This window comes from Phalangium opilio, unplaced genomic scaffold (assembly GCF_054372755.1).
Source record: "Phalangium opilio isolate 3A_F unplaced genomic scaffold, DU_Popi_V2 ptg000003l_1, whole genome shotgun sequence".
Classification (NCBI taxonomy): Eukaryota; Metazoa; Arthropoda; class Arachnida; order Opiliones; family Phalangiidae; genus Phalangium; species Phalangium opilio.
In genome coordinates, this window is record NW_028324145.1 from 10,710,743 (window position 1) to 10,844,377 (window position 133,635).

The 133,635-nt window shown below is 37.7% G+C and overlaps 12 protein-coding genes, 2 long non-coding RNA genes and 2 other non-coding genes across 45 annotated transcripts; 11 read left to right on the forward strand and 5 right to left on the reverse strand.

Annotated features, from left to right (window-relative positions):
* The first annotated feature begins 1,026 nt into the window (after positions 1 to 1,026).
* On the forward strand, positions 1,027 to 6,987 carry LOC149717776 (uncharacterized). The gene is made up of 2 exons (XM_089840694.1): positions 1,027 to 1,395; positions 6,061 to 6,987. Exons 1-2 carry the CDS (start codon positions 1,388 to 1,390, stop codon positions 6,542 to 6,544), a joined length of 492 nt encoding a protein of 163 aa, XP_089696820.1. The 5' UTR covers positions 1,027 to 1,387; the 3' UTR covers positions 6,545 to 6,987.
* A 2,139-nt stretch (positions 6,988 to 9,126) lies between these two features.
* TRNAA-UGC (transfer RNA alanine (anticodon UGC)) lies at positions 9,127 to 9,198 on the forward strand. The gene has a single exon. It is a non-coding gene; the product is annotated as a tRNA-Ala (tRNA).
* Positions 9,199 to 9,291: 93 nt separating this feature from the next.
* On the forward strand, positions 9,292 to 9,363 carry TRNAA-CGC (transfer RNA alanine (anticodon CGC)). The gene has a single exon. It is a non-coding gene; the product is annotated as a tRNA-Ala (tRNA).
* Positions 9,364 to 10,286: 923 nt separating this feature from the next.
* Rat1 (5'-3' exoribonuclease 2 Rat1) lies at positions 10,287 to 39,526 on the reverse strand. The gene is made up of 23 exons (XM_089840696.1): positions 38,565 to 39,526; positions 38,354 to 38,481; positions 38,004 to 38,289; positions 37,727 to 37,940; positions 37,255 to 37,412; positions 37,009 to 37,134; positions 36,813 to 36,950; positions 36,621 to 36,728; positions 36,494 to 36,541; positions 36,225 to 36,404; positions 35,966 to 36,154; positions 35,848 to 35,898; positions 35,666 to 35,773; positions 35,395 to 35,557; positions 35,241 to 35,324; positions 35,064 to 35,167; positions 34,921 to 35,000; positions 34,791 to 34,847; positions 33,918 to 33,986; positions 33,675 to 33,839; positions 33,431 to 33,537; positions 11,492 to 11,733; positions 10,287 to 10,643 (listed from the first exon to the last, which is right to left on the reverse strand). The coding sequence occupies exons 1-23, from the start codon at positions 38,637 to 38,639 to the stop codon at positions 10,587 to 10,589; spliced, it is 2,937 nt and encodes a 978-aa protein (XP_089696822.1). The 5' UTR covers positions 38,640 to 39,526; the 3' UTR covers positions 10,287 to 10,586.
* On the forward strand, positions 13,449 to 20,196 carry LOC149717780 (uncharacterized). Of its 12 annotated transcripts, XR_016367829.1 has the most exons (7): positions 13,449 to 13,801; positions 14,421 to 14,744; positions 14,815 to 15,994; positions 16,069 to 17,372; positions 17,475 to 17,519; positions 18,436 to 18,536; positions 18,874 to 20,196. It is a non-coding gene; the product is annotated as an uncharacterized LOC149717780 (long non-coding RNA). The 12 variants fall into 12 exon arrangements; XR_016367824.1 differs by having other exon boundaries at positions 16,069 to 17,519; XR_016367833.1 differs by lacking the exons at positions 17,475 to 17,519; positions 18,436 to 18,536; positions 18,874 to 20,196 and having other exon boundaries at positions 16,069 to 16,271; positions 16,357 to 16,476; positions 16,541 to 17,373.
* Positions 39,527 to 41,428: 1,902 nt separating the features above from the next.
* On the forward strand, positions 41,429 to 44,066 carry Dbp21E2 (putative ATP-dependent RNA helicase Dbp21E2). The gene is made up of 10 exons (XM_089840704.1): positions 41,429 to 41,716; positions 41,793 to 42,074; positions 42,130 to 42,237; positions 42,305 to 42,505; positions 42,571 to 42,642; positions 42,721 to 42,790; positions 42,859 to 42,965; positions 43,064 to 43,289; positions 43,382 to 43,794; positions 43,876 to 44,066. Exons 1-10 carry the CDS (start codon positions 41,564 to 41,566, stop codon positions 43,981 to 43,983), a joined length of 1,740 nt encoding a protein of 579 aa, XP_089696830.1. The 5' UTR covers positions 41,429 to 41,563; the 3' UTR covers positions 43,984 to 44,066.
* A 392-nt stretch (positions 44,067 to 44,458) lies between these two features.
* On the forward strand, positions 44,459 to 45,684 carry LOC149717782 (maleylacetoacetate isomerase-like). 2 transcript variants are annotated; one of them, XM_089840709.1, is made up of 6 exons: positions 44,459 to 44,611; positions 44,681 to 44,732; positions 44,803 to 44,876; positions 44,936 to 45,004; positions 45,072 to 45,288; positions 45,361 to 45,684. In XM_089840709.1, the coding sequence occupies exons 1-6, from the start codon at positions 44,603 to 44,605 to the stop codon at positions 45,576 to 45,578; spliced, it is 639 nt and encodes a 212-aa protein (XP_089696835.1). In that variant the 5' UTR covers positions 44,459 to 44,602; the 3' UTR covers positions 45,579 to 45,684. The 2 variants fall into 2 exon arrangements, with proteins under 2 accessions (XP_089696835.1, XP_089696836.1); XM_089840710.1 differs by having other exon boundaries at positions 44,809 to 44,876.
* Positions 45,685 to 45,714: 30 nt separating this feature from the next.
* On the forward strand, positions 45,715 to 48,356 carry LOC149717783 (uncharacterized). The gene is made up of 4 exons (XM_089840703.1): positions 45,715 to 45,964; positions 46,039 to 46,473; positions 46,550 to 46,726; positions 46,788 to 48,356. The coding sequence occupies exons 2-4, from the start codon at positions 46,182 to 46,184 to the stop codon at positions 48,101 to 48,103; spliced, it is 1,785 nt and encodes a 594-aa protein (XP_089696829.1). The 5' UTR covers positions 45,715 to 45,964; positions 46,039 to 46,181; the 3' UTR covers positions 48,104 to 48,356.
* LOC149717784 (uncharacterized) lies at positions 48,331 to 50,627 on the reverse strand. The gene is made up of 2 exons (XM_089840705.1): positions 50,368 to 50,627; positions 48,331 to 50,293 (listed from the first exon to the last, which is right to left on the reverse strand). The coding sequence occupies exon 2, from the start codon at positions 50,214 to 50,216 to the stop codon at positions 48,612 to 48,614; it is 1,605 nt and encodes a 534-aa protein (XP_089696831.1). The 5' UTR covers positions 50,217 to 50,293; positions 50,368 to 50,627; the 3' UTR covers positions 48,331 to 48,611.
* LOC149717785 (uncharacterized) lies at positions 50,625 to 52,750 on the forward strand. The gene is made up of 9 exons (XM_089840706.1): positions 50,625 to 51,224; positions 51,291 to 51,346; positions 51,414 to 51,479; positions 51,550 to 51,624; positions 51,681 to 51,741; positions 51,802 to 51,901; positions 51,989 to 52,054; positions 52,129 to 52,185; positions 52,270 to 52,750. Exons 1-9 carry the CDS (start codon positions 51,181 to 51,183, stop codon positions 52,726 to 52,728), a joined length of 984 nt encoding a protein of 327 aa, XP_089696832.1. The 5' UTR covers positions 50,625 to 51,180; the 3' UTR covers positions 52,729 to 52,750.
* A 3,768-nt stretch (positions 52,751 to 56,518) lies between these two features.
* On the forward strand, positions 56,519 to 73,339 carry LOC149717786 (uncharacterized). 5 transcript variants are annotated; one of them, XM_089840702.1, is made up of 12 exons: positions 56,519 to 56,656; positions 57,280 to 57,472; positions 57,554 to 57,726; positions 57,892 to 58,060; positions 69,334 to 69,533; positions 69,755 to 70,097; positions 70,553 to 70,671; positions 70,739 to 70,915; positions 70,996 to 71,236; positions 71,315 to 71,713; positions 72,191 to 72,351; positions 72,503 to 73,339. In XM_089840702.1, the coding sequence occupies exons 2-12, from the start codon at positions 57,328 to 57,330 to the stop codon at positions 72,890 to 72,892; spliced, it is 2,517 nt and encodes an 838-aa protein (XP_089696828.1). In that variant the 5' UTR covers positions 56,519 to 56,656; positions 57,280 to 57,327; the 3' UTR covers positions 72,893 to 73,339. The 5 variants fall into 5 exon arrangements, with proteins under 5 accessions (XP_089696828.1, XP_089696823.1, XP_089696826.1 ...); XM_089840697.1 differs by lacking the exons at positions 56,519 to 56,656; positions 57,280 to 57,472; positions 57,554 to 57,726; positions 57,892 to 58,060 and adding exons at positions 65,302 to 65,443; positions 66,578 to 67,011; positions 68,445 to 68,775; XM_089840700.1 differs by lacking the exons at positions 56,519 to 56,656; positions 57,280 to 57,472; positions 57,554 to 57,726; positions 57,892 to 58,060 and adding exons at positions 65,302 to 65,443; positions 66,578 to 67,011; positions 68,445 to 68,775 and having other exon boundaries at positions 71,315 to 71,587.
* Positions 58,952 to 68,358, reverse strand: LOC149717787 (uncharacterized). Of its 12 annotated transcripts, XR_016367844.1 has the most exons (6): positions 67,896 to 68,134; positions 66,422 to 67,040; positions 63,955 to 65,423; positions 63,835 to 63,896; positions 62,462 to 62,508; positions 62,106 to 62,391 (listed from the first exon to the last, which is right to left on the reverse strand). It is a non-coding gene; the product is annotated as an uncharacterized LOC149717787 (long non-coding RNA). The 12 variants fall into 12 exon arrangements; XR_016367841.1 differs by having other exon boundaries at positions 62,106 to 62,508; XR_016367843.1 differs by having other exon boundaries at positions 63,835 to 65,423.
* LOC149717788 (uncharacterized) lies at positions 73,266 to 74,598 on the reverse strand. Its single transcript, XM_089840708.1, has 4 exons — positions 74,476 to 74,598; positions 74,287 to 74,388; positions 73,634 to 74,221; positions 73,266 to 73,563 (listed from the first exon to the last, which is right to left on the reverse strand). Exons 1-4 carry the CDS (start codon positions 74,573 to 74,575, stop codon positions 73,436 to 73,438), a joined length of 918 nt encoding a protein of 305 aa, XP_089696834.1. The 5' UTR covers positions 74,576 to 74,598; the 3' UTR covers positions 73,266 to 73,435.
* A 595-nt stretch (positions 74,599 to 75,193) lies between these two features.
* Positions 75,194 to 76,411, reverse strand: LOC149717789 (coiled-coil domain-containing protein 97). Of its 2 annotated transcripts, none has more exons than XM_089840715.1 (4): positions 75,846 to 76,411; positions 75,613 to 75,785; positions 75,446 to 75,566; positions 75,194 to 75,380 (listed from the first exon to the last, which is right to left on the reverse strand). In XM_089840715.1, exons 1-4 carry the CDS (start codon positions 76,313 to 76,315, stop codon positions 75,299 to 75,301), a joined length of 846 nt encoding a protein of 281 aa, XP_089696841.1. In that variant the 5' UTR covers positions 76,316 to 76,411; the 3' UTR covers positions 75,194 to 75,298. The 2 variants fall into 2 exon arrangements, with proteins under 2 accessions (XP_089696841.1, XP_089696842.1); XM_089840716.1 differs by having other exon boundaries at positions 75,446 to 75,554; positions 75,846 to 76,410.
* A 32-nt stretch (positions 76,412 to 76,443) lies between these two features.
* LOC149717790 (SANT and BTB domain regulator of class switch recombination) lies at positions 76,444 to 79,325 on the forward strand. The gene is made up of 8 exons (XM_089840712.1): positions 76,444 to 76,654; positions 76,769 to 77,052; positions 77,120 to 77,346; positions 77,416 to 77,800; positions 78,111 to 78,414; positions 78,489 to 78,686; positions 78,757 to 78,934; positions 79,003 to 79,325. Exons 1-8 carry the CDS (start codon positions 76,505 to 76,507, stop codon positions 79,047 to 79,049), a joined length of 1,773 nt encoding a protein of 590 aa, XP_089696838.1. The 5' UTR covers positions 76,444 to 76,504; the 3' UTR covers positions 79,050 to 79,325.
* Positions 79,321 to 83,932, forward strand: LOC149717791 (syntenin-1-like). 2 transcript variants are annotated; one of them, XM_089840714.1, is made up of 5 exons: positions 79,321 to 79,497; positions 79,892 to 80,189; positions 80,263 to 80,606; positions 81,666 to 81,929; positions 82,781 to 83,932. In XM_089840714.1, the coding sequence occupies exons 2-5, from the start codon at positions 79,914 to 79,916 to the stop codon at positions 82,833 to 82,835; spliced, it is 939 nt and encodes a 312-aa protein (XP_089696840.1). In that variant the 5' UTR covers positions 79,321 to 79,497; positions 79,892 to 79,913; the 3' UTR covers positions 82,836 to 83,932. The 2 variants fall into 2 exon arrangements, with proteins under 2 accessions (XP_089696840.1, XP_089696839.1); XM_089840713.1 differs by having other exon boundaries at positions 79,322 to 79,493; positions 79,890 to 80,189.
* The last annotated feature ends 49,703 nt before the right edge of the window (positions 83,933 to 133,635 follow it).

Sequence of the window (133,635 nt, forward strand, 5' to 3'; positions counted from 1 at the left end):
AGCACGCGGCGTAAGACGATGGATGCTTGTGAACGAACGTGGAATCGTGAAGGAGGTGCAGGATGGAGGAGCAAGGAGGGGTTTTTGCGGAACAACTTGGTTGGTAGATGAGGACCCAGGGTGTATAGTGAGTATGTAGTTAAAGGATTTTTCGATGGTCCTCATCTCGGGTATATATATATAGAAGCCGTTCTCTCTCTCGAAATTTGATAAAAACACGTGTTTTCAACGACACGTAGAAAAGACTGAAGATGAGACAAGAGCCTCCTAACCTTTTCGTTACATTAAATGGTTCTTTTATACCCGTTTTTCGAGCACCCGAAACTGGTATATAAATACCCTTTCTTCGAGGAGCTCCCTTGAATAAAACCAAAGTCTGGTAAAACGTTGTTGATTTTACCTTTCTCATTAATATCGTTTCATTCACCAGAGTTTCGTGAACGAACCTAAATGTATATAAGTAGCACCATAAGTTCATAAGGTGTATTGCATAAGTTTGTCATTGGTTACAAACTGGAACCAGGGCCGGAATTAGGCACAAGACACTGGACATTGTCCAATAAAATTGACCAGTAAATTTTTCCGACGTTTTGACAGCTTGACTATGAAGACGCGACGCAATTTTTGCGTACACCAGTGGAAATGTCCTATGAATGTTTCCAGTCAAAGGGGGTACCACTGGACACATTTCCTATAAACATTTTTTCTTATTTCCGGCCCTGAATGGAGCTTGCCATGCTGTCAAAGGCTTAGTATAAAGACTAAATAGGAAGATGGAAATACTGCAAAATTAAAACCGAGTGTAGGACTTCAATTCTCGCTTCCGTCGTTCTCGAACTCTCAGTCTCTAGCATTACGAACTTGTATAAGTAGTGTCATACTTATGAAGGAACACATCTTATAAACTTATGGAATAGCGCTAGCTTGAAAAAGAACGGGGTATAGCCTGGTTAGTGGAGGGGATAAGGGGCTGTTTACTCAACGAAAGAGTGCTATACTCCGGCGGAGTAGTACAAGTTGTGTAACGGCCATATCGCAAACGCGAAATGGCGTTACCCCTGGTAGGCCGTTGCTCCTCATAACGTTAAAATTAGCGAGCTTGGGGTGGCAGCGGAACGAGCATACGCTTGTAAAACTATCAGGGGGGTCTAAGAAAGTTCTATTGCACCGCGCAACTGTCCTCGTCGGAGTCCCGACAGAGACTTAACCCCTTGACCAAAAGTCAAGGGGGAAGGAACCCTTAGACCCGACTCGAGACCCTGTGTCTATAAAAGGAGGGGCCGGGGACCAGGAGGGGAGCTTGATCTTTTGGCTGCTCACCGAGGAGAGGAAGCTCTGCTTTTTACCTTGTATTTTATTTTGTACTTTTTATTTTAAACTTTAAACGATGACTGGGTGAGTGAGAATAAATTATTGTATTGAAACAGTGCTGTATTACTCTAGGGTAAGCCTACCAGTTTTGTAGGGTTTACAAACTGGCGCCCAACGTGGGGCTTTGAGAACATAGAGTAATACATGTACTTAGTTTAATTTCTCTAAGTTTAAATCGAAAGAGTGTTTGGGTCGCGAGCCGATTTAGTTGATTGATAGTTAGTAGAGTTAAGTAAAATTAGATATAGCGATTCCGCTATTATTTAATTATGCCGGAAACTAGATCCGGGGTTTCCGCTAATAATGGTGAAGGCGCAGTGTCCGGAGATCCGGCGCTACAAATGAGCCAACTTATTAGTGATGCCCTGCGTCAAGCCTTTCAAGGTTTTGTCTCAGGTAGTGGGGCAGCTAACGTTGGAAATCCAACGCAAACTCCCCAGGTAAGGTTGCGAGTAGACGCTCCAACCTATTTAGGACCCGCAGATGAGAAATCTCCGATGGATTTCCTCGAGGCTCTTCTGCGGTATCAATCAGCGACCGGCTATAGTGATAAGGATATCCTTTTTCACGTGATCCCTTTGTCTTTACAAGGGCCGGCCGATCGCTGGTTTAAATTTGTGGGGGGTTCAGCCGCTTTCAAAAACCTTTCGGAATTCCGAGATTGTTTTAGAAAAGAGTATCAGGCTACTGATTACTCTAGGCGCATTCAAATTGAGTTGGATAACCGAACTCAAGGAGAAAATGAACCGTTGACTCAGTACATCCATTGTTTATCGGAGTATTCTCACCGATTAGAAACACCGGAGTCTGAGTCGGTACAAATTCAGCGCGTCCTACGGCAGTGTCATCCGACATACCGTAGAATGCTAAGGGGAAAAGCTTTCGCTACCCTTGCTGAATTGGCGGAGGAGGCTAAGATTATTCAATCTGATCTCCTGGCCGAGATAATGTACAGACCCCCACCGTCAATGGCGGAGTCTTTAGAGCCTGGTCTGGCATATGGGGCAGGTATTTCGATTGAGCAATCGCTTCAATCGGTTAATAATGCCGTTAGTATGTCAGTTTCCTCAAATGTAAACGCATTTTCGGAAAATCAGGTGGGAGTAGGTTTAGCAGCCTTAGATCCGTACTCTTATTTTAGAGTACAGAGACAGGCGTTGAGCGGAGTGAACACTCGCTCGGGTAAAAGAGCAGATGCTACTTTTAATGCGCATTCCAATGGCGGAAATCCAGACCAAAGGAAAGGTAACCGTAGTATGGGGCGCTGTTTTAAGTGCAACCAACTCGGGCATTTCCAAAGGGATTGCAATAATCCGGGAAATGGGAAGCCGAGGCAACCAAGATAATCGGAAATCCGAATTATTCTTGGGAGGGGCCTCGGTATGGTTTTAGAAATAAAATAACGAGGGCCAAAAGACAGGCAAGAAATTCGAAAAATCGAATTTTCGCGCCATCGGTTTCTACGAGGAACGGGGATAGACATTAGGTTAAGTGAAGGTGGGTGGTCAATCGGCCCCTTCCCTCAAAAAGTCATCCCGTTCGATACCGAAGAAATGGAAAAAGGGGCGTCTAATTGCTTTGGCGAAATCGTCAAAAGTGAAAAAGACCCCTTAAATGTGTTAAAAGCTTTGGCGTCGAAATCGACCTGTAGCAAAGATGAAAGAGCTAGGTTGGTGGATATGCTTTCGGAATTCCAAAGTATATTCACAAAGAAACCTGGCGAAACCTCGCTAATTGAGCACTCTATAGAGACGGGCGACGCTAGGCCTATAGCGTGTCATCCCCGTCCGGTTAGCAATAAGAAGAGGGAGGAAATAGACAGGGCTTTTGATGAGTTGTTGGAACTGGGAGTTATACGACCATCCAATAGTCCCTGGGCGTCCCCGATAGTTCTTGTTGAGAAAGCTAACCCAAAGCCGGGTGAGATCAAACGGCTTTGTGTAGATGTGCGGAGGTTAAATGACGTGACTACCGCCGATAGGTATCCAATGCCTTCGATACCTGATATTTTAGCGTACTTAGGGAAGGCGCGGTATTTCACGACAATAGATCTCACAAAGGGGTTCCTCCAAGTGAGGATGAAAGATAGCGATATACAAAAGACAGCTTTCGTGTGCCATAGGGGACTTTACGAATTCGTAAAGATGCCCTTTGGACTTAAAAACGCACCGGCAACTTTCATGCGATTAGTTGACCGTGTGTTAGGACCCTGTAAATGGAATTTCGCTCTCGGTTTTTATGATGATATCACCATATATTCCGAGACGTTTGAGGATCATTTGATTCACATTCAAGAAATTCTAGGCCGCCTTAAAGATGCCGGATTAACTATTAATCCGAGCAAGGTGCAACTTTGCACGAATACCGTTAATCTTCTCGGTTATAAGGTTGGTCCAGGGCGCTGTATGCCAAATCCGGATAAGTTTCGAGCGATCGAGGAATTCCCGATCCCTCGAGACGTGAAATCTTTACAAAGATTTCTTGGCATGATAGGTTATTACCGCCAGTTTATACCGAACTTTGCGGGAATAGCTCGTCCTTTGTATAACCTATTTAAGAAGGATTCCACGTGGCGTTGGGAGGAAATCCATACCAACGCTATGAGGGAGTTAGTGGAAAAGGTAAAGAGTACCTCGGAATTAGCTCTCCCGGATTTGAATAAGAAATTTCTTATTCAAACCGACGCTAGTAGCCACGGCTTGGGTGCAGTATTAGCACAAGAGACAGATAGAGGGCTAATGCCTATCTGGTTTATAAGTCGTGGGCTGACTCCAGCAGAGCGTAATTATTCCACTACGGAGTTAGAATGTCTTGCAGTAGTATTCGCTCTCAAGAAATTCAAAATGTATGTTGAAGGTACTGATGTGATAATCGAAACCGACCATCAGGCCCTTCAATGGCTTAAAAAGATGAAAGAGCCAGTTGGAAGATTAGCCCGCTGGTCTCTAGGCCTCCAACCATTTAATTACGAGGTGCGATACCGCCCTGGTAAATTAAATTTGGTAGCCGATGCTCTAAGTCGGGCACCAATCGAAACCGAATTGGCCGATGAAGAAGCCGTCATATTGGTTGCAAATGAAGTAGTGGGGGGTAACACACCCAAGTTGGGTTTACCTTTTAATAGAGAGGCGATAATAAAATCCCAAGCTACTGATCCAGAGTTATCTCGTTTAATCGAGGAGTTAGAGCGTGTTAGAAGCTCTGTAGACCCGGAAACGGCAATAAAGGCCGGGGCAGTATTGGATCAGTATGTAATGGATCAAGACGGTCTTCTATTAAGATACTTCGCACCATGGGACGAGGAAGATGAGGATGCATTAGAGAAAGCTTGGAAGGTAGTACTACCTCGAAGCTTGAGGCTAGAGGCAATTAAATATTTTCACGACGAGCCCCTTGCCGGTCACCTGGGAGTTTGTAAAACGTATAAACGTTTACAATCCCGAGTCACGTGGTCGGGTATGAAGCGCGACGTTTTGAAGTATGTTCGGGGTTGTGAGGTGTGTCAAAAATCGAAGCCATCTGCACAATTAAAGCCCGGACTGCTATCAAGCGTTCGTAGCGAAAGACCGTGGGAATTAGTGACCTGTGATCTCATGGGTCCCTATACCCGCAGCTCCAAGGGTAATCAATACCTGCTCGTCATCGTAGACCATTTCACTAAGTGGGTAGAAACCTACCCCTTACGAAAAATGACTACGGAGAAAATATGGGAGAAGTTATTTGAAGTTTTCTGTCGATTTGGATTCCCAAAGGAACTGATTACTGATAATGCTTCTGTGTTTTCCAGTCCGAAATTCAAGGAGACATGTAAAAGATTGGGTATACGCCCGAAAAATACATCTCCGTATCATGCACAGGCAAACATTACTGAGCGCATGAATAGGAATATCAAGCCTATGATTATTTCTTATATTGAGAAACATAGGGATTGGGATGCCCGTATTCCTGAGTTGGGCTTCGCCTTAAGGTCGGCTGAAAACAGCTCGACTGGGTTCACGCCCGCGGCGATGAATTTCGGTAGGGAGCTCTGCGCTCCACTAGATTGGGAATTGGAACCGGTAAATATTTACCAGAACCGAAACCCAGATCTATACGCTGAGAGACTGAAGGTTAGGCTGCATGATGTCATCGATCATGCAAGGCTTAACATGCAGGACTCGAAGCTAAAGCAGAAACTGCACTACGACAAGCGTCGGAGGCACGTGTATTTTCGACGTGGCGACCTTGTTTTGCGCCGTACGCACCCACTTTCCGATGCGAGTCGTGGTTTCACGGCTTCGCTCGCGAAAAAGTACGACGGCCCATTTGTAGTGCAGGAAAGAACTACCCCGTTGACGTACAGGTTGGAGGAGGAAACTACGCGAAAATTCGCTGGTATCTCTCACGTTTCAAACCTGAAACGGTACACTCCACCTTGGACGGGAGACTCTCCGCAGGATGGCGAAATCGCAGGTGAAAACTCACCTATCGATATAGCTAAGCCTAAACGTAATAGGAGAGAGCGGAGAGAGAGCGAGAAGAGTGTTCCTCGCCATAGGTACAATTTACGTTCCACCAGAGGAAACCCTTTGTAACGTTTTTGGGTGGGGGAAACCACGACACTCTTTTCATTTAACCCTTGGGAATTGTAAGAAACCTTACGATTACCAAAAGACTAATTTATCTTGCGCATACGCGCGACTTAAATAGTTGTACCAAATGCCGTTGCAACGGCAACGGAAGTAGCGCCCGGCGTCAAGGGGGCGGACCAGTGGTGGCGGTGGCCCTGGGTGGCCAGGCCCAACACCAACCGCCGCAGCAACAAGGCGCCGCGGGACAGCGGGTGGGAAGGGCACCCGCCCCACCGAAGAAGACAACAAAAGGGCCCCAACAGCCAAGTAGGCGAAGCGTCGCTACTTGGTGCCACTCGGGCCAAGTGTATAGCAGTGACGCCAGGTGGCCGGCTGGCCAGATGACCAGCCGTGTTGGGGGCCCAACCCCCAATGTTTTTAGGGGGAGGACCCTCACCCCTGACGACCTCGTCGGGGTGAGTGGAGTCGAGCATGGTGCCGCAGCCGCGGCTCCATCTCCACCGGGGGCCCACGCATCGAGCGCGTCCGAATTCTCGGACGCGTTAGATTTTTCGCCATTGCTGGAGGAGGAGGAAGACCTGTTCTTCCCAGCGTTGGAATAGCACAGCCCTACCCATTAAGTATTTTTTGGGTGGGGGAGTTGTAACGGCCATATCGCAAACGCGAAATGGCGTTACCCCTGGTAGGCCGTTGCTCCTCATAACGTTAAAATTAGCGAGCTTGGGGTGGCAGCGGAACGAGCATACGCTTGTAAAACTATCAGGGGGGTCTAAGAAAGTTCTATTGCACCGCGCAACTGTCCTCGTCGGAGTCCCGACAGAGACTTAACCCCTTGACCAAAAGTCAAGGGGGAAGGAACCCTTAGACCCGACTCGAGACCCTGTGTCTATAAAAGGAGGGGCCGGGGACCAGGAGGGGAGCTTGATCTTTTGGCTGCTCACCGAGGAGAGGAAGCTCTGCTTTTTACCTTGTATTTTATTTTGTACTTTTTATTTTAAACTTTAAACGATGACTGGGTGAGTGAGAATAAATTATTGTATTGAAACAGTGCTGTATTACTCTAGGGTAAGCCTACCAGTTTTGTAGGGTTTACAGTTGGTAGCCCCCATTTAAGTGAAATTAAAGCCTTTTTCTCTCTAGCGGAGCGGGATATACCTTCTATTTAATACCGTATATTACTCGATACTCCAAAACGGGTAAAGGCCTGACATAAATCCTACCCCTTTCTCGATCGAGGCCTATCTTATAGGGTTAACTGTAATGGAGAAACTCCGTTTCGTTCGTATTTAGGACTCAATGGAATGCCATAAAAAAACAGTAAAAGTATGACGAAAGGCGGTTTCAAGTGATGTATACTGAGTTTTGAAATGAATGAAAGAAGAGAGACAAGAAGAAAAGCTCTTGAAATTGCGAGTATTATATTAACAATCCTGATTTGAAGTTATCATAAACACAAAAACTCAAAAAAATTGTTGCAAAATTTCCACCCTTTTCTTATAGTGTCGAGAAAATAAGAATTGAAATTTTATCAATTATTATAATTTTGTATAATTCATTTCTTCCTAAACATCGAGAAACTCATTTGCGCAAAAAATATTTTAATACATAGTTTTCTGCACTAGGAGGATTAATACCATTTACACCAGGAGCCGAAGTTCCTTCATAACCTTTGAACTTTGTCAACCAAATATCTATACAGGTGTAAATTGTATCAATCCTTCTAGTCTAAAAACTATTTATATATTCTTAATCCAATTTATTTTTGCAAAGCTGCCTTTAGAGTCAGTCGTATACGTTCCCAATGTCGCAAACAAACAAACAAACAAATAGAAAAATAAAGACTCATTATACCTTGGCATCTTATATATACACTCATAATTAAATCCCGAAACATTCTCATTCTTGGCCATAAAAAATGTCAAAAATAATGAAATTTAACTATGATGACACGACAAAAACAATTTTTATTGTCGACGCTAAAGAAAGAAAAAATCAGGAATTTTAAATCGAGAACGAGGCTTAACTCCAAAACCTCAACGAACAATAATAAAGAGCTGTTCTCTAGATAGGAAAGAGAAGTTATAGAGAGAGAACCACTCTTTTAAACAGCGTTTTACTCTTCTCGTCTCCCAAAAAGCTTTACCTAAAAAACCCTAAGTACTATATACCATATACCTCAATGCACCAACCAAAAAATAGGCCTATAGACCTACACCCTGATCATATAGAAACCAATTCTCGGGTTAAATATTTCCCAAGAGACGTCCTTCACACAATCACACGCGTTTTTAAACCTAAATCACAACAGACAAGAAGGATTACCAACACCAAAAAAGAAGCCTTGACAAGGCATCAAAAAAAATAATAATATAGAAAACAGCTTTATAAATTTCGGTGAGCGGAAAAATTTTAGTTGAATCGGCCAAGCGCATCTGCGAGTAAGTATAAAGTTTTACACTATATAGTGGGCCGGGGACCTAAAGTTCAATTCCATATTTTTTGGGGCAAAGGCCTAAACACAAAAGCGTAGAGGAGTTATAGGGACCTAGAGTAAGATATACTCGAAATCCACTTCAAAAACAATATCCATCCAACTCGCGGGGATCCCTAGTTGCCAGAAAACTCGGGTCGAACTGGGACACTTGAAAATTGGCGACACAACGCGAAGGAAGCATGGGGACGCCCCATATAGACCTATTCAGTTCAACTTTAACGCCACTTCCGCTGTACCTTTATTATAACAGCGTATTTTGGTACGAAGATTATAACTATTTTAACGTTTTGAAAGGGTCTATATAACCTCCAAAAATTACATTTTTTTTCTTCTTGGAAAATGTTTCTCGAGTGTCCGGTTCCATCTGCAGACGATTTTTCTCGCGTCATAATAACCATTGGACAAGGAACGGTACAAGCTCCCCGTCCCGCCAAAAAACCCTCTTCAGAATATATTGGAAAAATACTCAATACTTAAGTAATAATAATACGGGAATGGGTGAATATTGCTTATAGAATTCATACATTTCCAAAACCCGTGGTGGGTATGTACTATGTTTTAATCTGGTTTATACAATTTCCCGAATTTTATCTGTATGTTTGTTGGTTGGTGTTAAAATATCTCCCATTTTCTATAGGAGACTAAATTAGATGCAGATTTTTAACATAAATAATTATGAAGATATGACGTGGGGATATAGCTCAGTGGTAGAGCGCTCGCTTTGCATGCGAGAAGTCCCGGGTTCGAACCCCGGTATCTCCATAACGCATTTTTTGTGATAAAATTATTGACAGCGGAAGATAAATTCTTACTTAAATATCAGATAAAAGATTGCTCGAACTTCATCTTAACAGTGGGGATATAGCTCAGTGGTAGAGCGCTCGCTTCGCATGTGAGAAGTCCCGGGTTCAAATCCCGGTATCTCCAGAACGGATTTTTAAAATTGTAAATTATAATTTAACTTAGCAATTAGTAGGATCAATTAAAACATGGAGATACTGCTCAGTTGTAGAGTACTAAAACGAGGTATGTACCTCCAAACAGCGTACTGATTATCTATTCTTATATTTTACTTATCTTAATTAAGTCTAAAATATAAGCCTAAATAAATTGGACCGTTTAAAAATTATGCTTATTCATAGAGAGTATAGAAAATTTACCCAGCAACACTTTAAAGTTGAGCGTAGAACAACAAAACTCCAAAACTCGAAGCGTCCACGCACTTCATAAAAACGGACGCACCATTGAAGTAATTCCCAAAATACTCTTTTAAAATATCGGCTTAGTATTCATACGAAACAAATTTTTGATGAAAAAGGGGTGGAGCTTAAATTATAATTACGAATAAAACCAATCCAATGAAAAAGGGGGTTGAACAACGTAAGAACGGAGGAGAGAGTGAGAGAGAAATTGAAAAAAAATTGAAAAAACAATCTAAATCCCTTAAAAACTCTCGAGTATTTGAACTAAAGAAATTAAAAGCCTTTAATGGTTCTATAAATCTATCTATAGAACGTGATAAGAGCGCGGGAATGGTAAAATTGAAACTAAAATAAAAGGAAAAGCACTTTGGTATTACTTACTACATCTCGCGTTGGGTTTATATACCCGAAAGTTTTACAAAAGGGTTTTTAAAACCTACGAAAGGATTACCATGCCCTATTTATTTTCATATAGGCCATAAAACTAAAAGGAGCGATGATATTCTGCAGCCCAGAAGGTAAGCCCTAAAAAAGAAACCAGCAGAGAGAGAAAAGCGTACGCCTGTAGAAACACTTACCATGCAATACACCAATGTTCAGCAAGAAAAGCTGGCGAAAAAGTTATAGGTAAAAATAATTTTCATCGAATTTTGTTAAAGAAGATTCATGTTTAATAAACCAAAAAAGTATTATTTTTGAACGTTTGTTTCGTAAAAAACAAATGAAAGAAAAAAAAAGTAAAATACAACATTTACAATTCAGAAAGATCCTCGTTAGACAAGGGGATGCGTTAATAAACAAACTTATCCACGTGTGAAATGGATATCATGATTTTTTTTAAGAAGGTAAATGTTTATGTTTACAATTTTGTGTAAGTTTTTTTTTTCAAAAAAAAAAAAAAAAAAAAAATATAAATTCCGCTAATATACAAACCAATTGGTATAAAAATTAACGTCGCCCTTGATAACGAGATTGATGTTGGTAAGAAGAGTTACCGCCGCTTTGCTGCGCACGATTGAATAAAAGAAGATTTTTTTTAGAAACATGCAAATTTAGGATAGAAAAGGAAAGTGTTTTTGGGTTGAATAATATAACTGCTGTATTAAAGATACGCCACCAGCGTTTGCAAATAATTCCGCACGTGCTAATTTTTAAAAACCTACGCGATTACGTCACAACATCCCCGGTTTTTGGCGCAAAATTTGATACAGGCTCGAGCAGCAAGCGCGCGCGCGCGATCCCTTTGAAAATTACAGTTTCCCGCCCGAAATTCACGCACGCGCGCGTGAAATTTAATAGCAGAGATTGTCCAGTGATAACGAAGGAATAGAAATGATGGGTGGTTTGGGGTAATTGGAGAGTAAGTTGGACACGTGATCATTTTACTATCTGAAGTTGACGTGAAAAGGGAAAACCGAGCAATCTCTGTTTTGGATATCAGGAGTTAATAATTAACTCCGTGGAGTTAATACCGTCGTCGCAGTATTGAAATGTGGCGCATCCTTAAAGTATATGACCATTGGTCTAACTAACAACCATAGGCCAGTTACTATAACCCAACACTACATCATGGCTATGACCTTATTGTAAGGCCATAGGTCAATCTATATTTTCTGAGAGTGTATGACCTGACAGTTACTATAACCCAACATTACATCATGGCTATGACCTTATTGTAAGCAAGGTCATAGGTCAATCTATATTTTCTGAGAGTGTATGACCTGCCAGTTACTATAACCCAACATTACATCATGGCTATGACCTTATTGTAAGCAAGGTCATAGGTCAATCTATATTTTCTGAGAATGTATGTCCTGAAAGTAAGTCTATATTGTTATTAATAAAGTACTCACTCCGTAACCTCCTTGTTGTCTGTTCTGATGTCCTTGCTGGTAACCCTGTCTGGAGGAATTACCTCCGTGTTGTTGCTGTTGCCCATGTTGTTGTTGTTGTCTGTTACCCGAGTACCCTTGACCACCACCCTGCTGTTGATTTTGTTGCGACCAACGTTGAGGTTGACTGCTAACGTTACCTTGGTAATAAAGGTCACTTTGGGGTATCGGGGCTCTACCGTACTGCTGATAACCGCCAAAATCTGGTGAAATAAATAAAAACAAAAATCCAACATAAGAAAAAATGCATTAAGACACACCCAATTTTAACAACACTCGAGTTGCTACTTTATACTAAGAATTTCTAAATGTACAATTTAAATTAAGGTAATTAAATTCTACAAATTTTGCGATGACGCAATTACTTCGCGTTCAAAACTGGTCAAACTTAAAAACAAGGACACGATGAAGCCTAACTTCCGGAGCATGTATAAAGACAGAGCGTGTAACTCGTGAGTATATAAGACAAAAGGTAGGTGGAGAAATCAACCAACCCTAAGACAATCCACACACACACACACATACATACATACATACATACAACACGATGGTTTGAAATCCCTTCATACACTTCGTCATACACGCATTCGGCGTACAAAAACAAGAGAAAGCCGATAAAAAGAAAGAAAAAGAAGAGACCACCCAAGCGGATAAAGTTGGCCTACCGGATAGAATACTTCGGGGGGAAAGGTAGGTGGTATTGAGCGAGACTTATCGAAACTATAGCCATGGTATACCTTGGTATGAAAGGCCAGAAACTGACTGAGGTGTGCACACGGACACGGAGCTATAACGGCGAGAAGCTTGTGGAGGAGACGCGATATACGGTGGTGGTAGTATAGATATATATCTACAGAGGCCGGGGTGGCTCTCGCCAGGAAGCCGGGGCCGAGCTCGGTTAAGAGCAAAGTAAACAGACAACTGACGACAACAGATTTTCCCAAGGCTTAACGTTACCGTATAGCCAACCATCCCTCCCTGCACTAGTGAGCTATAGACCCCAAAACCCTATAGCTATATCTGCACATATCCCCGGCCGAACTATAGCTGCCTACGTGGTCCACCAATATATATGTGGACCACCGCCTAGAAGCTATTTTGTATAAGGATCCTACATCCTCCTGCTACGCTGGTGGGAGAGGGAGGGAAGAGGAACAGTTTAATTACAAATTTTAATTAATAATCCTAAAGAGTCAAAATGATAATTTTGACAGATCCCGATCGGCGGTTCACGCAAATGTTATCGCAGACAGATTATGCTTATGGACAATAATAAATGAAGGACATAGTTGGACGCATCTCTAAATACTTCCGCGATATGTTTATTATTATTTACTCTGCACGCAGCAGTGTTCAAATGACGTATTATTAACGCATGGTTTCCTCAAAAAAACCATGACAATAGAAACTAAGGTTGGGGTAAAAGTTGATGAGAGCGGATTTTGGGAACACGGGCTGGGCAACGAGACAAATAAAGTCTCCGTGGGCACTAGCAAATGGAGGTATTAGAAAGTGTAACTGTACCATTCATCCACCCTGCAGACGGTAGGTACAGTTGCACCTCTATATACCCATCTTTTTCCCGCGTCGATTCTAATCGGCCTAATGCAATCAAGGGAGGTGGTGGCTTTTTTAATATACCAGAAACGGCGAATATTATTTAATCTAAAAACTCGTTGAATAAAGGTCTTATATTATGCGGGTTGCCAGTACCATGGACTGCGGAGGAAAGAGAGAGAGAGAGCTATAGAAGACTGCAGTTTTGGAGTGGACAAGCCGCGGCGGAACATCTGGGAGGGTTTGCTTCGAGGACCACTCGAAGAAACGCCAGCCAGCGGCGGCGGTATCCGACCCAAAGGCACCCATCTCTCTCTCTCTCTCAAATAGATTAGGGCGCGTATATACGGTTTGGGGCATCGCGAGAGCCCCAGCTAGCAAACCACCCTTGGGTGGGGGAGCTTTCGCTGTTTGATGTTCTACGAGGCAACTAACAATTGGGCGAATATGTCTTTCAGTTTCGCCCTCGATACCACGGAAGTTGAGGAGGAGAATTGGCGGGGCCGAGGAAATACCCCCGCGTATTATTCTAGCTGGTAGACGAGACCACCGCGCCATTTTCAACTAACTGACGCTATTGATCCGAAGGACGCCGCGTGCAGGCCAGGGATCGACTTGCCAATATTCGCGATATGAAAAGAAAGAGAAAGAGAGAGAGAGAGAAATACGTAGTTTTGATTGAAAATATTTTCCCAGAGTGTGAAAAACAGCGAGGTAAGTTATCTAATAGACTTTTTTTTTAAAGAATATATTATTAATGTTGGGGGTCAAAGTTCAGCTTAAATCTGTCTCAATCATAATTTTCTTCAAATATAGTTAATTTACAAAATTTATTGAATTTTATGACAGAGTTGCCAAGTAATTTTCAGTTACAAATTCCCTGACTTTTCGAGGTTTTCCTTAACGTTTTTTGGCCCAATTCTTAATATTTTTAATATATATAAGCACGGGATGATATAAGTAAACAATTTGATTTAAATCTCATTTAACTAATACTTACATAAGCATTGTGGAGCGTGTGTGAGACTAATTTTAGTGTTAGATTAATTTTATTCTAAATTTCATTTTCGGAGGTATATACATAGTATTCTTACTATAGGAGGATTAACACCATTTACACCAGGAGGTCAGGCTACATGGCGGACAAAGTGCAGAACTACCAAGTAGCCTCGCCTTCTGGTGTTAATAGTATCAATTCTCCTATTCTGAAAACGCCTTCAATAACGATAGAACAAAAAATTTTGATTGACTATATCTGTATATTTAACACCATGATCTACATTTTCTTACCCTTAAAAAAATAAAAAATAAATAAAAAATATGAATTTGACAGGTCGACCACCCGAAAAGGCTTGGAAAATAATATATATCTTTCATCGCGCCCTCCTAGCGCGTAAAGAAGTGGTCATTTTGGAAGTATAAAGTATAAGAAAGGACATTAGTGCACGCAGCCAGCCAGCTGCGAGGGAGGTTTACACGCGGGGGCATTTCGATTCGATTTATAAGAATAGAGTATAATGGGGTCCAAAGGGGTCTCCGATTGACCGTACATCAACGCCACGCGCAGAGCGGATCATTGCTCAAACATCGGAGAACTGCAAGAATAGGCCCTGAGAGAGAAATTCGCTCAACAGACCGAGAAAAAGTTAGTTCCGAAGTAAGAATAGGAAAACGTTTTCACGCTCAACCTCCCTCCTCATTTCCATTATTCTCCCATTATTTTTCAGTGACCACTGCGCCGGACTCAAGGGGTTGACTATATAAGGCGAAGATGGGGGGTCACCTTAAGGGGTCTTCGTTTAAAGAGCTTCGAACATATTTTAGGCTCAATTAATTAGTTTGTTCAAATTAACTATTTCAAATTAGAAAAAAAAATTTATAAATATTTACTGTCTGGTACTTCCGGAAAATTGCAATTGGCAAATCGTATTTCCGGAAATAGACTAAGGACAGGGGAAGGGTGGAGAGGTTGTTAACGGCGTACAGCGAGGAAAAACCGATCACATAACCGATCTCTTTGGTATAAGCGTACTGAACATCCCTGCGTGGAGACGTCCACAAAAACAGTAAAACACGTGAAAACAATTTTAAGAATCTATACTACAGATCTTCTGATATTAAAGGATACATTTCTATATATTTCCCCCTCCTCAAACCTCAGTCAAATTAAAATTAACAATTCCTGCATGACTTGTTGTAAACCCTGTACAGTTAGTTTCCTTAAGGCTTTGGTCTTCCTAAACAAACCGCATGCCATCAATCCGTCCTCTACTTTCGGGGAAAACTTACTGAACGGTCCCCAAAAACCCTAACCAAACTCGCATATCCTATACCCACTGTATTTTGATAAAAACCCTATAGTATAACCCGGTCGGTCCGGACCTAACCGAAAATGGTGTTGAAAAAAGGCTGGCAAAGAAAAGCACTTTAAGGGGTGGAGTTGAAAGAGTGATAGCGTGATTCTGGCTGGGGCAGTACGGTGACCAAAAAAAAAAGATACATTCCACAGTCCATTAGGTATTGGAAAAATAGCTAAGTTCAGGAGGACACTGGACACACATCACTGTAGCAGGGTTAGGAGTCTATTTTTCTACAGTGTCTATAGCTTTCGTGATGGGAGTATAAAAACCTTTTTGGGGGGGGGGGGGTTGTATGGCTAAAAGCTTACGACATTGAGGTCGTCACGTGTCAAAAATCGTGACAGCTCTGTCAGAATCGTTCACCTCAACATTGATGGAAGCCAAACAACCCACAAACTTTATAAGGGATGAATCTATAGCTTCGGTAATCGGCCTAGTTTTTTTTTCTTCAAACTTTCACGTTTTTTAGCAATAGAAAAATGGACGCCGGACAGCTATAGCCAAGCTTATGTCCATCATGGAAGAGATTGGATAAAGGATTTAACTTGTAAGTGTAGCACTGCGGAAGAATGACGTCTTTGCACCTTTTGACAATTTCATATGAATAAACAATTCCTTTAGGGTCTTTTATACGCGGTCAGACGCGGGGGTGACCCAGCCAGCTGCGAGAACGAAAGGATTGACCGTATAGAGACTAGCTGGACCATACAGCGAGTGCGACAATAAAGTAAATAAATAAATAAAAAAGAAACTTCCCAAAACATTCATAACGCTGCACGTGCAGAGTATTGTGACGATATCTTTTCATAACTCGGTATTAAAAGGTATTTAAAAATATTTACAAACTTAGTTTAATCAGGTGTGCAAGCTTAAGTCTAACAAATAACACGTCACGTTAAAAATATTTAGTTTTTTAGAGATTCCTAGCTGAAGACAAATGTCATAAATATTCCCCCCACTTGTCTAACCTAAACCACACTTGCAGGTTTGCCAATAATTTGTAATTAGAGCATCTCCTGCATCATTCAGGTTTGGAAATGAATGATAACCACTGAATCGAACAGAATACTACAACACTTTAAGCCCGTTGTAGATATCGGTTGAATTGCAACTCACAAATGACTGCCGACATTTGTCCGAACAATACCTATGGAAACCAATGAACGAACCCGGATGGATATGGTCAGTCATTCGATCTTACATTTCATCAATACACTAAGAAGCAAGGCCGGCGATATTATGAAGGATATAACTACATGCAGGCTTGGAGCATGCATGACACTAGCGCGCGCCATTCGTGCACGCGGGAGTAGGTTGGTTGTTCAGCTTCTTTTAATAATCCCGGGCGTAGTTCATTACGCGCGAGAGTGCTTCGTCGAGTGGCGCGCGCCAAAAAAGGGATCCAATTTCGCGCGAGAAAACGCGCGCGAAAAAAATGCGGGAATAAAGAAGTCGCGAGCCGATGGCGCGTGTCAAAGGAATCGGCTAACAAGGAAGGTTCCGAGGAAAGCAAAGGAGAAAGAAAAAAGTACCCGGAATTTCCTACCAGTAAATATACTATACTCCAGAGAAACCATCCCAATCCAAAGCAACTCCGTTTTAATATGGACCATTTCGACTAAAATCCAGAGCGTGTTCTATCCCAACTCTAATATTACTTGAAGCTATATAAGTTAAGGCGATACGCCTGCATACTCTAAAATAGTTCACCGGATGACTACAACAATAATTCATTCCTTCATTTCTCCCTTGAATATAGTATTGTAGCTTAATTAAAAGAAAAAAACATTCACAATGACCCCGGAGGAAGGTTAGATATTCCTGATTAAATTAACTAAATTCACGTTGCAAGTTCAGAACTAAAAAACTTAGTCGCGACTGACTTTGGAAGTTGGAAAGCACCCGAATAAATTGGCTGTTTCAGAGTGAGCTTTTATATGTTGTATAAGGGTAAAAACACTTCAATATTGAAGTTCAACTTCCCCATCATGATGATTCATTGATTCATTACGGCCTTTTATTTGAAGTTTCACAAAGCGAGTCACTGCAATCCTGTACGTGTACGTGTACGTGTAAGTACGCAATATACGATTTCATTATTTCGTGTTTTTTTTTTTCGAGTTAAGAGGCGATCAGTACGTTTGAAGGCCGAGATCCAACAAAAAGCGTTCTTAAGGCGATCTGAAGATAGCTAGCTCATCTTCAGTTCGCCTAGAACCACGGCCATAGAGGCTACACAGTAGAGAAGTAGACACTTTAGCCTTTACCAATTCATAAGGGAATATCTCGCCAAATTTTTAAGAACCATTCATTTCCGGTTGTTCCCCATTGGCTGATTTTCTTCATTATTGGTTGAAAATGTCGTCTGCTTTACTGTAAAATCCTCCATGGAGGCGGGGCGTGATATTTAGACAAAGATAACCAACCACGTGAATACCAAGAACTAACCCAAAAGCCGCGCACCGGAAGTAGGTCCAAAACATTTAACGAAAACAGAATACAACAACTCACTGTCTACTCCTCTATGATAGAACTAAAAACTTTGAGAGTAGAGTTATCAGTTCGTCTGAGCAATTGTCGTTGCAGGATCTCGGTCTTTAAGACAGATCCGAACAAAAGAAAAAGGTCTGGTATATGCCAAGTGACAATTTCCGCTTTAGCATATATAGGTCTAAGAGAGAAGGGGGGGGTTATAAAGTTTACCATGTCTGTAAAATGTAAACAACAACTCTTTGAAATTCACCGAAAATGGATAGGAAGAGAGTGCATCTTTTTCGAATCCATCCTTGTTTGTTTGTTCCCGTTTGACATTTTTCATTGACGTGAACTTATTCTTTAGTCTGATATAAATCCTGACTGATGGTCGAAAAGCACGCGTTACGAAACAAACACAACGACGCGAAAAGTGCATTTTTGTATTGAACTTTCCCATAAGGTGAAATATAATAATAAAATAGTGTTAACTTGTTCGTCTATATTTACTTAAAGTTCAGATTTCGTATATTGTGTTGGACGGACGGGAGATGTTTTGGCCTACTTTTGAAAATACCAGTACAGGAATGCTGCCCCTTTGTCAGTTCTCAAAAAAGGTATTCGTGAATTTTGAAATGTAGTTTCTAAGTTGCTCATAAAGATCATAAATTTAATCAAATGAATCGGCGACAAAAAACTAGCGTTAATACAACTTTTGGAAAACCAATTTCCCTGAATTTTCCATATATTTCCCTGAGTTTTGCGTTTTTCCCATATATTTCTCTAGGTTTTCCCAATATATATGGAGTAATAACAAAGGGAGTGGTTTTTTAAAATTGAAGCAACCTCTTCAGAGCAAATTTCCCAAACCTCACATATTTCCCTGAATTTTACTAAAAATTCAAAAAATTCCCGAGCTTTTTGTCAACTATTTATTTCCCTGACTTTTTACAGTTTTCAAGTTTTGTATGAACCCTGAAAACGAAACACCCAAATACCCCAGCACAAAACCTACAATTCCCCAAATTTAATAATATTCACCGTCGGTGGTCCATATTACGATGAAGGGAATAAATATATCCAGCAAACAAATGTTTACCACCCCTGAACCCTGGTGGTGGTGGCTGGCGCAGCTTACACGCTCACGACGACCAGCGGAACAATTTTACCGCTAGGCGGAGTTTCGATCGGTAGCAGTCGCCCCTTAAACGTCACGCCTACGTCTCTCCCCATTGGTTAAAAGCGGGCAACGCCGATTGAATAAGGAAAACACAACGGATCCTCGCCGCAGCCTCGAGGATGTGTCGTCGTTTCATCCAAGTTGGGGAAGAGGAAGGAGAGAGAGAGAGAGAGAGAGAGAGAGAGAGAGAGAGAGAGAGAGAGAGAGAGAGAGAGAGAGAGAGAGAGAGAGAGAGAGAGAGAGAGAGAGAGAGAGAGAGAGAGAGAGAGAGAGAGAGAGAGAGAGAGAGAGAAAAGGGATGCTGCGGAAGAGGAAGAAGAGAATGGATGAGATGCGAGGAGGGAAACATAATTTCATCCCCGCTACTGCCAATGTTGTTGTTAGCTAGATTAAAATGGATAAAAGCAGAAGCGAGATGAAAAAGAAAAGAAAAGAAAAAAAAACCAACCCGGTCGATCTCCTCTAGCGATGAGAATGACGCTATAAAGCTCAAAAGATTAATTATGAATTTGACAGAGAGATCATGGGATGCTGATGATGGGATGATAAAAAAAGGTTTTTTTTTGCTTACTCTTCTATTAAATTATTATAATAAAGAGAGAGAGAGAGAGAGAGAGAGAGAGAGAGAGAGAGAGAGAGAGAGAGAGAGAGAGAGAGAGAGAGAAAGAGAGAGCTATGGGTATATTTTTTTTCTCTCATTAATTCTCTTAGGACTATGACCTATGACCTAAGCTATGGGGGTCAAATTATGTCGGAAAATAATCCATGATTTTTACCGGAATATCAAACAAAATTCTCGAAAAAGGATTAAACTGAGAAACAATACAATTACACGATAAGTATTTCCATAAGTTCATAAGATATGTTTCATAAGTTTGTCACTGGTTTAAGGAGAGCTTAACCATAAGTGACGTAGGTGGAGCGTCATAGATTCGCGATGCCTGGTGATGGTGAGGCGCTGTCAAAGGCTTAGTAATGCAGACTAAACAGGAAGATGGAAGTCTTGCAAAATTAAGTAACCGAGTGTAGGACTTAAATTCTCGCTAGTCGTTCTCGAACTAGCTCGAGCTGTAAGTCTCTAGCAGTGTCATACTTATGGAACATATCTTATAAACTTATGCTATTTCCTGAACTTCCACGACACGTGTCAACCCGTTTTAAAAACCCATTTCGACGGGGTTAACGCGTATTTCCAAAGAAACCCCAATTCATTCGCAAATCGCAATTCAAAGAACTCTTTGAAACTAAGGTAGATTAAAAAAAGAATAAGGAGACTGAAAAAAAAATTAAATATAAATTAAACCCGCTAGAAATTAGAGCTATGGATAACAAAATATATAAAGATGCCTTGGAACATTCGAGAAATATAATCCAGGAAACCCCTTAAGCTACGTATGCAGGCTATAGAATTACGTGAAAAAAATTGGGGCTATTATATATAAGAGTAGGACCAATTATAAGAAAAATCCAGAGTGACTCAATGTAAAAGTGGATATACATATAACAGCAGAAGTATCAGTTAACACTCGAAACGCAGTAAGTAGTTTCTTTCGAGAATGCAGGACTCCTACATGGAGAAGAAAAAGTTCTTTCAATGTATAGAATTAGAGATATACGAGAGAGAGAGAGAGAGAGGGAAAACCCTCGAAAAACTAAAGGCGCATAATTCTGGAACTCTTCTTATATAAGGGAATCTAGAATTCCCCATTAGTATATTATAGAAAGAACATTTTCCGACATACTTCGCCAAAAGAGGAAGTGCAGAATATTTCCTATTTAAGCACATGGAGAAAATAACCACGGGAGTTGCTTAAGTTTATGCAGTTCCTAAAAACGCAAACAAAATTATGGTCGCGCTTGTTTCCTTTAGAAATATGTAGTTCAGGGTTCGTACAACGTATGGAAAACCGATTTTCCTAACTAACACATCCAGGTTTTTTTCCTCCCCAATATATTTCCAGTTGCAACTGCGGGAGTGGTTTATTTGGAGTAATAATTATGGTAGGGGCTATATAATTAATTAGGGCAACCCCTTCAGGGCAAACTTATACCAGGGATAGATTTAATTTTAGAAGTAGGAATGGAGAACGGTTAGTATTTACTTCAGTCCGACTCAGAGACTACCCAGTATAGAATAAACACGTAACGATAAGTTTAAATTATCTTGTAGGCTCAGTTTAAACTAAGTTTTGATGACGTTGCTGACGGGGACGGCGTAAAATACGTAATTCCTTTTCCCCCTCTGTCGCTATGACCCAGCCGCCTCTTCTTTCATACCCCTCCGTGCCGGGGAAGGGGATCTGGGACTTTGACGCGCGCCCAGACTACTCTGTTCTCCATTCCTTCTTCTAAAATTAAATCTATCCCTACTTATACCCAAGCCACCGATTTACCCCAGCTTTCCCTGACATGTCCAGCTTCTCCAGCCAGGTTTGCACGAACCCTGTCATTTTACCCAAAAAATAGATCTCTGATATACTCCCAAACGAAACCTCCTTAGCTACTTAAATCCAAGAGTAGAGTAGAGCAGAGAAGAGAGCCCATCTCTCAGTCTCCCATTTGACAAAAAAAGAGAGTATAAAATGAGGCTTAAATTCTAGTAAAAAAAAAAGTTCAAAATATTGCTCGCAAAAAAAAAAAAAAAAAAAACCAGAGAAAAATTTTGTTGGAGGAGCGACTTCTTCAAGCTCTAGCGCGCGTAGAGGACCCTGGCAAGAGTCGACGAGATTTTTTTACCGCCATATATCAGGGGTGTACTCAAATACTTTAAAAAACGAAGGAAAAAGAGTCGCAAAGAAAAAAAAAATTAGAAGATGAGGGAGGAGGAATGGAAGAGGAAAAGCAGAAGAAAAAAAAAATTACGCGTCCAGGAGTGTTCTTATCCCGATGATGGGAAGAAATATATATAAATATAAGAAGAAACCTTGCATACTGTATGAGGGGGGGGGGGGTAGAAGAAGATAGATGCTCTTCTCCGGGTATATAGTTGCCCCTCTTAGATCCTACGTAAAAGACGTTCTCAAACGACGACAATCCGATTTAATGAGCAATTTTTTTTCTCTCTCTCTCTCTTTCTGTCTCTTCACTTCCAACCCATCCTACTAAGACCCATTTTTTATTATTTTTTTTAATCTATAAGCTCTTTTAAAACTACCGTTTTTATATCTATGCCTAGATAAGGAGATCTTGGAAAATTTTGGGACTAGGATATAGAGTTGTTTCTATTCTACATTATAACTGAATATGCAAAATAAAAGGATAAAGAATTTGGTATTAGATAAAAATTGATGTATATATTAGATTTAAGATCATGTTTACAATCATCCTTGATATGCAGATCAGAATATTTCATATACGCAAAAATTCGCTGACCCGAAAGTAGGCCTATAAAGTCATTCACCAATATATTGAAATTTCAAGGAAAAATACTTTTCACGGTATTCATAAGATATGTTCACCATAAGTTTGTCACTGGTAACTTAGAAACTGGAGCTTGTCACGAAGGTTAGTGAGGGAGGTCATGGATTCGAGGTAAAGCGACGCCTGGTGCATGAGGCGCTGCGTATCAAAGGCTTAGTACAGACTAAATAGGAGCTAGATGGAAGTCCTGCAAAATTAACCACCGAGTGTAGGACTTTCAATTCTCGCTTCCGTCGTTCTCGAGCTATAAGTATCAAGCGAGCATTACGAAGCATAGGTAGTATACGTCATACTTATGTTCAACATATCATATAAACTTATGATTCCAGGTACTATACTTGTCTACCCTGTTATAAGTCAAGCTTTGGGTATGCAAGTTAGCAGTCATCTATATAAATACACTCTCTGTCTATATATAGACAAAATGGGATCAAAGATGGGAGGGGTTTCGATCCTTTCACGATATAGAAAGGGAAACTGGTAAGAAGAGAGAATGAAGGAGAGGAAAAGGATGAAAATGAGAGAGAGAAAGAGAGAGAGGGGGTAGCTAGAGAAGGGGGCGAACCCCGTCGCCGCCGCCTCAGCGTGTTATGCTTTCGACAATAGCTAATTATTAATTAACGTTGAGGTCCAGGCGCGCCGGCACTCACTCAAATCGACCTTTATACACGGTATATACATACATACACACACGACAAAACTCCCTCCGCCCTATATACTCTATCATGTATAATCGCCCCAGGCATCTATCTATACCCGCCCGTTCCATTTTATCCTAATAGCGAAGAGAACAATACATTAAACCTTCCTCTATACATTATATAGATGGCGTAAACGCAGTGAGTGGCAGCATACCCCTAACCGAAGTTAACGTGGGCCAAAGTTGAATTAACTTAGGATCACATGTTTATTAACCAAAATCATGTATGCACCTGACAAATCCAGACAGGTATACGGCGATAAAGAAAGCATGCACAAGGACCTAACAAGGACTGTTTGATTATTTCTTTTGGTTGGTGAGATTTCAAATAACTAGCCTTGAAAGTGTGGATGGATGTTATGTTTCAAAGAAGATGAAAGTTCATTTGACCCGATTGATTTGATAACAGTTATGATTTCGGAAATTACATACAGAGAAATCAACGCATAGGGGCGAGGAGACAACCATTGGGGCATTCTCCCTATCGCCAAGAAGCACCGTTAGAGGCAGTGCCACTCCTCCAAGGCTAGCCTTCATCCACGTGTAGTGAAGTCTCGGGCTCCGTCTGACGTTGCTTCTTGACACCAGAGAGAAAAAACCCAAATGGCGGCCGGCCGCGCCCCTGTGTATTGGTTTCTCTGTATACAATTTCCGAATTGGTCTATTTCGAATTCATACTGCCTTCCCTTTAAATTTCTAAACAAAACTTAAAAAATATATCGACGTTCAACTTTACTTCACTTTCCCTTGAAACCTCGCGACATAATCCTATACTCTGTTACAATGATAACCCTGCACACAAATTCATCAGATCCTCTCTAATAAGTCTTATTCTTTATAAGGGAGAGAATAAGACGTTATTCCATTGCAAATTTCAGACGCTAAAGAGAGAACTTTTGGGAAGAGAAGGGGTTACCTACGCTAATACTTTAAAGGAAAGCTGGTATCAAAACCAGAAGACGTGGCTCTACACTCCTAACACTATATCTTGCCCCACCTTAGTTTGCAACGTTGACATCCCCAACCTCTCGAGATCCGTCTCTCCGCCAAGTTCCCCCTTTTCTTCCACCCCCATCTTCCTCTCCTCGCGCTTTGTGGAGACTCTTCCGCTTCCATGGGCTTTTCCGTTGAGTCACAACGACAGTACATGGGGTTGCTAACCAACTTGATAGCTAGCAACGGCATGCCTCGGAAAACCCCTGTTCCACGGTACTGTTTCCACCTTTACAGAGAGCGAGAGGGAGACACAGCGAGCGAGAGAGATAGAAAAAAAAACTCTACCTTGGTCCCCCCTTTCCTTAGCAGTCGTTTAAATGCCCATGGGTTACTTAAAAAAAACCTTGCATACTTTCTTTTCACAGCCTAAGAAATGAACCGACCCTGCACCATCCAAAAGACGCTGCAAATATAATTTTTTTTCGTTTCAAATGGATTGGGTTGGGTAGAATTTTAAGTTGGAAACTTATTTTTAGGATTAATAAAATATTATAAAAAAAAAAGAACATATTAAAAATTTGTGGTAGTGGTCATATTCCATTCATTGGGGGCCACTTAAGTGGAAGTTTATTAAAAAAAAATTTAATTCGCGAGCGAAAAATTGGATTAAATAATAAAAAAGATTTATAAAACTGATGTGGTAGCTTCGTTAGAGTCAGGTGACGTTTCCCCTCTGGTTTTAACCTATTTCCAGTCACGTGGTGCAGAAGAACCTTTAATCTTACAAAAGGTACTCTTCCCTTTAAGAAGACACGCGTATTAAAAACCCCATAGAGAATTTTAATAATTATTTTCAAACACAGCGCTTCGTTAAGATTCAAGGGACGTTTACCCTAGCTCGAATTTTTACCTATTCCAGTCACGTGGTGCAGAAGAACCTTTAATCTCGCAAAAGGTGATCTTACCTTTGAGAAGGCACGCCCCCAAATAATTCTTTTTATAAAAGAATCGTATTTAACAACAGAAGTCCATTAAATCAGCCTAGACTAATTTAATTGACTTCTATGGAACTATAAAACTTTTGGTCCATTTCCGGCTTAGAGGAAGGAAGTAAAAGTGGATGATAAAAACGCAGGGAACCGATATTTAAAACTGATATAGACATATAAGGCGAGGGGAATAGAAAATTGGTTAACGGGATTTTTATACCAAGTGGGTCACGTGACCGCGCGTATACAAAATACAAGTTGGGGGAAATGATAAGGCTACCCTATACGTTCGTACCCTGGTATATATAAGCTCGTTAAGAAGCTGCTGGCTGCAGAATTCCAGGAAAGCGCGCCAACCTATGTACTAACCTAGAGTTCAGGGGCATGGAAGGAAGGCGGGTAGAGGTGGCTTATTAGGGAGGCCTAACATCAACCAATTAAAGGTTTTGCAGCAAACTGCGGAAGGCCTAATTGCGTAGACGTCCGGATATAATGGAGAGAGAGAGAGAGGATGCTGGGAAACGAGGGATTACCAGAGGCTACAGCTTGTACAGCACCACGCGGAGAGAGAGAGAGAGAGAGAGAGAGAGAGAGAGAGAGAGAGAGAGAGAGAGAGAGAGAGAGAGAGAGAGAGAGACAATCGCTAAGATGGAGAGAATGTGGCAGGCCGCGTATATAGTTCCGAGTCTTCGAGAGGATTGGATTACGGAATAGTGGGAGAAAGACCAGCATGGTTGGATTGTAGATGAGATGATGGGAGAGGGTGGACCGTACACCAAGAAGCGATATCTATTTTACTAGGGAGAAGGTATAAGTGGCCTAAGTATTCGCGCGCCATAGTCCCTGTCCCCCTTTCAAAATACAAGGGGGGACGTAAAAGGAGGCCGGGCTATTTCGCTCCACACTCTCCTCAGTCGGAAAATACAGAGTAATTTTCGTCATTCGCGTCACCGCGCTGACGTGAGTTTTCAAGAACCAATGAGATGCTGGTTGGTTGTAATTTAGAGGCGGCGGGGATTAACTCCGTCCGGACCTACGACGTTTGGACTGGAGATAAAGCTGGTAATGTGGCGGGAAGTTATATCTTCTCCCTAGTAAACTAGATATCGCTTCTTGAGTACACTAACGAGGAGAAGACGCGCGCGTTCGGCAACTTTCCACGTGCACGGGGGGAAGGTGGACTTGGGTCCGGACCAACACGACAATAATTGCGCCCATTGCCTTCATACTATACTCTATAAGCCTTTTGTTAATACTCGGGACGTGATCTAAAACTAGTCTCTCTCATCCTCTCCAAAAATTATAGAGGATCCAACTTATTATAAAATAGGATATATACAGGGTGTTTGTGAAAGGTCCATCAATAATGAAAGGGCGTATTTATTGGGCCATTTTGAGTCGAAAATGTTCTATGACATTTTTCCGTCCGGGCCACTGTTTTCAAGTTATGATTGGAGTAATTTACGGATGACCCCTTAAATTTAATTAAGAAATTGAAAGACAGCGCTAATTTAATGAAGGGGTCATCCCTAAAATATTCAAATCATAACTCGAAAACGGTGGCTCGGACGGCAAAATGTCATAGAACATTTTCGACTCAAAATGGCCCAATAAATACGCCCTTTCATTATTGATGGACTTTTCACAAACACCCTGTATATATTTTATATTGCCTAATAATGAGACTCATGGCTTATATTTGCTTGGAAGATAGAAAGAGCTAGTTGTATTGTACACTATTCTTTAAACGGCGTCCTACATTAATACTGTAAAACCATTCTTTATATTCTCGTTAAATATTATATTAATAACCAAAATAATTAATTTAAATGACCTATTCATATACAGATAGCGTGCCGACAAGCGCATAATTGTATGCAGTTTTTCAACCGATATCTACAACAAAAGACTGACGAGCAAGTAGAATTAAGAAATTTCTCTATATATTACATAAAAACGTTTTGATTTAGACCCAAGAATTCAAAAAACAAACGAAAAGAGTGAGGTTTATCTACTGACTGAAGTTCAGATGTTTATTTTAAAATTATCTCACTATTCCAGGTGTGTTTTTTTTTATTAATTCGACCCCCTGAAAAAATCTAAATCACTAGAAATAATAAGACACTCTCCACACCTGTAAAACCCTACATACACCCAATAAATATAAAAAATCAAATCTAGGTATATATCTTCTCACGGACTTTATTTACATTATACCTTAAAGCAAAGGACCCTGGTACCCCCCCCCCCCCCAAAAAGAAGAAAAAATTACTTTATTATAAAGATATCTCGACTGATTGATTCCGTTATATTTATATTACTGACAGGACGCACGAAACTATATGCGGAAATTGCAATAATATTATATTTCTACTTCTTTTCATCAATTGGCGGTGTATATAGCATCCATCTTCCTTTTGAGGATGTTTTTCCGTCTCATATACCGATAGGATGGAAGAGAGATGTTGGTGGTGGTCCTTTTACGTGTGTGTTATCTTTTCAGTATATGAAAAGGTCACTTCTGCTTGGCGTAACTAATCGGGTTGACCCCGTTCCGATCATATTCTATACGTATAACCTCCCACCCCCCCGGTACTACCAGCGTCGTGTTCTTCTATTATTTGACCTCTCTCTCCCATCTTCTTGTCCCTTCAATTGATCTTTCTCCATGTATATATATATATAGCAATAACACGATCTCTCTTTTCTCTTTTATGCTCTCCTCAGTGTGCTGTGCAGGACTTGGGCCGCGCAGCGGTTCTTTTGGAATCACGTATAATCAGCCTATAGTATACACCATCGTCCCTGTCCCTCGCTGCGTATACTCTGTTTGTATAGCCAGCACCCAACTATAGCGGGGTCACGAAGGAGGAGGGTGAAAGGTCAGTGATATAGAAATCGCGTCACTGACCAATTTGTCCTATACGTGTTGTGCTATTGGCTCGTCTTTATTCCCCAAAAAGTCATCCACCCGCGATTCCTCTCATCATTGCATCTCTTATAATCAATGTTTTTTTCTGTGTGTTCAGGTATTGCAGGTAAGTTCATTATTAATAAACATTCATATTGCTGTTGAAAACGCTTTGTATGGGAATTCAAACAATTTTTTTAATATAAATATTATATTTATTTGGTTGACCTGGTTTGATAAGTGTCTGTGCAGCTGATTTCCGGAAATTTTTTGCTTACTATCTGACTTAGGGCCCAAGAAAAACACGTGACCAAAGTGTTCCCTCAAACAGCTAGTTTTCAAGTTTATGATTTAAGTGTATTACGATTAACCCCTTAATTCTAATTAGCACTATCTATCTTTAAGTTTCTTAATTAATTTGCAAGTCAAAACATGATAGAACAATTTCGACTCAAAACAACCCAAAGAACACTTATATAACCTAATAATTTCTTACACGCCTTCAGGAGACACCCTGTATATACCTGCCAAAATTAATTACACCTAACTTCCTTACTTATTTATTTAAATATAAAAAAACAAAGGTGCAATATAAATATACCTAAACAACAATGGTTATCTACCCATCAATATATCTCTACGGTATAATCAAGAAGTGATATCTAGTTTATTAGGGAGAAGGTATAAATTCGTTCATCCACATTTCTAGCTTTATCTCCGGCAGTCCAAACGTGGGTAGGTCCGGAGTTAATCCCCGCCTCTAAAAGTAAATTACAACCAGCATCTCATTGGTTCTTGAGATCTCACGTCATCGCGACGCGAATGACGAAAATTACAGTCATATTTTCCGACTGAGGAGAGGCTGCGAAATAGCCCGGCCTCCTTTTACATCCCCCCTTGAATTTTGAAAGGGGGGAATGGGACTCTGGCGCGCGAATACTTAGGCATCTTATACCTTCTCCCTAATAAATTAGATATCACTTCTTGGTATAATATTCCAATATCTCTCAGCGTGCACAAGCGGCGTCAACAAGGCGTATTTGGATAAAGTGACAAGGAGGGCGGAGAGAGAGAGAGAGAGAGAGAGAGAGAGAGAACTTGGAGATGAAGTAAGTACAAGTATCTGCGAGGCGGCTTTAACCAAGTAAGTCCCCATTTTAATCAGGCTTACTCTAATGGGATCAAAACGGGGACGGGGAAAGCCGGCTTGGTACACGCCTATATACATACATACATCCCTCCATTCTCCATTTTAACCCAATACCCCGTCCGTGTGCTCGAGTCTTAACCCTATATAACTATATAGTATTAACACAACGGTTCATTAAACCAAGCTGTCACTCAAAAGACAAGGAAGAATCGATTGGCATATAAATATATATAGTCCTATAGCAGAGTATGGTCCCGCATTTTCAAAAGGGATCTATAAAACCATAATTTAATTTAACCGATAGAGTAAAATCATGGTGGAAATAATACTTAAAAATATAGGCAACCCAACCGATCCCTAAAGGATAATACCAACCAGACTTAAGCAAATTACAAAAACGTGGTAATCACAGCTAAAAAAGGAAAAAGAAAAGAAAGACGAACGAATATTGTGGCACTACTACAACAAGAACAACAACAACTACTACAGGGCACGTGAAACTAATAGCCTCATTGGTAGATATCCATCATTCGATGTGGCTAAAAAAGGTGTAAACTATAAAGTATTTCTAAATCGCTAAAAAAATATAATATACCTATATCCCCTAAAGCAAAATTTTATAAAATTTAAGAATTTCCGAATACGCAATAGAAAAATATTGCCCGAGGAAATGGGACAGAGATAAAATAACCTAACTGTCCCACGCAGTGTCGTTATTCGATCAGATTCCAAGGAAAACCCGGATCTTGTGTCCCGGTAGGGGTTAAAGGGGCGCATGCATGCACGTTCGGTATTCCCCTTTGTCAAAATTATACGCCAAATAATAATAATACGGACTACCGAATCGCTACGAGAAACAGCGTGAAGTCTATAGGTATAACAGCTTTTACGTAACAGACTTTGTATAGACCAATAGGATAAAAGCTGACCTACAATAAAACGGTTGAAATACCTTAGAAGGGAAAATGGAAAGGGATCGGACATTTGGCAAGAAAAGATAAATAAAATAAGTGTCGTACAACCGATTGAAACGACGAAGGGGAGGAGCTACGGAGACGTGACGTCAATATTGGTACAGTCTAAATTGTATGGCCTGAGCTGACTACTTCCAATACATAGTTTACAGGCATGGAGGATTCCTACCATTAACGCAAGGAGACCAAGCGACTTAGAGCGTAAAATCGTCTGCTATTATACGCTCTAAGTTGCCTGGTCTCCTTGTGCAAATGGTATGAATCCTCCAAGCCTGTAAACTATGTATATGGTTACCAAAACATAGGTAAGAGATAGGAAGGTGTGAGGTCGCGTAGTAGCACACTATATATGGAAAAAAAAATGCAGGAGAGTGGCGTGCCCCTCTGGGATTTCAAATCATACACGCGCAAACACGACGGGATTTCGCGATTCAATTCCAAATCTCTCAATTTTTCTCTCCCCTCGCTCCTACAGATACAGACAGACCACAGTGGGTTTACAAACGACTGCATCGGGATAATCCTTTGACTCGGGGATTTGAATAAAAAGATCTTCACTCAATCGCGTAACGGTTACGCCCCCCCCCCCCTTCCAAGATTCACCTAAAGATCTTTCTTTAGACTGGGAGCTAGTTTTATTTAAAATGGGTATAAAAAGAAATGGAGCAGCATCCCCCATAGACCCTTACGACGTAAAAATAAATGGAGTAGGGTGCCTACCCTTCAGGGGTTGATCCCTGGATGTCTCTACGTACTATAGTGACATTCCCCCAAAGCCTACAGCGCACGCAGCCCTCTAAGTTACGTCGAAATGGTCCATGACGAGGTGCCAAAGACTTATCTCCTTTGAAATACATAAAGAACCTTAAAGGGAACCCATCAATCCACAGAAACGCGTTCTGATATCCTCCATTGAATTATACACAGAATTTTATTTTTTTTTTGGTTCCATACCTTAGGCCTAAAATAATTATTTTTCAACTAAAATACATATTAATTGCGCTAATTCTTTTATTTCTCCTTCAGACCAACGGTTGGTACAAACAATACCGTTCCGTTAAAACTCGATATTGGTTTAAAAAGTCCGTTTCAGGACATGAGGACATGGGATGGTAGGGGAAGAGAAAGAAAGCTAAACCGGGTACCAATAGGGGTTCATTGTTACCAGAGCTAGAATATTCGATTCGATTTGAAATGAAATGAAAAAGAAATAAAAAAAGCGCCTCCATCCAAGTTCAAAGCGGAAGTTAAGGTCCGATTAGGCACGTAGGTGTCTTTTTCCCCCTACACCCAAAAAAACCGGGAAAACCTAACCCTAACTCTAGCAGCCAGCAGTACCCCCCTCCCCCCTCTTGAAAACGCAGCAAGTCGAAAAACGCGACGATATCAACTTTTATTAGGAATGGAACAAAAGAGACGCACAGACGGAATAGAAAAGTAGAGAGAGAGACAGAAAAAAAGGATGAGAAAGGAAGAATGTTAGTTACCAACGACATAGAGGAAAGGGGGGGGGGCGCGACTTTAGGCCTATTTTTGAATAAAAAAAAAGGACCACTGACGACGACGAGACACTGTCTCAGCAGCGCCCGGATCTATCCTCAGCGGGAGGATAAGGATCACGACGCGGGTGGATAAGGATCACGACGCGGGTGGATAAAAAGGATGGTATGGAGGATGGAGATCAGATGGGGATGGGATTGGGATGAAGGAAGGAGTTGTAGACACGTGCCAAATTCTAGTAGGAGTTCCGTTGGGCACGCGACATTTTATTTCATTTTGAGTGGATTCACGCTGCGAAATCCGTATCCCCCTATGCGCCATTTAACCTTTGTGTGTATAGAAGAATTCCCTTCAATTCTTTAATGATTTCCGCCATTTTTAATTTTATATATTTTATTATTCGCCTTATAAGAATGGGGGGTGGAGAAAAAGGGAGAGGAAATTTTCAACCGTTAGGTTAAAAGGGCCGAGAACATTCTTAAGTTAACGTTTATTCATTTGTATAAACAGGATAAGTTGCGTTATACTGAATCTATTGACCAAATTTTAAGGTATCATTCAAGTACCATCGATACTCCTTGCGCAAGCGCCTTTAGTACGATGTTTAATGTTTTTTAAACAGCGTGTTATATTATTTTTCGCGCGATTAGGTGGTACCAAGGAAGGGGTAGAAACTACTAAACTAAAAAAAAAAAAAAAAAAAAAAAAAAAAAAAAACTGGGCTCTTTTTTTGGAGTTCAAGAAATATACCCTTTGAACTATAGGCAACAAACATTGCCCCAGTGACCTACACACGGCCAATTTCAAATTAAACTAAAGTACACTACTTATAGATGAGAATCCCCCCCCTGGTCTTAATAGGCCAAAAAACTAAGAGATCTAAAGTATGGTTTGTTTGAAGTTTGAAGTTTAAAGTTTTTAGCTGTAGCTAGCGTTACGAGGAACTTTTTGAGTGGATACCGACTAGACAGTCAAGCCAATAACAATAATAGGTCTTTTTCTTGGCTTAATAGAAAAGAAACTCGAGTGGTTCAATGTTAAGAGAGAGAGAGAGAGAGAGGAAGTCACTTGAAAAGAAATAATAGGGGGTAGAATAGATACTGTCGTTGTTACAAACAAACTTTTTGTTCTTTCTTTCTTTTTTTTTTGGTTTAGTTTAGTTTAGCCATTCTACTATTCTTTCAATGACTAAATAAAAGAAAATAATTGCTCGTATCCTGACAAGGGGAGGCCTTTTTCAATTAGACCTTTGTATAAGGTCCCACCGATGATAGAGTTGAGACATCAAAAAACTATTTGAAAGGTCCCGCTTTAAATAAGGGTTTACAACTTATGTAAGGGGTATAGTAGAAAGGCAATATAATGATGCCTTAAGAAACTTAAAATTAACCTGATAAAGGCCCAAAGGTAGTGAAACTATTCAATAAGTACTAAATACAAATTCAAAAGTTCAGGTTTACGTTAGACAGGGGTCATAACCTTACCCCAAGTAAATATAAGCTTAGAAACCCCTACAAACTTAATTATACCTACACCATATCATAATTATCAAGGATATTTCATTATATACAGGAATTTTTAAACCATTATAAATTACTCTACTACATCTTACACTTAACCGAACCTACCTTTGGTTGATAACTTCACAACTTCGTGTAAAGTTGCTTACCAAACAACTTTCCAATTTTAATTACCACAAAACCCTTAAACTTCCCTTACAAAATTAAAAAAAAACTAAACGTTTCACTCACCATACGACCGTTGAGTTTGAAACATCTGAGGACTGGAGTTGTATCCCGTATTCCTTCCATAAGGGTTTGATGGTGGAGGAATTTCATTATACTGGTTCAACCCACGGCTAATAAATAAATAAATGAAGTAAAACGGATTTAAGCTTACTTAAATTGATTTAGGATTACTTAAAATTATTTAGAATAATTTAGGCTTACTTAATAAAAATGAAATCGCGTTAAAATTACTAAATACAATACTTACTCTAGCTTTCTATGGCCAGAAATGTCAAGTGAAGCTCTTTGATGAGCAGGAGCCATTCCAATTTGAGGCCTCCAATTGTTACCATAATTATTACCACCGTAATTATTACCGTAATTACTATTACGAGAATGGTAATCACCTGGTTTTAAAACTTTTATAGGGTCCCTAAAGAGACAATAACAAAATTTTCATTTTCCCGCCCAAAAGTAGGCCTAACAACTTTAATAAAAAACTATTAATTACTTTGCTCCTGGAAGTCTTTTAGCGGGATAAATGAACCCATCTTCATACGCGGGATCTTGAAATTTTACACTAATCGATAAAATTACGTTAAATATAATTAAAACTCAATTAAAAATTATAATTAACCGCGCAAAACAAACAGCGGACATCTAACATAATTTCAGCTTAAAAACTTTTTAAGACGCCGCGCGTCCTTATCCTATTTTGATTGGCTACTAGCAAAAAACTTACCATGGAGCAATATTTAAAGATACCTAATTGCAATATATTGTGCTTTAAAGGAACACTCCATTGTAAGAAAAGCGGCTTCTGATTGTAACTCCCTTCCCTGATAAATATTACTCCATGGAAAATTCCAACCGAATTAAACGAAAAACGGATTACTAGCGCCATCTATGTTTCAAAACTAGTATTAAAAGTTGCGGTTTTAGGTCTAAAACACACCCTGATATGAAAACTTGGCGCCATCTATGTTTTAAAACTAGTATTAAAAGTTGCGTTTTTAGGTCTAAATTCTAAAACACACCTTGGTCTGAACACTTGGCGCCATCTATATTTCAAAACTAGTACTAAAAGTTGCGTTTTCATGTTTGAAAACTATGACAACTTAGCGCCATCTATATTTTAAAAGAAGTACTAAAAGTTGCGTTTTCATGTTTGAAAACTATGACAACTTAGCGCCATCTATATTTTAAAAGTTGCGAAAACTATGACAACTTAGCGCCATCTATATTTTAAAACAAGTACTAAAAGTTGCGTTTTCATGTTTGAAAACTATGAAAAACTGATATCAAAAGTTGCGTTTTTTGGTCTAAATCGTTAAGCCTTGGTCGGAAAACTTTAAAACAATGTAAATAAATTAAAAATACTTGCCAAACTGTTGCATTTTCATACAAAGGTTCCAAACCGGTCACCGGACTCTCGAGCATTCTTTAAAAAACACAAAAACAAATTAAAACCATGTTTTAATTAAATTTAAATTAGGTTTTAAATTAAAACTTACTCTCCAGGCCCTACAACTTCGTCACTTAGAAAAGCAATACCACCCATTCCATGAAAATACTTTGTAATTAAATCAAATTTCTTCAAAATAAAGAATTAAAAAGCCAATTAAATTAAATTAAATTATTTTAAATAATTAATTACCTTTAATTTATCAGAGTTACTCTCATATAAACCAAGAAGAAAATCATAACCGGGATGTCCTTTTCTTATATAAAATCTGTCACATCCTCTTGTATTTCTACGTTCTGTCAAATAAAAATATAATTAGTTTAATTTTAAGTTTTTAACCTAAATTAAATATTAAAATATATTTCATACTTTCATCAATTGATAAAGAATTATAAACATCTTTCAGGGCATTTAATAACCTTCTTTCATCCACAAATGGTAACAAGGCAACTCCTAAAGCGATAATTAATCTCAAAACATTAAATTTAAATATTATTATTTAAACTTAATGCGATTAATTTACCTTGCCAAGCAAATTTCTTTCCATTTAAATCAATTTTAAAATCAACGGGATAAAAATCTATAATGGGTGACTCGGGATCATCCATGAGATCTCCGAATGCTTCCGGTAAATGTTGCTTGCTTGCTGCGGGGAAAACTCCCATCAATTGTTCCATTGGATTAAACTAAAAGCGATTAAGGGGTTTTGAAACAATTATAGTAAGGAAAAGGTTTCCTTGTTTAATCTTCAGGAAAATTTAAAAAAAGAACGTTAAAAGTAAAAGTAAACCTACGGGAACTGTTCCTTTCTCAAAATCACATTTCAGATCACCGATATTAATAAAATCGGATGCAAAAGGAGCATAATGGTAAGGGAAGAACCATTTCCAAGAAGCACAACCCTAAAATTAATCAAATTAACATTATTAACTACAAAATTAATTAAATTATTCTGGAGATTTTAATTACTGCTCACTTGGTAATAATAACGTAAAACCCAACATAATCCCAAGACATACTCCGCTGCCTTTAAAAATAACAGAGGTTTAGGGTTAATCTAACTAGACCTAGACCTAAATGATGATAATACTTACAACTTTGTGCCTAAACTCGTAATTATCAGCATCTACTTCAAATTTGGATTCGTAATAACGTTCTTTGAAACCATCCTCCCATAATCTAACTTCATCCGGAGGTTCTTCTTCACTATCACTGTCCATTTGGTCGCTTTTACGTTTGGTTCCCTTGTCATTTTTTTGACTAGATTTTCCGTCAGTTTTATCCTAAGTAGGTTAGATGATTAAGAACTTCAACTTTACTATAATTAAAAATAAAATAGTAGTATTTAATTACTTCTCTAAGCATAGATCTCAAAGCTTCGGCAGCGTCCAAATTTCCTCTGTGTTGCATTCCGACTTTCCTCATTTCAAAAGCTTCTTGTTTAGCATTAACAACTGGAGAAGCGCCACTTCTAACATCTCTAGGGGCAAATTGACCTCCTGGAGTCCATGCTGGCTTTTCAGCCATCTTTTCCTAAAAATTAATTAAACTTAAGTTAACTTAATTAAATTAACTAATTTAAAAAAAATTAAGTTTTGTTTTTCAAGCGCCCTGTTTCTTACCAATTTCATTCGCTTTTTCTTTTCTTTGTTTCTTTGTCTAAAATTAATCTAATTAATAGAAAATTAAAGTTATTTTAATCAAAACAATTAACATTAATTAAATAAAGATTTAATATTAATTAATTACTTCATTTTGTTGCCTTCTTTTAAATATTTCATCTTCAACTTCCCCCAAATCAGTCATGATTAATTGCACCCGACTTAAATTAACTAAACCACTGTTAGTTAAGTAACCCTAATTAAAAATAACATTATTTAAAATTAAATTAAATTAAATTAAATTACTTAACAAAAAATAATAAAAATAATTATTTCTTACTCCAGTTCTATAGACAGTCTTTTTATACAAATTAACCAATCTATCGATAGCTCCTTCCCTAATTTCTAACGAAGGTAAATGAGGCAAGAAATCATTTCCCACGAAGAAACACATGAAGACCCAGTCATCAATACATCTCTGAAAGAAAGTAAATCGTAATTAAGTTTAAATTAATATCAAAATTAAGAATATTCACCTCAAAGTCATAAGGAAATGGTAAATTGGGCATGGCCAAGTCTCTTTCCAAATATTCTCTAAGGACACAGAGTCTTATAAAGATGAAATCTGTCTCCGCTGCCATGGGCTTTTCCAATTCATCAAACTAAGTGATTAAGATGTTAAATTAAATTAAATTGTAATTAACATTATTTTTACTACATAATATTATTAATTTAGTTTCAAAAGGATTAATTAATTAAATTGAACCAAAATACTTAATTACCTCTCCTATCTTTTCTTTAGGAGCTCCTTCGCAATTTTTCAATTCATGACCCAACTGACCACACAAATCACAAGGTCTAGGTTGATTTGGTTTAAATTCTTCCCTGATGATAGTGAAGTTTGGTTCATGGGTAGCTAAACCTAACATGATCAGATCAGCTTGGAAATTTTAATTAAAAAAAAAACTGATTAGATTTAAAAGAAAATTAAAAGTAAAATAATTAATTAGCCTTATTCCTGATCAGCGCCACCTACCCATAGCGGCGACTTTGAGAACTACTGTAAATGGCAAGCCAATCAGATGTCGCTAAAAATCTGGTGACATAATTTTTGGTAAGACCAGTGTGCCTGTCAGTGATGTCACCAGATTTTAGCGACATCTGATTGGCTTGCCATTTACAGTAGTTCTCAAAGTCGCCGCTATGGGTTGGTGGCGCTGATCAGGAATAAGGGTAATTAATATAATACTATACCATCAGCTCCACAAAGACAATGATGGGTATTAGGGTCATGGTCGGGATTAGCTCTCTGTTTTCTAATAAAATCCATAATTTTATGTTCTCCTTCTCCGGGAACATTAGCATCTGATAAAATAACTTCTATATTTTTCCATCCAGGATCGGAATTAAGCCTATCATGGATGTAGTAATGAAGGCATTTTGCTAAACGATCCATAAATGGTGTGCCCTGAAAAATATCATGGTTAAATTTCAAGGAAAGAACAAATGAATTTTCTCATGATAAACTTACTGGTGTAATGCAATTACTATCAAAATGCTCTTCTTTTGATTTTTCTTTAGGGACATCCATTCCTCTAGCTTCGAGACTCTCTCTTATTTCTTTAATTGCGTCAGCTTTCTCTTCAACTTCCTTAGAAGCTCTAAAACGACGGGATCTTTGTTGGTTCATTTTGGCCCTAGGGGCAACACCATCAATGGCCATATATAATAGTCTTCTGGGACGACAAATACTAAAAATTCTATCGATATATTCGAAGATTAACACCATCATTTCGTCCTCATTTTTTGGCGCTGGTCTAATTAATAATTAAGGGGGTAAATTAATTATGGAAAATTGGTAAACAAACCCTTGTAACATACTTATTTTCAGGATGGCAGCAGGGATGAATTATACCATTCATATCCAAATACAAATTGTCAAATTCTACATTATTGGGATTAGGTTGGGAAGAATCAACCGGGATCTTTTGTCCGTTAATTATTTTTGGCTAAAAACAAACAACAAAACAAAAATAATTGGAATATTTCTTTTTCAATATGTTAAGCCTTGGTCCACAATGTTTAAATTTACCTTTTCTTCTTCACAGTGCACTACAATCGAAGGATATTTTCGACTTAACCAGCGAAAAAAGGCTGGAACTCCCATTTTCAAAAGTAAAAAACCACTTTGTATATAAATTAACAAAGTAATTAATATTTAAAGTTTATTAAACTCGAAACGAACCGCCACCACACAGACTAAGCCGCAGGTAAAGCCCACGGATCCTCTCAACTCTTAAGTTAATACGACTATAACCCGCTAGTTCACGCACTCAAGCCTATAAGATGGACAACCTAACATCAAAGTACCATAGAAACGACCGAACACGGACAAATCCATTGAGTTGAGAAAATTACCACTAGAGTGGCCTTGCCTTAAAATGCCTATTGGGGTACGTGGGACACTTTTGAAAACATGCGACGGACGGACAGCTTCCAAGTTTTGTCACGCGATGGTGTCGCCATCTCGACGCTTAGATAAGAAATGTATAAATACATGTATTCTTTAAATCAGTCAAATTTCCCGCCTTTTCTTTTAGTTCTCTTGATTACACCGGGATGGCGCCACAAGCGCGTTATATGGACAAATCAAGGACAACGAAAACCGTGATGTCACAAGTTGCAGATTTTGTTGAATTATAATTGGTTGTGGGTTTGTGGCTTCTGCCAGACACACGTTTTGAGGACGCTACTAATTTGCATAAGTTTACAGCAAACCAATTTTTTTGCATAAGGCCGCCATTTTCAAAAGTTTGCTTCCAAAATACTAATTTGCATAAATTCTCAAAAAACTTTTTCATGCATAAAACCCGTATTTTCAATGGTTTGCAGCCAATATACCAATTTGCATAAAATTCCCCATCCACCACTATTTTCAAAAGTTTGCTTCAAGAATATTAATTTGCATAAATCTACCGAAAACTCGATGAAACTCATGGTTTTTACAAGGAAACCTAGCTTCGCTTAGGGCTTCGCTTAGCTTCGTTTAGCTTCGTTTAGCTTCGTTTAGCTTCGCTTAGCTTCGTTTAGCTTCGTTTAGCTTAGCTTAGCTTCGTTTAGCTTCGTTTAGCTTCGATTAGCTTAGCTTAGCTTCGTTTAGCTTAGCTTAGCTTCGTTTAGCTTCGTTTAGCTTAGCTCAGCTTCGTTTAGCTTCGTTTAGCTTCGTTTAGCTTAGCTTAGCTTCGTTTAGCTTAGCTTAGCTTAGCTTCGCTTAGCTTCGTTTAGCTTCGTTTAGCTTAGCTTAGCTTCGTTTAGCTTCGTTTAGCTTAGCTTAGCTTCGTTTAGCTTCGTTTAGCTTAGCTTAGCTTCGTTTAGCTTAGCTTAGCTTCGTTTAGCTTAGCTTAGCTTAGCTTCGTTTAGCTTAGCATAGCTTAGCTTAGCATAGCTTAGCATAGCTTAGCTTAGCATAGCATAGCATAGCTTAGCTTAGCTTAGCTTAGCATAGCATAGCTTAGCATAGCTTAGCATAGCATAGCATAGCATAGCATAGCATAGCTTAGCTTAGCATAGCTTAGCTTTGCATAGCTTAGCTTAGCTTAGCTTAGCATAGCATAGATTAGCATAGCTTAGCATAGCATAGCATAGCATAGCTTAGCTTTGCATAGCTTAGCATAGCTTAGCATAGCTTAGCTTTGCATAGCTTAGCTTAGCTTAGCTTAGCATAGCATAGATTAGCATAGCTTAGAGTGGCTAGAGTGGTTTAGAGTGGTTTAGAGTAGTTTAGAGTGGTTTAGAGTGGTTTAGATTAGTTTAGAGTGGCTAGAGTGGTTTAGAGTGGTTTAGAGTGGCTTCGCTTAGCTCAGCTTCGCTTAGATTAGCTTCGCTTAGCTTAGCTTAGCTTAGAGTGGCTAGAGTGGTTTAGAGTGGTTTAGAGTAGTTTAGAGTGGTTTAGAGTGGTTTAGAGGAGTTTAGAGTGGCTAGAGTGGTTTAGAGTGGCTTCGCTTAGCTTAGCTTCGCTTAGATTAGCTTCGTTTAGCTTAGCTTAGCTTCGCTTAGATTAGCTTCGCTTAGCTTAGCTTAGCTTCGCTTTGGTTATTTCAACATAGTATAATAAATTTATAAATTTCCTCCTACCCTGGCTAAATAATTCTACATCAACAAGAAATTAGTGTTGCCCATTCACGTTTTCGCCGTTCTGTGTTGGTTGGCGACGAGTAGACCACTCTGATCAATACGGTAATCCAACTATAGGCCTACTTTATTCTGCAGTACTCGCTTCAGGGTCATTAATACTTTAGTCCAGGAATGACATTTTACGAGTTTGTTCTTTCCCCCATACCTAGTTCCAGTTTTTAAATACGGCATAAACACTATTCCAAGTATACATATTTTATTCCTGTTCGTTATTATGCCATGTTCCCATTATACTTTATTCCACCATCCCTTGTTAAACATTATGCATGTCAAAAATCCCCGTTAAAAACTTAATGTTAATAAAATTTAATTGTGAAATGGTAATATAAATTCGAAATGGAAATTCTAAATTAATGTTGTAATTAACTTAATAGATTTCCTTGAAAAAACCATGAGTTTCATCGAGTTTTCTTGTTTTATACTTTTCATGCAAAAAAAAATTGGTTTGAAACCTGTGAAACCCTCGATAATATGGTATAAAATTAATCGCTAAATTACGAGCGTAAATAACTTAATAAGTTTCCTTGAAAAAACCATGAGTTTCATCGAGTTTTCTTGTTTTATACTTTTTTATGCAAAATAAATTTGGTTTCAAACCTGTGAAACCCTTGATATTATGTTATAAAATGAATCGCTAAATTATGAGCGTAAATAACTTAATAGGTATCCTTGAAAAAACCATGAGTTTCATCGAGTTTTTGTAAATTTATGCAAATTAGTATTCTTGTAGCAAACTTTTGAAATTAGCGGCCTTATGCATGGGGACGTTTGTTGGTGAATTTTATGCAAATTAGTATATTGGCTGCAAACTAATGAAAATACTGGCCTTATGCAAGAAAAAGTCAGAATTTATGCAAATTAGTATTTTGGAAGCAAACTTTTGAAAATGGCGGCCTTATGCAAAAAAATTGGTTTCCTATAAACTTATGCAAATTAGTAGCGTCCCGTTTTGACCGCTCTTTAACCACGTGTGAATGTTTATTTCAGTTATTCATCATTATGATTTCTTCAACCTTCGTATTTTCTATTAAACGTTTTGGATCTACATTGGTAAATACCCAAATTACTAATCCATTGCTCTTTTTTGGTTCCATTCCATTTATGATTAAATGTTTCCAATTTATAGAGAACTTCAGGATCAGACCTCCCTATAATCAGAACTCCAAAATATATTGAAGAACACTTGAAACGTTCAAGGCGAAAAGCGAATATTAAGAGAATAGAATATATACGTAAGAAATCAAAATCTGGAAATCTCAATGTCCCAATTATCAGCTGTAAAAACTCTACACTTAATCATCATCTGGGACAGTTATATGACAAATTTGAGAAAATCCCTTTAGCCTCGCAAGGTTGGCTTCGTACCAAATATTGGGGAGATTACTTCATTATCAACAGCTATGCTGAGGTAAGGGTTTATAATATATTTTAGCAAAGTAAATTGACAAACCTTTATCCCAAAGAATCCATCAATAGTTGACAAACAAACATCATTTAACCATCTTCATTTAAATCCTAAAGTTGTTGAAACCATTAAGGACTTAGGATTTAAGAATCCTACAACAATCCAAGTATGTTTGTTACCAAATCCTTCTTCAGTTATCCAAGTTTCTTGGCCCTGATCTGTTTGATTTGTAGACTCTGGCCATACCCGAAATCTTGAATGGTTCTAACGTGGTTTGCTGTGCTGAAACGGGCAGTGGGAAAACATTAGCTTATTTGGCACCAGTAATCCATAATTTAATGAATTGTAAATCAACATTGAGGACACCACTTCCGAGAAAAACACCTTTAGGAGTGGTTATTGTTCCAGGAAGAGAATTAGGAATACAAATTTCGGTAATTTCAGTAGTTAAATTCAATTTCACGTTAAAATATATTATAACGTAATTATTTTTTGGTAGAAAATTGCCTTCCAAATTGCTTCTAATTGCGGAATATCAGTTGATTTGTTAATAGGGGATGGAAAAACCTTTGTAAGCTAAATTCGATTAGAAATAAATTAAATTAAATTAATTACTTAAATTAAGTCCATTTGATTTGATTTGAATTAGAATGAAGGCAGCACAGGATCAGATTTAGTTATTGCTACAATGGGAATGATATGCAAATTAAGTCAAATTGGTAATTAAAATATAGTTTAATTTGATCATATTATTTAATCTAAATGTTAAGTATTTATCATTAAATAGGAAGATATAATATCAACAACGTTCAACAGCTCGTCTTGGATGAATGTGATACGCTTGTTGATGACACATTTAGCAATGACATGCGCGAAATTTTGAAAAAAATCCATGTACATACATACATACTTTTTTAACTTAATCATGAATTAGTTACTAATTGATAAAAAATGTAATATTAATTAAAATAATAATCATAATAATAATAAAGTTGCAAGGATGTCCTGTTCAAATTGGAGAAGAGGAGGATAATAGCACCGCGAGGGATGGAGCCCAATTAATTATGGTTGGAGCCACAATACCTCGTAATTTGGAGGAAACTTTTGAGGAATTTGTAGAACCCGAATCTTTACAATGGATTCGAACTGATAATTTACATAAAATAATGCCTCACGTCACTCAAGTGTTTTTACGAATGGATTCTGAGAAAAAAGCTGGTTTGTATTTGTAAAAGAAAAGAAAATAAAATAAATTATTTTCATGTTAAAATGTTATTTATTTTCATGTTAAAATGTTATTTATTTTGTAGAAAAACTTATTCATCTCTTAAAAGACGAACTTAAGCAACGAGAAGAAACTGGGGATAAATCCGGAATTTTGATTTTTACCAACAAAGGAAGCGCTTGTTACTATGTTTCAAAATTATTACAAGAAAACGAAATTGATAATTTGATGTTAAGTGGAAATAGTTCCTTCGAGGAACGTCAGGCTAATTTTGAAGCCTTTCAAAAAGGAGAAATAAACATCTTAGTTTCAACTGATTTGGGTTCCAGAGGTCTCGACACGACTAGAGTCGGACAAGTCATCAATTTTGAGTTTCCCTTAAGAATGTCCGATTATATTCATAGAGTTGGAAGGACAGGAAGAGTGGGTGGAGTCTCTGGACGGTGCGTTAATTTTATTGGGACAAAATACGAGATTCCTCTTGTACAACAAATTGAAGTAAAATAATCTTTTATTTTTGATTAAAATTAAAAGTTATTAATTTAATATTAAGGATAAATAATTAAATTTATTTTATAGACTGCAGCAAGATTGCCGAAGAAAAATGCTTTGCCAAACGTAAATGCAAATATAAGAAGAAGTATAGAAGAATATCATGAAATGAGAAAATCAAGAATTGTAGACTGAAAGATTATAAATTATAATATGACTTAAATTTTATGTATTATTTTAAAAATAAGTTACCCAATAAAGTACAGAAATAAACCAAATGATTGAGTATTATTTAATTTATTAATTAAAAGAAAGATGGCAAAAAATAATGAATTATATAAAGTATAAACAGTAACCTAGACAAGGTCACTGCGTAGAGGTACTTTAATCAGGTACAGTTTTGTATAAAACGACTGAAAGATTATACTCTCTTATATTTTACATCAATTATTTTAAAAATAACCCAATAAAGTACAGAAATAAACCAAATGATTCAGTATTAATTATTAATTAAAAGAAAGATGTTAAAAAAAAATAATGAATTATATAAACAGCACCGTCACTGTTTAGAGGTAATTCAATCCTGCAGTTTTACACAGAACTATACATGTACTAACTATGATATGATAGTGACTGTCGACATTTTCGATTCAAGAGGCCCGCCTGATATGTTATCAAAGATTTCAATTTACTTAAATTATATTCAAGAATTAAAATCTTTCATTCTGTGGACTGAAGTTTGAAAGAGACACCGATAAAGTCTGTTTTTCTAGTAATAGTTTCATTATTAAGTAGAATTTAGTCTAAAATTGAAATGGCAAAAGTAATGCTAATATTTTTAAAGATAAAACAAAAATAGTTTTTCATATTTTTATTTTTATTTTTATTTCAGCCGGTATTGTACTCGTATTATAGAAGCTCTTGTTCATGGAGGGTGAGAATTGGTTGGTATTTTATTTTTATTAGTTAATAAAATACTCCTTAACTACGTTATCTAAGTATTTATTTAATTAGCATTAGCCTTGAAAGGTATTGATTACGAATACAAGGCAGTAAACATTCTAAAACAAGTCAATGACAGAGGAGATGTAATTAAAAAAAATTTAATTTCTTGTACTTTTAAATTAAAAAAATAAAATTCTTTTAGTATCATACAATTCATCCTCTTGCCACAGTTCCAAGTTTAGTCATTGATGGAAATGTTATCCCAAATTCGGTAAAATTATCCCACAAACTAATGCTAATATAAATGAAGTGTAGTAATGGTTTTGTTTTTTTTTTAGACAGCAATTTTGGAATATTTAGAGGAAACCAAGAAGGAAAATCCCTTATTGCCCGATAATCCAGTAGACAGGAGTAAGGTTCGCGCCTTTATCGACATTATAGTCTCTGGTATCCAACCAATACAAAATATAGCTGTATTGAACCATATTGAACAAATTAATTCAACAATTACGAAAAAGGAATGGGGAAACTATTACGTTACAAAAGGTTTTAAAGGTAAATACATCGACGAATAAGTTGGTACCATGTTGATTATAAATTTAGATAAATGTTAAATGTCTTTTTCAGCTATTGAGGCTTTGTTGAATGAACATAGTGGTAAATATTGCGTAGGAAATGAGATAACTTTGGCTGATGTGTGTTTGGTTCCTCAAGTTTTTAACGCAGCTAAATTCGACGTTGATATGAGCCAGTTTCCCAAAATACAGAAAATTAACGATGATTTGTTAAAGTTAGACGCGTTTAACCTGACCCACCCTTTTAAACAGCCTGATTGTCCATCTTAAACTAAATAAAAAATACCTTTTAATTACATTAATAAACCTCAATCTCCGACATAAACAAAAAATAAATTGTTTTATTTTGTTTTATAAAGAAAAGTCTACTTAGAAACACGTGATTTTTTACGAATAAAAATAATTCGCCTTATGTTTAATCAGCGCCACCTAAGGTGTAGCGGCGACTTTGGGAACTTGAAAAAATCGCGACCAATCAGAGGACGCTGTTTGTCCGACTATTTTTTTTATTGGGGATATTTGGAGAAAAAAATGTTTAGACGAGTGTGATGTAGATTTTAACCATTTTCGGCAACTAAAACGGCTGATTCTCGTTAAAACGGTTAGAAAACTGGCAAATCGTGTTATTCTCGAAGATATATAAGCGTTTAAAACAAGTAAGACAACTTTTTATTCGTTTTATACCCGTTAAATCCATCAAATCGCGTTAAGCCTTGGCTATTTCTTGCAGCATTTTCCATTGATTGACGTCGTTTTCACTGTCCAAGATTTACTTTTCGAGAAATTTAACATTTTCTGTGAATTTACTTAGATCGAACTGTTTTGTTTTTGCGTTAAATACGTCCTAAGCTTCATATTGTTCATAAAATCTTCATGATGGCTTTGCCAAAACGAAAGCTGGCTGACGTTGTGTCAGCGAAAGTGAAGAAAAAACCGTGTGCGTTTACAACTGCAAGTACTTTGGGAGATGATTCTCCTAGGTTGTATTGCCTGTGCCAGCAACCAAAAGACAACTCCAAAAAGATGGTGCAATGCTCATTGTGCGTAGAATGGTACCATCTAACTTGCGTGAATTTGGATGAAGACAGCCTGGACTTAATAGATGATTATATGTGTAAAGCATGCATCGACGTAATGGTTGTAAACCCAAACATGTCAAAAGAAGGTGAATGAAGTTGCTGATATTCATTATGGCCACCAGCCTTTTTGAAAATAAACCAAATTTGTTATTTCATAAAAAGGACTCCTTCGTTTACAAGGAAGAGTTACCCCAAAGGAAGGATGGGGTGAAAACGTATTTCTAACAGATTTGTCAGATGGGATTGCCGAAAGTCACTCAAAGACAAAGCGTGAGAAACAGGAAGGATTCATGCTTTTTAGGGAGGAGAAGATTTTAGGTATTCAAAGCAACAGAAAAGGTATGTCACATTATGACATTTTGATTGATTGAGATTAATTAGAGTTGAACCGGTGCTCTAGGAAATGTCATTTTCATAAGAGCTACATGTGACGCGGATAGAAGACCCAAAACCTACAACATGTTTGCCTGTTTCAATATCGCCAAAGAACCAAATCAATTAAAATGGATATCATGCTCTTGCCCTGCGGGAAATGACGGTGATTGTAAACATTCGATAGCACTTTTATATCAACTCATTGACATCGTAAGAATAAAAGCTGAAACCTTGCCGCTACGTGGGACGTGCACCAGCAGGCTTCAAATGTGGCATGTCAAGAAACCAAAAACAGACGAGCCGTTTCTTCTTAGTGATTTGGAAATTGTTAAACACGACCCAGCCAAACCAAGGAAAGCTCTTTTAGGGTGCGCGGTTCGTACGTTTAATGTGTTGCCACCGGGGTCTCAACCGATATCTAAAGAAAAATTGGAAAATTTCGTTAAACTCTTTGACAAAATGGACATAAGTATGCCAGTCATCGGTACAATAAAATCGAACGAGTGTATTCCAGTCCAACCTAAAATACACCAAAATACATTTTTGATCGACAAGTTGTGGGAATGGGTAGCTAAAACTCCAACGAGGGAAAGGAATGAAAATTTTCTGAACATTTCTGATAATGAAATTAAGGTATTGAAAAGTATCCAAGTAGATTTAGCTGGATCAAAATATACTGAGGTTAAAACTCGCTTACAAAGCCGCTCACATTATTGGCATAAGCAGAGGAGTCATCGGCTCACGGCATCCATGTTTGGAACTTTTGTAAAAATGCGAGATGAGACTGATCCAGTAAAAACATTTCAACAAAAGAGGAATTTTGTTACAGCGAAATCATTGGATCATGGGTTGAAATACGAGCCGGCAGCTTTCTCGTTATTCACACAGAACATCAAGACCCAAAGCCACACTTCTGTTGGATTAATTGTCAACCCGCAGTTTTGTTTTCTCGGAGCTAGCCCTGATCGCCTTGTATTGATTGAAGATCAACTATACCTAGTAGAAATAAAGTGCCCGTACGCTATTTTTAAGAATAAGGAAACTATTAGGACAAAAGCTGCCTCTGGTAATTTTTATCTCTTTGTGGATGAAGAAACTGAAGAACTTGAGCTTAAGAAAAATTCGGATGTGTACCATCAAATTCAGGGACAGCTTCTAGTTTGCAATATGCCTGTGTGTTTTTTGGTGGTATTTGTACCACCTGGTGACATTGAAATTTTGATGATAATGAAAAATAACAATTTCACCAACGGCAGCTTACTTCCCAAACTTTCTACTAAATATTACATGCATCTCTTACCATCCTTTGCCAAGGAAATGTTTGAAAAACCAACTGAGTAAGAACGTAACTGAAAATTTGGTGTATCATCCTAACCATTTGTTTTAAAAAATAAAATCTTTATGTCTAAATGATAACGGCAGTAGGCAATGGGACCTGCCAAAACAAAACTCCCAATGAGTAACGAAACTAACGATGTGGTGTTTCTCGTGTCACATCTTTTTGTAAGCCTTACGAATGAGCCCGTTTTTATTAAAACCTCTCCAAAAACATAATAATAATAATAATAATAATAATAAAAAGCTTTTATTAGGATATACCTTTAAGTCTGAACTTATTTACAAAGGTGTCCTGTAGTTTAAATTATTTTACACTTCATTATGTATATTCATTTAAAATTATTTTACACTCCAATATTTATAATCATTTAAAATTATTTTTCACTTTAGAAATTTTAAAATTAATTATCTTTAAACCATATCTTGTTTTATGTATTGGTTAAGCCTGTTTTTAAAAACATTTATAGACTTTTCTGTTTTGATGTCCATCGGTAGATAGCACAATCTACTTTTAATCCAATTTTTGAACCAGCTTACCGGTGAAATTTGACAAATGGCAACATACTACATATATTTTCTCGAGCATAGGTGTTAAAGTCAATGGAATTTCTCCTTTCAAAATTTTAAATTCTTTAACCCGACCAATAGCTCTTTCTATGTGTATTCTGGCAAAAGCAATCTTGCGTGTTTCGGAGAGTTGTGATGCGGTGAACTGGTCACGACCTTGAAGAAATTCAGGAATGTATAGCTTCAGTTTCTTCAAAGCAAGTTCTTTAGCGATATCAAAACCCCGGTCAGCCATGATACCGTCACCTTCTTCCAACATGTCCAAAAGGCCACAATGAAGAATAAGTTTTTTATCAGATGTTCTTCCACAGTATAGGTTTGAACAATAAGTTAAGTGTCCTGATCCAGCCATTCCAACAAGCGCTTTGACCGTGTTGCAATGCTTATAAGCGCTGAAGGTTTCTCGTTGAGCTTCTGACGCAGATGGTTTTTCAAGTTTAAACTCTGTACAGTCTACGATGATCCGTAAATCTGGATAACGTTTTTTTATTTTGGCCGAGGTCAACTCGAGAGCCCTTTCCAATGAAGCAAAAACTGGTAGGTGAAGGCAACGTTCGTAAAGAAACAACACCCACGTGTTAATTATTCGTGAAACATGCCCTTGCGACAAATTATACAGATCAGCTAAAAACTGTTCCTGGGTTCCCAATCTTAATCGAACCAGTGTCAAGAAAAACTCCTCTATTGGGTTTAATTTTCTAGGACGGCCGGGCTTGACAACTTCATGAAAGTCTTTATCGGTGTTATCTCTTATTTGGTTCGTTTCCTGACCAACATAGTTTAATTTTGCGCATTCTGGTAACAGAAGTTGATAAAACGCCCAAAAAACTTCATATGAAGGGAAGCCTGTATAAAATCTAATAGCAGTATCATTGCTAACAAATCTAGTCACAGTAAATTTTTCTTTGGCACGCAAGGATAGTAATTCTAATTGTTTTCTCACAAGTTGTACTTTGCCAGGGGTATTAGGAGTGTATGTAGATTTCAAAGAAATTCCGCTGCTAGGTAACGACAAAGATTGGCTTGACTGCACCGAGGCAATACTGCTTCTCTGAGACTCAGATTCGAGCTCATCAGCATCGTGAAGGCATATAATATTAGGTAATGGGTTTTCTGGGTCGGGATCTTGCAACTCCACCTTCTTAATATCACCGCCATTTGATTCCTCAAGCTCTTCCAGATCAAAAGACAAAGCTCCCATTTCTTCCAAAATTTCAGTTCTTTGTTCAGGGCTCAAACGACAGAAAGGCTGTTTCGGAACGTGTTCATCAGTTTCAACCATTACGTTAGTATTCCGAAATACAGACGGACACGACTGAGGTTTTAAGCGTTTAGGCTTTGGTTTAGCGGTGGGGAAATAATCTGATTCTATGAAATGTTTCGAACAAACTCGGGCGCTATACAGGTCGGTGGGCAACGGTCCTAGTGCGTTAGTTATGGCATCAATCCATTTTTGTTTCATTGTGGCGTCTTTTGGGAAAAAATGGTAAGAAAGGGATTTCAAACTGTTGTTGCAGCATTTTAAGAAACAACGGTTCTTTGATGCCATGTTTCTTTAAGTAAAATGTTAAATTTCTCGAAAAGTAAATCTTGGACAGTGAAAACGACGTCAATCAATGGAAAATGCTGCAAGAAATAGCCAAGGCTTAACGCGATTTGATGGATTTAACGGGTATAAAACGAATAAAAAGTTGTCTTACTTGTTTTAAACGCTTATATATCTTCGAGAATAACACGATTTGCCAGTTTTCTAACCGTTTTAACGAGAATCAGCCGTTTTAGTTGCCGAAAATGGTTAAAATCTACATCACACTCGTCTAAACATTTTTTTCTCCAAATATCCCCAATAAAAAAAATAGTCGGACAAACAGCGTCCTCTGATTGGTCGCGATTTTTTCAAGTTCCCAAAGTCGCCGCTACACCTTAGGTGGCGCTGATTAAACATAAGGCGAATTCAAATTTCAAATTTTGCGCCATAAATAAGATCTGCAGATCACTTACACAGAGACATCTTGTGGGGATATGTAATTTTATTTTTTATACTTTATTATATGCTGTTTATTTTATGATAATTCTTTTAATGTTTAATTTAAATATTAAAATCTTTTTATAATTATTTCAATTAATGACAAATTAATCATGAGTTTTGGTTTCTTTACTTGATAATAGATGGCGCTATAATATGTAATAGTTGGCGACGGCGTCATAAATAATAATCATAATACAGACGACTTACACAGAGACATCTTGTGGGGTTATATAATTCTATTATTATACTTTATTATATACTGTTTATTTTAACATAATTATTTTGATTTTTAATCTAAATATTTAAATGTATCTAGAATTATTTTAATTGATGACAAATTAATCATGTATTTTAGTTTCTTTATTTGATGATAGATGGCGCTATAATATATATAACCGTTCTATTTGATTAAATTGGCGGGAAATTCTGCGTCTGACTGCCATTTTGTTTAGCCGGTGTTTTCACATTCCTGGGTTTACTCGACATGGCCGGTAAAAATCCGAACGAACGTTTACCACAATTTATCAGGTAATTCTTCACTTATAATTTAAACCAATTAATGGTTACAAAATGTCTAATATTTTAACGGTATAGTTGTTTCAAATTTCAAAAATCTCCTTTGAAGAAAAGACGCAAATCACCGTCCAGTGGTACGTTAGGCTTAACTTTGTTTCCGTTTGTAGGCCTAATAGATATTTTAATTATTATTCAATGTAGAATGGGTAACTGCCAACAGCGCTGATATTACTATCGACACTTCTGAAGATAGTTCCACTGAACTTGGTAAGTTATTAAAATAGTTCGGGGTATCATTTTTATCTTTCCTTTTTTTGTTTGATTAATTGTCCTGTAGACATAGACAGTACGTCTTGTTCATCGAAAGAATATTCATCAATAGAAGAGAGCCGAAGTTACGCGAATAACTATGGTAAACTAGTCTCTCTTAAATTTAGGCTTAGCGAATCATTAAAAAACATTCATTAGGTTCAGAAGAAAGATGCGAATCTCAAACGGCATATTTAGAACCCACTCATGGCCGGTATAAGTAAGAGTAATTGCTAATCGCAAACGCTTATTTACATGAAATAATATTATACCAATTAAGATGTCGAAAGAAGCTTTTTGAAGATGCCTGGAAGGAAAATGATTACCAAACCGTCTCACCTACGGAATCTCCATTAGAAGCCCATATTTCTTCAACATCGGTAATTTTTTTTAGACCCCCATAGCTCTGTTTTCACGCGGAAGGGCGAAAAAATTGACATCACACGCAACTTTCCTTTCTGAAATAGATACATTGGACAGTAAAGAAAATTCTATCAAGTACGCGAAAGGATGGTGAAGCTGGTGCGTTTTTGGTAAGTTTGATAACATGGGGAGTTATTGGGCCAGAAATTGACATCACACGCAACTTTCCTCCTTTCTGAAATAGACAAATTGGACAGTAAAGAAGATTCCATCCAGTACGCGAAAGGATGGTGAAACTTTGGTAAGTTTGGCCTTATAGGGAGTTATTGGAAAGACACGCAACCATAGTTTTGAGTTGTCAAACGAAACTATTGACTTTGATTAGGGCCCAGATATCTCGTCTAGGGATGAAGTCATTGAGGCTGATTTGCATGAAACGTTCGCAACTGCTAACCCCAAACCTGATTTGCCTGAAGCATGCGCAATAAATCCCGAGCCTGATTTTCCAGAAGCTTTGGCAACTGACAACCCCAAGCCTGATTTGCCTGACGCCTTCGCAACTGACCCCAAGCCTAATTTGCATGAAACGTTCGCAAGTACTGACCCCGAGCCTGATTTGCCAGAAGCGTTGGCAACTGACAACCCCAAGCCTGATTTGCCCGAGTTCCCACCTTTGGCGATAAAAACGAAGCGAATTCCTTTGTGCCCATTATTGAGAACCCTTCCTTACCCAAAACCGATTCATTTTCCTCGAGTTCAAAGATCGGAATCGATTCGAAAAGAGGGTATACGCCCAGATCCTCTCTTGATGCATTTGCCCAGTATAAGAAAGCCCAAAAATTAACTAATTAATTCTTTAACCAAAATAATTTAAATTGTATTTAATTTTATGCTCATTTTTGTTCTTTATATTTAAAAAAAAATTTGTTTAATTTGAAGGCATGATGTTTTGCCGTGTAATTTTGCGTTAAGCTCAGTGTCGAGATTTTATTTAATAGATTTTAATATTTTATTCTGTTTTGTTAATTGCATGAATGCGACTAATAAAGCATTGCGTGTTTAACATAAATTGCTTGAATTATTTCTTGAGTTAGTAAAGAATTGCTTGATTTATTGAGTGCTTACCAAAAAAAATCGCTTGATTTATTTAGTTACACTAATTAACCTCAATCTCCGACGTAAAGCAAAAAATAATTAATTCTACTTTGTTTTATAACGAAAAGTCTACTTAGAAACACGTGTTTGTTTTTTTACGAACAAAACATAATTCAAATTTGGCTCCAGATCACTTATACAGAGCCATCTTGTGGGGTTATATAATTCTATTATCATATTTTATTATATACTATTTATTTTATCATAATTAATTTAGTTTTAAGTTTAGTTAATTAAATGTTTCTAGAATTATTTTAATTAATGACAAATTAATCATGTATTTTAGTTTCTTTATTTGATGATAGATGGCGCTATCTCGAAGCCTAGATATAAATTTCCCGCCTTTTCTTTTAGTTCCCTTGGTTGCACCGGGATGGCGCCACGAGCGCGTTATAAAGTTAATCGGGTGACCCAGGCTGGGAAATAGCACACTTCCTCTGGTCCAAAACCAGTTATTAATTGGACTAGTTTTTTAATTCAAGAAGTGGGGGTCACTGGTCCTCGGGACCAGTTTATTAATTGCAAATCTATTGGAGAGCAAAGGCTGGGACCAGTCCGGAGACCAGTTAAATATTTCAGATACTAGGGGGGTCACTGGTCCAAAGGACTAGTTTAAAAAATATCCTTATTTCCCAGCCTGATCGGGTCTTATTTCCTAGCCGATGAAAGGCCATTTTAGTGGTAATTTTCTCAACTTAATGATTCAAATTTGGAGTCAGATCACTTATACAGAGACATTTGGCGGGGTTTTATAATTCTATTATCATACTTTGTTGCATACTGTTTATTTTAATGTAATTAATTTAATTTTAAGTTTAATTGTTTAATTGTTTCCAGAATTAATTTAATTATTAATAAATTAATAATGCATTTTAATATCTTTACTTGATAATAGATGGCGCAGTAATATATAACAGTTGGATTTGATTAAATTGGCGGGAAATTGTGCGTCTGACTGCCATTTTGTTTAGCCGCTGTTTTCACACTCCTGGGTTTACGAACGTTTCCCACAATTTATCAGGTAATTCTTCACTTATAATTTAAAGCAAATAAGGTTACAAAATGCCTAATATTTTAACGGGATAGTTGTTTCAAATTTCAAAAATCTCCTTTGAAGAAAAGAGGCAAATCACCACCCAGTGGTACGTTAGGCTTAACTTTCTTTCCCTTTTTAGGCTTAATATAGGCTATATTTCGATTATTATTCAATGTGGAACGGGTAACTAACAACAACGCTGAGATCACTATCGACACTAAATAATTTAAATTCTATTTTATGCCCTTTTAGTTCTTTATTTTTATTAAGCTCAATGTCGAGATTTTATTTAATAGATTTTAATATGTTATTCTGTTTTGTTAATTGCATGAATGCGACTAATAAAGCATTGCTTGTTTATCATAAATTGCTTGAATTATTTCTTGAGTTAGTAAAGAATTGCTTGATTTATTGAGTGCTTAGCATAAATCGCCTGATTTATTGAGTGCTTAGCATAAATCGCTTGATTTACTGAGTGTTTAGCATAAATTGCTTGATTTACTGAGTTTTTAGCATAAATTGCTTGATTTACTGAGTGTTTAGCATAAATTGCTTGATTTACTGAGTGTTTAGCATAATACGCTTGATTTACTGAGTTTTTAGCATAAATCGCTTGATTTACTGAGTTTTTAGCATAAACTGCTTGATTTACTGAGTTTTTAGCATAAACTGCTTGATTTACTGAGTTTTTAGCATAAACTGCTTGTTTTATTGAGTATTTAGCATAAATTGCTTGATTTAATTTATGAGTTAGTAATGAATTGATACCTCTTTTTGGAGCGTGAAATATACTTAAGTTGCAACCACATCATGTCATCCTGTGGGCTTTGAATAAAAATAGCCAAGTTTTCACACTTTCGCCCTTCCTTTTCCGGGTATAAGTTTAAAAGGGAGGATGAAACGATGTGAAACATATTACACTACATTATTTCATCTATATTTATGAAATCTGCACTCACCCACAACAAGTAGGTTTTGAAAAGTGAAATTGTAATCTCAAGTACTACTCGCTCACTAAGGAAACCATTTATTCCCTGTACTCCATCTTTTAAAATGGCCGCTAGATAAGTTTCTAAGGTCGACTGTGGTGCGTATTATGAAGAATAATCTTTTATATTACCTTTGACTACAACACTACACCTCCCCTTTAGGAAACGTTTATGCACCTACCATAAAGTTACAAATTTATGAGCTTAGGTTTTTTTTCACGATGATATTCAGATTTTCGAAGATATCGTCGAGGCTCGCGTTGTATTTAGAGTTATAGATGACTGGTCATAATAAACAACAAAACATATCTTAAGAAATAGGCTTAAACGAGGCCCTAATTCCCCAAATACCGCTACATTGTCTTTGCTTATAGTTAGGTTAGGCCGGTTTTAGGGTATATATTTCAGTCCACTCGAAAAACACATCGATATAGATGTTGATTTTTTGCTAAGCATTTTCTTCCTAGCATTAAATCTACCCTCTACTATGATAATTTCTTATCAGCGCCGTGTCTCTAGCTCTACTTCTTTTCATTTGCGGCTAGATAACCCCGTCATAGATAAAAAGTTGAACTTTACTCACCACTTATCTGAAATTTCACCATACATTTTTTTCCCCATAAATGTGTTTTTTTTTATGATGGATCAAATTAAAATTAAAACCCTAGAGTTAATTTATGGTAATTAAATTAAATGAATAATATATATTCAAATAATATGAAATTAGATATAATTGACTTTGATTAACTGTATCTTAAAAATACGAATCGAAAATTGACAATTTAAACTAAGTATGCTGGTTCTCATTTTTTATGACAAGCGTGCCAGCGTGGATGATTATTTTAAGTCTATTTTTAGGCTATTTACAAGAAAAAGCACTATATAACTAAATACTTCAACTAAATTTAGTTAAAAATACGATATATTCTATAAAAATACATATTTCACATACCCCGTATTTCTCCAATGAATTTCCGTAAAAAAGAAAAATAAATGAAACACCAAACATCACGTGTAATAAATTTTCTACCCCCAGAAGCGCACCGACGTCGAAATTCAGAACCTATAGTTCTACACCCAAGATTGAATATACTGGATGAACGGTACACTCTGGTGCAGTCCGGAACTTACTTTTTCCCTTCCCCCCTCTGAATTATGGTGCATTACAATTACAATCCGCATATCAACAGGTAGGTGGTTGTTCTTTTTTTCTCGCGCTAGAACCGTTCAGAGTAGAAAAAGAGAAGCGATTTTGGTAAAATAAATAAAAAAAAACTAGACGAAAAAGGGGGGACGTTAAAGATTTTGATTGGAAGCTCTTTAGGTCGGGATCGAATTATGATTGCGCCCGCCGCTTCTACTCCCGAAAGGCAAATCTTCTCTCAACGGCATTAGCTAGCAATTATATAAACGACAAGCTCATTCTGCCCTTCGGACGCAACCGAGTTTAACGAGTCCAAAGAGCCATTTTATCCGAGGTACCGCTGGATTTTTCGCTCTTCGACCCCTTCCCTGATGGGATGAAAAAAAAAATTGTGAAATTTGACCCCGGGACTGATCCAAGAGGAGACGGATTAACAGCGTTACTGAAAGTGAGATTTCGTTTCAATACTATTCATTATAAGAATGATGATTGCTTGGTTTTTTTTTCGTTCGGGAAGCCATTTTGATTAAATTTATTGATAGCGTTTTGATCTCCCTTTAATCAAAGATTTAATGTATAGACTTTCAGTCGCTCGCGTTTGCTTACCTTTCATTCGAATTAGTTTATATTTTGGTCTAGAGTTTCACTAAGGAGACGCGAGATACAATTACGAACATATTTTTCTACACCTACATTGTACCATGGAAACTAAATTAATTTTAATTTACAAGATTTAAAGTTAAAGAAAAAAATGTTGCAATGTTCATTGAGGTATTTTAACATTAGTACACACGTATACAAATATTTGTTACGTGAATATAGACCATTTCATTAATAACAAACAAAGCAAAGCACACACGTGGGAGGTTTCCCTCTTAGGTTATTTCTAAGGCGCCAAGATGCAACGAATGGAATTAGTGGAATGGTCTATTCCGGACTTTTTTTTCTATTACTGACCATTGCGTGATAATGTAACCTACATTTTGACCTTAGAAAACCCACCAGTATTGTACGCTCAAAATAACACTAAAATTGCGATAATTGCTAGAAAGTTTGATTTACTTGATTTAGTATCAAGCAAGTGCAGCGTGGCAATTGCGTTAAAACATTCACGCAAAAATGCAACGTAACAACCATCAAATGACACCTTCGTCGTGTCAACTCTCTCAAGTTAACACAAATGACACTCAGATTCGCAACACAATGGTTAACCAATTGCAGACGACGGCTTCAAATAATCAAGGCAATAATATACCCCAAAGAGGTGTGTGTGTGTGTGTGTGTAACTACTTAATTTGCTTTTTGAAAATTTAAATAATAATTATTTGTTTTTTTCTATTTAAAGTTTTGCTGTCCGCTAACCAGAATATGAACGGACAACTTCAGATTGTCCAACATGGCGACCGTTTAATAGCCGTAAGACAACTTACCGGACAAGAGGTCAAAGGTGACCATAATCAACATCATCAAAGCGAAGCCTCCGTCGTGGATGCTTCTATTTCGACTTTAGTTTCAGAGGTAACCATTTTATTCCACGTTATCATGAATTCAGATGCAATTACCCCCAACTATCACTATGATATGTTTACACGTGCTAAACCTGGCGCAGACGATTGATTTTTTTTTCCCCATCTCTTTAGCTATAGTTAACTTTATCAACTTCTGATGTAAAGGTCATTTCAGGTTATTGTCTCCTCTTCGATGATGAACAGGGCAGTTCTTGAGGCTGCTGGTTCATCTCATCAGATTCCAGTGACATCATCAATGTCTATTTCATCTTCAGGAGTCATTGTCACCAATTCGTCTGCAAATATGCACAATTCTAACGAGCTCGATGAACAACTAATCCTGGGTGAGTGATTGTCACGCATGTTTGTGTAACTTGTATGTCGTATAACTGTACTAATGGACAAATAAGGCCCATCTTTGGTAATGCTCCCTGTTACGGTTTTAGTTTGTCTTAGAAAATACTAAGCCTATTTTTCGGTTTTTTCCTTTTTTATTTTTTTTTCGATTGTTGTTTGAACGTGAATCAACAAAAGTAAGGCGGCCCATTGACCGAGTCGCGATTTGAACGAAAATTAACTTCCGGTTTAGGCTTATATTTTATGCCTTTACACGTTTCTGACGCGTTTTCAAACCTAGAAATAAGCGTACATTTGAAAAAACTACTACTTTCCATCTTAAATTTGATTTAAAATTTTAAACTACACTAATTCAGTTGCGATAGACGTAGAAAGGTGTGTATTTGCCATTGTAAAACTCATCTCCCTTTCATCCCTAAACAAAATATATTGATAAGACAAAGTATTTCGTAATCCTAATCCAAGTTTACTGATAAAGATAATAATTTCAAGATAATTCATTTCTTCCTAGCCATAAAATTGGCGCGAAATCCAAGATACACCTTTAGGTTTATGACGTGTTAAGAAATTTAATGAAATCGAAGTCTTACTCGCTAACCAATGAATTATGCCTATAACCCAAACAAAGCTAAGCCTAGAGGGAAAAAAATATTGTAAAATAATATTAAAAAAAAAAAACACCAAGATTTCAATGGTCTCAAATGACCGCCACGTATGTCTATATACTGACTTGTACACCATAAATTAGTTAAGGGGGCCCTAAACAGAGATATAACCTTCGTCTAGAACCCTGCTAGACATTAGTTGAAATAAATCAATCCCCGGAAACGAAACGTCACGTGATTCTTTTTAAAAAAACGTTTTTAAAATGTAATTCACCCCGTTTTAACTCGAAACCAATACGTCATAAGTTTATAAGATATGTTCACCATAAGTTTGTCACTGGTTACAAACTGGAGCTTGTCATGAAGTGAGTGAGGTAGGTCATAGATTCGAGGTAAAGCGACGCCTGGTGAGTCGCTGCATGTCAAAGGCTTAGTACAGACTAAATAGGACCTAGATAGACTGCAAAACCGAGTTTAGTCAATTCTCGCTTGTTGTTCTCGAACAGTACGAAGTATAGGTAGTGTCGTACTTATGATACATATAATTATACATTTAAGGCGATATAATTTGCCACTAATTACAAGAAGATATTTTAATTTAACAAACACGATTCACGTGGAATTGAAACTATAAGAATTTGAAATATTTCAAGGCAATTTAGGCTTAGTGTCGGTTTTTAAAAGGAATTAAGGTGGGCGAAAATGAAAGGGTGAAAGATTGGGGAGTTGTTTCTTTTTTGTAAAGAGAAAGCTAACCAATATGGTACCACGGTATAATATTTGGCTCTCGCGAAACGTCCAAGATGGCACGTAAAAGCCATTTCCTTCGCCTCCACCGTCTGGGATTTCCTGAGAAAAATGCAACGGCGAAAACTTGGAAAAACTATAGGGTTTACTTTACGGAAAACTTTTCTTCTAGAATAATGAATATAGCTGACATCAGCTATTAGACTTAATTGCGTAAATTGTATTACGTTCCGTAGGCCTAAATACACGGAATGGTGTTTTAAAATAAAAGGTGGTACAGTGCATTGATGTTTTAAAATATATTTATAGTTATATTCAATGTTTTCGCAATTGAGCCTGGAAGCAGGCTGACCGAAAAGTCCACTTGTTAGAAGGTGAAGCTGCTATTCTTAAATGAAAGGGTTACTCATAATTTTTTCTTCTTGTACCTAAGGGTCAAAGTAAAGCAATTAAGTGGTATGGCTGAAATTAATAATAAATGCTTACTTCAAATGAGGGATTAAATTAAAAAAAACAAACAAAGTATTTAGTTTTAGATTAAAAGTAAATATGGTTAGCTCGAATAGAAGAATCCATCTGGAATTAATTCACGCCTTATTAAGATCAGATTCTTTTTTCGGAGTAGGATCCTGTTTTGAAATGTAAAAAGTACCCTTCAAGGGATAGGAAAAATATCCATACGTTAATTGTTAGGAGATAGTTCGTATTATAAGCTAGGCATTTATTAAAATCGTCCAAGAATTGTCATCCTGCAGGCTTTTTAATCCGGGATGGATACGATATTCGTGGAGAGGTTTCGATATTCATGGAAATTTCCATGAATTACTGTGAATATTTATTTCGAAATTATAGAATCTTAATTACAATTTTTCACATTTTAGTCGTTTATTTACTTAGGGTAAATTTTGACCAGATTAGTTACATTTGAGCCGGTTCTAGGTCATTGTTGTTTATTGTTTTAGGCTGCACATAGCGTGAAATCTCTTAATTCAGCCCAGAAACATTCCAACGAAATGAAAGACGATAGAACCTATTAGCTTTTGCGAGCGGAATTCCGAAACGAAACTTAACCCGACTTATAATTTCCTTTCGCCTATAAAAATCCTAACGCGTCAATGTTCTAAAAACAAACATTTTCTAAAACACTTTTACTTGGAAACCAAATAGCCCTCTCAGACCACGTGCACAACTGTAAATAAGGGTTCTATATGTTGGTAATGCTTGGCACGAGTGATTCAGGGGTCAAATCTTTAAGATCGAGAGGTCAACTCGGTTTACGATATTTTCGCGCCCATTTTACAACCCAACGACGGATATCGGAGGGTCGGTGGTCGGTTTGAAGTTTCGTGCAGAGGGGTCCGGTAGTTTCTAACTAAATTTAACCTTCACGTGTTGCTGGAAAATTTAGAGTGCTAGAATTTTTATTCCCAAATGACCTTAACTTTAATGGCTAATAATTATATAGTTAATTAACTAAGTAACACCATAAGTTTATAAGATATATTCCATAAGTATGACACTACCTATACTTCGTAATGCTAGAGACTTACAGCTCGAGCTAGTTCGAGAACGACTACACTCTGTTTTGCAGTCCATCTTACTATTTAGTCTGTACTAAGCCTTTGACAGCGCCTCATACACCAGACGTCGCTTTACCTCGAATCTATGACCTACCTCACTCACTTCATGACAAGCTCCTAGTAACCAGTGACAAACTTATGGATCATTTCTTATGAACTAATGGTAACACTTGTTCGAACACTATATATTCAATCTCATTGTAGTGTCATACCCCTCTTATGTCTATGAGGATGCAAAACATTTAGTAATATGACTTTTAAGGTTCGTAAAAGTGGAGCTATCTAATATACGGCTTTGACCAAAAAGAATCTCCATCTTGAATCGTCGGTGCTTTTGTCACTGGTCTCTTTATATTTTAACGGTTTTTCTTTTGAGAAAAGTTGAAGAACAAAACCTAAAGAAAATAATCCCTGATAAAGAAAAACAAAAGATAGCCCTATACAGAACTTGAAGATTTTTGTTTGTCAAACAAACGGGGCGAAAACAGAGCTTCGTGTATATGTATACAACAACCACGTGCGTGCTCTTGACATGGTAACAGTCAGCTGATAAAAGCCAATTTTTATGCCCCCCCCTCTTCCCAAAATCTGGCTATTTCTGCTTATATTTAGCGCTGTTCGCAGTCAGATTTTAAATCCCGTGCTGTATAGAAATTGAAGGATTTTAAGTAAATAATTTCAATGTCAGATTGTGCATGGTTTGAAGAGAGTGAAAAATATTTGCTAAAATTGCGAAACGGTGTATTTGAATTCATGATAGAATGAGTTTATTTCAAATTTTCTTTCATGGTTTGGATCATCTGAAAAACACTCTATCAATCTTAACTTGTAAACACTGACCCCTTTCATTGAAGTTACATTTTCGACTCCTAATTGATTCCCCATAAAAATTAGTTATATACCAAGATCTCATTCACTTGGTTATGCTTCGGTCTTATAATTATATACCCCTTTTGAAAGAACCTATATAATATTATAGAACACAGGAAATTACTATTTTTATTATTCCTTAAATCTTAAACACGTATTTTCCAAAATTTTCCAAAGAAAAGTTTTTATATAGATAAAATATTGAGAAATATTTGCTAACATTGACACGCTTTGATTGAAAAGAATGCAGTGTTCTGCTTTTATTTAAAATATCTCACCGCATAGAACTGAAAACTTTAAAAGCAAACAAACATAATATATGCTGATAACATTTGATATTTACTTTTTATCTGTGTATCTTGGAGGGTTGGTCATTGTGAGAATTCAGGAATCGTTTGTTAAGATATAAATAAATTCCTCAAAACACCACCACCAGAGATAAGAATGGGGCCCCTTTTATATATGCGACCATTGTGGCAAATTAGAGATCTTGGGGATCCCGTGTTTTTCTTCTTTCTTTTTATTTTTTTGAAAGAAATCTTGATGCAAATGTGACATTATAGCAATTTTTGCCTTTTCCACGAACCTTGCAAATGTGAGTCATTATTTACCATCAAAAATATCACCAGTAACCTAAAATTAAAATGGGTGTAAAGGAGGGCAATTATAAATTTGAAATATCTTAATTATTCTTTAATTTGTATTAAAATAATTTTAATTGTTAAAAAATTTAAATATATGGTTTTCAGGCTAGGATCATTACACAAGGAGGCCAGTCTATTTGAATGACAAAATAGTCAGCACATTTGTCCTCAAAGTTGCCTGGTCTCCTTGTGTAAATGGTATTGATCCTCCTAGCCTGAAAACTATTTATATATTAAATTTTTCATTTCAATATTCAATTATTTATTTTAAGCCAAAATATTAAAAAAAATGGATTAAATTAAATTTTTCTTCCATTTTTAGCCTTTGGGCGAGTGGCTTGGATAAACTTTTAATTCCCCATTAAATATCAATGAGGGTTTTATTGTCTTCCATAAAGAAAAATCTAAAAGACTTAATTAAGTATTTAAGACTTATTTATTAGGCAATTAGTGTCGGAAATTATTTGCCAACGTTGACTAAACGTTTACGCTAATTTATCGACAACGTGGAGCGTTGGCTTACGTGGTCAAAACAATATTCTATAAAAATCATTAAATATTATTATTGAATTTTTAAAATATTCAAACTCGCTTATTTAAAAAAAACCTCATTAAGGTGCGCGTCATGAAAACGGAGGGATGGAAATCACAGAAAAGGGTGTTGATTATAATCTTGGTGGTTTTTGAGAGAACCTCCCAATGGTTGAGAACAAGGGTGTCCTTCGTTGCCTCCCCTCCCCCCATCTCTCTCTTCAAAAAACACGGTCACAACAAATCGCCTTTCCCGACCACAGACTCGCGCCTTTTTGGTGGTTCTCCAATCGGCTCGTGTTCAGGCTTCAAACCCTAAAACTCCCGCGTCTCGTTATTCACACACCCACCTAATAACAGCCATTTCAGCTTTCAAAAACCCAATAACCTTTCTCCCCTTATCCCAATCCTAAATACACTTAACATAAAGCCTTGAACGAACTAGCTTGAACCTCTAAACGAAAAGACCTATGATAAACTAAATTCTCCTCCCTTTTTCTACAAAATAGACCACTTCGAAAATGAGCTAGTCTCGTCATCCCCTATTCTCTCAAAGCGTGGAAAATTTAACCTTACGTAAGGCGTGAATGGGTTTGCCGTAGCACTGAATTAATAAACCTTAACGTACTTTTCTCCCCCATTTTAGTCTGTACTAAAATATGCATTTTTTTTTTAAAAAGGGGGGAGGGGGAAGTGATGCTAAAACCACGAGCAAAAAATTAAACAAAAAAATAACTAGAAAGATAGATAGGTGCACATTTACATAGCGTAAACAACGGCAAACCTTAAAGCAAATCACGCTGGTTGCTGAGTGTTTATTTCAAACCAATCCCGCATGCGGCAGCTCTAAAAATTGGTAAGAATTAAAAGGTGCCATAAGCACGCTTAATATTTTAAACCGCACGATTATTTCTTCTTCTCCGTGGTCAATGTTGTTGTCCCGCGTTATAGAGTCACCAAGGGGGGTCAAAACGTTAAGTAAACTATAGAATGATAGTGATACCGTCCGAGATATCTCTGTCATCCCCCTACCGCGGCTTTGTTTCCCTTATCTCGATAAGCAAATAAGTTTGCCAAAAATTCCTTGAATTCGAAGAATCGCCCTTAGTCAAAAAATTAACACTCTTACAAAGGCATTTGCCGGCGAATCATGTTGATTTAGCCCTGTCGCGATTGTACGGTAAATATCCACTGTGCGCTTGCTCTAATTCTTATATATCAGTTGGTACTTGACGCGCCGCTGAAGTAACGTTAACGGGGTTTACGATTTTAAGTCAAAAACCGCCACGCGAACCAAACGCGACGGTAACTGGATTAAAACTTACCGGGAAAGTTCGCGGAATAGCTCGGCGAGTGTATCGGTTCTGCCCTTATATATATTTCCAACAAGATCGACTCTGTACCCCAAAGTCATCCCGAGAACGACCTTTCATCTTCAGAACCATCTCGGGACCATTGGAACTACGAGAGAGGAAAAATCTCTCCCCTGCGGTTCATCATATTCAAAGATCATCATAGAAGTTAAAAAAATTCGCGAAACATCCCATCAGTTGGGGTGTAATATAAAAAAATAGACTTTTACCCTTTATGGGGTATATTTCTCCCTTTGAATTTTTTTCTACCGGTTTAAACAACCTGGGATAAGATATTTTGAGATTGCATGCACTGAATGTGGAGGCAAACGCGTCGCGTCCCCATCTGAATAACTTACGGTAACTTTTTAAAAAGACTTTACGTGTTTATCCTTGCTCGATGGATTATCGTACCCCCGTGCAACAATTAGACTTTAAACGTCTTTTTGTATTATTTTAAGCCTTTTGTTTTAACTTTGGAACTCGCCATCATCGTGCACGTTTTAATTTCCCCCACTGTGTGATTAAGTACCCGGCTATAGACCATTTTTAATATCCAGATAATTTAAATCATTTTACAAAGTAACATTAGATTACAAATTTTATATATAGAAACCACCGTAAGTGCGAACACGGTTTATTTTTATTTATTTTTTTTTTTTTTTGGTTTAGTTTAAGGGGTCAGAGTTTGATTTTTTTTCTTTTTATTTCGCTTTGAGAGGAAAAATAGACAAAATTAAAACGGCTAAACTGAACTAAACCAAGTTCTACCCTCCCTATACGAGTGAAAATTTCGGCATTTTAACTTTGTACCCGCGACTACGGGTAATGCAGATACAAGACTATCGCAAATCGTAAAGAAAAAAAAAATATATCTAAAAATAAAGAGGAAAAGCACCATGTTGGGTAACGGAGAATACGGTGATTTTCAACTTCAACAACAACAAAGCCAACAGCAGCTAGTGCCCGTCACTGTTGCTAATCGCAACCATCAAGATCAACAGCGCGCTCACGTTGTCACCTACCACACGGAAAACAATGGTAAATATACTTTTTCTAATAATTTTACTACCTAAATCATAATTATTACACTATGCTAATTGCTGTTAGGGTCAAATAGTCAAAGGTTGTACGGTTCTTAGCTTCTTGTACGACCAGAAAAAAACTTCATAGATCTCATGGTGTTACCAAGGCGCTAAGTAACATGGGCTTAGCGACAAAGTGAAGAGACGCGATATTGTGAAATTATACTGATCGAGCTGTTATAGGCATATCTCAAAAGTGTCCCCAAGTGCGTGCTGCGATAGCGATATAGTTTAAGTAGTTAATTTTGAGAAATTATATTTTAAGAATCTATGGTTATTCTCGGAGAGAAGTTCAGGGAGTCTTGTTTTATCTTTGAGCGGCTTGGTCGTGGACTGGATTTAGCGTAGAAAGCAGAGTTTTCAAAGGAATTTCGGACCAAATCCAAGCATCTCAAAGAATATATAGCTATACTTAAAATATATATATTTAACCTTATCAAATTTATTTCAACTTAACTGTAAGTGTTTGACTTACTTTCTTGACGTTAGTGCCTTGTATGTTTTAGACATCAAAATTTTAAAATAATCTACTGGACTGTGTAAGTTCATTTTGTTGTTAAACTGATATTAACCTATCTAACATCATGGACGAGGGTATTGATCACCCATCGCTCTTGGGTTCATTAATAAAAATTAGCGTCATGATCATGAGATTGTGAAGGTCCAATACTTTGATACGCGGAATTAACATCTCATTCCTTTTAATCTTTATTTGATTTGATTTTTCTGGTCGCACCAAGCTGCTTGTAGTTATATTTTAATTTGAAGCAAAGGCTATTTAGAACAGTTTTATTATGCGTGAACTTCTATATGGTCTTTGATTAAAATTGCTAGCTCATCTCGTACGTTTAACCAAATAATTTCCCCTTTTAAGTCTGATTAACAATACTGTAGTTTAAATTAACCTATACGTAACTGAATCATATCCACTTACCTTTAAGTCTTTACATCAAGAACGAGGGGCTAATCACTCAGTGTAAACGGGTTACCCAATGTACCGTAATCTGAGGTTGATTGACCCCTCGATCGAGACTACTTAGTTAGTTAAGACGGCATTTGGATTCAATTATTTTCCCGTTAATTTCTAAAGATATTGGACAAAATGGAATGGTTAACGGCATAGTTAACGGACAGTCAAACACCAGCTCTTCTTCACCGGAGTTGGGTTCATCGCGACACAATCAGTGCTCGCCGTCTCTCAGTTTAAATTCGCGGGAAGGTGACAGTAATTCTCCGCCGGTGGATCAGAATAGATACGGTTTGACGGCTTTTCCCGCCATTCAACAATCTCAAATAGCCACAACTAGCGTTCAATACACCGAGGAACATCGCACGACGCGTATACTAGTCAACAATACACTACAAACAGCGGGTTACAACACCAACTACAGTAACCATCAGAGGTTTAATCCCATTTTAAATAATTGGTCAAATTCTCCGCCGGGAGAAGTTCAACTGGGAGGTTTTCATAACTCGGGAAGACAACTGTCCAGCGAAGAGATACTGCTCCATCGGGATAATGAGGTAAGAGACTCGTTCATAATCATTATTTCCTATAAAGAAAGAATAGTTTACTGGTTAAAATAACGGTCTATATGATGATAGTTAGTTTCATACTCTATTCCATTCGGATTTGAAGTTTAAGAAATGTTTATTACATTTAAACATAACTTTATTAGTGTTTAAAGAATAGTATTCTAAACTCATATTTGCCTACATTTTCAAGGCTAGTCTTAATTTTAAATACCTCTTCCCATAAGTAAAAGTTTGATATTAAAACGTAGCCGATAAGCTCTTTACATAAGCCTATTAATTTTCGCTACAAGTATGAATGAAAGGTTGGCTGTACTTAGAGATGTGAGTCGGTAATTTACCGTCCTTAAATTACCGGTAATTTACCGAATACCGCGTAAATTGCCGATTTATATCTCACCGTATTTTTTAAAATGGTAATTTACCGGTAAATTAAATAAATTACCGCGGTAATAAGCCAGTAGAAGTATAAAATACCATAAATTACGGTAATTTTTATTATTCCAAAATTTTAATCGGCAATTTACTGGTAATTTTTCGCTAATTTACCCGGTAAATTACCATTTTCAAAAATTACTATAATTTCACATCTCTAGCTGTACTAAAGACTTAAGCTATTCTTCCAAATTGTTAATACAAACGCTAACGAATTCTTGATTGAAGAAATTGACTGAAAAACGTGTACATGAGTAATATTTCAATTTAAACTTAAATCGTACAATAATTCGAGTAATTAAAACTGAAAAAATTTAAATTTCGAAACGTCTCGAGTGCTGCACGTTGACGTACCCGTTTTCCAGTCCGTTTCTTAAATCCCCTTCTAATTTGCTTTACCCCATTTTTTGAAAAATTTGAGAACAAAAAATCCAACTTACTTTTGCGAGTATTGATCCAGTTTAAAATAGAAAACTTATTAAAACATTGTTCTTTTAACAATGAATATATATATAGTTGTGTTTAACCCTTTCAATCTGTATTAAGAACTAGACCACGGAGAGATTGAACGTCTGTTTTTAGCGAATGTTGAAATCATTTCACCATCGTGGTAGGACAGACTTTACTATTGTCTAGAAAGTGTCCCATCGCCGGTTATGGACCCCAAAAGTTCAGAATGAGTTGGGAAAATCCAAAAGCGGTCTTTTTATATCTATTTTATCGCTTTAGTAAAATAAGGTATCCTTTGCCCCTATAGGGCACTCCTATATCGGATCGTACCCTGTGAACTCGTCAAATTATTTGTTCTGTACACTTGAAATGTATTTTTTCCGTGCAAAGTTCGATCCGCGATTTATTTTTCAATTGACCTTTCGACCCCCGTATAGACAATGAGAAAATACATATATTTCAAGAAACTTTAAAACAACTAAAAAACAAAAAAAGAAAACAAACAAAAATAACATGACTGAAATTTCAAATTTTCGCAGAGAACCTCTGATCATTCGGATTTGATAATATTTAATCGGTCCGGTCATCCGCATGATCAAAGTGCGACTTACGGTATCGACGTGTCCACCAGTCAAGATTTCGGTAGTGGTCATCAACAAGTTATCGCCAGTACCGCTTCCGGTCAACACCATCGTTACCAAACTCATTACAATACAAACGGACCACACGACGATCCAATTACCAACGCTGGTCCCCATTTCCTCAACGTGAATTCTTTTATTAATATGGATATGGATGAGGTCAACGGTAAAAAGCATTTGCAAGGTTTAATACACGGTCAACCCATGCAGGTGTTTAAATCGGATAAAGGTAAGAGCGTTATTTTCTTATTAAGTTAATCGCGTTTAATGAAAATTAATTTAGCGTATAGGAGAATGTAATAATCCATAAGAAAAATAAAGAATTTATTTATGAGAAGGGGGTATGGTGATGGTCATGTTTTGAACCTTTTAATAGATAATTTTAAATTATATTTAAATACACTTTAATCGGAATTTGCTTGTCATATTTAGATTTCCTCGGAACCTATTCAAATATAAGAATGAGTAATTTTTTTGAGTATTTCCTAATAGAACATTATCACTCTTTCAACTTTCGAACACGATATAGTTCAAAGAACATAGTTCGAAGAACTTGAATAGATAACCTTGTTTGCGACTTGCAAACGGTCAAAATTTACTTTTTAATTAATCAATACCCCTTATTTGTCCAAAAACCATTATGAAATGTTAAATTGTACCGTGTTTGTACGTAAATATTTAAAGTAGATTAACCGTGTAGCTACACCGAGCTAATATTGTTTTCACCAAAATATTTGGTGACTAATTATTTGCCTTTTCGTTACAAATTTGCTTCCGAAATATTTAGGAGATGATGGCGGTGACAATTACTCGCAAGTGCATCACAACTCGCAGGGAATTCCCCAGCAACATTCAAATAGCATGCAAGAGATTTCGCAACAACATCAGGCAAATAATCTACAAGTAGTCTCTCACGGCCAACACCCTTCAAATCTTCAAGGAATTCAACAGCATCCTCTAAACAGCCAGCAGGGAATCGTCAAACAGGTAAGATTAAAAATTGCTTGATTGTGTCATTCTTTCCTTCTGGATACGCTCCTCTTTCTTGGCTATATGTAACGTACAATGCTTTTTGAACAATGGAACGCCCTTTCCTTTTTGAACTTTGATATTCGTCCTCTCCTCGGCCGAGGCGTGCGTCTCTCCATCCTTTCAATTCTCTCTCCGTTTTCTCATCGGATCTCTCCCTCTCTTTCTCTCCGTGACAGCATCCGAACAGTCTCCACGGTGACGGGATAGGCTCGGGCGAGGGTCTTTCCACGAGAAACCTGGGTTCTCCACCGGTTGCTCTCGGCCCCGGTGCGGCTCTCGCCAAGCACGCTCCTCAGTCTCAGGTCCAATTTTGCGCCATATGTAACGACAGAGCGACGGGAAAACATTACGGCGCTCCCAGTTGCGACGGATGCAAAGGATTTTTCCGTCGGAGCGTCAGGAAAAAGCATAGCTACTCTTGCAGATTCGATAGGAAATGTGTCATGGATAAAGATAAGAGGAATCAATGCCGCTATTGCAGGTTAAGGAAGTGTTTCAAAGCCGGCATGAAGAGTCAAGGTTAGTACCGGTTTACAATTTTAAACTTACCTTCGTAATTGTACTCGTGATCAAGTTGTGAAAGATTTCAAGATGCTCCTACATTTTATAGTTTGACATTGAAACTAAATATTTGATAAAAGTTTGCCAGCCGGATAGATTAAAATTTACACTTTTTTCCGTTAGAATCGTCATCGGAAAGACTTAAGTCAATCGAGCGATTTTTATCCTAATTGTTTCGAAATTTACATTTCAAGTTTTTTTAGTTTCAAAGCTTTAAAGATAGGGACACAACCTTTTTTGATAGAAAAGTTAAGGTTCAAGAAACTTTGAACTTCTGAATCAGTACAGCAATTTAAAACTTAATTGAGAATAAGTTGCCACAAACTTATGATCTTTAATTATTTAAATATCGCATTTTGATTATGGAATTCGGGTCTCTTAACGATCTATTCTAATTTTGTTCTTCAAATTAGCGGTTCAAAATGAACGGGATAGGATCAGTGTTCGAACACCCAGCTTTGACGAACAATTAAACACTACGGGAATCAGCGTGCAATCTTTACTCATGGCCGAATTAAAAGCCAGATTCGAGGTAGGGTATTATTCTCAATCGTATTATGGTGGAATTCAATTAGATTTAACGCGTTATTCGAACGAAGACTTTACAATTTCCACAGAACTTTTTGACCGATTCCGATGGACCGTGTCAAATGTACGGCGAAAAGAAGTTGGCCTCAATCACGGGCATAAGCGAAGCTATCAAACAACAACTGAGGGGAATTGTGGAATGGATTAAGTTAATTCCAGCCATTACGGAGTTGAAGTTAGACGACCAGGTATGTGGAGGGAACTAGAGATGTCAAAGTTTAAGGGTGGTTTTTAATTTTTTTTTGGCTTCAATTTGGAATCGTTTCAGGTGGCTCTCATTCGCGCTCATTCCGGAGATCATTTGTTGCTAGGTTTAGCACGCCGCTCTATTCGAGAGGAAGATTACCTTCTGCTCAGTAATGACCACGTGATACATCGTCATCAGGGGCACGGTGACGTGTGTCGCATTGCCACTCGTATTCTAGACGAACTGGTCCAAACTTTAAGATCTCTCAAAGTCAACGATACCGAAATCGCTCTTCTCAAAGCGATAGTCTTTCTAGATCCGAGTAAGTTTCCAAATTTTATTACTTCCCCCGAAGTACGTCGTACGCGTCATGCTTTAACCGTAACATTTTTGTCTTCAGATGTGAGAGGCCTAACGGAGCAAGAAAAAGTTCGACAATTACGTCGTCAAGTTACATTAATGCTGGAAGACTTCACGACCGATCGACAGTACGATGGACGTGGTCGATTCGGAGAGATTCTCTTGACGGTCCCCGTTCTGCAATCGATCAAATGGGAGATGATCACTCTGATTCAATTGGCGCAAACCCAAGGTCAAATCAAGATGGACAATTTGCTCGAAGAGATGTTACTCGGCGCCATGTCCGACAACCAATCGCAGCCTACCGCTACTAGTAAGTCCAGCGCTTTATTCGATTATGTGGCTAAAGCGCTGTCCATGTGTAACGGTCAGGCTCTGATGTCCGCGAACGCCGTTGACTCCCAACATCAAGCTCACGGAAACTTTTACTACGAAGAAGGTAACGGGATTCATCCCACCGAAAAAGGCTTGAGTGATATGAGTGACCTTTCACCGGCCCCGATCCCAATAACCTTAAAGGGATTTAATTTAGAGTTATTTCCCATAGAGTTCCTAGAAAAATTATAAAATCTGTAAATTAAATTAAATTAAACTAAATTCAAATCTATGAAAAAATTTCAGATTTTTAAATCATTTTCAAGAGTTATTTTGATTGGGGCCAAATTTGTCCAAATATTGAAGCATGAATCGGCTTAATTTTGCTATGTGTTTATTATACTCTTCTACTGTATTCAACGTCTTGGCTTTCAAATATGACCTTTCCGTACCATTATAACCCTAAGTTTATACTAGTTGTCGACGAAAATCAAAATATAATTACATTTTCGCCCGAGTTTATATATAAACTTACGGTATATAATACGCTAGTTTCCTTCATAATTTGTATTAATTCGTTTTGGATGATTTCGCGTGGCAGATGCCTCTGGACTATTTTTTAATCCGAATTTGTGTCCAATAATGCCGCAAGGTATGAGCCAACTCGAACACCAGCAACAAATGGTTCAAGATCTGCAATTGTCTCAATCGCACGCTCATCCTTCCATGGTCTCCGCGCAACACGGCCTTCCTCAAAACGAAGTAAGCGCGCCAATGGGATAGTACTTTCGAGCTTTTCGTCTACCCGTACCCGTACCCGTACCCGTACATGTGATATTTCTGTGTGAAGCCATTTGATATTGTTTATCGGATGGACTGTAAAATACAACAAAGTGTTTTTAATGTTTTGAAGTCTAACGTCGTGACAAGTTCGACTTCGGTCTCTTCGGCTTCGAGCTCACCCGAAGCTGGTTATCATTCTTTAGAACAATCCCACCAATCCGGAGGACACGACGGATCGGAATTAATAGTTGCCGCCGTCACTTCCGGTAACGTTGTACTACAACATTCCCATAATCGACAACAACACGTTGTTATTGATAACGAAGCTATGCAAGCTTTATTGAACAATCAACAACAGCAACAGCAACAACATATGCGAGTTGGAACTAGTTCCGTCCAAAGATTACACCAACACCAAACTTCCGGTGATCAGAGAGACTCGTCTGAAGTTAATGATCATCAAACTGGAGATGGACAATCGTTTAAAACGGAAGTAATGGATGTTGAAAGGACATATTGAACCCTAAAATCCATCCAGCTTTATTTTTTATTACCGTTAATTTTTGGTGACGTTATTGAGGGAGAATATTTAATATTAATCTTTTTTCTTCAAAAAAAATATTGTGTCATATTCCGTCCTACAGAAGAAATACGCGTTACTATTTTAAAAGGCCTTTGATCAAAGAATTAATTTAATTTTTGGCATTTCCGGCGATATAAGAAAGGGTGATTGTTTTTTTTTTTCAAAGTGAATATTGTCCACAGAATAAGTGACAATCTTAGAAATTCCCGTTTTGATAAGGCGCTACCGAGAGACTTAATTGAAAATAAATTAAATATATTGCAAGAAAAATATATTTACTTAAATATTTAAAAGAATATAAATTTATAAATAATAATTAAAAAATGAGTGTATTTAATAGCTGTAAAAATATGAATTAAAGAGATTTAATTAATGAGAAAATAATTACAGAAGACGCTTTTTACGAATTGAAGCATTTTCCCGTAAGAGATAAGATTTAAATTGATCATCGATTAGTGCAATTTTTAATTCTACTTTTTCTTATGACTTGCATTGGTATCGGTGCTCACACAGAATTGCCCCTCTTTTTATCATAAGCTCTGTGATATAGTTAGTAGTAATTGGAACTGCTGTTATCATTCCTGGTAATCCTGGTATTCCTCGATCACCTACAATGAAACATGACTCATTAAATTACGGCGCATTTCAAATTATATTTAATTGACTTAAATCACTTACCTTTCAGACCAGGTAAACCAGGTATGCACCTTCCACATCCAGCAAAATCATCACTTCCTTTTGGACGCATTATATCCGGTATATTCATACCGGGACCTGGTGGTACTATTTGCCTATTTTGGGGACCAAAACTGGAACGGCGAAGAGTCGGATCCAAGGTTGGTCCAGGAGGAACGATATGGAAATCTCTGGGACCCAAAGGACGACCCCTAGGAGGCGTGTTAGTCGGAGGGTTGTCTAGTAAATGAGGTGGAACAGTTGGTAGAACATGGGCGTAATCACGAGTTGGACCCGGAGGCACGATATGGAAGTTTCTCGGACCCAAGGATCGGTGTTCTTGTTGAGGTTGTCCAGTTGGTCCTGGTGGAACTATATGGAAGTCACGGGGACCCAAAGGTCGGTGACTAGGTTGTTGAGGCTGTCCAGTTGGTCCTGGTGGAACTATGTGGAAGTCACGGGGACCCAAAGGTCGGGGACTAGGTTGTTGAGGTTCCCTAGTTGGTCCAGGTGGAACTATATGGAAGTCACGGGGTCCCAAAGGTCGGGGACTAAGTTGTTGACTATTATCACCTCCGAAATTGTTTAGTGCTACCGTATGAATTTTTGGTTTAATACCAATGACTATAAAATATTCAACAACTTAATATTCTGACCTTCGTCACCACCCCCGGTACAATGGGACATCAAATAAGAGTTGTACGTTCTCAGTAAGTTGTTTTCCGCTTCTTGCAATTGAGCAAATTGCCTGAAAAAATCTTTTTTTTTTTTTTTTAATATTTTAACAAAATTAATTTCGGCTCCAGTAAATAATTAAATATTTATTTTTATAGTTTGATAATTACTAGTTTCCGCCCTCGTCAAAGTACTTTCTGGTGATTTCGCGAAAACGGTAGAAATACCGAAAACAATTAACAATCCTACGTAATTAATTTTTCGCTTCATTGTCTGAGCTGCAATATTTTCGAAATGGAGTTTGAAAAGCTTATCTCTGTCCTGAAACTGTAGTTACATTTGCGACAACTGCATTAGCTATCTTCTTCTAGATATAATTCCAAGAACTGTCCTTTTTATTTTTAATTTATCAAAACTGATTTTGAAGAAATTGAAACTTGATATTCATGTTTTTGTTGCTGAAGAAATTTACATTTACCGAAAATTATTTAAAAGAAATTTTTCTTTAGCTAAGAATAATTATAATTTGACCTATTTAATTATTAATTGTTAGATTACATTTAAATTTAATTTTTGTAGTGTATTTATTAATTTTTAGGGTTATTATTATAACGTTTTAAAGCCTTCAAAACTAACGAGGTGAAGCCAATCTTTAGGGGCTTTTAAAATCAATGCTTTTCCTATTAAGCGCCTGTAGAAATGTTTAACCCGCAGCACTTCTGTGTTCAGGGCAAAGCTACCTTACAGGGGTTTCACTCATTACGAGGGTGGCTTATGAATGCGTAAAAGTATGTCTGTCTTTCAGTTTAAATAATAAAACCAATTTAAATGTTTTTTTTTATATTATCAGAAAAAAGCTTTGTAAGACAAAAGAAAGGCAAGTCGAAATAAAAGGTTTTGACAATTTTTTTTATTTACAAGATGATAAATTGATAATACATATTTAAAACAAAACAAGATGTCAAGTGATACATATAAATTTATTATGAATTTTTAATCTGAATCAAAATATTTTTCCTCCTCATCTTCTGATTTAATTTTAAGATTATCATAATCTTCGTTATTATCAACAGATCTAAAAAAAAATTAAAGATGAATATAGAACAAATTAATATGTGACTTAACACTTAACAGTCTTACCCATAATCATAGTCATCTCTCCCAGACAGAAATTGTTGATACATGATATTTGTGAACTCATCACGAAGTCTGCTTTTCTCTTCAGTGTCAATTGAACTGGATTTATTCCCTTTAAAGAATGCTATATTAACAATAAATATCTATTTAATTAAAACCTTGGAATTTACCAGAACCATCCTCATCTTCACTCTCTAATTCAGACTCTTCTTCATCCTCATCTTTTTCTGATTTATCTGAATCTATGTAAGCATCACTGGCCATTTGATCTGCTAACTCTTCCTCTTTCATGTGATTTTCTTCGTGTTTTCTTTGAATAGATCTCATCAAAAATGCTGAAAATCTATGGGAAGGATTGAACTAATATGATATAATGTTAATAAAAATAAATGGATTAATTTACGTGGCTCCTTCAGGTTCCTCTTCAAGTTCACGCTTCTCCGCATCTGTTAGGTATTGCCCTATCATTTGCTCGTACAAATAAGGGCTTCTATTTCTCATTTCATGGTCGGAAAAGTAGTTTCCCTTTGAAATTAACCTCTGTAAAGCTTCATAACGTCTATTCTTGACTGTAACATTGCTTGTTTTCCCATCATTTAATTTTTCAATTTCTTTCAGGTAAAAATCAACTTCATAGTCGTTTCTCTCAGGTTCAAAATAAGAAAGGTCATCTAACGTCATGAATTTGTGGAATCGTTGTAGAAACAATACATTGCTTCTAGCTAGAAGTTCTTCAGCAATGGCTCTTTTCTCAGGATATGATAAATCACTTTCCCCTATCTGTTGGCTTTTAAAATGCGCACCACTGTTACCTATTCGATCCAGCATCGTTGCTTTCACACATTCCAAGTTGGAATTCGAGGTCATTTTCATTATAATTTAATTCAAATTATTAAAATCTAGATGAGTATCATTAATTTTCCTCTTCTTTCAAAAACAGGGTAAAAAATCGTCTGCTTATTCACGTGTTTGATAACGCACGCGTAGAACAGTTCAATGAGTCGCGCGCAACACCGTTTCCATGGCAACCAATGTAATCTTTTCTCAAATTCAAAAATCAAAATGAGCGGCAATGATCGCCCAGTTTCAAAATTTGCTGATTTTATTTTGAAAAGCATATCGAAAAACTCTGAGGCGACAAGAACCGTATTACAAACAAATCATCAAACATCGTGTTTAGCTCGAGTTTTGGGAGAAACGAATGGAGACGAGGTAAATATAACACAACACCTTAGAATAATTGCTAAGCCTTGGTTTGTCAAATAAGACAACCACAGGACCTTTCTTTCTTTCCTTCCGTTTGCCATAATATTTACGCGTTATTAGTTTCAAGAAACACTAAAGAATCTTCAAGAAACCAATCTGCTTGCCTACTTAGCCAGCAAAAATGTTGACAAAGTCAGATCAGGATTGCAACGCTTTAAATCTTTGGAATCCCAAAGCAGTTTCATTGACGTTGAAGATATTAGTGATAAGCCCACTAATTCACCCCATGATATCAAACCTGAAGGACATTGGTGGGAAATTGAACCATCGGAAGTAATTCACGAACAGGAACCCTCCAAAAAATTGGGTGTAGAGTCCAAAAATTCTGAAAGCCCACCTACAAAGTAATTCTATTGTCTATCTATTCCATATAATTAGGCCTCCACCATTATTAGACCTTATCTTCATTAGATTGAAGGAAGTAACAATTTGCGTCATAGATGACGCGCGAAAGAAAAAGGACACCTTTTTATGTCCCCATCATCTTTTGTTAAAAGAAATGCCCTACTTTGAAAAGTTTCTAGATTCGGAAGAGGAATGTGAAGTTCAGTTTTCAGTTCATTGCGATGTTGAGGTGTTCAAACGACTTCTCTTATTTGCCAGTAAAGATGAAGTTGAACAAGAAAAATTTGCCATTGGTAATTAAGTCGCGTTAAGTTAATACCCAAATCAATCAACTTATAAATAACTTAAAGTTTAATAATTAGAGCCAAAATACGCAATTCACATGTTGGTTTCCGCTGAATTTCTACAAATGAATCGCCTTGTTGATAAATGTTTGGAATATTGTCACGAGAATATGACCCTTCTCCTTTCATTATCTGGAATTATTAGCCTTTTAAACGAATCCTTACTTGGAAGGCTAGCTTCTTTATTCAAACCCAATGAAATCCCATGTTTAGATGACCCACACGATAAAATTAAATCCAAACTCTTTCGTAAACTGGCGGAACAACTTTTAAATTCCCCTAAACTAAGAAAATGTCAACTCTGCGAGAAAGTGTTCACAATTGACACTGAAAATCATGTTAAATGTACGCCAACTAGAACATTGATAAACAAAACTGGGGAGATTCAATACAATCATAAAATGTGAGACATGAACATCTTTTTTGAAAGCTCAAATCATGCAATTAGCCTTATTCCTGATCAGCGCCATCTACCCATAGCGGTGACTTTGAGAACTACTGTAAGCGGCAAGCCAATCAGATATCGCTAAAATCTGGTGACGTCATTTTTGGTAAGACCCCCGACAGTGCCAGTCAGTGACGTCACCAGATTTTAGCGACATCTAATTGGCTTGCCGCTTACAGTAGTTCTCAAAGTCGCCGCTATGGGTAGGTGGCGCTGATCAGGAATAAGGCTAATTGTGACAAAAATGATCACGTTTTTGATTTGATAGTGATCATACATGGAGCAAATCTCAATATTTACAATCAATTCACACTGATTTTAAAACCTGGGAAAAAACTTATTGGATTATGTGGGGGACAGTTCACAGTTTGCCATGTTGCACTTGTCAAAAAGTTTTTGCTTGCAAAGAGTACTCTCTTTGTCAATATCATCCTGAACCAGCGCAATTCCCAGAACCTTCTTTACAAAGCTCACAGGAGCAACATATGTCCTCTCATTCCACCGGGATATTCCCCTGTTGCGGTCATAAGGTCACAAAGTTTAACTTAATGGACCCTTTACAATTAGATACTGTAGGTTTTATAATTTATAATTATTCTTTTATTAATTAGTATTTAATTAATGGGGGGGGGGGTTTTCTCAAAAGGGTTGCAGTTTTCGTAATCATCTTTTGCCCCAAAATTTACGCCAATCGGAAGTCTGTCAAATACTATTGGCCAATAAGATAAATATTTGTTTAACGGAATTGAAAGATTTGAATGGGGAAAAAGAAATTGATTTTAAAAGTCTTTGCAAATGGAATGAAGATAAAATATCCAGACCTAGTCATAAGGCAACTTCAAGAGTAAGAAACAATTAGATTAATTAATTAATCTGCGATTAATACTGGAAATTTGGCTTCATTATGTTTTTAGGGTAGTGTAAGCCTAAGCCTTCAAAAACTAAGAATTAGCGATGATTCAAAAGAAAGAAGCCCACAAATAAGACTTTTACCAGGTCGTTCTGAACATCAAGGTGATAAAAATCAACAACAACAATTATGGAATCCCTCAAATTCAGTTTGGCATAATCAAGATTCAATTAGAGAATATGGTATGTAATTTATATCTATTTTTTGGTCTATTTTTGGTGGTGGAAATGCATGAATGTCTTTTATTTAGATTATGTGGGGATGGAAGCTGTCATTTCTCACATAAAACAGCATTAATTTGTCTGTGTTTGTCCATTAATTGTCTAAATTAATAAATGTTTAAAATATGTAATTAAAACGGCGTTTAAAACAAAAAAAAAAACCACGTGAAATTCAAAAATTCCGCGTTTTTGGCTCTATTTTGGTGGCATTACGACATTGGCTCGCGATTGGTTACTAACTTCGTGACGTCAGCATTACTCATTCCTAACGTCATTCAAGGTCCAATCAGTAATCAGTTTATCACGTGAATTTTATTACGTCAATAAAAAGTTGCAACTTGTTAGTTACGAATACGATTTGTGGGACGAGTGATTTTTTCGATCAGTCTCTTTGTTCTTAAGCCCGAAATCGGACGCCATTAATCACGTTTAGTTAATTTATGGTTACGGAACAATAATTTTAATAGTTTTAAGTAGTATTTAGGCTTGGAAGAAATTTTTATTAAAGTCAACAAAGGAAGTGAGTAAGAAAAAATATTGTACTTAAGCCTTGGCTTCGTTTTTTTCTGTTGAATCGCAGTTTCATGGTAGGGGCCTTAAAAATATTAAATTTTCTTAATTTTTTTTGTTAATTACTATGTTTAGACGTAATTATTTTCAAAGTATAGTAGGGATATGACGGAATTGAGTTTTTTTTTAAGGTTAGGTTAGGTTTAAGGGACAATTGGGTGCTGGTTTTTAGGAAGTAACTTACTTCCTAGAAGTATTTCAAACTTAACTGGAATTATGAGGTGGTGGGAGTTTTTTTTAACTCGGGCAGATGTTAAAATTTGTTGACATACGCAGCCTGACATCCTGTTCTGTACTGGTTGGGGAGAAAACTATTCTAAGCAAGATACATCCTTTAATTTTACAGAGATTGTTCGTAAAAACTGCAAACATGTCTCTATATCCATCATTAGAGGATATGAAGGTGCACAAAATGGCTACGGCTCAACAAAGCCAACAGGCCCAATATTCTCACGCTCCGGCATTGAATAGCATTCCTGTAGCTCAAGAAGCTCTTCCTTATCCCGTACAACCTTACAACAGTCAATCAGCCGGGAAAATATCTTCGCTTTATCCTTCTTTAGATGAATACATGGGACTCAATTTGCAATCTCCCGAAGCTCTACAATTTGTTGAACAATCAAATGCAGTTGCTGTCCCTGCTCCTGTAAGATGGGTTTTACACGATGACCTCAAACTGACCTATAAGCCAACAATTTACCTTTTCCCTACCGTTTCAGAGTGCCATTGCTATTCCAACAAGTTCTCCTCATAACATGATGGTTGCACCTATTTCTGGCCAATCAGCGGGTTTGAAAAGAGCAGCGGTTACTCATGGAATTAGGGAGGTTCATCTTTGCAAGGATGGTAGTGGGAAAGTTGGTATGAGGATGCAGCCAATCAACAAGGGTGTCTTTGTGGTACTGGTGCAAGCTAATAGCCCAGCTGCATTAGCCGGTCTACGATTTGGAGATCAAATTCTCACCATTAATGATGTAGTGGTGGCCGGATACAGCATGGATAAGGTCCATGATTTGATCAGAAAGAGTGATCCCAAGAATATTGCCTTGGCTGTTAGAGATCGGTGAGCATAAGGGAGCTAAAAATAGGCCTAAAAAGTCTTGAGGAGCTAAAAATAGGCCAAAGAATGTCTTGAGGATTTAAAAATAGGCCAAAGAAAGGTCTTGAGGATATAAAAATAGGCCAAAAAAGGTCTTGATGAGCTAAAAATAGGCCTAAAAAGTCTTGATGAGCTAAAAATAGGCCTAAAAAGTCTTGAGGAGCTAAAAATAGGCCAAAGAAAGGTCTTGAGGATTTAAAAATAGGCCTAAAAAGTCTTGAGGAGCTAAAAATAGGCCTAAAAAGTCTTGAGGAGCTAAAAATAGGCCTAAAAAGTCTTGAGGAGCTAAAAATAGGCCTAAAAAGTCTTGAGGAGCTAAAAATAGGCCAAAGAAAGGTCTTGAGGAGCTAAAAATAGGCCAAAGAAAGGTCTTGATGAGCTAAAAATAGGCCTAAAAAGTCTTGATGAGCTAAAAATAGGCCAAAGAAAGGTCTTGAGGATTTAAAAATAGGCCAAAGAAAGGTCTTGAGGATTTAAAAATAGGCCTAAAAAGTCTTGAGGAGCTAAAAATAGGCCTAAAAAGTCTTGAGGAGCTAAAAATAGGCCTAAAAAGTCTTGAGGAGCTAAAAATAGGCCTAAAAAGTCTTGAGGAGCTAAAAATAGGCCAAAGAAAGGTCTTGAGGATTTAAAAATAGGCCAAAGAAAGGTCTTGAGGATTTAAAAATAGGCCAAAGAAAGGTCTTGATGATTTAAAAATAGGCCAAAGAAAGGTCTTGATGATTTAAAAATAGGTCAAAGAAAGGTCTTGATGATTTAAAAATAGGTCAAAGAAAGGTCTTGGAGATTTAAAAATAGGCCAAAGAAAGGTCTTGATGATTTAAAAATAGGCCAAAGAAGGTCTTGGGGATTTAAAAATAGGCCAAAGAATGTCTTGAGGAGCTAAAAATAAGCCTAAAAAGTCTTGAGGAGCTAAAAATAGGCCTAAAAAGTCTTGGGGATTTAAAAATAGGCCAAAGAAAGTCTTGAGGATTTAAAAGTATATCAAAATTTTAATGGCAACCCTATCCTCGTGTTTAATTTCAGTCCCTTTGAGCGCACAATCACTATGCACAAAGATAGTGCTGGCAATATTGGTTTTGCTTTCAAAAATGGAAAAATATTCTCCCTGGTGAAAGATTCCTCAGCCGCTCGTAATGGACTTCTAATTGACCACTACCTCTTGGAGGTTAATGGACAAAATGTGGTGGGATTGAAGGACAAGCAAGTTCATGATATCATTGATGAAGGTGGAAATGTCATCACTGTCACTGTAATGCCGGCTTTTGTCTTTGAGCACATGATGAAACAGTGAGTTTTAAATATAATTATTTCTAATCCATTGAACCCTTTTTATGTGGTTGCTTCATGAGCTTCTAGCTTTCTTTAGAGTAACCATGATGTAGTTGTGCATCAAACTTTGCACTTTTTTGCTTGTTTTGGTGAACTTGATTGATTACAATGTGGGAATTAATATTTCACTCTTAAGTAACATTATAGCATAGTATTGCGTGAACTTGATCGTGTTGTTCACATTACTCACATTTGTTTTACAATTTGCTTGTTTTGGTGAACTTTATTACAATGTGGGAATTCATTTTTCACTCTAAGTAACATTATAGCATAGTATTGTGTGAACTTGATCATGTTGTTCACATTACTCACATTTGTTTCACAATTTGCTTGTTTTGGTGATCTTTATTACAATGTGGGAATTAATTTTTCACTCTAAGTAACATTATAGCATAGTATTGTGTGAACTTGATCGTGTTGTTCACATTACTCACTTTTGTTTCACAATGCGTAACTTTCTATTGCATTTTTGGTGTTTTTTATTGTTCACGGTAGTTTTTTTGGTACATTTGGTGTTTTTAGTTAGTTTAGTTCATTGTTCACGGTAGCTTTTTGGTACATTGGTGTTTTTAGTTAGAAATCGCGGATTATTTTATCATGATATACTAGTATGGTTAGACATTGCGATGTCATTGGAACATGCTTTTTCATGTTTTTGGCAATTGCTTTCAAGTATAACCTTTCCCATAATTCCTTTCATCACATCACTGGTAAGTTTTGGGTGTCACTATCAACGTATTATACACAACACATTTTCATGGAATATAATCACGGAAATATTAAAATAATCTTTGTAAATTTTATCCCAGTATGTCGTCATCTTTGGCAAAGAAATTGATGGATCATTCCATTCCTGATTTGTAAAGAAAGGGTTTTCTAAATTTGAAGATTACCTGTTTTTTTTTGCCAATAAACAAACAAACAAACAAACAAACAAACAAATAAATGCATAGCTGACTTATATTAAAAAAAAATAATTCAAATTATCATCATGGACCGCCAGCTGTTGCTGCTAAAGATTTTCTATTTTAAAATTGAAGATGGAATTTATTAAAAATAAATTTTAATGAAAAAGGATCACACGTGAATTGATTAAGAAGAAAAATTAATTAATTAAATGACCCTTGACCTTCAACTTCAGTATTTAATTTAATATAAAAGGGCTGAAAGCAATTCTCCAACCAATTATAAAGTTTTGCTGCGAGTTTTAAATGAATCAAATGTTTAATTAATTAATTATTAATTAAGGTAGGTTTAAATGATGTAAACGACTAAACGTCTGTCTACTCTTTTATGTATTGCCATGTGAAATAATTCAAATAATGTATCATAGAACTTTTTTATTTGTTTTTTTTTTTGAAGTCCTCCCTTGGGTTTATAATATTATACTTTATAGTTAAATGTTTATCTTATCTTATCTTATCTTTTATTAATCTTGTCTAGTCCTCTGTTAGATTGGGTACAACCAAACTATGCAGTGCCTAAATTGATCAATCTTTTGTTTTTTTTTAATTATTTTTAATTGTATATTATAAGTGCTTATTTGTTGTAATATATTTGATTAAAATAATTAATTAGTTATATTTTTAGATTTATGTTTAGTAAGTATTTTTTTTTTGTATATTTTCTATATATATATGGGGTTTAAGCTCTTTTAGATTTGAACTACTGCTACTAAAGTACTTGTTTTTATTGGGTCTTAAGTTCCAAAGACTAAGACTTACATTTACAATGGTTTATTTTAAGTAAACTAATTTAATTTAATTTTGTAAAGAGTTAAATTAGTTTAAAAAAATATTAATTCTTAAATACTAAATGATTACTAAAAAGAGCTTAAACTCAAAAATAATAAATACTCTTGGAAACTGTTCACCCTATCTTTAAATTTAATGTATAAGGCAAACCGTAATTATAATTAAGGAACAATATTAATTTGGACCAATAAAATAATTTTTTCAGTTTGTGTTGGTGTTTTATTTATTTATTTATTTATTTTTTTGGAAGGGAAATTTTCCCCATGTTTTAGTAAGGCGTTGTGTCACCCTTCCTTTGAAATTTAATGTATAAGGCCAACCGTAATTATAGTTAAGGAACAATATTAATTTGGACCAATAAAATAATTTTTTCAGTTTGTGTTGGTGTTTTTTTTTGGAAGGGAAATTTTTCCCATGTTTTAGTAAGGCGTTGTGTCACCCTCCCTTTGAAATTTAATGTATTATGAAAACCCTAATTAAGGAACGATTAATTTAAAGTAATAAAGTAATTTTTTCAGTTTGGTTTGGGAGTTTTATTTTTTTTAGCAATGGAAATTTTTCGCGATGTTTTAGTTACGCTTTGTGAAAGAATTGTGACAATGTGAATGGTAACCACAATGTGGTGTTTCACAAATTGGTAATTTTGCTGGTGTGTGGAAGTATTTAGTGCAGGGTTGCTATAATATATCGGAAATGGATGTGAAATGGCTCCTTCAGAGGGCTATCGTTTTTAGCCATAATATTCTCAATTTTCTACAAATTATGTGAAAGTCATGGATAATATTCAGTTGGGGAATTTAGAAATGGAAAATATGTTGCAACCCTGATTTAAAAAAAAACGACCAATTGTAGTTAAATATTGGTTAACTTAATAGTTAAGTAGTTGGCAACAATTAGACGACTTTGGAGAAATTTAAGACTTCTATGCCCCCCCCCCCTTTGAAAATGGAAAATCTGAAACTGGTGCAATTTTGGGTCTTTAATTTCCAAAAATGCGCGCACCCAACTTTTCATTAAAAATTGGGTGGTTAGGTTGTCGAATATTTGCTTAGTAAGCCACTAAGGCATTAAGTAAAATCCGTAATCTTATTAGGGTGAGGTCCCATCTTTCCCTGAGATGGTAGAAAAGAACCCTGAGGGACGCGGGCTCGCCGTTAGTTGGTTATAAAATTAAGAATTTGAATAAGTAGATGATTGCGAGGGCTGTTTTTCCACTGCGGCTTTTCTCTTCAGTGCAGGAACAAAAGGGGAAAAGAGTGAGATGGTAGGGTAGAGTACGGTAGGGATAGGGACGCCCTATCCTGGGAATAAAGGACTCGCATTGATTTATCGTAACGTCCTTAAAAGTTAGGCGCTTGTAATTAATTAGGGAGAAATCAAGAACGCTCAGGGAGGAGGCAACGCGTTTTCTCCGTATTTTTACGTAGTACTTGCCACCACCTAAATGAGCTAGTTAGGCCACTATAATATGTCTTTGCAGAAAGATCTTTTTATGGTTCAATTCAAGCTTGCAATGTCACCACCATGCCAGTCTTTAGGTGACATTTTGACCTCTATGAAAAAATAGATAGAGATAGGCAAGAGAAATTTCGTCCCACGTTTCTTAACTTCAGGGTTGCCAGTAGTTTTGGGGAGAATCTCGGGTTCGGAACTGCAAGCTTTTCAGTCTGTTGTGGATAGCGGTTGAATAGCAACTCACAAATGACTGGTTACACTTGTCTGTACACTATCTACTCCATAGATTCTCCAAATAAGTGTACTATTAGATAAGTGTACACTCCCTTAACCATCTCGCCTACTAATTGACAAAGGTTAGTCCGGATTTCAGCAGCTCTAGAGGCTGGCTGCGTGGTTTTCTGGAAAACTCTAGCGGGTAAATAAAAGTCACTTTCGTTTGGTTTTAGGGTAAACCAGGGGTAGTAGGCCCCTCTCTTTTAGTTTTACTCGGCTATACCATCAGTGCCCCCGGAGAAAAGTTAGCGTGTCCCTCTATGGCTTTCGCTTAGCGGACGACGACGAACGAAGCCAGAGTAGCGCGAGAGGCTTGAAGGTGGTGTTAATTAAATTCTCCACTGGCGATGCAGTCCTCTCTGAAAAGCTAGAGAACGGCTTCCGCTTTATAGTAATTAATGATGAAGAAAAGGGGTAAGGGTACCCCCGGATGGTCCGAAGGAGGCCTGCCTGGTGAGGAAAGGGGACAACCCAGAGCTCCCGTAGCACCCCTCTCACCCTCACTTACTCTAACCCTTTACGCTCAAGCGTGGTGGTGGTACCCAGGATTTCATATTTAATTATTGAGTCCAGCAATTAGAGAAATTTGGGGGAAACCCCCCTTTAATGGGTCTAGGCATCAGGCTCTCATTAACCCTGTACCATAGGCTTTTCTAGGCGAGATGGTTTAGGATTTTCAATGTAGAAGCCTCCTTGGCGAAGAAAAAATGTACCTGGGAAACAGTTCCGTCTTAGATAAGATGTTTTCCTGCATGTAGAATAATAATCAAAATGATGGAAAATATGTATTCTTTAACAAAGTTAGTTTTTAATTCAAATAAGATTTAGTCAAACGGTACGCATTTGCAAATATGAATCTGCTGTGTAGTGGTTATCTCACCCGCTTCATACGCGGAAGGCCCCAGGTTCGAGACCACGTGGGTGCGGAGAAATTGTTTTAAGCTCGTTAGTTTAAATTCACAACTAAATTATCTCGGAGAGTTTCAAACATCGTGTATCGTGGCTCAGTTGGTAGAGCGATTGAATGTCAGTGCCCAAAAGATCAATCTTCGTAGATGGTCAGTGGCCGAAGTGGTCAGTATCCCACAGTGGATTGGTACCCAAAGTCGATCAGTGCCCGGTGAAGTCGTGTCTACTGAAGGTTCCTGCTCAGATACCGTAGATAATTTTTTTATAGTTGAAATATGATCCAAGAAAAATGCTTCGATTTCGATTCAAGAGTGTGAAATGTTTTACCACAACTATCTTATCTGTTTGGCTTTTTCGTATTGCCCCACAAACCAACCATCCAACCAACCCCTGACTGGGCTCTTTAAGCAAATGGGCAAGCTTTAACGCGATTATTCTCTCGCTTTCTCTTTACCACAGTCTTCTTCTCTAGATGAGGGGGCCAAACCCCATGCAGGAATTCCCTTTGCATTATCTCCATCCCTTCTTTTCTTCCACAGTAGTAGGACTATATACTTCTCTCTCTCGCGCTTCTCACTTTTTAAGCTCCGAGGAGAGAGAGAGAGAGGCTCGTATTTTCTATAAAGGGATTAGACCAAATTTTTAGAGGATGGGACTTAATTTTTACGAATTACTGACGATTCTATAGGGGAATTTTGTTTCCCAAAGCTTTCTCATTTATTTTTTCATTATTTAAGGCTATCACTGGGTAATTAATGCCGTTGAAATAATAATTTTGCACCTTTAGAACTCGATAAGTTAGTAAGTTAGTATAGCTTTGAAGATTTCCCAAAGTGAAGGTATAATTTAAGTAATTTCATACATTTTCTATGGGCTCAATGTTGAAGTTTACCAAGTTTTGGGAAAAAACTACAAAAAACAACTTTCTCTAGGCCTAATTAGCGTTGTTTACTAAATAACATTTATTTATTTATAATAAATACATCGAGTGTTGTTGTAGAGTATAATTGTATATAAAGTATAATCGAAAATGAGCAAACTCTTTTTAAGTTTTTCGCTAATCCCTTTATTATTGGGGCCCCATGCAGTATCCCCTAACGAAGTTTTAACTAACTTTGTGTTTGGGCAAGGGAATACGGTACCCCAAAGTCTAACGAAAAGTTTTAGGGGTGGTGCTGCATGGGATATCTAGTTAATTGGGGATACCATATTCTTCGATAATTTCTCTTTAATTTACTTAAGTCGAAAACACCGTGGGAAAAAGTATCGAATGTTTCTAACTAAAGGATCATTAAAAATTTTTAGTCAGCTATAGCTAGAGCGAAAGGGGTTTCAGTTTTTGAAAAGTATATGCCGGGTCCCCCCTAAGTAATTAAAAGTTGTTTTAAGGCATAGTTTGTCCGGCGTTTTGCTTATCGGCTTACCCTCTAAATATATCCCTTCTCTTCAAGGGGTTACCCTCCTCTCGCGTTACCATCGCACCTAAATATCTATTCTCTAAAGGGAATTTGGCGGGAAAAATCTCCTTTTCCCGCCTCTGTACTTTTATACTCGAGACTGCTGGCTGGGTCTCTTTTTCACCTTGGATCTTAAATTTCGGGGACCTCTCCCTGCTGCTTTTGCTAGAGAAGGAGGATTTTCTCTCTCTCTTTTTGGTTAGGTTTAGGAATATAAAGCCCGTTATCCGAACCATCTTCCATTTCCGAAGAAGCTAGGAATAGCTCCTGCCTGGAATAGAGAGATCTGTGTGTGCCAGAAAAGGTCCCAAAGATGTAGTCATGTTGAATTGAGAGAAAGGGATGAAGAGTTGTTTTTATTTTTTATTTTTAGTTATTTTAATTTAGTTGGGGAAGTTTTAGATCTTTTGGTATACCTGTCTCTCTAACTGTGGGTCTTAGAAACCCGTGTTAATGAAATGGAGACGTGTACAGAAGTCTGGCATAAATTAAAGGGTAGGTGTTATTTGGGTGAAATTTAGTTTAAAGTGTCTGTAACATTTAGTTGCGGAGATATGGGCTTACAAACATTTATTGGCCTCTAAAACAATTAATGAAATTGTAATAAGACACGTGGAGTAATTAGCTTTACTTTAGCAGCGTACGCACACTTCTACCACTCATTTAATAGTACACTTTTTCTAGATAAAGGTTCAGTATCGTTCTTAGATTGAAGGCTGACGTGTCTTGCTACAATACGCGACTATTTCCTTGTTTTAGGGGGCCAATAAATGCTTGGGAGCGCATATCTCCGTAAGTAAATGTTGTTGGCCCCATGATCTTTGACAATTTCAACCCAGTTTGACCCTTAATTTATGGTATGACTGGCAGACTTATCAGAAAAACCCCTGTTCGCAAAAAGCTTTCTATCATAGCTACTTCACCCGTATTGAACGGCATTACTCGTTTGGGTCCCAATGAGAGATATAAGAGAGAAGGCCGAGTTATTTACCAAGAGGCTGCTGGGAAGGAGAAGGGTACGTTTCTCATTCGCTCTTTAAGCCTCCCGTTAAATTCTTTCTCCAGACTCTTCCTCTATTTTAGCTCGCGCCGCGACAAGTAATGACATGAATAATGCATAGGGGCGCCACTGCTAGTGCAGCCTACGTTTCTATCTTTCTCTCTCTCTCTCACACGCACTCTTTCCTCTGGATCTCTCTAAGATAGACCCAGTTCCCTTCCTTATTCCTTACCCCTTTTCCTCTTCAATCCTATACCTATTTCCTCGGTGAATTTGAATGAACGGAAAACTGTTTTGGCCCGCGGAGCTTTTAACCCGCAGGGAGAGACGAAAGAGCCCTCGACTCTATCAAAGGAACCGGTATACATGCCCGGCAAGAAATATAACGCCACCTCCTGTTCGCACTATACACGCTTTTAAGATAGATTGACCTTTAACCTAAATACTAAATACTCGTAACCTTGAAAGGCCGAGCTTATCTTGACCAGATTCTGAAGATCGTTTATATAGGAATGTCATCTTTCAGTATTGTTGCCAAAGTGATAGAAACATGATCAGTGACGTCTTGACCATTGGGTAAGATGGACATTTATCCCCAAGAACATCGTCGGGTCCTGTAATGCAGTTAAGACGACCCTGAACATTATTAACACAAAGAAAAATTATTAAAATCATAATGCGAACAGTTTAAGAGGAAATATAGGGCAATATTTCCATGGAAAACGCGTCCACGCGTGGATAAGCGCCGTCCAAATCAACCCCCTTGCCTACCCCCCGGTTCCAATACATCCCAATCCAAGTTCCGCCCAACCCACAACCTTCTAATGACATCGTTAATTGCCACGGGTCCGCAGTGTCCATTACCGGCGGTCCATCCTTCCCTTTCTCAGGTGCGCTATACGCCTTCCTTCTGTTCCCCCCACCCCGTCTTCTCATTTTTGTCCCCTTAGGACCTCCCCAATGGGTTTTCTAGAGTGGGAAAGTGGTCAGAGGGTATAGACCTACCCTTATTAAAGCCGGTAGTAAAAGTGAATGAATTCAAAATTGTAAGTTTCGATGTGTTTCCCCCCAGTTTTTAAGTTCCTAAGAAAATTTCCTCGTTAATCAGACCCACGTCAATGTTTCGCCATGACAAGAGTTTGAAATCTGTATAGCATATTACGATCACAAATTTGACAGATGGTGACTTCTGGTTAACCCACGTTTTTGGGATAATAGTAGTCCCGAAAATTGCCAAGTTTTCCCCCAAAAGGAGCCTGCAAAACCGTACTAGTAACGGCCGGGATACCCTTCGTTCTGGTCCGCCTCAGGAAACGATCTTTCTAAAAGTCCGGCCCAGTCAGCGTGACCGAATGAGTTGAATGCTTAGGATGTAGAGACAATCAAAGTGTCTCCTACCTTTGACTTTATTACGTTGAGAAACGTGGACAATGGACTCTGAAAAGTTCACTTTCATCGACTTATATATGACATATCCCTTACTAGTCTAAAACCAACCGGAAATACCGGTGACTTTGAATTCAAAGACGAAATTTTGCTAGTCGTATAAAAGCAATAACAGTTTGACGGTTCCCATCTACCCCTATACTACTTGTTTTCGAACGAGTACACGTTAACACTGGACAAATTTTCCGGACCACTACCGACGTTGCACACGACCAATAAGTGATAAGAACGCTCAAATGAATGAAGTATTGGATCCTCTCCCAACTCTTTCCCAATGAGCACTTTCAAATCTCTCACCGGCGGTTTCCTTTGCCCTTACCCAACCAACTTCCATTAGTTTTCTCCTTCCTCTTCGTTTCGTAATAAGTCTCGTTCGATTCTGGTTTGAAATTTATTCTTATTTTCGCCAAACAACAGAAGGTTCACGCTTACAAACGTCCTTCCCACTTCCGGTATAAGATTAGTTGTAATATTTTTTTTTATTACTTCGCGTGTAGGCAGTTAAATTAACCATTTTTCTTGTTTTTCGGAACTTGGGAGCGTTAGGTAATTGCGTTATACTTATGACGGAAATTAGACTGTTTTAAAAATATTTGGGCGTAGTTTTCTTTTATTGGAATATATTTAATTTTTTTTTAAATTTATTTTTGAGGTTTCAGTTCGTGTTAATCACCTTGTTGAAGGGTTACCACAAATTTAAACCACAAGGAAATAATAATAGAAAAATTAGAGACAAACCTGAATTGAACTGACTTCACTACCAAATTCCATCTTAGACAGAACGTGTTTTTCTCCAAAGTGATTAACGTTTGCTGATTTTCTACCTATATTTCTTTTGAAGCGGAGTGAGAGACCCTCGAGGGCCGAGAGAGTGAAGATACTGTTTTCCGGTGTAGGTTACGTTACGTTATAGGTTAGTCCATTCCTATCCAACATGACCTAATTAATACAATGGAAGGCGGGAAGTTAAAAAAAGAACGTGTAAGGCATTCCCCTATACCTATAGCCCCTACAACTTGGTAATCGGCTCTTAGTGGATAGGAGGAGGGTGTTGGTTCATGGTAGCTAAGTAAGAGTATGTACCCAGGCTATTCTTCTACCCCTTAAGACATGACATTTCGTTCTTTCTTAGGCTTAAATCCGTCCACCCTTGTTTCTCCTTCCATTCCTTCCCCTCCCCGAATCTTTTCTCGGACCCTGCCTAGGTCGCTGGTGTTGGGATTTTTAGAAGGAGCTGTCTTGTCACTGCCTGCTGGACTCTCTTCGACCCTTGTCGCCAACCTACCTCCTACCCGATAACGCTATTCCAGCTTCTACAGTCTGTGTCAGACGCAGTTTTCAACGCCTGTAGATCTCAGGTCCCCCGTATCTAAGGGGATCTGCGAAGTCTGTAACTTGAAATTAAAATATTACTTCAAACCCAAGTTCATTATATAATTTTAATTAAACCCTGGGTGCATTGTCGATACAGCAACCTAGGTAGAAGAATAACTAGTTAGAATTGTAGTATATCAAGGTCATTCTTAATTTCAAGCTGCGTGTGTTCCTCAAAAATTACTTCTTTGTTGGTCATCTTAAGAATGGTTGAACAACGGAAAACTTAGAAATGATTACCACGAAGTTGAAGACTTCTGGCGTTACTATTACTATGAACGCGTATTGCAACCTCTGTTTGAACTGATCTAAACTGTCCCAGCTTCATTTACCCTTACCTCCCCTCCGGGCCCATGGAAACTGCCCAATGGACGTTACGGGATTGAATAGGATGAAAAAATAAAGCGCTGGAATGGAGGATGAGTACGGTAGTTCGGATTTTGGACGATTTTAGCCAGGCATCCCTCGGTTTCGGAGTTGGAATTAATTCTTAATCTCTAGTAGAGGATATATCCTCGTGATCATTTTACTTTCCGACTGTCTCTGTTGAATTCTGCGGGGAATTTAGTGGGATTTAAACAATTCTACGTATGGCCTGACCGGATTTAGCTCAGTGACTTTTAACCATTGATCCTCATTTTTTCGTTTGCCCGAATACCGGTATAATTCAAGGCGCTGTTGAGCGTTAGTGAACGCACCTTTTATATATTATCGAACCCAGATTTGGAATTCCGAACGAATGGATTTAAATTTCGAATGAGACTGAACTTCAGTTCCGTCTGCTACTTTTGGTTTTTTTCCAACGCTATTAAAAATTAACGCCTTTTTGTTCCGGACTAATCAGGTATATATCTTGGTTTTCGGAGTATACATATTTGATATCAGTCTGTTAAGTCTGAACTTATATAGATACGTAATTTCGACTTTAAAGTAAGATTGAGTGGATTTTGTAGCGAAAACAACGCGAATAGATCTCAAAGGTCCACTCCCAGGTCCGTTGGCTAGTATAGAAGTAACTGGGTCAGTGGTAAGCCTTGCCAATGGTAGGGTAACCCTGGTTAATCCATTGAACCAGTCGTAGGTGACTTTGATGGGTAGTGTAAGGCATGTCATCCCCCTTGGGGCGCAATTAAGGCCCAACCGGTGTTCGTTCCTGACACCAACGTCTCTGTCTCTCTTTTCTATCTCTCTCTCCCTCTCTCTCTCTCTCTTCTCTCTCTCTTTCTCTCTCTCTCTTCTCTCTCTCTCTCTCACTCTCTCTCGCTCTCTTTTGGCCGATTTCTACCCCTACAACGTCCTTTGCTTTGAGCATTTTCTAGGCTAGATTTCTAGGGTGGGGGTGGGCGGATAGGGTATGGCATCCTCTATACGTTCCGAGTTCTACATCCAACATTCCCTAATTGATTCAGTGAGGGCCTGGCAGCGAACAGCACCATCTGACGCCGAACCCTCGCGATCGATGAAGCCAGCACCCCTAGTCAACGATTTTTACTGCCCAGAAGCCACATATACCATACACAGGGTTCTTCCTCTAACTTCTCCCTATATGTCATGTCTGGGTGCGTTGTTCTCTATGTTTTTAAGCTACCAAATCCGAAAGATTTCTTCCGTTGCATTTCAATCTTTTCAATGTTAAACTATCACTTTAGTCCTTGATATGATTATGTCCAAGATTTTGTATTCAACGGTGTTATAAGTGTAGGTCAAAATCGAGAAAGAACATTTATGAACAACCCTAGAGAGCTTAATTCTTTTGTAATCTCATACCTTATTTTCATAATGTTCTGTAGATTTTCTATATCGCGTAAACACTGGCTGAGATATGATACTCTCTTTTTTTGGCCACTATTAAATTTGTCAAGTTATCCTGAATATATTGTCGACTAGTCGTCTATTAACAGCTACTTTTTGTAGCTTTTGGCATTTTAAGTTGACAGGCGACGCGTTTTAATGGTGATTGGCGCAATGTAGATTAAATCCCCATTAGAGGAGAGTTTAGTCTTTTCCCTACTGACTCGCGGTCAGAAGTTATTCGGATAACCCAAGAATATTAAACTCTGTATGAAAGCATTTTGAAAAATGGCGACTAACACTTCATGGAATAGTTATTCCTAACGATATCCCTAAGTCTAGAAAGGACGTAACGTGCTTAGTGACTTTTTTCTTCTTACTTTGTTAGTATATCTATTGCTACCTTTTGGGTATCATAGTAAAAAATGGGCGTGTCCCTGTTCTATATTTTTAGGTATATTTTTTTGGCCTACAGGGAAGTATGTATGCTCCATGGAATATTTATCTATTTTGTTTATGGCTTAGACAGAATCTTTTGGGTTTTTTTTCTTCTGCCCTGTAATTTTCTGGAGAATCGATCCGTTTCGTTTCACACCGCTGTTTCCAGATGGAGTTAGGATTATTGCGTTGCCTTGCCAGTTTTCTACTCTATTTCTTTGGTTTTTTTTGTTTTGGTTTTTTAGGTCAAGGGTGTCCCATTATTTTCAAGCTCCATATATTTTATACATATCGTAATTAGGTTGAAAATATTCAGTTCTTTGATAGAAAAACCACTCTTAATTTTATCACTCTATCGTATTGAGACCTTGATCCGTAAATTAAGGAAAATATTACTGGATGTTATTTCTTAATTATTTGCTAGAAAATAAAACATTTTTGGTATGCCGAACTTCCAGGGGCAAAACTGATAATGTATTTTCTATGAGCCCCTGTAAAACATTTACCCGCAATACACCGGTGTACAATTTATTTTTATTTTATTTTATTTTATAAAATTCATATCTTCTTTAGTTGTGATATAAGGATCAAATTTAAGTTATATATACCCTAGCGCCAATCCAATTTCAACGTTGTCCCAAGAAACGTCTTAGTCTTTGCCCGAGACCCGTCCGTTAATTAGGCAATTATCCCTGGACTGATCCACCACCACCTACACTCAAACCCTCCACACTCCCTCCGCCTGCAGTACTCTGATCATCATCATCCCTTAGCAAAAATATTTCGGGATTGCACTGCGCGGGATGAGCTATCCGAGCGTGATTTTTTTCCACCACCTTCCAAGCCCTCCATGATAGTACGGTGGGTTCTCTCTGGTTCTCTCTCTCTCTCTCTCTCTCTCTCTCTCTCTCTCTCTCTCTCTCTCTCTTTCAGAGCTTGGACCACCGCTAATAATTTAACTCGCCAGGCCCAGGACGAGCTTTCATTAGTGGGAGCGGAAGAAAAGAGAAGTTCTTTGGCCGTTGCTTAGTCGCTAAGACCGGCCACCGCTTATCCCTCGATATATCTCGTAGGTGAACCTCTGGGAACGCCTGGATAGCTCTCCTATTGAATTTAGATAATATTTAAAATGAATATTGATATTGAAAGAGTTTGGAAGCATTTTTATTTTATTATAGAGCAGCGCTTTTTCTAATGTTCATATTTTGCGTAAATTGAGCAATGTCGTTCCTCCAGTGTTGCCAGGACGTTGGTGAGTCAGGATATTTAATAGAGAAAGAGTTTAACTCGGTACTTGACCAACTTGACTCGCAAGAGGGCCTGACAACACTGCACTGAAGCTTAAACTAGAGAGAGACATTTTCTGTAGGCCTTTTGGGTAAACCATCTATAGCTTCAGAATTTTGTAGTTCTGTGAGGCACTTCGTTTACGCCAAAATTCTTACTCTTGAATGGAGATTTTTTCCAAAAAATATAAATTTCCCAAAAATCTAAGAAACATCGGTTTTAATACCATTTACATTGTTCTCCCTATTTATACCTTATTTCTAACCTTAAATCTTCATATTGGTACGACCGTATAACGCTTTCAGTTGTCTTCTCGTAATTCATGGGGGAATTTAATGAATTCACGTGCTCCCATATAGCTCTACTCTATCTGAACTGCACGCGCGTATGTCGGGGTATAAGGCGAAGCAGCTGCCTTCCTCCAGTTAGGCCCGACTGGGCCCCTTCGGGTTTGTAATGTTAGGTTAGAAGGAGAAGGAGGGGGGGTGGGGTGGTGGTAGAAGAAGGTTTTATAGCTGGACTCGCTCGGCCAGGAAGCGTTTTTGGCAACGGGGCGTATACTTTATAAGCTTTCCGGCGAGCGCGCTGCCCGAAAACGACCGTCTAGGAACGGCTAACCCTGCAGCTAGCTCCTACACTCCTAGTTCCGCACGGGGTCCCCCCGCTTGGCCTTTTCCGCCAAAATAGCGAAATTTATTCGGCGAGGTCTTCAGACTCCAAACCTATCTTCTCCCGGCCACCCCGCGTTCCGTACATACGTACCTCGTGCATAGCTTGGGCCCTCGCTTTTGTCTTTACTCTTCGCAGCTGCTCGTCCAAACTGTTTTTCCTTCTTCTTTTTCCATTCTCGCCCATCAGATCCCTCTCTCTCTCTCTTCCATTCTTTCCTTCCGTCTTCCTACATCCCATCTACCTACGTTTTTCCTAAATAGTCTTTTTGCCTGTAAGCAGGGGCCCCCTGGCTTCTAGTATACCTCAAATGTTTTAGACTCGCGAAGGTGGCCCCATTATATTTTTTTTCTAAGGTATTTTATATTGGGTGTGTTTTTGAACAATATTTTGATAATTTTCACACGTATCTCTCATGTAAGGAGCAATAGTTTTAAATATGGTATTGCATTTTTATTTTTAGGCCTATACAGTATAAAGGTTAATTCACCATAGTTCATCCCAAAAAAGGGATTACAGTTGTCTTAACATTTGATGATGTGGAGAGATTATTATGAAATGAGTTATGAGATGGTTGGAAGTTAAGAAAATTTTTCTATCATTCCAAGCTACTAATTTGTTTACAATTAATTGTTATTCCTTTATTAAATATTAAACATATATGTATTTTTTTTCCAATTTCAGTTTCTTCCGTGAAGAAAATTACTAACCAATGACGTATCAGATTCACTAAACAATCAAGCCTTCGAAATTACCTTGAGCAACCAATGGGTGAGTCTGAATTTTCAGATCTTTGCATTTTAACCAATAATTACGTTACAAACATACGCCTGCAATTGGATAGTTTTCTCCCTCCGTTTGTTTATGACAACAAAAGAAAGGCATTCGCATATATACACACCTAGCTTTTCTAGTAAATAATAACACGTTGGATAATTTAGTTAAAGACCTAGTAAATAGATACACAACCCTTTCCTCATTCCATAGTCCATTCCTGTTGTCAGAGAATCCAAATTCTTGTCGCGCGCTAGCAGTTCTCTTGAATTATGAAACAGCTCCGGTGTAAATCCTGGAGCATTCTTGCTTCGTTTTGATCTTTCCCGCCTATAAACCGTATAGACCCGCGTCTTCTTAACTCTGGGACGCCTTTAAAACCCAGTAAGACGCGCGCAAGATCTGGGAAATTGGGACTCCAAGATGCCGCGTGACTTTGACTCCGCTGCTTTTGTCTATTTCAAACTGTACAAACTAAAGCGTATGACGGAGGTTGAAAACTTGAAATCAGAATACGATATGGAAGTCGCGGGGTATTTGGATAGAATAGGATTAACAAATATAATCGTATGATTCTCTTATTGTTCAAATAACACCCGAATGTATTTAATTCATCCAAGAATGTTTAAATGGAAATTGAGGGACTCTGTTATCATACAGGATGGTAGGAATTAAACACAGAGGGATGGTTCTATGGGAAATCAATTTTGAGTCAAAAAATGTAAGTTCTATGACATTTTGCTATAAGGAATACCCTAAATAAGTTATGATTAAAGTGTTTTACCTATGACCCCTTAATTAAAATAGCATCGTCTCGCTTAAATTTAAGGGGTCATCCTTAAATCACTCTTATCACAACTTGAAAACGGTGGTTCTTGTGTCAAAATGTCATAGAGGTTACATTTTCGACTCAAAATTATCCAAATAATCCATTGTATTACGGTCCTTACAACTACGAACCCATAAAATACGGATAACGTTTAAATAAGTCATACCTTTCGTCATTCTCAAACGACTTGGTGGTGCAACTTGTAGTAGGACACCTTTGAAGACCAATTAGAGCGGGAATTTTAGTCACCGTGTTTCTCCGTTCGCGTCAATTTTCTTGGGAGTATTTAATAAATGATGATAATACGCTGGAAAGGGGCGAATCAAAGGCCGGCAAAACCCTAAATGAGAAATTGGCTTGTGCCGCCTCCGACTTAAATCAGATTGTGAATTTAAAGCTTTAAGGGTTTGAGAGAAGTTCCTTCTTAATTCATGATTTATCGGCGTCTCAGCTTTCCATGTTTATAATATAAGGAGAATTCGAATACTATATATATATATAGTTAAAATTGGATTAGGACGTTTGCTACAAACAAGCGGGAGCTTCCCTCTATATATTTCTTTTTGAATACCTACTCTACGAAAATCGAGATTTTAATCATTTAGTATCGGGGGATTATATCATGGTTTGTAAAGAATATTTGATATTAGATTGTGGTATATTATTAATCGCACGTGCAGAAGGCCTTGGTCTCATTTAAATAGTTTAATCCATAGCTTCTCATCGGGATTACTTACGAGCGTTGTTTAGTTTTGTTTGGCGTTGTTAATTTTATTAAAACGCAATCAGTATATGGGAAATTGGAAAGGTAGATATGATGCCTGTTATTTTCTTGGTGTACTAACAAATTAGACTATAATTTTAATACATAATCTTTTATTTTCCTTCAACTTACTTGACCGTCAATACCAGATTCTGAAAGAAAAGAAAATAACATTATTCAAATTACCTTAATTGGCCACGCCTCCTAATTAAGTTATTATAATCATATAGGTTTTTTTTCTAAATTATTATTTAATTATAAGATGTTATATTTTTGGTAATGCAACTTGACCCCTCTTCATCGCCTGAAAATTAGTTCTTTTTCAATATAAATAAAAATGAAGAAATTTATTCGTAAAAACCTTTCTTTCCATCATCTATCCTTCCAAGATATCTACTTAAAAAAACCGGTGCGGCAAAGCTTGGGCCCCCGCGCATTATTTTTCATTTTGACCTTTTTAGGGTCACCTCGACCTCCATCTCTCCTTTCCTCCGCACGCTCCCGGGTTATTTGGTATGGTAATGACGAGGAGAAGCGACGATTCAGTTGCCCGCCTTTTATATTATTTAGTCGTCGGTTTGTGCTAGCAGGCTTGGCGGGATTGCCTGACCCTTCTTCTTCGTAGGAGGATGGTTCTCGCGTTTCGCCGGAAAGACTCTTTAAATCGTATAGGGGGGCCCCAGAAGCAGTCTCGAAATACGGCCACGCGGCTAGTTGATGTCCCTAATGCGTCTGGCTGGCTCGAGCCTTTTCCCCAGCCTTTTCTGAACCGAGAAGTTTTCGCTCTAAAACCTTTCCACGGGATTATATCCTCTACCTATATAGTAGACGACTAGGCCCCTAGTCGTGTGAAATACTCTACTTTTTCAAATGGGAGTTTTTGAGAATCTTCAGATTGTGTTGGTTAGATTTAGGGAGATATTTCTCAGGGTCCTTTCGCCTAGTATAAGGGTTTAATTTACTCAGCTAGACTTAGTCGCTTAAGAGGGTGAAAACAGGCTCTCGAAATTAGGGCATTATATGGAATTTCGAGAATTATTCTAAAAAATTATCTTGGATTTACGTGAAAATCTAGAGAATTTTTTAATATTTCCAGATAATTTTAAGTATTTTTCGATAATTTCGAGCAAAACTCGAGAATTTCGTAAATTTCTAGAAAATTGTAAGAGTTTCTGGAGAATTTTTGCGTAAATCTCTAGAATTATTGGAGAATTTTTGGTAAATCTCTAGAATTATTGAAGAATTTCGCTCAAATCTCGACAATTTCTGATTATAAATTTTTATTTTGGGGATTTTGGTTTTTCTAGATTTAACTATTTTATGCAGGGTAATGTTTGCCGTATAGAAAGTTAGGTTTTCCAAAGCTTTGATAATTGATTCGACCGAGAATCAACTTTAAAATAACCTCTTTTGAGGAGTTTAAATTTTTGAAAATATACTAAAAGCCAATGGAATAAAATTCCTTTTTCGGTATACTCTACTTTATAACTTAATAAGTATTTAATACCAAGTTATAAAACAAGTATATTATAGTTTCAGAGTGCTCTATAAATAATATAAAAACCCAAAACTTCACACAAAATATCATCAATTTCTGAATACCTAAAAATCTTCTAGATAATTAAAAGTATATGCCTACGTAAGTACTATATTATTTCAATGATCACCTCATAGGGGCTGGACTAAATCTACTTAACCCATGCTTATTTACTAGGAAATTTCCTATAAGAGCCTGGGTTAATCCGAACCAAATTCAATAAGTAATAATACACGTTGAGGGCAACAGAGTTTGAAGAGATATACCAAAAAAAAAGCTCATTTTCCCAAAGTTATCATGGTACTAAAATTCTTAATTGCATAATATTAAAAACCACCATTAGCCAAAGGTCGGAGGTTTTGACAATACATAAGTTAAAATATATACAAAATTGATTAGATTTTTTGATAGATTGATAGAAATTTGGGCCTATTTGTGATTGTAGAATTGCGATTTTAATTTTATTTTCTGAAATAAGGATAACTTTGGTATGCCGAACCTCCAGGGGCAATCAGAATAATGTATTTTCTATGAGCCCCTGTAAAACCTTTACCCGCAATACACCAGTGTACATTTTATTTTTATAAAATTCATATCTTCATTAATTCAATATCAATTTAAATGTTTCGGGAATCAAATTAAATCCCAAATTACGCTCAACATTTATTGATAAAAATACTTGACCTTTGAAACTGGAAAATTTCGCAAAACTTAAAAAAAAACCAAAAAAAAAAAAAACCCAAAACAAGACTTAAACAAAAAATTATATTTATATGTTAGCTTCGTTGTAATCATCTGTTATAACGATGTATTTTATAACTTATAATTAATCTATTTCTATTTATACAAAAGGGTAGAGAAATGGATGGTTTTAGGGTTGGCTTAGAGTCTATAGGAGAAAAGAGGTATAGAGAGGGTTTCTTTATTGCCCCGCTCTTACACCTGCGTCGGCTAATCCTTGACCAGAGAGAGGAAAGGGGGACGCGAACCATGGGGAGGGGAGGGGGTTTAGACTCCCACAGGGATTGCTAGGCCTTTCCCTAGCGGTTCCTTCTGGCCCCTAGAAAGTACTAATCTCGTTGGTAAAAATCCTTTGGCCTTACATTAGAACGTCTTGAGGCGAACGGCGGTGCCCCTTTATTCCGGCTTACGAGCCCGAACTCTCTTTCCCTGTAGGGTATACGCCGTCCATACCTAAAAGGCGAATACAGAATAAGCCCAATAGCCTATACCTTTTTTAATGTAATCCTTACGTGTTATCTCTCATCCCCTCCTTTGACTTAGTTCGCCTTAAGTGATGGACCCCACGCATCGATTACTATTTAGAACGCGCTGGAGGAAAGGGTTTGAAGAAGCAGAGAGAGAGAGAGAGAGAGAGAGCTGTATAGCTTCGCCAAGAACTAGGAGGGATATTCCAGGTTGAATTGACAGTATTTACAAAGCTAACGTACCATTTTATCCCTATAATGTTTCTCCTGAGGAAGATAAGGCCCAGGCTTTCTACACGGTGACATTTCAAGTCGAAATCGAAGCTCTCTTTATCAGTCAAGCGAACCAGTTGTGTAGGGTATTGGGGGGGGGGCAAGAAAAAAAAGGGTATACGGGGGGAGCGGTCAATATCGGCACTTGTGGCTCGCCTATATTCGCGTTCCCTCTTAACAGCTGTCTTCTTCCTCGTTTTTTATATCTCTGGCATCCTTCTCTCTCTCTCTCTCTCTCTCTCTCTCTCTCTCTCTCTCTCTCTCTCTCTCTCTCTCTCTCTCTCTCTCTCTCTCTTCTTTCTTTACTTCATTCCCCATTTTCGTTCGTCTTATAGCTTTGTCAATCTACATGACTAATCTATCATTGCCAAGGATAGTACTGTATCGGACTAGTTTTTCGTCAATCGCCATGGTACCCTTTGATTTGAAGTCACTATTTTTTGTTGATGATTTCATAAGAATGTCTTGGATTCAATGGGGTTTGAATGCTAATGGCTAAAGGTAGAAAACACGACGAATCAATTTGATTTAAAAAAATCGTTTGTTGAGAAATTCTTGCTTCCTCAAACAAGATGAAATGAATGTATGAAAGAATGGTTTGTTAGCTTTCGTTACAAGTATTTCTTTTATAACAGGGGGCAGCCATTAATGGTTTGCAAGCATGAGTGTTTTAAATGTAAACAATTGTATAATGCTAGGTACAATATTATGTATTAACTGTTGAAGTAAGGCCAGCATTTAGGCTGAAACTATCCATGTATTTTCTACCTGCCCCTGTAAATCGCTTTACTTGTCTCACAGTGATGTTGCAATTCTGAGGTAAAGCCCCCCTTTAGGCTGAAAACAATCCATGTATTTTCTACCTGCCCCTGTAAATCGTTTTACCTGCCTTACAGTGACGTACTAATTCTGAGATAAAGCCAGCATTTAGGCTGAAACTATCCATGTATTTTCTACCTGCCCCTGTAAATCGTATTACTTGTCTCACAGTGTTTTTCAAATTCTGAGGTAAAGCCCCCATTTAAGCTGAAAACAGTCCATGTATTTTCTACCTGCCCCTGTAAATTAGTTTTACCTGCCTAACAGCAATGTTCATGAAAAAGCTTCCTTATCGGCGTCACACATACCTTATCTTTAATTTTAAATATTTTAATTATTAATCTGACACTTTTATTGATTAATTTCATTGATATGAATAAGTAGTTTCGGTTTTAAATGGAGCGTTAAAGCAAAACTTTATATTAAATTATCTTAAAGCCAGATATTTATACGTGAACGAATCAGGCTATGCTGGGGAGGAGGAGTTAATATAATTTTTGAAAATTCGGGCAATTTAAAGGTAAACGAGAGATGATGATGGAGTTATCAGTTTGTTCCCAGGGTAATCATTAATTACGACTTTAATACCCCCGCTCACTCGCTCGGTCAGGTCAGGTCTCGGCTATTGTTTCAGAACCCGAACCGTAACTAACTATGACTCCCGATTTTCGAAAAGTTTTAAACGAGCCGATAAACATAACGCGAAATAAACTTTTCTAAAAGTAAAAATGTTTCCTCCCCCCGTATGGTTTATATATATATACAAAATCATACATTACACTCCCCCCTAACAAGAAACGTCTCAATTGTAACAAGAATATTGAATCGTCAGACGTAAAAATCCCTTCTTTCTAATAAAGTAATTATCAATATCATTATTATTCACTATAATATTAAATACGTTTAAGCTAATTAAACGAATTCATGGCCTTACCCATCAAGCCATCATACCACCTCGTTATTTGTTTGCGACCGCTAAAGTCTCTCGTCATTTGTTTGAAAGAGGATTTCTCGCCTCCACCCTGTCCCGTTTTGCCTAATCTTATCCGACCATCGAGGCAACAAATTCATTATATTGTTGAACATTAAATTTGCCACCACCACCGACGCGTCGCCCGATGCGTTGCCCCCCCCTTAAGTTAACGTTTAAAGGCCTCTCGGACCGCCTTGACACCGCCATTTATTTAGCGTAATTACAAAATATCTCTCTATTCATTCGTTTCCCCAAAACAAAACACGCGTGAGGAGATGCTGGGCAACCCTCCTCTTAATTTTCGGGACCCCCCCATCCCCATCTTTCTCTCTTTTCTAACTCCGAAACGAGAGAGCGACGTCGTATACTCGTCTCTTTGGTTTGTGTCCTATCAAGGCGAGAACGTCATTTAAATTACGACTTGCTATATTGTTCTCTCCGCGTCATACCAACCTGGCATAGCCGCCTCTTATTCGTTTTAAAAGGCAAAAACGATCTAACTTAGAAACTTAATAGAATCTAGCGTATATTTCGGAAGTTAAACGATATTGAACTTATTTTAGGTAAGGGCGTATTTTTAATAAGATATTTATTTATTTATTTATTTTGTGGTAAAAGGGTGTAAAATTTAATAACCCATTAAATTTTTACGATACGATTGAGTTGAAAATTGTATTTAAATTAAGGTTAAGAGGGAGGTTAATTTGAAATTAATTGATATTTTAAATTTTTTAATACGAATTTATTGAAGTTTTAAGGGTATTGAATTGATGATTAAATAGTAGGCCTATGAGCTGAAGTTTGGCCAAATTTTACAGATTTAATTGAGAGGAATTAATTATCAATGTTCCAAGTTAATTGGAAAGAAATTCTTCATATGAATAAATTAATGGTACGATAAAAAGGGAATTAATGAAAGCTGATGTGGTTACATAGGTTTATAAGAAAAGTTAATCATAATTTTTACGAAATGACGAGTTAGGTGGTATTACCACTCGAATCGCTGTTAACTGTTTTCGATAATTTCGCGCCCAAGTTGACGCTATTTACACTTTGCACAGCTCTTTTGAAAGTCATAAAGACCGTAAAATAAGGAGAGACGGTTGGCGACGGGGACTGCTAGTTGGGGAAGAAAGCGTCATACAGATCCGTCACGCGATTAAAACCTGGAGCGTTTTGGACAATAAAATTTTTGCCCATCTCTTAATTCTCATCGTCGCCTCCGTTGCCGCCTCGCGTCCCGAAGAGTCATTTCTCTCTTTTCTCTCTAATGGCGTAGAAAAGTTTCGTAGCGTTCAAACCAATGTACAGATAGTGGTACGTCCTCACCCTAATTAATTTTAACCATAACAGATGGAGGCACGAAGGCGATCGCTTTAATTGTTATCGGTGAAATGATTAAATCCGCTATCTGCTAAAAATACGCCGGCGTGTCCAGTTACCAATCACCCCCACCTATACCCACATTTTCCAGTTGTAGGCCTGTATAGTAGCTACTATTCTACCGGTAGGTCTTAAACTCTAGATACGTATATATATATGGTCAGGCGGCTTTTGACAATTTCAGAGCCAGACATCTTTTGTTAGAACGTCCCCCACCGCTTCCTACATCCATTCCTCCTAACTGCAATCGTGGATTGAGGCATTGGAAAAGCTACTACTAGATTTTCATTTCCTAAAAATGGCTCAGTTCGCACGAATGCTGTACAGTTTGTTTTTTAATCCCAAATTTTATTTTATATCTCGTTAATATCACCGTGATATGAGGGTCCGGTTTTTTTTCTGGTTTTTTAAGGAAGTTGAAGTAAAGTTTGAAAAAATGACTTATTTTCTGGTTCATGTTTGAGTTACAAAGTACAGTAATCCCGGTCTATACATTTTTTGTCCCAAATACTAGAATTTGGGAAAAATCGCTGAAAATTAGGAGTTTTGAGTTCAGCTCGGTCCCTAATTTAAGAGAATCTTTGATATTAGCGTTGTAGCTCGAGATGATGATCCTATATAGCGTATTGCGAACGGGCCTTGGCCAGTTAAAGTTTATCGAAACCTGATCGGACAAAAGGGGTCTCCCTTTTCTATATTTCTATCCATTTAATGCCATTGGACGGTTCGGTCGGCCGTGATAAACTTTTTCCGTGCTAGTTGGTTCGGCGGGCGGCCGCGGGCGTCCCATTGTTCGCCATTCCCTTTTCGTTCCAGCACGGTTCCTTCTCCTCCTCGTCAGGGTCCCATCCTTCCTCTCTTTGCTACGACCCTTGCCACCAGCGCACCTTCTTCGTCGTGTCGTAGGAGAGAGGAAGAGTCGGGGATCTAAGGGGATGCGAGGGGTAGGTAGTCTAAATGAGGTGTCATTAGCGCGAGATTTTGCAGAAGGGTGGCGCGTTGGTATCGGCAAAGTGATAGGGACCCCAACCTATTCTGAGCGGCGACGGCTATAGTTTACGTACCACCACCATGCACCGTGTGAGCGAGCGAGTTTTGGCGCGCGCGCTTCTCTACTACGTTGCCCCGTATGGTTATCTGGTCGCTCCGCTAATGACAGCTAGCGTTCGGTAATTAGTTAGCAATTTGCAATTTGGCAACAGAGCGAATGGGGGGTGGGGCCCCCTCGCTCGCTCGCGCTGACGACGTTGCTGACGGATGGCCCGCTATCTTCTCTTCTCTTTCACGAGCTCTTTCTGACTATATTCCGTCCACCCAAACAACAGGAATATTGAAAATACGCGCTAAGCAACGTGTTTTTAACCGTTTTCCGGCTCCTCTATCTCTCCCCAACCGCTTCTCCTCAATTCGGCTTTACTACTCTCGATATCCTAAAAGGTGGTGCGCCTTTGAACCATGGTAAACTCTTCCAGGGGTTTGTGAAAACTGCTGGTAAACTAGCGTGGTATAGAACTAGGCAACCAGCCTCTTTAATGGGTGAAATCGTTTTGGGGGGTTTTGGGGGGAGGGATGGTAGCTGGATGGCGGGTTTTAATATTGTAAACAATCTATACACGTATACGGACTAAGAATTAATTGGAATTTGCCAAAAATATTGACAAATTTTCATGCATGAACCTCTTGTCAGTAAGATTTCATTAAATTCCTTAAGACCTTGCTTGGTATTAATAAATGGGCCAAGTGAATTGACCTCGTGACTCTATGGTTTCAAATACTACTTACAGGCCTATTAGTTCTTGATGCAATCACACTCTTCGTGGTAAAATTGAATAAATTCTTTAGGGTAGTACACGGGGAAGAGTTTTCAAAAGTGTTGCCTAAACGTCATTTTGGTGGCAGAAATTTAAAGTTGCTTCAGTTTGGGTATACGGTGGTTTGAAATTATCTGCCTATCCCTTACATAGCCGAACGCGCTTATCAGTTGGTTGTTGTGCTTTTCGCGAGCTCCAGGTTTGTTGCCAAATATTTTTCCACAAGCTATACACATCATACGAGGCTTTGGCTTTCTGTTGCGAAGTTGACGAAAACCTTAAGTGTAGTTTTGAGAGAAGGGAGGGGAGAAGGTCATTATAGGACGCGGAAGGGACATGAACCTGGCTATTTTAAAAATTCATTAGTGGAAGGTATCGATTTTCCTCTTAATTTCTGGACTAGTAACCGATAATTCTTTTTTTACAAAGGAAGAAACTGGAGTTTTTGTTAAGTTTGGAAGGCATTTAACTTATATTTAAAATATATTAAAATCGTGTTAAATTGAAGATAAAGTTCGTGAAAATTTTATTTAATTTTAGTTAAGGTATAATTCAACTTAGGTTGAAATTTCAATATTCATATTTTTCATTTCTTTACATTGTTTTGTAATTTCTCTAACATATATTTTATTATAATTTCAATTCATAATTTATATAACGACTTAAGTGGCATCGTTTATTGTAATTGTAATTTCATTTACTGTCGCGACCCCTATAGTTAATTCTTATTACAAGCTTAAGGCACCCCTATTTCTCCGTGTCCTGGACTTTAATCCCTGGGCGCTTTTGGCCAAGGCCTCCTTATATTCGAGCCTATTAAGAAGTCTACGTGGTATACGCCTGTAGTTCCGGGTGAGGGTTGAGGTCGTTGTCATCTAGTTATCCCGTCGAAATTTACCCCTTTTTCAGTCTATCATTTTGACTCCTTGCAAGGACGCCTTCCAGAGGGAACTATCCAACCGCCCCCCTCCACAAAACTCCTTTGGGTTAGCGCGTGGAGGAATGAATGGTTTGGAAATTGAAACGGCGATCACGTATGCCAACAATAAAGGGATATATACCGTTTATAGGGAGGGTGCAAAACCCCTCGCGCATGTACCGTAACCTTTCCCGCTGGACCCCGTCTCCCCAATCTCTTTAACGCTATAAAAATGTTTATGACCGTTTTCATTAGACAACCCAGTCTCGTTTTTCTTCCGGGGTTTTCTCTCCTCTATAACGTATAGAAAAGATGGTTTTCTTCCTCAAAAAGGTCTTATAACTATTATATAAAACAATATCTAGGGTAAAAAACTTCAATGTTAACAAATTGAACAAGTTAAATATATAACATTATCATTATTAAACTAATTGGGCGATTTTTTTTGTATTTAAACATATCCGTCATTAAGATTCTTGTTAACGCTTTCATTCCGCTCTAAATGTAAGTCAAGTGTGCTAGCAGGAATTAATAGAGTATTATGTGGAATGTCTGACTGTTAACCCAAAATTCGAATTCGAAAACGTGTTTTTTTTTTGTATGAATATTTGGGGTAGAACAATGCCGCTCAAAAGTCGTCGACTATTATAGGTAACAAACTATGTATTGGGTTTACAAAAAGTGATTCCAAGTAATACTTTTATGAATTCCTGGTATTAGAACCATTATTTTTTGGTTTCCATTGAGTGGTGGTTTACTTCCCTAGATTTTTACCTCCGAACTAACCGTTTCAGCCCTTTTTTCTTTTCCAACTTGGGGCCTGGTGATGTCGTGATTAGTCCCGAGTAAGTTGTACTTCTTTTTCCGCGCAGAAATCGCTCTTTTATTCGAGATTCCTTCCTCTATTCTCTTTCCTCATTCTCCCTCCTTTTCTCTCTTACTCCCTTCTTCTCTTCTTTTTTATCAAGACTATATACTTCTCGCTCTTTTATTTCCCACTCTTCTCCGTGTCTTTGTATTTTATCGTGTGGGTGAACTCTCTCTTACTTGCATGGCAAATCTTACAGCGCGCAGCGACTCTTAAAGTGCATTTCTTAGTTCGACCAATTCGAAATGCCAAGATCTCGTTTCTCGCTCTAGTCTACGTTTAAAGACTTCTTTATTTCTTGTTTTGCCATATATTTTTAGACCTTAAGAAGTGAATATTTTGAATTATACAAAAAAAAACCCCCATGGTAATCCTTTAGAAACAAATCCAATTTTATTTTCAAAACAATATTCAAATGATTAAAGATATGGAACAAATTACAATCAACTTGAATATGTCTCTTTGAGACTCTCTAGATACGTAATAAGCTTTTAATAAAGCAGACAGATTTATAAAGGCGGGAGTTTAAAGGAAAACGTAGGCTGGAGGAAATACGTGTACAGGAAAAAGTAAAGCTATTACTTGGTCACGCATGCCACGTCGGGTTTCCCATAACCTATGGGAAACTCTCTTTTTTAGTTCTTTATTTCTCTACCGACCATGATGGATAAAGAAGGAAATTTGAATACCTCCCCGGTATTTTCACCATAGAGGATATACAGTAGAGGAGTAGACAGTTGTTCTCGTTTAATCTTTTGGAGCTACTTCCGGCGCGGCAACCTGTTTCTTGGTAGACACGTGATTGGTTACCTTTGTCTAAATATCACTCTCCGACATTTTCACCCAATAATGATATGCCTTGTACAGAAGGTAATAATAACCCAAAAGGAAGAAACCAGCAATTAATAGTAAAATTTAGATATTCCGTCACTCTAAGTCTCCATAGAGGATTTGCGACATTTTTCAACCAATAATGATTTGTCCTGTTCAGAAGGTAACAATAACCCAATGGGTAAAAATCGGAAATTAATTGTAGAAATTTGGTGAGATATTCACTTACATATTGGTCAAGGCTAAAGTGTCTACTCCTCTACTGTATATCCTCTATGTTTTTACCTACTGTAAGAGTTTCGCGTATGGGAGCTATCAAGGATGAGGCGTAGCGTTGCATTGCATTGCATTAACTAGCAAATGGAGAACAAACTATAAGCGCGAAAAAAACCTTGGACGAAATGTTCGGAATGAAGGAAAGAAAAGGATGATAATGCGAACTAGACTTTGGGAATTTTTTTTTCTTTATCTCCTATACTTAGTACTCCTCTTCCAATCCTTACTCCCTCTAGCATCTTTCTCATATACAGTGCACGCGCGGGGATGGGATGGTTGGAGCTCTATTACGCGACCGTCTAGCGTAAATGGGCCCCCCTTTTTTATGAATGAATAAAAGGGGGCGACGTAATTCTTTTTTCTTTTTCTCTTACGCTTCTCTTCTTTCGTCTGCTATTTTTTTACCCCTTTTCCCTTTCCGCTCTTGGTCTTCTTCTGGAGCTCGAATATCCCTTCTTATTTGAAGATCGTTAAAAAGAACGCTTTGCGCAAATAAGAAAGAGAGAAAGAAGAAAAAGATGGGGTTGAAACGGGCGGGCGGGATAAGGAATAATATCTCTATGCTTTAATAAATCCGATTTTATTTTTTATACACATTTTTTTTTCATCTTGATGTGTATATGTATATATATATATATATCAATTTTTACTGACTGCGGGTTATTATTGTATTAGGGAGATCTTTTTTATCTAAGTGCAGGAGCTTAGAGTAAGGATGTTTTCTCCTTAATATTTAAATGTGTTTTAGAATAACTGAAAAAACGATATACTGGGGTTTTTAATTTTTATCACTGGTATTTTTGATATTTTCGACATATGGCATATATTATACACTTAACAATAAAAATGCTAATGTTTTTTTTTGATTGCAAACTTATAAATTTAGTTTCCGGTGAAAAATGGTAATTTTTAGTTCATTTCTAAATAAGGAGATCTAAAATTTATTTTTTGAAGGTAAAGAATATGAAAACCTTTTAAATTGAGAAATATTATCCATGATGCTTTACGATGACGTTCTGACTAAAGCGTATTTTATTCTGATGATATCCATCTTTCCTTAAGGAAAAGACCTATTGAGAGTCGACCGGAAGTAAAAAATAAACTAAAAGATCTACAAAGGAAATATTCTTCCGGAATAGGAAGTTAGGAATGGAGTCTAAATATACTGCAAAGGTCTACTATACCAACATTTTCATTTTTCTAATGGGGGAGCCGAGATATTAATTTAACTCTTTCATGACCAATTTTTCGCTCGTCTCCCGAAGAAATCTCCTCATGAAAGCAAATAGGCTATAGTACTACTCTTTGGAAAAGAGAAAGACGTAGCGGTGGAGGAATGGAGTTTAGGGAGAGATGGGGTGGCGTTTCGGGGTCACCTGATTTCCATCCGAACCGATTGTTTTTTGGGGAGGGGTCGAAAGGATGATATTTTTAGTAGGGGGAAGGGGGTATATCCTTATATATATCCCTTTCGGCATTGGGCGCATCCTTTTTCCAGGGGACTTTGGGTACGGCTTCCGCGGAGCCTTCTTTAACCTTTGACCCCTTAATCTGGCGCGGCAGGAAGAGATTGATGACCATCGGAGAGGAACCGTGTGTAATTGCTCGGAAAATGCCTCCCGCCGTTGCAGACTGCATCTGACTCCGACGCCGCTGCTGCTTGCTATAGCTTGCAGGCCCCAGCAGCCTCCCCTCCTCCTTATATCTACGCCCTTGGCTATACCCAAAGTCTTCAGAATCTCTCCTCCTCTCCTCCTCCAATTCCAGTCTTTGTAGAGGAACCTAAGGGAACGGACCTAAAGCTTTTTCTCTCTTTTTCCTCCCGATTTCGTCTCTTTTCCATCCTTGATCTTCCCCATCATTCGTCCTATTTATGTGATGATGCTCAATTTTGGGAGAAGTATATACTTTGTAGCCTGGAATAAATTATTTGAATATTAGCTCCTCTTCCCTTATGAAATATCTATCTAAATGACTAAATGATATAGGTTCAGCTTTGAAATCTACCAACAGGGTGCGCCTTTTTTGATGATGAATTACGAGTTGTATCGTCTAGTTATATTTTTATTAATTGAAATAATTTGATATGATGTTGTATACATCTTTGCAGTATTGTAAAACTATTCAATTCAATTTGAATAATTTTGAGTATATTAAACCAAAACTATACTATATTACCGCACGTGGAATCATTAAATAATTTACGAAATTAGTACGGAAAATAGTAATAAAAGAAATAGAGATGAGAACTTAAATACTAGCCAAATCCATTTTAAAATTCAGGTACTTAGCTTCGAAAGCGAAAATCTGTAAATATAAGTTTATTTTTTAAAGGAATGTCCAGAAAAACACAAGCCTTTCATAATTTATTTTTGTTCCTCCAAAGTTGAACATGATCACAGACTCATATTCCTGAACCTCCTCCCGATTTGGACTTCTTGCCTTCATCCCTCGCGGCTTCTCGGCTTTCTCTTCTCCTCTCCCGAATCTCTGTGCAAAATTCTCCTTCCTCTCTCTCTCCCTCACTCTTTCTCTCTCTCTCTGTGGCTCCTCCGTCTCGGGGATCTTTTTTAGCTTTTCTTTTCTTTATTTATTTCGTCGTCGTCTGATTTATTGGAAACTCATTTGCTCCGCTTGTTTTTCCTTTCGCCTTTTCACAGTGTGTCGGTGGAGTACTCCACCCTCTAACAAGCTAGATTCTTCTCACTGCGCACTCGGGCACTCGGAGCGGGAAAACGAAAGAAATATCCTTCCCAGCAGCACCCCCTCCTCCTTTTCCCGCGACTTTTACGAATTAAAAGACTGTATACCATCGGCCGCGTGAAGACCCCAAATTTGGTTCGAGCCTATATCACCGACACTTACTTCAAAAAACATTTTTTCAACTTCCCGATGCAGTTCCTAAATCGCTTTATAGTTTTTGCTCAGCAAATAGAAACCCCTTTCTCGAAGTAAAGTATAAATTAAATCGGGGGTTTATGATAAGTCTGCCATAAATTGTAAGGTGTGTCTTCTTTGGGTCCAACCGAGGGGATATTGCTAGAGAACGTGGGGTCTGTGCTATTCAGTTGTACGAAGATGTGGGTTCCTTAACATTAGTTGGCCCCTATATCAAGGAAATAATTACTAAATGTAGTAGAGTCCATGTGTTTTTAGGTCCAACTGATTGGATATTGCTAAAGAACATGGGGTCTGCGAAGGAGATAACGGCTCCCTAATATTGATTGACCCCTAATAGTCACTAAATTTAGTAGATCCCACATTCTGTGACACTTTTTCCACTAAGTTTGACACAATGAACACACCCTTTAGTTTATTTCGGTCTCCATTCCATTAGAAATTCCTTTCTGCATCTACTTTACATCAATTGAAGTGGTTTACTTCCGTTTATTTACATCATGAGATGCTTAAGAATTGAACCTTCGGATCTCTTTTTCAAGTGCACGAGGAGGACCTTGCACTTGTTCTTTCCAATTTAGACTCATTTTTAACCCATTTAAGAAAAGAGGAGTACGAGGTTTTTGGAGAAAATTCTCGATCGTCGACGTAACAAGTTCGGTCGATCTTAGAAACCCCTTTGAAACTCGCCCCCCCCCCTCCGTTCCCAATTTCCCGCCATTTGGCAGTTTCAGGCGTTTAGCCCTCTTTCCTCTCTCTCTCTCTCTCTCTCTCTCTCTCTCTCTCTCTCATTAAGCGGTTCATTTGACAAATTCGATATCTCGCGCCGCTTTTCTCTCACTCGCTTTGCCTCCGTTTTATATCAATCGTTTTCGAATTTCAAAGAGAATAACACAGAGCGGCTAGTAGCGTTTTGTTACGGAGGTTTGGTTTAGTCTAACTGGACTTGGACTTCAGTGCATGATGAGGAAATACTAGGGTTGTTGGATTATAATACATATATAAGGTATATAAACCCTGGAATATATATATAGGGTCGCTGGCGCCGAGTTAATTAACAATCGTTACTTAGATCCTTTAATATAACCCAACCTCCCTCTCTCTCTCCCATATACCTTCACTCTGTAACATTCTATAATCTTTAGTAATTCCCCAAAACGTTAAGAGGATTTTGGGAACTATAGCTTCCTAAATAGGCGCATGCAGGGAACGGTGAGCTGAGCTATACAGTGCAATCTCGTTTTACAATTTATACACCTGTAAATTCGCGAGTATTTATGGATGAATAGTGCATGGCAGAGTTATGGTTTTTTACGACGTTTAATTAGCTCGGGTTTCTATGCGGTTTCGGGTGAATTTCCGTTGGAAATGTCAGACTAAATTGTGTCAAGGAAAATAGCCCGGATTCTGGGTATTTCAATTTTGATTTTCAGATTGATAAAGTCAGGTAAACCTTAATCCTATAGAAAATAATTGGTTTTGGTTGAAAATGGCTTTTTACAGAGGTAGCTATTAATTAATATGAAGCTAATTATGAATAGGAAAATAAGGAATTGCTTTTATTATTATAATAGGTCATCTGATAAGTTCATCTTTACCAAACAAGGAAACTTTTGAAAATATTGATAATTTTCCTAATCATACCTAAACCACCACTCCAATTATTTAAAGGGTGTAGCACTCGAAAGATTGCAGGATTTTTTTTAGCTACGACTCTCTCTCTCTCTCTCTCTCTCTCTCTCTCTCTCTCTCTCTCTCTCTCTCTCTCTCGCTCTCTCGCTCTCTCGCTCTCTGGTAGATGAGTATGGGTAGGCCAAATAAATGGAGTGTGCTTGCTTGAATGGAGGGTTAGGTGGAGGACATTGGCTGGAAAACGATTTGAGCGTAACGGTCACCTGCTGTGTGGGGCCCTATAGCCCATCTTTTCCCTATCCCTTCCTCTATACCCCCTCGTGCTAGTCTCTCTCTTTTAAAAAGACGTCAGTGCGCTCCGGAGCTCAGGTGCCTTTTTGGGCGAGCTCGATGTCTCGTGGCTAGGACCAACATCTTCTCGGGCACTAATGACGCGTTCGCTATTTCTCCTTTTGCTTCATTGCATCCGCCTCGGGCAGGAAATAAAAAGCGGACGACCAGAGAGGATCGGCGAGAACCTATGCTAGAGAGAGAGAGAGAGAGAGAGAGAGAGAGAGAGAGAGAGAGAGTGAGAGAGAGAAATCTCCAAATGAAAGAAGCTCTCCCTATATCCTCCCAAAACTCCCGTATTCCTATATAGGTCTCTCCGATATAGTTTTTTTATTTTGGGATGCCGTTTCTTTGACCGTCATTTCCGCGGTCATACGTTTTCGGCTTTTCACCAATCCCAAGCGGGAATGAAAAGAGATTGAAGCGTATACGTGTACATGTACATCGATGTATACTTTGTACGGTTTGATGGATTAGATTTTGGTAATCTTAATGGTGGGAATTAATTACGTTATGTTTTTTTTGTTGTCGAAATTTTAATGTTGAATTTTGAATTTATGAAACTTTCGGTCGAACCTCTATTGGTTTACATTTGATTTGATTGCGTTATTAAAAGTCTACTTGTTTGTTTGTGAGGAGTGAAATTCAAAGTCCTTTTAAGATACGAATTATTAGTTTAATTAAATTACAATAATTAATCTTTTAATTACAATCTTGAATATTACTCATCTCCACTTAACCACAAAGGAGAAACACATTCCCGTCATTGATACGAATACATACTTTTAAAATATTTATTTGTAAATGAGTTACTGTTTAGAATGCTAAGTCTAAACTTTATTTATTCGATCGACGCATTTAGTAACCAAATTTTAAATTAAATTCTAGGTAGTATATTTTCCTAGAATTGTGTATATATATACTCAGTATATTTGGGTTAATGCAACTATTTTTTTTAATTAAGAGGGACTTAAATTATTTACAATTTAAAAGGAGAACTGTAATTTGGTGCTCGCGACCTATTTTACAAATTGAGTTACAAGTCAACAAATCTTTGGAAACCTTACAATTCGAGCATGAATAATTTTAACTCTGAAATATACATTAATTATTCCCGTTCCTAATTTTAAAGTTCAGAGATCGCTTATTGACTTTTATTAGCAACAGTTACGTATATAGAAAACATCACTCCAATACGTTAACTTATTTTTTTTTCTATAGGTTATCTCTTTTCTTTTCTTGGTCTTTTTCACGGGAATTTTTGCATAATCCCCTCTTTTGTTGTTCTATTATTTTTTGCGCCTTGATTCCTCGCTCGAATAACGTTAGGAAAGCCAAAGGGAGGTACTCTGTAAGGAGGAAGAGAAAAAAGAGAGAGTTGTAACTTGAAAGAGAATCTTTTATAAGCGAGAGAGAAAAACAAAAGATATTGTTGAATATATCCCCTTTACCCTATTTTGCGCGCAAACCTCTTTTCTTATTGTTTCTTTTTTTTTATTTTTGGCGCGAACGGCGGCTTCTCTCATCGACACTCCATCATCTCGGACGCTGTTCGACTCTACGCGAGATTATTCTTGTCACCGCCTATTTGCGACGGACTTTTCTCTCCTTATTCCTTCTCGCTTTCATCCATAAATTGTAGATGAGCGTATTCGATGACCCAGACATTTTGCCCTTAGCCATGGCTTGTTTTGAAGCTAAAAGTTTCACTGCTTCCCCCTCCCAAAAAATTTGTATTTTATTACTGATGACTCTTGCGGTTTGAATCGTGGCTTTGATTGACCAAAAACGCACCAGTGCTGATTGTCGTAATTCACGCGCCAAAAGTTACTCTTCTTTTTGCGCGAGATACCGCCGAAGTTTCACAAATCACGTGACTTTTCTTAATCACGAGGGATTTCAAAATTTGAAAAATAGGCTTATCGATTGTTTTTATTATTTTTTAATCTCTATATTAGCGCCGTTTGTATGATAAATATTATCTAGTTTTAAATATAATTTTTTATATTTCTCCTGTAAATTGGCTTCACCGCTTACTAACCGCGTTGCGGGTAAAACATTTCTACAGGCGCTCGTAGTAAATATATTAATACCTTTAGCCTTTAAGTTGGCTTTCCCCTAACACATCTGAGAGAATAAAAATATATAAAAATTTGTGCCGTTAATCTGAAAAACGATTGAAGCTCAGAAAAGGAGCAACTTAGGTAAGGTCTCGACAACGAAGGAAGACATAACAGGGCCACCATAGAAAATAATTTAGTTTGGTAAACTCATTTTACGGGTGGCATAAGTTTCGTGCCCGGGACCTTTCGCGTTTAATGAACCGGGGGTGGTATACTTTACACTTATGAAGGTACGAGACGACGTTTACCCAAGACATTTCTTGCACGTGCGGGCAATGACGTTTACACTGCGCCGCGTTACATGTACGAGGCCATCGCCTGGTACGTGTATTTCTACAGAAATTCGCGCCAAAGAAGAAAGAAAAACGGGAGGCACTGTAGCAGCCCACTCATTCCGCTCACTGATTCGAGCAGCACCCGGGATAAACTTTGTGTACTTTAGCATCGGCGTCTTATGCAAAAGACGTAGAGGGAACCCTTATTCTGGCGTTGAAAGGGCCGCGCTATGTTCCCTCATCCCGTTTTCTAGATTGCTAGATTGCCCGGGTGGGGCTAGCTGGCTGTGAAGGTTGGATAAATGTCCCCTTGTTCGGACACTCGGACCCCGATGAGAACCTTCGTTTGTTTGATCAGGTGGGAGGGTCGCACCTCGCCAAGCGCGCGCTAGTACGCGTCTTGTTTGCGCGTTGAAACCACCCGGCATGCTTCAGAGATGCGAAATACCCTTGCTTTGAACTATTTTCTATACTTCGTGCCTTCGTTTCAACCTTAATCTTCAGTAAAATTTAACGTAAACTACAATATTAAACGTAACTGTGTGTTGGTGTTATTCAGGATGGGAGGTGTTTTATTTTGTTTAGTGTCTTAAACTACCGAAAGCAATTCCTGTTTAAACGCAAAAGATGTAGTGTAAATGTAGGCTGTTATGAATTGGTTCTATTTCGATAAACGTATTTTTAAACCCGTAACTATAGTAGCGAAAATTGTATATATTTTCAATGAAATCTCCGGATTTACCTAGACTCTTTCTTTCTTTACTTGATTTAAGCTTAGTTTTGTGTATGCCTTGTTTGGCAATCTATACGTTTTTATATAAGATCTTTCCGATATGAAGGTGGTTTTATTGAATAAAATAAATTTCTTACTTATTTTAGCGAATAATATTCAGGCGTGTTAGGTCTATATCGATGGAAAAGTATAGATTTTATTTAAATGAGTTTTTAGAGACAAAAACGCGTTTAGTAACAAAAATTTTCGAGTCTGCCTTCTTTTTATCTCGTTTATAAATCGCGTATACCCCGGAACGGATGGGTCTTAACTCCAAAAGGAACAAGAAAAATATAAGGCGGGACGTCTTCTCATATATTCGCCACGCCGAGAAAGGGTTAACTCTTTTTTTTTCAACCCGCCAAAAGTTTTACGTGCATGAGCCCTTCTTCTCCAAAAGGCCAAAAAAGTTGTACAACATAGGGTTATGGTATAACGGTATATATAGAGAAAATTTGCATGCGCAAAGTTTCTGCTGTATTTTAATGGGTGAAAACAGGCGCCGTGGCAAGCAAAAATGGTTGGACAGGCTCTTGCTTTTCTAACTAGTATAATCGGATGTAGATCAAATTGAAGTTGTCATCGTACAACGCTTTTTTTTATGTTAGTTCATGAACTCAAATTTGGGACAAAACTCTGAATTTATTTGTTTACGCTGATTAATATCATGTTTATTGGGTTTTCAAAGTGACTAATTCATATTTAACAATACAAAAGTCACCTCTAGATGAAATCAGGAAGGACGTACCTTCCCTGATTTGAACTAAATTGGACTCTACCTAGAATTACTATCTATGACATATAGAGGTATCTCAGTTGTGACGTTTGTGTCTAGGAAAAACGCCACTTGATTAGCTTTTACGTGCAGTGGGCGGCCATGTTTTGTACCGCTTTGGTTCTGTGGGTGACGTCACACTTAGGCTCTATTATTAACTGATGCTTCTTAGTATGTGTATGAGTTTGACTCTCCGATGACTTAATCTATAGACGTTTTGAACCCAGGCCGATGGAGAGTTCTTTAATAAAGAACAAATATAAACAATTATAACTATTATTTAATTTTTTAATATAACTTTAGATTAATTCATTACTGGTTAAGGCTAGCTATATAACTAGGCTTGGGAGGCACCCTCTTTATACGGGAAAGGAGGAGGCTCGTTTTGGAGCTTAAATATTGGAGTTTTTACGGGGGGCAGAGTTTTGAATCTACGAGTTTGCGTAACGGCGGGAAAATTTATATTTTTGCGTCCTCGTGTGCTCTCTTCTCTAGCTATAGGTCTATATCCCGCCGTTTGTGTACGTTCGAGTCAAGTCAACTCAAAGTAATATAATTAGCGATGTAACGTACTACACCATTCTACGCCTTTCTCGGGTTAGCTAACATTTTTTTTTTAAAAATCATCCCGAGCAATATTTAGGAAAGCCTAGCTCTGTTTATTATACTATATTCCCCGCAAGTTTTGGGTAAAGGCGCTAAAGGGTTAAAATAACCATTTGCACGAATGTGGCGTGCTTGCTAGCTTGCTTGCTACACCAACACGGGCGTGCAACTTTTATTTTGGCCACACCCCGCTTTGATACCTATAGGTAACTTACTTAAGTTACCTATAAATAAAACTCCAGTGCATGCCCCGATTTAAAGTTGTGAAGAACATGTATGGAGAAGCGACAGTTCTTTGGATTTCTGTGTTGAGATATGTAAATAATAACTTAATGATGCCATTGCTCTAGAATTTTATTTTAGGAGACCGTTTGAATGAAGTAGAAACCGGGAAGGGGAATATAGAATTTACTTATTAATATTGTTATAGCCTGTAGTTGTATTAAATAATACTGGTCGAACATTTTCTGAAGGTTTTTAGAAAATATTTACAAGTTTCGTATTAAGGTTTTGTTTGTTCGCAAACTGTCGATTAATCTATAGGGAATTTCAAGGCACGCTTTAAAATTTATTATTTTAATACCTTTCCGCTTATTCATTGTTTCATAGCGAACAGTATGTTAAATAGTTTCGTATTTTAATATTTAGTACAGGTTTTAAGGGCGTTTTTTATGCATGGTTATTATCTTATTACAATAGCGCGTGTTTAGTTGAATATGCAAATTTCGCTTTTAAACAAAATAACGCCTAAAGAGGCTCCCAATTTTTGTTTTATGGCTATTTAATTCATTTATGCATCATTATATCTTCTAGTAATAAGGTTTTAAAACTCACAAGCGACGGAGCTAATTTTCATATTTTTATATCACACCTTCAAATTGGGAAAATATTATCAAATCAGCGAAGTTGATATATACTTAATTTTGCAAAACATTTTATTTTTTTGAACAAAGGCCGAGTACATGAGGGGTTTCTCTTCTTTATACAAAATTTTACTGCAAAAAATAACAATTGGTTTTTGAATTGTTTTGAATAATGGAAAATGCGAGATTTTATTTATTTAATTTTCTCTATTGAAATAGTTCAAACATTTATTTATTTAATTTTCTTTATATTGAAATAGTTCTAACATTTATTTATTTAAACTGGAAGTAAAATATAATACTGATTAATTTATTTAATTTCAATTATTAAATAATTAAACTACTCGTACGTAAGAAAACAATTATTAAGGTAAATGAGAGGAAAGATTTCAATGTAAAAAAACTTACTTTCGTCATCGGAATCGGCCTTGAAGAAAATATAGTTCATTTCATTCGAAACTTCCAATGCTTTGAAACCCTTCAGTCTGGATATTTTGAATTCATTTTTAAACGAAGGTATCTATGGCAACATTGCATTCTCTAGTTGTTAGAGTCAAAAGAAGAGGTATAAAGGAGAAGAAAAATAAATGTAAAAACGTATTTTTCCGGATGAGCGGTGCTCCGGCGATTTTGGCGACGTTTTCTACTCTTTTGCGTTCCCGATATATATTTCTCCGGCTGAGCGGAGTCCCGCCTCTTCTTCTTCTCGGACCCAGTTCCCATCCCGAGTCCGCCAGCATCCCGACGTCCGACTCGGGATATGGCAAATTTCCCCTTTTCACGAATCGCCTCTTCATCACTCTTTTTCCCCCTTAAAAAGAATTTTTTAATACGAATTTTGACTACTGCGATTTCTGACTTAAAGATATAGTAAAAGCAAGGAAATTTACTATTACTTTATAGTAATAGATACGTGTGTTAGCGTAGATAAAATCTTATACATATCCGTAATATTAAACCAAATAATTACAGTTTTTTGTACTTAACATCATGAAGAAAAAGCATTTGTGTTTTTTTGTTATCCACTCTATCGCGTAACCAAATTAAAATACTAGAGCAAAGTTACTTTTAAAATAATTAACATGTAACTATTCAATGTGAGACTTTAGAATTTCTTAACCATTTCCTTATTACCAAAACAGTTTTCGTGTACGGTGTGATCTCCCAAGGTCAAACTGCAGACCACCATTCTATAATCTAATCTTGGATATTGTAATCGTGCACGTAGATAATAAGCTAAATCGTTGAATCTCGGATTGAAAATAGGCCTATTTTTGGCTTAACAATTGGAAGACGCACAAGTTCTTTTTATCTTAAGAGAAAGCATGGTACAGCTAGGAGCTTACCTTTTCTAGCTGACAAGAAAACCAGTTCAAATAGTCTTACACGCTATAGGTATATACATCCTCCCAATTGGCGGAGAGAAAACCTTTTATACGGATAGAAAACTGTAGTTTGGTAAAATCGTGCGTAATCCTTTTTTCCTTGGTATCCTTTACCTTTTATACCTCTTTTATATATATCTGCTAATTGCGTGAGAGCTTCTCAAACAAAGGAGAAATTCTTTTTTTTTATTATTTTTCGGGGCTCTTTCAATCCATTTTCTTTGTCCTGTCAGTTCCGGATGAGACTAGGTAGACTGTTTCTGAGCGTGCGACTTTAAGCTTTCCAAACGTAACGCACTTATAAAACCTAGACTCAGTCGCGTGTCTCTCTAAAGGTTATAAGAGGTTAAAAATTCTTATTCGAACCCAAGTAATCTTAATTCGTATTTTGGGAGCTATACAGTATAATACATGCTTTATTTTACGTCTCAAATTAACTAAATGTTTAATTTTCCTTGTTATAGGTGTCAATATAAACTATAATATGACTAAAGGCTTCATTTTCCTTGTTATAGATGTCAATAATAGAACGTCTGTGATGGGCCATGCACGTTTTGACCAATGAAGCAGATGGAGGTAGGCCAACGATGGGATCAAGTGTTTTGGCGGTTCTGATCACACGTGATGCAGGGTCACGGGAACGTACCACGTGTTTAAATTGAAAGCGGTGATCGAGGTTCCCGAATGTGTTTAGTAAAAACATGGCCCAACCAGTAGTCGCGGTTCATCATCAATCCTTCAAGACCTTCTAAGGGGTAAGTCAATACCTATTTGTATTTTGTTTGTGTCTGTTTTCACGTATCAACAAGGCTTACGACACCAAATAATTAGTGTCGCATTCGCCATTAGTATAACAAATTTTGTATTGAACTTTGGCGTCGTAGTGACCTTCAATACGAAGTAAAATCGACCTATTTGACATTTTAGCATTTGAAAATAAGTCAGGCTGGGTTATAATGCCTATCGATGGGTAGGTAGAATTGACGAGCAGTTTTCGCCGAGTAAAAACGAAGTAAAGAAAAATGCCATAGCAGTAAAAAAAATTGGGGTAAAATAAAAGGAATGGAGCTTGGGAACGATAGAAAGGAGAAAAAGAAAATAGTAGGCCTATAGCTCCATGGGAAAAGTGGGAAATAGGAACGAAAGGAAGGGAGTCAGCTGGAAGAGGATCCTTCCACCTCGTCGCCGTAGCCGGCCCATAACAAATTCGGGCTCCGATGAAACCGACGAGGCGAGCTGATGGCTGCTCCAGCCCGGGAATAGGTCGGTGAGACTGAAGAGTAACCGGCCGTAAAGAGCCACCAGAGCCCACGGAGAAGGGTGAACTTCCTAAAGCGTCCCGCCAGAAGATTCCTTCCTCCGTCCGTCCGTCCGTTGGGATGGGATAGATGCTGCCTTCGGTAGAGAATCGGCTCGCTTCTTCGCGACAATCGGGTCACGCGGACGGAGACCGCCATCAGTCATCTCTCTTCAGCCACCCAGATGACAGCTAAAACCTTTCCTTCCTTACATACTCCCATCCAGCTCTAGCACGCGCCAAAAAAAGAACCTCCTCTCCATACCCCCTTTTTCCTGGCCGGTAGAAAAAGAAACGGGTTCCAACTTCTATATTTTTCATATCCCTTACAATAATATCAAATACTTGCTTAAAGCGGAACGGCAAGGTAGACAGCGTTACGGACACTTAACGGTTTTCAAATTACCAATAGGTATTTTATTAATGTAGCGACCTTGCTATGGAAAACTCTACTACTACTACTACTATAGAGGATTCGAAATTAATTGAGAATAATTTGACGTTTCAATACTACGCTGGCGGTACGTGTCAATCCCAAAACTCTTTGAACTATCGGAATAATTTTAAATGTATATTATCATCAATTTTCTATAACCGCACACGATTGACCCCTTTCAATCTCGCTCAGAGAGAAATTTCACGTGTAAAGACTACAATTGGTCTAAAACTGCAAAAAACCCCTATATTTTACAGTTTCCTTAGACCATTTCGTGGCTTTAAGATTGGCACTTCCAGCGTCATATCTGGGAGTTTCCTCTTATGATCTGTGTATCAAAAATCACATCATTTCTTATCATCTTTCGCCTCTACCTTATAAAATTCCCGTATAATCTTGAACTGTTGCGAACAGATTGACCCGGATAGGTGGGCGGATTTCCCAAGGACCTGCGGTTATCAATTCGCTTTCCCACGAATTACCTATCGGACGACGATGGAGTACTTTTCATCCTCGATGTCGCGCCAAGATCACTCAGTAAAAATCGCTTTACAATATTGTTCCCCATAAACCTTTTCGCTAATTTTACTTCTCCGGATTGGTTGGTGCATTGGAACCATTGGTCATCATCTAAGATATTGATAAGAACCTATGGCTGGGCTGTAGCTTTCAAGGCGCATTTTCTCGAAGGACAGTTTGTCAATCTAGGCATAGGTTTTCCTTCTTTTTTTTCTGAAACTCGCGCTACAGGCGTCAACTATTGTCAGATAATAGGGTGGTTCGAGCGTTAGATGTTCGAAGTTTAAAGGAATGTAGACAATGAAGGTTATAGGCGGGAAATAGGGTTAGAAAGAGGGGAGAAGACTGAAATTATAGACTATGTTAAGCCTTGTCTACGTTGGTTACTGTATAACCATAGGATTGTGTCATTTCTCAGTTATCTCAGCCCCAAATTTCAAGGGGGAGCTATAATATAAAAGTTCGATATGGTTGGTATATAGTTACTATTCCTTAAAAGGATTCGACGTATCACGCGCGACGTCTCGCTCATTTTCGGCTTATAGATGGAGGGGTTGAAATAGGGATTGGGAGAATTCCTCCATTGTTCAGTGAATTTGAGCCAACGCTAAGAAACCTAAGGAAGTAATACATTAACTTCAAACTTACCTTGTATTGTTCTGCTCCCCCTAACATAACGTTTATTGACTCGAATTGGATGAACGTTGTTCAGGAAATAGTGACGAATGAAGGAAAAACGGGGGAAAATTGAGAATTTTTATTAGGAATTTATCGTTTCGCTGTATTCGCATTTCGCAACATGGATGGATAACGATAGATATATTTTTACAGTATGACTGTAATAATTTGAAATGGAGGCTATATGGTATACAGGATTTCTTTTTTTTTTCTTTTTGTACCAGTCTTCGGAAATGGTTTTAACCCATCTTCTAGAGGAGGCTTTTTTTTGTAAAAAAAAAAGATCTATCCTATCCCCTATGTGTTTTTTCGGTGGTTCCTCTCTCTCTCTCTCGCTCTCTCCTCTTCCGTTTTTTCTGTGCCTAAGAGAAATCTGAGTGGTTTCAAGTATAGCCGTTATCCTCTACGGGTGTAGAGCTCGATTCCTCCTCCCAAAAAAATATATATATACGAAAGACGTGATAAATGCTCCTTTTAAAACTTGACATTTTTTTTTTATTTTTCCTCTCCAACGCCGTTGAGATACGTTTTTTTTTTGGCTTTTTCTAATCGTTAATTCGTCGTTAACTCATACTTAAATATGACTAACGCGTTTTATACTTATACACAAGAATTTATTTATTTTATTTGCGAGACTTTAATGTTTGTGCCTGCCTCGCAGACTTTCGTCTCGTATTTCTTGTCTTAAAACGGAAACGCGAATCTAAGAAATTCTATTGAATGTAAGAAATATTTTTGTAGATACATAGAAAGGTATGGAGCGTTTATTTCGGGATTGAGAAGGACTAGAGGATATGACCTTTAGTGTAATGCTGACCTGTTATGGTGTATGACCATTTCTAGGTGTTGTCCATAACCTCCCTCTTAAAAGCAATAAGTTGAACTCTAACCCTAAATAGTTTTGTCTAGGTCTCTATGCCTCGGTATACTCCAGAGCTCATATATATATATGTTTTTAATTTAAAAATCTTTCTTCAGTGTATCTGGGACTATGGCGAGTTTTTGGCTATGAGCTAGATAGAAGTTGAAGCAAGCAGCTAGAGACTAAATAGTGGAATCTTTTTTTTTTTTTACTTTTTCTTCTCCTTTTTCATCCTCTTCTATTTTGCGGATGAGTCTTCTCCGTTGGAGCATTCCTTCTCTTCTCTCTCTCTCTCTCTCTCTCTCTCTCTCTCTCTCTCTCTCTCTCTCTCTCTCTCTCTCTCTCTCTCTCTCTCTCTCTCTCTCTCTCTCTCTCTCTCTCTCTCTCTCTCTCTCTCTCTCTCTCTCTCTCTCTCTCTCTCTCTCTCTCTCTCTCTTTCGCTCTCTGGAGCAGAGCAGCTCGCTCTATATGGCTGGTTGCGTCGTTGGAAGCTCGCTCGGCCTTCCGTGGTACAAATCAATAGGGGGCGCTGCGGGGCAGAATTCCTTTTCATTTCCAAGTCTGTCGCGGCTCTCGCTTGTCCCTCAAACTGGCAACCCCTCCGCGGCTCTCTTTTAAAAACCTCCGGCTACCAATCCCGTTCACACTATAAACAGAATAGTTTATACAATTTTATACACCAAATTGAACCCGAGCGAGTCTCGACAACCTCTGTTTTAATGAACTACGTGACAGTTTGATCTATTTCCTTTGCCGGAAAAATATGCTAAATGGTTATAGGTGACATGACCTATTATAGCCTTACAAACGCCATCGCGAATGTTTTCCAATGAAGACATTCTTAGGTAACTGTCATCGCGAGTGAGAATTAATTTTAATTTTAAGGGCATAAGGGCATTACTTGCCCAGATGCGAATGGGTCCTTAAAACCGAGATCCCAAAAACGCGAGAGTTGGAAAAAAAAAAATATGGGTGTGTAGTAGCGGGTGTATAGAGGGGGTGAAGCAGTATACAGGCGTTTTTTGCAGTATTAGAAAAAGACCCGGGGCGAGTTGGCCTTGTTGTTGCTTCGATGGCAGGCCCATCGGTGTTGGCAGTTCAGCGAGCAGGATACCAGAAAAAAAATAAAAATAGGAACTAGGTCTGCGAGGGGTGAAGAGGGCTTCCGAAGTTAGCCACGACCAAACGAATAGTTCCAGGGTTTCCCTCCCTCCCTCCTCTCTCTCTCTCTCTCTCTCTCTCTCTCTCTCTCTCTCTCTCTCTCTCTCTCTCTCTCTCTCTCTCTCTCTCTCTCCCCCATCCCTAGCTTATACTCATGAGTCGTATTAAAGGCCACGTTGGGAGTATAACTCTAGGAAGGAAGGAAGAAGCGCCTTGTAATCTAATGTACAGCATTTTTTTTCTTCTCCCTAGCTATGTTCGCCTACACTTCTACCTACCGTATATTAAACTTTAAAAAAAATATATATATCAACTTAAATACTGTTAGAGTGTATAGCTCGCGCGCAGATAGAGTTATCTCGATATATATATACCACTAATACCGAACCGAGATCTTATCTGTCAAATTCCTCCGAGAAGATTTCGGTTATATATAACTGGAATTGTGGTTTGGATTTTATACTCCAGTTAGAGTGGTATTTCTATTAGACTATACTGCGGTACGTGTAGATGGATTTCTTTTTTTTTCCCTAGATCAATTTCTGTTTTGCTAAATTGAAGGGATTTTATGATGTAACAAGGATGGGTACACGTATTTTAGAATTGTTTTGATAATATCTAGACTGATAGCAATCAGGCCTGAAGTCCCAGTAGAATGTTGGTCCTATAATATTATTTTTAAAAGGGTTTTGCTGATCCTGTAATTAATTTTTCCGCATCAGTTTACCTCTAGTTATTGACATTTCTAAATACGAGAGTACTGCATGACAGCTGCGTGTTTAGTTACATAAATCTTGTTAATTTTGTTAATGTTGTTTATATAATACTGGCGATGTCTTTAATCCATCTTGTAACTTCTAAGGAAGGTAACAGGAGATCATTCTCTTTACACGTCAACCGCGCACCCTTTCGTCTTTACACACTCTCTCTCTCTCTCTCTCTCTCTCTCTCTCTCTCTCTCTCTCTCTTTCTCTCGTCTGTATTCTCTCATCTTAAATCGTTTGTCGTTATACCAAGAGAGAACCAGAGAAACGCAATTGTCTTTTAATAATAACGGGAAGGGCATTTTGAAGGACGTATAATTAGGATTACAAACATAACCAAAGAACTCCTTGTTTAACTGGTTGCGGGGTCGCTCATCCCACCTGCATTCTAGTTGCTGCTGCAGCTTGCCCCGACGCTAAATTAACTAATTTTCTGGTAATTTGAATTACAGCTTGAGGCTTTCATTTTAATCTCTGCCCGTTAATAATGGGAGCAAAACGAGCTAGGCAAGTCTGCTTTTACGCTATACTCTCCTAAAACTAATCATTTGAAGTAAAATTCCTTGTCTTGAACATGACTAAAGTTGTGAAATTACACGCTTTGATTATGTATAATTACTAAGACAGGTGAAACGCGTTCTCATATAGTTTTGTCCATTGTTCAAAGAGAAAAATTAACCGTATCTTTAGTTCGACAATGGTTCATTTATTTTGTGTATTATTTTAAACTTCAAGTATGGGATATCTGTATAAGCTCTCCTAGTCTATCGTTCACGATTGCCCTAAACGCCGAGTTGGCCTTAAAATATTATGAAGTTCTCCCCCACCACATCAGTCCGTTAGATGAGGTCAACGCCTGTAGCCAATTGGAGCGTTTTCGGGGTTGGGGCTAATGTTGTTTCCCCCCCTTTCCTTCCTTCTCCTATTTTGACTCGAAACCACTCTTCGACCATAATTAGCTCATATTTATGTAGCCAGAGTGAAAATATTGACTTCGAATTGAACTTAATAGAGCGTGTTAATAGCAATGAAGCCACCACTAGCACGCGAACTAAGTATATAAAGTATATACTTTGTACAGTACCAAAGGCGCCCCCCTCCCCTACCCCTTTATTTTCGCTTTTCCTTCTGGGCTTAATTCCATGCCTTTGTAAATTCTGCCAAGCCTAAACCAGAAACACGTTAACTCAATGTTATTAAAATGCATTCGTACAATGTAATAAGCACTGCACCATCGTTTTTTTGCATGGAGATGGAGAAATACCTCAGTGTCTTGGTGAAAATTGTGTCATGGAAATGTGTAACACTGTTTGGCATGTTTCCTTGTGGGACACTATTAATTTAACTATAATTAGTAATGGTTTGTTTTTGCTGGTTTGGTCGGCGTACTCTCTCACTTAGTTTCTCCTCTCTCCATTAAAACGAGCTCGGTATAGGCTTCACATAATTGATTTTCTAGAGTTAATTTTTAATAGCGTCTCCGTACGTTAGCTAACTGTAATATTTTTACCACCAAGATAAATAAAAAGAAAAAAACTCTCATGGATTGAGTGACTTGCACGCGATTCTTGTTTTCCCTATATTTTGAATAATTTCTCGTAAGCTCGCTATAAGTTCAAACCAACGGCTAATTCCCCGAGTGCCTTATCGAACCGTTTCATTGAATATCTTAACTATGAATAACTATATTGTATTATGGTTTTAGGGTTAGAACAACTTCTGTTGGCACTTATATTCGAAGGTACGATAGGGTTTAAGGTGCTTTAATAGAAAAGTCCGGATAAGTTTGAATTGCCTTCAGTTTATTTTTAGAGTTGATTATATTTTGACCAAACTTTTATTGATAGATAACTATTTTAAATGATTAAAATTGGATGCCTTGACGCACTAGCGTTATTAGAGGGTTTTAATTTATCAAGTTGCTTTTGTAATTTGCTCCTGAGGAATTACTCTGGTCCGTGACGTACTGGTCGAGCTAGGTCGAAACTTTTCTCTTTTTTTCCGACTGTTGTGAAAGAGCTATTGGGAAAAGTCGACAAGACGTATGTAGAGTAATTCCTAATTAGTTTTGGTCCCATTTTAGATCTAGTTTAAAGCAATAAAGTCTTCTTAATGACTTTTGATTTAAATTAAAAGTTAGATGGAAAGGGAAACACTTAAGTTTAAAATTTAACCTAGTTTTAAATCTTTTCTTAGATTTCAGAAAGGTGCATATTCGCCTTAGTAAAGGTTATCTCTTATTCATTTCAATTATTTAAAAAGAAAAATCAACGAAAGATTTGGGATTTCTTTATTTTTATAGGCCTAGTAAAGGAATTTATAAATACAATTTTATCTTCAATCGAAATTCCTGGCTTTATTTTCTTCTATCTTATAACAACTGGAAAAAAATAAAATTACGTCAATAAAATAGAGGTAACTCATATCATAGGATAGGATGGAAAAGTAACAAAACAAAATTATATCTGACCACTCGGTTTCACTGACCAACCGAGAAAAACCTCAGTCTCATATTGGTGGTCTCATCCTTTTCTTTCTTTCATCTCAAACTCGGTTCTTTTTTAAATCAACTTCCTGCCTCAAACCCCAACTCGTGTTGGCCCCATTTATTATCTAATAAAACAATGCGGTATTTACCCCGTAAACCCCAAAAAATAGACAAAAATCTTAAGGTATAAACAAAATTTATTTCTAAAGGTTATATACCCCTAGTAGGTATCTTCACCCCTGAACAGATGTGTATTGCGGGTTTTGCAGGCGCTATGGAGAAATACATTGAGTTGTGAACCCCTTAATGATGGCTTCTCTGTAAAAGTTACTTCATTGAAATACGTAAATAATCAATCATGTTTTATTTAGAACAATATTAAATTTTTTGAGAAACATTTAAGTTTGTTGATATTTATCAAACATTTATCAATTTATTTTGAAGATAGTGATACTGCGATAATTTTTCCCCCAAGACCACGTAGGGAGAAGTAGAAAGGTTCGCTCAGTCTTTCTGATTTTTAGTTTAGAGTCAGTTCCTCATTGGATTGTTTTTGGCCACGAGTATTATGATAGTTCCTGAAATATAAATTAACACGTAAAATCTATAATTTTAGTTCGGAACACACATTGTCTCCAGGGTATTTCCAGCATCCCTCTAACTCGAATTCACCTTCCCAGTCTCGTAGGGTCCCTTGAACTTTTAACCCCTCTGGACTTCTCCAAAAATCGGCCCCTGGTGGAAGCTATTTCTACACTTGTCCCAACCCCAAAATTCAATATATACTATGTTAAAACAACCTTAGTTAGTTCTTGAAGATAGAACCGAACCATAAGGCATATTCCAATTGAAACGCTACCTCAGCCACGCAGTCTTCTGGAAGGAAAAGAGAGAAGGTTTAGAAGAGGGTGGCCAGCCATCTTGGTAGGCAAGAAATAGCCCCACTCCCTTGCCTAGAATTGATTAGCGAATGTAGTTCGGTGGTGTGGCTATGCCGTTGGTTCAATCTAAAAACCGAATTGAACTGAAAGGGGGGATATAAGGAAAATTGGGGTAGAAATATCCCATGAACCGCCTAGAATTTAATTCGCCCAGTTTAAGTGAACTAGCGTTAGTAGATGGCTTGAGGAGGCCCTGGGTTTTACGTCGGATGAGAGGAGAAGCTCGGGATGAGGATGGGGAAGAGGAGGATGAGAAGTTGAAGCCTTAGCCTCATAAGGAATCTCAGTTTAAGAAGTTACTGGGTAGGAAGGCCGGGTACGTGAAAGAGTAAAGCGTGTTTAATACGAGCTCGGGTGTATGGTAGTCTCGCCATGAGACTTTTGGGCTTCCGTACATGAAAGCTCCCCGCGGGCATAGCGAAATGAGAGGCTCGCAACGAAGGAGCGCCCTATCTAAAAGAGCTAGGAATAGCGATGGTGCGAGGCAGGAGGCTATAGCCTAAAAGAATATCGGCAACGTGCTTGGCCCGCCTCTAGACTGGCTCTAACGAGGGAGCGGGGACACCGCCTTGCTATATGAAAACTGGATAGAGGAAAAAGAACTAGGATAAGCAGTGAGATTAGAAAATATTAGACGAAGTGCTTGATGATGAAGTAAATCATCTTGTTCTTGCGTCTGCCCTTGAATTCAAACATCCACTGGATTAACATATTATAATTTGAAATGACCGAAAAAATCTTTTGAATCTATAATATTTGAATGGTTTGATTTAACCCAAAATTATCCATTGAAAATAGCTTAAATGATGAATCGAGGAATATCTGCAGATGGTCACTTCCCCGAAATTAATCATTTACTTTTGCTTTTCCTACGAATTGGGGGGATAGGAACGCGTTAGGAAATGCATTGGCACCACCAGCATGCACGCTATATAGGAAACCTCCTCGCGCTATCTTGGGGCTTTGACGCCTTCCTAGATTCTTCCTTCTTTCTTTCTTTTTTTTTTCCTTCTCTCCTTTCCTTATTTCTACTTTCCAAGGAAGGACGCGTGGAGACGGAGGAGGGATGAGGGAGTTTTCTTTCCATACTAAGGAGCTGGCGCGAGCCGTCGAGCGAATTCTTTCTTTGATGCTTTGCCTCTCCTTCTTTTTTGGCTTCTCATCTCTTGGCCCCTAAGCGGGTCGCACTCTCCGTGCCACCTCTCCTCTACTCTGCTCTTTGAAATTCTCAATGTATCCGCGATGACGACCTATCTACAGTCAGCAAGAGTGTCAGGGTGAGAAGAGAGACGAGTGAGGGAGATTGTTGTTTTGCGTATCTAGAAGAGATACCGAAACACATAGAACTAGTACTCTCTCTCTCTCTCTCTCTCTCTCTCTCTACCTAACAGCTTATGATCTAGTTGGAAAACAAGTTTTAAAATCAGCTTAATAAAATATCGAGTCAAGTTTAACGAAACGTTAAATTATTTAAATTATTCCCCTTTTCGCACCTTCTTTGATAAAACCGGAAGTGCAAGTAGATTTTGTTTAGTTTATGGTTTTAATATAGAATTTCTAGCAATCTAGGTATTTTCAAGGTTGATTCTTTTCTTTTAAGAAGTCTAGACGTAATCTTTCCATAGCGAGTGTAAAACCATGCGGTTTAATTTAAGTTATACCAAATTTAAAGTGTTATAATACCTATAATTTTAATCTAGAGTAGGTAAGGCGTGCATGTGCTATATATGCAATTCCTTTTTTTTCCTTCTTTACCTTAATTTACTTCGAAATTGCGTCACGCGATAATCAAACTTAGGAGGTTTAATTCGCAATAAATGGTTTATGAAATTGACCTCATAACGTTTCCGGAAGCGTATAGCGACCAAGACGACGTTCTTAAATGGAACAGGTTCATGTTAAGTCTTGGATAAAAAGTAGAGAGCACGTGTGATCTTTTCGAACATGTTATTTTCATTATTACAAAGTTTAACTATCTTCACAATTCCACTATAAAATGTCAATTTTTTTTAGAAAATTCTTAATACCAACCATGATTTGGGAAAATAAATAAGAAAAAAAAAACCAGACTTAAAATTGAAAATCTCAATTCAAATGAATATTACAGGGAGCTAAAATTCTATAAATATCCGTCTAGAAATTAGGTTTCGGTTGGTCGAAGCCGCCGCGGGTGTGATACTGAGCTGACTAAAGACGACTTGAATAAGACCATGCAGGGAGTGGGAGGGAGGGAGGGATGAAGGTGCCGCGCGGGAATCTAGCACGCGCTAGAAATAAAATATTAAGAATTTCATTTGTTTTTAATCCTTGGAAATCGGAAGAGCCAAAGCCTGATGATAGCGAACCCCTCTGGACTCGGGGAGTATTAGCGCGTTTGGAAAACAAATACTGCAAGGGTATCTTAGCTTCGTTCGACTTAATTAAACCAATGAAGGAACCAAAGGGGAAGGAAATTAAACCGGTAGAATGTTGTATTGTTAATTCACCTCTTCCGGCGTTTTAACTCATTGAATGTAAGAGGTTGAACCAAGAGTTCTCTTTTCTCTCTCTCTCTCTGGTCTTCTTTTCTCTGTCTCTTTTGTTTCGAATTTCTTCCCCCCACTGTTTTACATACGTACGGTTATTCGGCCAGAATTTCCAACATATATTCCTTTATATACTTTATTTAACGAAAACGATGGGTGGCTTTGCGCTTGGAGGTACGAGGTGGTATTGGCGACTCTCTTCTCTTTTCCAATAGCTTTCCTACCTCGATATTCTCCCTCCCTCTCTCTCTCTCTCACTCTCTCGAATGGTTCAGGGGATAAGAAGGGGCTTTTATTCCTGTTTGAGATGGTTAGTTGGCGAATTGGGAAACGCTGATATATATGGATTGATTTTATAATGATTATTATACGTAAATCTTACCCAAATTTTAATTTTAACTTTTAATAATTAGTTCGCAAGGAGGTAATTTTCACCTTTTCTCAACATTAATTTTCCACTGAATTTTAGAGAGGTTAAGTTTATCAAAAATTGCCATCCCCAGGGCTAACGGAAAACCTGATTCTCCCAATACATATCTGACTATATTAATAATAATTTAAATAATAAAAGGTGCTCAGGTTTAGCATGTTAAAGAAAGAAAGCTTGTATACTTTGTGATAGACGAAAATGGTAAAAATCTAGCCACCATATTTCTATAAATGGAACGGGATGTTTGGCTAGCGAAGCTACGCCGTAGTCGCGATCATGCACTATACTCCTTCTCGGTTCTTAAATTTGGGTAGGGGTCCCGTCGCCTTGCGTCCTTGGTAAACACGGGGTCCCGCCGCGGCTTAACGAATTGCGATAAGCTCCTCCTGGTTGGTCCCGGACCCGCAAGCGGAGCGATGAAAAATTAAATAAAGACGTCGGAAATACGCAATAAGTTTCGCGTTTGTCTTAGGAGGGTTGGCTGGTGCTAGCTCTCCCTCGGACCCTCCGCTCTTTAACCCTTCTCCCCCAACTCTCTCTCTCTCCATTATCTTTCAACGCCGGTAAAGGGTTAGATTTTGGACCCGACGGTGTTGTATGTATATTAGCGAATAATAGAAAATTCTCATTTCGTTTCTCCTTTTCCGTAACCGATTGGGTATATGAAGCGGGGGAAGGGGAAATAGAAACCTGCATGCAGGAGCTAAGAGTTGGATTTTTCGTCAATAGCCAGGAAATTGGAAAGATAGGGCCACTCCGTTTCCCCTTCCCTCAGTTCCCGACT

Coding starts and splice junctions, on each gene's coding strand:
- LOC149717788 (XM_089840708.1), bottom strand. CDS start 74,575: ATGAAGCGAAAAATTAATTACGTAGGATTGTTAATTGTTTTCGGTATT. Junction 74,222..74,286: donor TACCGGGGGTGGTGACGAAG/GTCAGAATATTA, acceptor TTCATACGGTAG/CACTAAACAATTTCGGAGGT. Junction 73,564..73,633: donor TGGTTTACCTGGTCTGAAAG/GTAAGTGATTTA, acceptor GTTTCATTGTAG/GTGATCGAGGAATACCAGGA.
- Rat1 (XM_089840696.1), bottom strand. CDS start 38,639: ATGGGAGTTCCAGCCTTTTTTCGCTGGTTAAGTCGAAAATATCCTTCG. Junction 36,729..36,812: donor AGACTGTCTATAGAACTGGA/GTAAGAAATAAT, acceptor ATTTTTAATTAG/GGTTACTTAACTAACAGTGG. Junction 34,848..34,920: donor GAAGTTGTAGGGCCTGGAGA/GTAAGTTTTAAT, acceptor TGTTTTTTAAAG/AATGCTCGAGAGTCCGGTGA.
- Dbp21E2 (XM_089840704.1), top strand. CDS start 41,564: ATGCAAAAAAATTGGTTTCCTATAAACTTATGCAAATTAGTAGCGTCC. Junction 42,643..42,720: donor TAGGGGATGGAAAAACCTTT/GTAAGCTAAATT, acceptor GATTTGAATTAG/AATGAAGGCAGCACAGGATC. Junction 42,791..42,858: donor ATGCAAATTAAGTCAAATTG/GTAATTAAAATA, acceptor ATCATTAAATAG/GAAGATATAATATCAACAAC.
- LOC149717782 (XM_089840709.1), top strand. Junction 45,005..45,071: donor GAAATGTTATCCCAAATTCG/GTAAAATTATCC, acceptor TTTTTTTTTTAG/ACAGCAATTTTGGAATATTT. Junction 45,289..45,360: donor CGTTACAAAAGGTTTTAAAG/GTAAATACATCG, acceptor TGTCTTTTTCAG/CTATTGAGGCTTTGTTGAAT.
- LOC149717785 (XM_089840706.1), top strand. CDS start 51,181: ATGGCCGGTAAAAATCCGAACGAACGTTTACCACAATTTATCAG. Junction 51,225..51,290: donor CGTTTACCACAATTTATCAG/GTAATTCTTCAC, acceptor TTAACGGTATAG/TTGTTTCAAATTTCAAAAAT. Junction 51,742..51,801: donor CCCACTCATGGCCGGTATAA/GTAAGAGTAATT, acceptor ATACCAATTAAG/ATGTCGAAAGAAGCTTTTTG.
- LOC149717786 (XM_089840697.1), top strand. CDS start 65,302: ATGTTGGGTAACGGAGAATACGGTGATTTTCAACTTCAACAACAACAA. Junction 69,534..69,754: donor AGCAGGGAATCGTCAAACAG/GTAAGATTAAAA, acceptor TCTCCGTGACAG/CATCCGAACAGTCTCCACGG. Junction 70,916..70,995: donor AGTTGAAGTTAGACGACCAG/GTATGTGGAGGG, acceptor GAATCGTTTCAG/GTGGCTCTCATTCGCGCTCA.
- LOC149717790 (XM_089840712.1), top strand. CDS start 76,505: ATGAGCGGCAATGATCGCCCAGTTTCAAAATTTGCTGATTTTATTTTG. Junction 77,801..78,110: donor ATTCAATACAATCATAAAAT/GTGAGACATGAA, acceptor TTGATTTGATAG/TGATCATACATGGAGCAAAT. Junction 78,687..78,756: donor GTCATAAGGCAACTTCAAGA/GTAAGAAACAAT, acceptor TTATGTTTTTAG/GGTAGTGTAAGCCTAAGCCT.
- LOC149717784 (XM_089840705.1), bottom strand. CDS start 50,216: ATGGCATCAAAGAACCGTTGTTTCTTAAAATGCTGCAACAACAGTTTG.
- LOC149717789 (XM_089840715.1), bottom strand. CDS start 76,315: ATGAAAATGACCTCGAATTCCAACTTGGAATGTGTGAAAGCAACGATG. Junction 75,567..75,612: donor TGAAGATGAGGATGGTTCTG/GTAAATTCCAAG, acceptor TTGTTAATATAG/CATTCTTTAAAGGGAATAAA. Junction 75,381..75,445: donor AGAGATGACTATGATTATGG/GTAAGACTGTTA, acceptor ATTTTTTTTTAG/ATCTGTTGATAATAACGAAG.
- LOC149717791 (XM_089840714.1), top strand. CDS start 79,914: ATGTCTCTATATCCATCATTAGAGGATATGAAGGTGCACAAAATGGCT. Junction 80,607..81,665: donor GCCTTGGCTGTTAGAGATCG/GTGAGCATAAGG, acceptor GTTTAATTTCAG/TCCCTTTGAGCGCACAATCA. Junction 81,930..82,780: donor TTTGAGCACATGATGAAACA/GTGAGTTTTAAA, acceptor ATTTTATCCCAG/TATGTCGTCATCTTTGGCAA.
- LOC149717783 (XM_089840703.1), top strand. CDS start 46,182: ATGATGGCTTTGCCAAAACGAAAGCTGGCTGACGTTGTGTCAGCGAAA. Junction 46,474..46,549: donor CCCAAACATGTCAAAAGAAG/GTGAATGAAGTT, acceptor TTTCATAAAAAG/GACTCCTTCGTTTACAAGGA. Junction 46,727..46,787: donor TATTCAAAGCAACAGAAAAG/GTATGTCACATT, acceptor CCGGTGCTCTAG/GAAATGTCATTTTCATAAGA.